Consider the following 119661-nt stretch of genomic DNA (forward strand, 5'->3'; position numbering starts at 1 on the left):
CTCCGCAAAGCTCTGGTGTGAGGTTTTTGCGTGGTGTGACTTTGTGGTGTTCCTTGGCTCCCACTTCCTGAGATACCCATGTGCTGGAAAGCCCCTTCCTTGGTGTCATGACGCAGGCTCTTTGTGTACGTATGCTCCCTCTTGGGATCTGAGGAACTCTTCGTCTCCAGTCCACCAGAAACAGGTTCACCGTTGCTCAGCGCCCCACCCACCGGTGGCAATTTGGTAAGTTCCCCCTCAGTTGGTGTTAACATTTTCTTGAGTATCTTGAGTATGAGGAATTAACTGTTGAGCACCCCGGGCCAGGGTCTTTAAGGCTATAGCTGGCCCTCTTCACTAACCCTTTCTTGTGGATGAGACTTTGCTCCTGAGCTCAGTTTTCTGCCTTCTGGCTTCACTCAGAATCCCAGTACTAGGCACCGAGTCTCCTCTAGCTATTAGCCCTGACTCCCATTAAGTGTGGTGACGACCCACTTATTAGTAGGTCTTCTCTTGGGCCTCACTGAGTCTTGGGGATGCCCTCAACCACAAACTGTGATCTCTCTCTCTCTCTCTGTGTGTGCGTGTGTGTGTGTGTGTGTGTGTGTGTGTGTGTGTGTGCTGGTTTGAATTAAAGTGCCCCTCAAAGATGCACAGGGAGTGGCATTATCGGCAGTGTAACCTTGCTGGCGTAGGCGTGGCCTTGTTGGAGGAAGTGTTGATGATGGAAGTGTGTCACTGGGCGTGGGCTTTGAGGCCTCAGAAGGCCAAGCCAGGCCTAGTGGCTCACTGTCTCTTCCTGCTGCCCATGGATCCAGCTGTAGAACTCGCATCTGCCTCTCCAGCACCTTATTTCCACCATGCTTCCTGTCATGACAATAATGGGTTAAACCTCTGAACTGTAAGCCAGTTCCAATTAAATGTTTTCCTTTATAAGTGTTGCCAACTGGCTTTTAGCTAGAGACCAATGTACAGCTCACCTCCTGGCTTGTTTCCATAAGGCCACCCTTAGAGCAGCAAATTATGAAAAAGTCCAAGGGGTCATCCAGGACAAACATGGAAACCCACCTCAATTCCTAGACCATCTTACAAAAGCAAAGGCCCTCTTACAATATGCCAATCCGGATCCAAAAGTCCTACATAGAAAACAATTCCTCATGGCCTACTTTTTCCAGAGTTTTACTGATATTTGGACCAAACCTAACACCTAGACAGAAGTCTTATTACTGGCCTTCAAGATAAAACCATGGGAAAGATGAAAGAGGTAAAAAACAAAACAAACAAATAAACAACAAAAATTCTGGCTAAAGCCTTCCAGCCAGCCACAGCAACTGCTCAAGCTCCCTTCCCTCCCTCCCTCCCACAGCCCAAGGACCTCTGGGTCCCTGCTTCAGACGTGGTCAAGAAGGTGCCTGCGCCTGCCCAAAGCATTACAAATCACCCTGACGATGTTCAAGGACTTATCAAGTTGAACTGTCGACTGTCCCCATGTCCTTCACAGCATAAGAACATCAGACCCAGATCGCCCTTTAGCCAGCCTCCTTGGTCTCGCCACGAACAACTGAACGCACTTGAGCTCCCTTGGCCCAACTACCACCATCTCCAAAAGGGAGAACTCCGTGGTTATTATGGTATCGGGTGACCCCTCTCCTTCCTTCTGGCCACTTACTTGGTTACTTGGTCCTGATGGAGTTTTGGGTTCCCACCTCTCTTTCTCATTTGCCCTGTTGTTGTGGTAGGGAGACAGCCTTATCCCCTTCACCAAACTGTACCACTCAGTTGTATCTTTGGAAGCATTTTCCTTGCCCACTCCTTCCTAGTGGTCCACCTGTCTCATTCCCTTGCTGGGGTGGGGGATCTCCTAACCAAAGTGGGAGCTTCTATCTTCTTTGCTCTCCCATGCACTTCTTGACCCCAGGCTTGACAGCTATTCCCCTCCTCCTTCTTCTCCAAAACATACAATCCAACATACTTTTCCCTTGCTGGACTTCCATGTGGATCCCAGAACATGGGACATCCCAAACATCATCTGCCCCTCATCATCCAATTACAAAACCCTATCAATTGCATCACTCAGGCTCATCACTCTTTGACTTCTTAAGAAAAAAACTTTTTGCATGCCATGCTGTTCACCCTTTAACAACCTCATACTCATGTTTTAAAAAGGAAAAGAAAAAGAAAAACCAATGGGATTGAGCACTTGGCTCAGGATCCCAACTCATTAGCTCTGTGGTGGTTCCTTTCCAACCCATCATACCCAACCCCTGTGCTTTCCTCTCCATCATCCCCCAGACTTCTGATTTCTGCCCTAGACTTCAAGGGTGACTTCTTTCCATTCCTCTCAATCCCAGTCACAAAATAGCTTTTCCTTTTCTTGCACTGACCCAGACACTCACCTTTCTAACCAATTCACTTGGCCTGCCCTGCCCGGGGGTTCCGGGACAGCCCACATATTTTTGGCCAGGCTTTGGCTTCTGATTTACTCTCCTTCCTAAGTACATGTTATACAATACATAGATGGTCTTCTTTGTAGTCCACCCCTACAAATTAGCCAGGTTGACCCCTCTTCTCTACTAAACTTGCTATCTGGTTGACAAAAAGATCCAGCTGTCCATCCCTCAGGTTACTTAGCTGGGACTATTATTCCAACTCATAAGGCCATTATCCCAAATGGCAAACACCTACTCTGGCCACTTTAATCCCCACCACCAAGGACAGAATCATATCCTTCCCAGGGTGGCTGTTTTCTCATTCTCTTTGATCCCCTTTCTTTCTTCTTCATCACCCCCTATATTAAGGGGCCCTTTGCCCCCACATGAGTCCATCCTTGCACCCATTGCTAAGCCTTTTTGTAAGCTCCAATAGGCTTTCCTCCAGGCCCTGATCCTATACATTCTATAGTTCTCTGTGTGTTACAGAGAAGGAGGGATATGTCCTCAGGACCCTGGGTCACTAACTGTGACCCTTCCTTTTGTACTTACCAAAACAACTGGGCCATACTGCCCAATGGCAGGCACCTTGCCTATATGCTCTGGCCGCAGCCAAACTCTTCATTGTGAATCAAAAAAGTTAACCATTCTGGGTGGTGGTGGTGCACACCTTTAATCCCAGCACTTGGGAGGCAGAAGGAGGCAGATCTCTATGAGTTTTGATGCCAGCCTGGTCTATGGAGTGAGTTACATAACAGCCAGGACTGTACAGTGAAACCCTGTCTCTCTCTCTCTCACACACACACACACACACACTCACACACACACTCACACACTCACTCACACGCACACACTCCCATGCACACTCACACTCGCACACGCACACTCACACACACACTCACACGCTCGCACACACTCTCACACTCACTCACTCACTCACACACTCACACGCACGCTCACACTCACTCACACGCACACGCACACGCGCACTCACTCACTCACACTCACACACACTCTCACACACTCACTCACTCACAGTCTCACATGCACACTCACACACACTCACACTCACTCACTCACTCACACACACACTCACTCACTCACACACACTCACACACTCACTCACACTCACTCACACACTCACACGCGCGCGCACACTCTCACGTGTGCACACGCGCGTGCACACTCACACACTCACACATACACACGCACACACACTCACTCACACACGCACACACTCACACTCACACATGCACACTCACACACACTCACACACTCTCACACTCTCACACACACACTCACACTCACTCAACACACACTCACTCACACTCACTCACACGCACACTCGCTCACGCACACTCACACTCACGCACACTCACGCACACTCACATGCACACTCACTCACACGCACACTCACACACTCACTCAACACACTCACACTCACAACACACTCGCACACTCACACACACTCACACTCACTCTCACTCACACATTCTCACACTCACTCTCACTCACACACACACGCACACCACTGTCTTCTCTTCTCACCACCTATCCTATCTCACAATGTTCAAGTTTCCAAACACGCCCTTCTTCCTGAGTTCTGTCCCTTTGGGTAGCACAGATAGAAGATGCCACACTAACCTTTCAGCCATGTCCACCTTTCAACATTTCAAAGCTCCTCCCCCAGCCAATCCTGGGATACGCCCCATCTCATTCTTGCAAGGAGACCCGAGAAGAGCTCCTGCCTCATCCCACACACATATATGAGGGCCCTCTACCTTAAACCACCTAAACTTGTATGCAGAGGACAGCTCCTTCCTATACAGGGGGTCTGAGAGGCGAGATACACTGTATCTTGGACACCACATAGTTGAGGAACAGGCCTTCCCAGCTCAACCACAAACCAACAGACTGAACTATTAGCTCTTACCTATGACCTTGAACTAGTAAAGGGACAATCCCTAAATCTCTACATGGACTCCAAGTGTGTCCTTTATATCCCTTCTTTCACACGCAGACATCTGGAAGGAGCTTGGACTAATAACAACAAAGGGAGAATCAATAACCAACTCATGGCCATGTTGAAGGCCTCCACAGTCATAGGATTCTTCACTGCCAATCATATCAAGTGGACAGTTCCATCATCTCCAGGGGGGAATAGCTGAGTCGATAAGGTGGTGGCTACAGCTGTAGCTCTCAGAGGCCTGGGTCCCTTTCACAGCCCATGAAACATCCTTACTCTACAGCTCACATCTTCACTATCATCCCCAGACACTCGACGCTCTCTACACTATGAGCGCCAGCTCTTCCACCATAATAGCCAGACTTTGTCTCACTTCTCACTTCACTAAGGCCCATCTGCATCTCCAAGGGTTTGTCCTTCTTGAAGGCCATCGCTGCCCCTTGCAAGCTGTCAGGGAATCTCACCTAGGGACCAAGTGGCAACTCAGTTTTACCCACACGCCCACTGTCAGAAGAATCTGATGCCTCCTGGTTCTGGTGGACTCTTTTTCAGCGTGGCTGGAAGCATTCCCCACCACCAATAGAAGGTTCAAATAGTCTCAGATCTTCTCCTCTGAGATCACCCTTCACTTTGGAGTGTCAACCTCCTTTCGATCATACAATGGCTCTGAGTTTACTTCTCAAATCCCTTAAACTTCTTAAAGTTCTCAAGGCCCCTTGGCATTTCCATATCCCATGGAAGGTCAAGCAAACCAATTATTGCCTCACAAACCTTCTTAATAAGCTTTCACAAAACAAAAAACAAAACAAAACAAAAACAAACAAACAAAAAAAACCCCACTTCACTTAGATTGGGTAAAACTTCTGCCCCTAGCTCTCCTAGACTGAGGGCCCACCCCAAATAGCTTCTCCATTTCTGTTTGAGCTTATGTATGGGCCACAGTCTAATGCCTGCTCTCCTATCTCAGCCTTCATGTCTCCCCACTCGCCTGCTCAGCCTGCTGCTCACACACCTGCACACTGTGATGTGGGCAGTCACAGATCCATTCTCTACCCCAGCCATCTGAACACTCCAACCCATCATCTGTTACTATCAGGGACCTGGCTCTTCTCTCTGCCCTGGATCCATGGTCTCTTCTCTCCCTCTTAATGGAAGGGCCCTTTCAGAGTCATCCTTGTCACTCCCACTGCTGCTGGACTGAAGGTCCTCCCTCAACAGCATACACTTCTCACATCTTAAATCCTTCAATGCAAAATTTAAAGCAGCGCATGGATCTTTATTTTAGATTTCAACTCCCACAGGCGCTTGCTCCCTCAAGCTGCAGAAGACAGAGACTGCCTTCAACCTCAGAAGGGGACTTCACACAGCTGACCATGCTCAATTCCACCGTATTGGGCCTTGCTCCACCCTCCTCCATATCTTTCTATCTACACCTGTCTAGGGGTGCTCCGACATACAGATGTTCAACATCCAAAAGACCCCCACCTCTAACCAACAGCCATCCTGTCAAAGACTGATCCAGTTTCCTATAACGTCTTTGTCCATCTCTCCTTCATACAAGTGTTACAGCTCTGAAGGGAAAGGTATCCTAGCAGTCAGAAGCCAAGGGTTACCACAAAATCACACCCTACAACAAACCTCATTCAAGAGACATATTGGAAAATAGGAATCCAGGAGAGTGGCTGCTTCTGCCAGGGTAGAAAAGGGCAGCTTCCCCCCACACACACACACACACTGAACAGGTACAAGGCTTATACAAGACTTATTAGGGGTGGAACTTTCCAAGGTGGGGATTTTCAGGGTGGGGATTGATAGGATTTCCATTTCTAAGCTTAGGACAAGCTCAGAGATTGGCTGGAGTTTGTGCTCCAGGACTGATTAGGTTTGTCTAAACAAAAAGGAAGGGTTTTAACTCTACCACAGTAAAAGTATATGCAATAAGAGCAATCATCAGGTGAGGTAACCCAGACTCAGGAAGACAAATACAGTATGTATTCACTCCTAAGTAGATATTAGATGTAAAGCAAAAAGGATAACCAGACTACAGTCCACATCATTGAGAAGCTAGCTAACAAGGAGAGCCCCAGGAGGACACACAGAAAGTAGATGAGATCTTCGGGCAAACCGGGGATGAGAGGGTCGGTAAAGGGGAGGGAATGGGGGATGAGAAAATGAGGGAACAGGATGGTCAGTGGTGCTAGAGAAACTACCAGGAATCCACAGGAGGACTCCAGCTAAGACTCCTAGCAATAGTGGAGAGGGTGCCTGAACTGGCCTTCTCCTGTAATCAGATTGGTGACCACCCAAATTCCCATCATAGAACCTTCATCCAGTAATTGACCGAACCAGTAAATTGTGGATGCAGAGATCCACAACCAAGCACCAGGCAGAGCTCTAGGAATCCAGGTGAAGAGAGGGAGGAGGGAGCCTATGAGCAAGGGATGATGGAAGTCATGGAGACATCTACAGAGATGGCTGGACCAAGCTCGTGGAAACTCATGAATTCTAGACCCACAGCTGCGGAGGCTCCATGGGACCAAGCTAGGCCCTCTGCATGTGGGAGACAGTTGTGTAGTTTGTTTATCTGAAGCGTCTGTCCCTGGCAGTAGGACCAGGATCTATCCCTGGCACATGAGCTAGCTTATTGGAGCCCATTCCTGTGAGGGGATGTCATGCTCAGCCTTAATATAGTGGGGAGGGGCTCGGTCCTGCCCTAATTTAATATGCCAGACTCTGAACTCCCCTTGGGAGTCCTTACCTGTTGGGAGGAGTGGATGGGGGTGGTCTGGAAGGGAGGCGGGGGCAGAGGCTGGAGGAGGGATGGAAGGGAGAACTTTGATTAGAATGTAAAATGAAATTAAAAATAAATTTAGTTAAAAAACAATTATAAAGTAAGGATTACATTCACAATGTTCAGTCCATTTGTATTTGGCAAATATGGAGAAATTATTCTATTATCTATTCTATCTTGTTGAGTCCAAAGTTTAATACCTAAACCAATTTCTATCATAACATATATTTTTAGACCTTAAAACATTTTCTTAGATAGCTAACTTAAGCTCTTATGTCTCTCAACCTTTATAAACTTTACAACTTTTTTGTGAGCTTCTTTTTTGAATTTGGTAACAAGGAAAACTGTAAAACTATAACTAACTACCTAGCCTTCAACCCCATCAGAGACATGGGAAGGATAAAATATTACCCGAGTAAACAGGAAGTGCAGAGCAAACAACTTCCAAAACGATAGAAATGACAGAGACAGCTGGCTGCCTGGGCAGTCATCCAAGGTTACTCTGCAATGTTTTCCTCTACAGTGTTTGGGCATCCGTAATCAGTCTACAGGCAGGCCTAGAACATCTGATGGACTTTTCCATGAAGCAGGAATTTTTGAAGGACTGTCCCACTTTGTCTTGTCAAAGTGTGTCAGTCATTTCATTGGTGTCCAACTCCTACTTGTCCAGTTGAACAGCATACTGTCAGGAGCTGAAGCAAGGGCAGTATCTTGTCCAGTAAGCAGCTTTGCCACATAGAAATCAAAAGGTCTTCAATGCCCATCATTCTCTCTGAAGTAGATTTGATGGGGATGTCCTCTAGATGGTGTGACTGTGTGTTTCTCTTATTCATGAATAAAGCTATTCTTGGACAGGCAGAATTTAGCTGGGCAGGTATTCCAAACATAGAGACAAGGAAACAAAGACAAAGAGCAGACACTATGTAGCCAATGGAGAGGCAGGACACCAGGGCTTCACCCCTGGTAAGCCAAGGCCACAGGGTGATACACAGATTGATAGAAACAGGTTAATAATTAAGAGAGAGCCAGCCAGTAAGAAGCCTGAGCCATTGGCCAAACAATTACAAATATATATTGAGTCTCTGAGTGGTTATTTCATAGCAGCTGTGGGGACCAGTAGGCGGACAGAAACTGGTCAAGTGGGGCAGGGATGGGTGGAGAAAGTCGCCTGCTAAAAATGGCCCATGACATCTGAAAAGAATCTCCACGCAAAGCCTAAAAATCAGCTTCTCGGTAGCTGCAAATTTTCCAGTAGGCTTTGTTTGCTGGCACTGAGCAGATGTGCAGCTCCTCCTGCCACACAGCATTTGGGTTTGAGCACAGCATGGAGGGTTCATGCCACAGAAGTCTCCCAGGTCCACAGTGGGCCACGTGGCCAGTTATCAAAGCCCACTTAACATTTACAAACACAGCTGGTCTTAAAAGGACTTTAGATGCACAATAAGTACAGATTCAGACAAAACAGACCTCTAAACAGGTGACTGTGTATTTAAAAGATGTACATAGCTTAGGGGAAATGAAAAAGACAGAGACCATCATAGATTAAAAGAATAATTGTAAGATAATATACTGAGGTCCTAAAAAAGAAGTAGTTATGTATGCCATGTAAAGATAGAAAAATACACAGAGTCTGGATTATGTATATTATTGTGTTTTCTTTGAATTTTTTGACTGCAGATATACATTTGATTTTAAAGGCTGCTAGGCTAAACCAACATACATATTTTAAAGGTGTCTTTGCTCCAAAATTTGAGTCTAAGGATAGGTTGCTTTGGAAAAATACTTTTGTTTACACGATGGAAGGGAACCTATAGATTCCTTCCAGGTCATGGTTTGATCAAACAAGACCTCCAGGAGATCCATCCAAACCAGCTGAGACAGCCTCAGAAACCTGTACAGCCAGGATTTGGACATGGTTCAGGGTTTTCTCAGGATCCCCATGGGAGATTGACCATACCCCCAAACAGCAGGAAGCAGTTTGGAGAGAACTAGGCCCAAGTTCCCAAATATTGTTTATAAATGTTTGTTTTCATTTAAATGGGATTGACTATAAATGGTTGATGATCACAGTCAATCTCTTTCTAAAGGAAAAACAAAAGGAGTGTGATATAAAACTGAATACTTTGCATTGGTATAGATTTTGGTTTATTGATACAAATTTAAGGTCAATTTGTTATATGCATAGTTCTACTCTTGTTTCAGTATTATGTTTATGCAACACATTTAAAAATGTAATATATAGTAGTTAAGAACACAGATTACAAATAGTTACTTATAATAGCCAAAACTTATAGTTATCTTAGTTAGGTTTTCTAGATATACAGAGATATATTTCAGATGGATAAGTATTCTTCAAAACCTTTCAAAGACCTATAGAATATGGCACTTAAAATGGCTTGTTAACTTAGGGCTCTTCATGACAATGGCAGCACCAATTATGTTAGAGAGGAAGATGGGCATCAAAGCAACTCGTTGGGGAGTTTGCCTTAGATATGGCAGGGATAGCCATTTGGACAAGAAACTGCTCTTGTCTGGACTGCTTGATAGCATGCTGTCTACAGTGGACAAGCCCATTAGAAAGAAAGAAAAGTGACTGCTGAACCTGCCAAGGGACAGGATGGTCCTTAAGGTTCCTGCTTCACAGAAGAAACTGACAGACATTCATTAAAAGACTTCATTAAAAAATCTACCAGACACTCTGGGCCTATAGGTTGAAGATGGATGCCCCAACGTTACAGAGGAACTTTCGGTGACTATCCAGATAAAAAATGGTAGATCACTGAATCTACTTTTAAAAAGCAACTATCAGTTTTAAATATTTTACATTGGATTGGACTTCTGTATTTTGTATACAAATATTGTATATTAATGCAAATTTGAGATCAATTTTGTTAAACACACTGTATATATGTTTCTAATATTGTTCAAGGTAGGGTACCTATATAGTTCATTTATCAATGGGATGCAAATTTCTAGTCCTTGAAAACATTAGGTATGTTTTCGAAGACAAACATTTATTTTAGAAAGACATGTCAACATCAAACCCTTCAGAGATCTACAGAATATGGCATATAAGATATTTTAATAATATAGGTTATTTTTTTTTTTTCATTACATTGAGACATGACTGCTCCTGGCCGCCAATCTACTTCAGAAAAGATAATGGGCACTGAAGAAACTCCACATAGAGTTTATTTATGGAAAAGGTAAGCCACTGGGCAAGAAAGTACCCATGCTTTGACTGCTGACAGTATGCTGTCCAAAAAAAAAAAGTGTGTGAGTGTGAAACCTTGACAAGAGAAGGTGGGACAGCCCTTCAGAAAACCCCACTTCACACAAAGTCTGTCAAATATGTGAGGCCTGTAGGCTGAAGATGGATGTCTCAAAGTTGCAGAAGAGCACTGGGTGAGGGTCCAGGTTCTTGTCATCTCACATTTTTTGGAAATCTCTTGCTTGTATTTCCTGCTTACTTAGTTAATATTATTCCCTTCTCAGGTCTCTGAGGGAGTTGAAGACTAGATAGTATAGTTATAGTTTTCATTGTTTGCTAAAGATATGTAAAGTGTAAAAGGTTGAGAGACATTAAAAGATAAACTGGTAATGCAAATTAGAATAGAAAATAAGTTACAATACTTTGGACTCACCAAGACAGAACAGATAATGTAGATATTTCCTCTGAATTTGTCAAATGCAAATGGACTAGATGTTTTTGATGTAATTATTGCCTGTATATATTATATACCTATTGTATTTATTTATATAGTTTTTCTTATGTTAGTTGTAGTTTTCCTTTTTATATTAGACAAAAATAAGGGGAATTGTGGTGAAACATTGTTTATGTTGTATTAAAGTCACTGGAGATCAAAACAGCAAAGCAACCATACTAGTTAGCCATAGAAGTCAGACAGTGGTAGCACACACCTTTAATCCCAGGACTCAGGAGACAAAGACAGATGGATCTCTGTGAGTTCAAGGCCACCCAGGGCTACATAAGATTGAATCAGTCTAAAAGAGGAACAGAGCTCATGCCTTTAATCCTAGCACTAGATGTCAGGACCACATATGGAATCTATTCCATCTTGCCACAGGGTTCAAATCACTCCTATTGTCTCTAAAACATTAGCTTAATGGTTATAGGAAGCCTGGGCCTAGGTGGTAAATGTCTCCTATCTAAATAACAACAGACTTGGGCCCAGATGGGTTTACACTCACCCTGAAGGCTAGGTGGTATGAGCAGCTATAGAGAGCCTGAGAGCAGAGAGTACTGTGCAGCTATGGAGTGTCTTTGGGGTTAAGTAATTGCTAGTTGCCCTTTATACATGATAATAGGAGTCTTCTGCCATCGTCCCCACCTTTGGTTGATTACTTAAATTGGTAAATAAATAAACTGGGTGGAGTCAGTATTGATAAATATGCCCCTCCTGACAATATCCTTTGTCTCTGTATTTTATTGTCTATAGTTAGCCTTTCCCTCATCCACATGCCCCCACTCAGGAACGGACTCAGGTCTGATTGGTTGGTTTCGATTACTGCCCCACAAATACCAGTCGGTGACAACTAGAAAGGTATACAAGATAGGAGCAGGGTCTTTAATAGTCAGTGTCAGGCGTTGATTCTCCAACCACACTGTGGAGTCTGAGGCTTCGTAAGAACCTGTGGAGACAAATCCATCCTTTCAGTTTGAGGTAGAGGTAAGAGCTAACAGCTGGCTGCTTTGCTTTTCTGAACTTCAGCTTGAAGCTTGAACTCCAATATCTGTCTCTGGGTCTTTTATTTTTTCATGCCACAATGAGATGTCTCTGTTAATTCTGGAGTTTATATTATATCCTTCTGGGGTCTTTGATGAAGCTGAAGACAGATACTTATAGTTTTCTTTATAATAAAAGATAAATTAGATATAAAACCTTAGACTTACAAAGACAGGATAGATGATATTGTCTTTAAATTTTGCCAAACGCAAACGAACTAAATATTGTAATTATAATTCTTGCTTGATAACTCCTTAGTTATATATAAATTTACTATGTTAAAGTTAAAACCTTACTTTGTATTTAGACATAAGGGGAGGTATTGGGGGATGTCCTCTGTACGATGTGACTGTGTGTTTCTCTTATTCATGAATAAAGCTATTCTTGGACAGGCAGAATTTAGCTGGGCAGGTATTCCAAACATAGAGGCAAGGAAAACAAAGACAAAGAGCAGACACCATGTAGCCAATGGAGAGGCAGAACGCCAGGGCTTCACCCCTGGTAAGCCAAGGCCACAGGGTGATACACAGATTGATAGAAATGGGGTAATAATTAAGAGAGAGCCAGCCAGTAAGAAGCCTGAGCCATTGGCAAAACAATTACAAATATATATTATATATTAAGTCTCTGAGTGGTTATTTCATAGCAGCTGTGGGAACCAATAGGTGGAGAGAAACCAGTTAAATGGGACAGTAATAGGGAGAAAGTCTCCCACAGCATAGATTGGTGCTGCCAGGAACAGATATGTCTCACTGTCATGAAAGCCTATGTTATTAACATATCTTAGATATCATATGTTGTGTATCTATGAAGTGTGTGAAGACCATCTATGTCAAATATATCTGTCTGACCTTGAAAGCATACCTAACACGACTACAAGTAAGTAGAAACACAAATACATGTGAAAACAAAAAATAACCTCAAATTTGCATCAATATACAAAGATACCCTAAATAAGAGTAGAAACATATATACAGTATAACAAAAATAACCTTAAATTTGTATCGATATACAAAAATCTACACCAGTGTAAAATATTTATAACTAATAGTTGCTTTTTAGTTTAAAAGTAGATTTAAAAACCTATGCTTTCATCCTACCATTCCTATATCCTCCTTTTTTTCTTTTCAGAAAGAGATCCCTTAACCTAACTTCCTTTGCTTAGTTTCCTCCCTGATTATGGCCAGTAACAGTTATTGCAACTAACTCCCATAAACAATGACAAACATCCCTAAGCCACTGATTGACCACCCACCCCACCTCTTGGGAATGTGGGCATTGTGTTCTTAAAATTGTTTGCTGCTGTCTGGGGGAACGGTATCTTTAGCTGACCCTGGGAAAATTGGGGTAATGGTCAAGTCCTGGGCGAGCCAGCTGTTGTGTAGTCCTGGTCTGATGGGAAAGTGCAGGGCTTATCTGAAGTCCTGGCTGGAGGAGTTGGGGAGGCTGGGCCATCTCAGCCAGCAGCTTTGAGGCTGTCTTGAGGAGGTGTTTTGAGGAAACTGCAACAGAGGCTCTCTGAGAGGCTAGATCACCGGGCCACCTGCTTTCATTGGTGTCTGGTCCGTTTGTTCTGAAAACACAGAAACACAAGAATGGAATGCACAGCACGCATAAATCAGCTAAAGATGATTTTCTACTCTATGTTTGAGCAGGTAAAAGGCATCTGCCAACTTTATAAGTCTGTTTGGACTGCATAACCGAGTTGTAATATAAATCTTTATCCACGCTAATGAAAGGGTGGCGTGTAATACGTCATGAGGACTCCGTAGCCAACAGGATTCATCATGTCTCACCCAGTCTCAGAGCTGTTCCCACGTAAAGCGGTTAGCATATATGTCACCTTCCTTGTAGTTTTTCTTGGCGTCTTCCTGTCTGCAGCCAAGATTTTCATCTCCCCGGGTCAAATCTGATCTTCATTAATTTTGAAGAAATCATAGCTTTTTGTTTCCTCTGGCAACAAAGGTATGGCCTCTCCCACAACACAACACATTTCCTGATTTCCATTCTGAAGCTGAGACATTCTTAAAATATATGTGCTGGTTTAATTTAGTAGTTTCCATAATGCAATGTCTCTCAGCAGCTGTTGGTTTTTGTTCATTAGCACTTAAAAAATTCAAAGTTAACAAAGCATTGTACAAGATCCAAACATTCTGTATTATACTATTTTTCATCCTTGTGTGGTTTATTCTTCTTACACTACTCTATCGCTCTTTAAAGACTTTATTATTTTTAAACCACTTATTTTTATGATTGTCTATACCCATTTTATTTTTCAGTACCTATGCACATTTTCAAGCATACTGCACCTCTTCAGACATTCTCTGGACCTGGACCTGGCTTTTTATTGCACATCTGCTGTGTTTCTCTGACCACATGAGCCAAACCTTAATGGGCCAGGTTACCTACCTTGTGCCTTGGCCGAGTACATGGTGCTGGTGGCTAGTTCTGCCCTCTTTGGATCTGTGGGAGCCTTGCCTCATGCCCATGGGCCTCAGCCAAGAGCCGTGTTCACCTAGCTCTGGGAATTTTTTTATCTAGTGCTGAGTGTACACTGATTGCCTCTCAAAGGAGCCATGCCTCTGTATACTGAGCACTGGAACTGCATGAAAGATTGGGATTACTAGGAAGTTGTGTCTGGTTCCGTGTTCAGAACTTTTTTTTTTTCTGCTTTCTCTGGCACTGTGTGGATTTACATGTCCTACGTTGAGCAACAAATATTGTTGGACTTTCTTTTTGGGAGCATTAGCGCCCAAATAATAACACAGAGACCTATTATCATGAAAGCTTGGCCTTTAGCTTAGGCTTGTTCCCAACTAGCTCTTGTAACTTAAATTATCCTGTTTCTATTAATCTGTATTTTGCCACATGGCTTTTTACCTCTCCTCCATTCCGTATGTTCAGCTTACCCAGCTTCTCACTGACTAAATGCACATGCCTAGATTCACCACGACCCCCCCTAGTTCCTCCCTTTGCTCACAAGTACCACCTATCCTCTCCTGACTCGCTAGTGGTCATTCCGCTCTTTATTAAACCAATCAGAATAAAACAGCAACATGTGTTCACACAGTGTGATCAAATGTCCCACAACAGGGTGGCCTTTACCTCATCCTCAGGAAGTAATGCTATTTGTATGTCAACCAGTCAGGTATAGTAAAAGACAGGCTCTGTCAACTCCAGATAGATCTCCAAAATCATAACGAACAGCTTAATGTCTCTGGCCAATGAATTGTTGACAGTCCAACATAGAAGTGGATATTGCCAAGTCTTAACCCCTTTCTCCCCCTTTTCCTAATCTTACTAATTGCACCCTGCTAATAAACTTTTTGTCTAGATTTCTTCAACAACAAATTCAAAAGATTTCTCAACAGATCTTTAATCAGTAGTTATTACAGGATTATCAGCTCCTAGCTACAGAACCAGAGGTCTATCATCTCCAATTATGACCTAATGGTGAAGGTCAGGCTCATACCCAGGACTTCAATGCTCCCAAATAGCAAAAAGTAGTCCAACAATAATGTTGCCTCCTCTCCTGACCCCAGGTTGACTATAATTAGTAGACAGGGAGGAATGTAGGGTAACAGACCAGTGAAAAACCGCCCTACCCCTGGCCTGTCCCCATCTTCATGACTCAGGGTTAATGGCCAAGCAATACTTCCAGCCACACTGTAGTTTTTCACTAGCTCACTGCCCATGCTCCAAAAACCTGATAAAGCCTGCCCTGCACCTAGCCCAGTGCTGTCTCTGTTCTCATTCAGAGACCGCTGTCATTGTGTTTCTTCCAATAAATCTCTTGTGTAATCCTAAAGGTATGCAAAGAAATGAAATTTGACAAGTGTATGTATTTCATTTTACAGAATTTTGAAAATTAAATATGTACATCATACAATTAAAAACATTTTCAAGACCAATGGGTAATGGCTTTGAGTTCTGAAAAGACTGATTCTATAATTATACTCCTATTAGAAGTTATGGCCATGACCTACACAAATTAAGACTGAAGATGCTCCAGCATATGTCTCTAGTAAAATGAAACATTTTTGAATACTATAACATCAAGCATATTACAGGAATACCACATAATCCAACAAGCAGTTGTTGAGAGATATAATCACACTTTAAAAGAAGTGCTTAATAAACAGGTAGAGTGAACCAAGACCCCAGAGATAGATTGCATCATGCCCTATTAACCTTGAGTTTTCTTAGTGCTAATGAGAAAGGAGCAACAGCTTCGGAAAGACATTGGATAATAGAAAAAGCCTGTGCGTTTAATCAGCCCGTGTACTTCAAAGATGTGTTGACCCCAGAATGGAAACCAGGAAATGGGCTATATTTGGGAAGGGTTTTTGCTTTTGTTTCCACAAGAGAAGAAAAGCTATGGATAACATCAAAATTAATTAAATTTGATCTGAACAGGAGAAATGATAGCTCATCCACCAAGGTGACAATCTAGAAGCAGTGATCCACCAAGGTGACAATCTAGAAGCAGTGATCCACCAAGGTGACAATCTAGAAGCAGTGAGGAAACCTCACAAGGGTCAGGGCAGGGCTCTGCTCCTGTCTTTACAGGAGAGCAGAAACCTCACAAGGGTCAGGGTAGGGCTCTGCTCCTGTCTTTACAGGAGAGCAGAAACCTCACAAGGGTCAGGGCAGGGCTCTGCTCCTGTCTTTACAGGAGGGCAGAGACACCCATCTCCAAGAAATCAAAAGACCTTGGACATCTAGATGTCTAAAGAAGAAGGAAAGCTATTCAGAAGAAAATTACCAAGCTAAGTAAAATCATATCTATGGTACCAAAATTCTCTACAGGGTAAAATCTCACTACCTAAACACCTCTATCTCCTCACTCCTCAGGATAGTGGTTGTCCTGACTCAATTAAAAATCAAAACAGGTTTTAGAGTTGGAGAATGGCTCGCTCTTTCTCTAAATCCAAGCATGTTGTTGAAAGAAAAATTCAGAGTTTCTGTGTCATATCAGAAGAGCCACCTGGTGTGGGACAGAAGAAAATCTAAGGACTATTGTTATCAAAACTCTGTTATCATCTCAAAATTCTACTCCCTATTGCGGTTTAATAAGGATCAGGATAAACAATTAGGCCGAACAGATGTTTATTCAGGGAGAAATAACTCACAACATAGGTGAACACCAGCAGGTTTCTGCTTCCAAGAATTCAGGAATCTCGTTTGGCATAGAAAAAAAGGGAATAGATAAGATAGAATAATTAGGTAGATTAATGTATCTACTTGTAAACTATTTTAGCAACTATTAGTTATAGACAATTTACATTGATATAGATTCTTGTATATTGATACATGTGTAAAATTATCTTTGTATTCCTAAGATAATTTGTATATTGATACAAATATAATTTGTCATATTGTATACATTCCTATTTCTGTTTACAGGTTTTTTGCACACAAATGTAAGATTGTTTTTGTCATACTCCTATTTCTGCTTAAGATATTTTGTATATTGGTACAAATTAAGAATACTTTTGTTATATTGCACTATACACCTCTACCTCTGATTAAGACATTTTTACACATTGTTACAATTTTGAGGTTACTGTCCTCATGTTGCACATCTGTTTAAAGATTGTAATTTTTTATAATGTGAAGCTTTAGTCTGTAAGCTATATAGGTTATTAAGAATTACAGGTTATAGTCACCCATATTTGTCATACTTACAGTTATGTTAGGTTCTCTAGTTGCACAGCGATGTACTTCATACAGATAGGTAATCTTCAGATACTTCAAAGACCTACAGAATATGGCATTTAAATGTTTTAATAGAGTCTACCTAGCAGTCTCCAGCATGTTAGCAGATAGAAAAATCAAGAAAGATGTCTAAGCAACAACCACCTCAGTTTATAAATCCAGAAACTCCTGGCTATGTTGGATTTGCAAATCTTCCCAGTCAGGTTTGAGTTCACACTGATGGTGGTTGATGAATCTCTAGGAAAATCAACTCTCATCAACAGCTTATCCCTGACTGATCTCTACCCAGAAAGAATTATACCAGGAGCTGCCAAGAAAATTGAAAGAACTATCCTCATTGAGGCTTCAGCTGCTGAGATTGAAGAGCTGGGGTCAAGCTTTAGTGGACACGCCTGGCTATGGGGATGCAGTTGCAGAGGTTGTTTTAAGACAATTATCTCCTGCATTGATGAGCAGTTTGAACGCTACCTACATGATGAGAGTGGACTGAACAGGCGGCACATCATCGATGACAGAGTGCACTGTTGCTTGTACTTCATCTCACCGTTCGGACAAGGGTTGAAGCCCTTAGATGTTGCATTTGTGAAAGCAATACACAATAAGGTGAATATTGTGCCTGCCATTGTGAAACCTGGCACTCTCACTCCTAAGGAGCATGAACGGCTAAAGGAAAGGATTTTGAAGAGCATAACATCAAAAGCTACCACTTACTGGATGCAGAATCAGATGAAGATTTCAAGGAACAGTCTAGACATTTCAGGGCCAGGATCCCATTCTCTGTGGTTGGCTCCAACCGTTGATTGAAGCTAAGGCATGAAGGTCAGAGGTTGCCTCTGCCCGCAGGTTGCTGTGAGGTGGAGAATCCACAACACAATGACTTCCTGAAGCTGGGAACAAACAATGCTCATCACCCACATGCAGGACCTACAGGAGGTGATCCAGGGCCTCCACTATGGAAACTTCTGTTCTGAGAGGCTGAAGAGAGGTGGCAGGCAAGTGGAGAACGGGGACACGAATAAAGACCAGATCTTGCTTGAAAAGGAGGCTGAGCATTGCCGCATGCGGGAGATGATTGCAAGGTTGCAAGCCCAGATGCAACTCCAGATGCAAGGTGTTGACAGTGACAGTGGGGACACTCCGGCACCATGTGTGAGAAAACGCTGTTGGATAAAAAGAAAGCATTCCTGATAAGTGCCGCAGCATTGCGTTTCCAAAAACCCTTGGAAGTGTGCCGTCGGAATTCAAGTCTCTGTGTCTGAGGATTTCAGTTGGGTTTTGGTTTTTTACTTTTGATGGTTTTGATTTTCGGTTCTTTTCTCTTTTTCCCCTCTGGTGTGAAGTACTTTTAACATTTATATTTCATTGCTATGTTACACTTTAATTGTATGAGGTAAACCCTTACTTTCTTCTTCCTTAACCACTAATGTTAGAATTAACGTCTAAGAATCAGTCAACCTGAATACTGGTGATAGTGAATTTCTTTGATTGAGCTGGCCTGACCAATCATTGACAAGTACTCTTGATTTATATCTAGACATTTTTGTTTGCTCAGAATGTTCCTGTGTGGTGGACATGATGTGCCTGTGACAGAGGTAGTTGTGCATACTTGGTGGCAGAATATTTGCTTATTAGAATGAAGTCACACTGTTAACTTTATATTTGTGCAGAACACCTGAAACCACTTTTGCTGCTGTAGTTAATACGGTTAATCCATCTGCACATTTATCTGTTAACCGGCAGAACAGAGGAGGGTTATCTAATGAGATAATGTTTATACTTCAATGGCCTTTAAAAAGCAGGATTTCAGGGTTGGATTTTAAGAGCTCTGGATTCTAGTGCCAGATCCTTTTCAAGCCTCTGTAGAGAACTCACTACAAGGACTTTTTATGCTGTGGATGCTGATTATGCTACGCTGTGGAGAAAACCAAAGCAGCTATGAGCTCCAGCTTCATATTGTAACAAGACTCTACACAGTAAGAGTCAGTAAACTTTTACCCAGCTAAGGAGGCAACACTTTTTTAAAGCAACCAAAATTTTTATAGTTTATACTGCACTTTAGTGTACTTTGTATGACTAGGAGCAAAAGATCTGCCACGGCAGTGGAAATCAGTCCTTGGTCAGCATGGATCTGCATGGATCTGAACCAGGCTTGAGAGTGGGTGGTGCTCTTGCACAGAAAGCTGCTTGAAGCCCAAATGCCTGCCAGGTTTTCCTCTAACTCTTCCCGTTTTCAGTGGTTTTCTACTGAGAGGAAAATAACCGTTTTTTAATTAGCAGGCTGTCTCATCTGTTTTCAGCCACTGTCATTTTCCTCGGGTGGTAGAGTATAAAATGTCTTAATGGCAAGAGTGAAAGGCAGTTCAGATGAGCAAAGCCGTGCCTGGGGATAGTGTGGTACTCTGGCCTGCCTTCGCTTGCCGTTTCTCATGTCAGCTCATGGCCACAGAAAGGGCAAGTGAAGGAGACTGGTGTGGAGGGCGCAAAGCAGGTGCTGGTTCTGTGCTTTCATTTGGCTGCAGAAGAAAGTGCTTGGCTGATGATGAGGCAGGGATTTGTGTTTAATTCAGGCCAAAAATCAATAGTACTAGTGAGAATGAGACTTACAAGTTGTTAGTTATAAATGACAGAAAATAATATGTTTGCTCATTTTACCCCTTCATTGTTGCATCACTGTGATTGGCCAGGGGTTCACTGTGCAAAGTCCCTACCAAGAAAAGGGTTGATGACTTTAGTGAACCCCAAGCAATTCTTTGTTTGGGTTATTTTGACATTAATTTGATTGTTTTAAGAAACAAGCATTTCCAAGCGTGCAGTGGGAGCCCTGTGTTTGTGAGTTAAGGTTGCCATTTTGCAGCTGACATCTAAGACCTTCTAAGCAATGTGAGCTGCAAGATCTAAATCCCCCTTCAGCTTTTCCACCCAAATCTGAACATACACTTTTGCTAATAGAGCCCTCTCACTAAGATGTAACTTGTACCTGTAGAAATGTATTTTGAAAACACATTTTCCACTTCAACTTTGTAGCCATGTAAACTAACCCTTTTTCAATAAAGCACTATTGTTTAGACATTAAACAAAATAAATGTTTTAATAACTTAGAACTGTGCTGATCTGAAACACAACTGCTCCTGGCAGCTCCAATCTAATCCTGAGAGGATGTTGAGGGCTGAAGACACTCCATATAGAGCTTGTTTTCTTCTTGGCAAAACTGGCCTATGGGCAAAGAACTGCCCTTGCCTTTACTGCTGACAGTAAGTGCACTGTCCAAACTAGACCAGCAGGACGCAAGGAAAACCGACTGTGGAACCTTGCCAAGACAGGATAGGGCAGTCTTTCGAATTTTCCTGCCTCTGATATTGGTCTGTCAGACATTCTAGGTCTATAGCCAAAGCCGGCTGCCCTACATTGTAGACTGTCCAGGTAGCCAGCTCTTTGTTATTTCTTGCACCTTTTGGAAGTTGCCTGCCTGCACTTCCTGCTTAATTATTTTCCTTCTCAGGTCTTTGATGGAGTTGAAGACTAGATAGTCACAATCACTATGCTCTCATATCTTAGCTAAGGCACTTTAGGTATAAGACTTAGAGTCCTCTGGGTATGGCATCTTTTGGAACAATCAATGTTATTTCCCAATTACTTATATAGTCTAGACACTTAGTATGTGTTTCTTGATTGATGTTCTTCTGGTTAGCTGTAGTTCTACTTTTTGTGTATGTTATTACCCTTTCTTTCTCCTGGACAATACTCGGTCTTTGTTCGTATTGTATATAGTTTTGCATTGGGTTTAGAACCCTCTTATTTAGACAAAAGGGGGAAGTGTGGGAATTCATTCCATTAGCTTTGGGTACTGGCCTTAGGGCATGGCCTAGGGTGCTATGTGGGGGGCTGATAAGGCTGAGAGAAGAGCATATTTGCTCTCTCTTGCTGTCACTCATGACTGGCTGATTGGCATAGTGGGAGAACCAAGCAACTGATAGGGAGTGAGGATCAGTGGTGGCTTCGCTCTTACTCTGTATTTTGTGAGTTTGTTCCTTTCATTCTCCCCTTAATAAACTGGATTTTATTACCTCTGTGAGTTCATGCATCAAGTTTTGTTGTGTGGTGTGACTCTGTGGTATTCCTCAGCTCCCCATACCTAAAATACCCTTGCACCAGAAACCCTTTCAATAATGCTCGTGAATTCAGGTCCAAGATATGTACATTAACCACTAAATGCCTAAAAAGAAAGGGAGGAAGGGAGGGAGGAAGGAAGGAAGGAAGGAAAAAAGAAAGAAAAGGAAGAGGCAAAATCTGTATTGAGAAATCAAAACTAGCCAGAGCCATAAAAATCTGCCCAATTCTCCATCCACAATACAGAGATGCACTGCTCAGGGATGCACCTTAGCTCTCAAAACCTCTCCTGTGGGTGGACACTACCATTTTACCACCCAAACACTTTACTTTCCAAAACACTCAGTGTGCAACACTGCCATGTCTGAAAGCATGTCTGGAAAATGGAGTAACCCTTTCTTGCTGGCAAGATCTCAGTCACGTGGTCACCTATAAGGATTTTGGGTTGGGGTCATATGAGACAGCTCAGTAGGTAAAGGAGTTGTCACCAAGTCAAATGAGTTGAGGGCCCAAACTTGTCATGCAGAAGAAAACTGACTCCTGCAAATTGTCTGTCCTCTGATCTCCACACTATGCACATTAACAGAAAGCATTTCTGCCTTCATATTGTATTTGTGCAGGTTAATTTATGGGAGTTGGCTCTCTCCTTCTACCATGTAGATCCCAGGCATCAAACTCAGGTGCTCAGGTTGTTGGGCTTGGTGGCAATCTACTGAGACATATCACCAACCCCATTCCCAGAACTTTCATGGTGACCTGTGATCTTCTAGGCAAGAAACAGATGGTTGTTCTGTCCTTCTATTTTATTTTATTATTTTATGTGAATTAGTATGTCGCATGTACAACTTCCTGCAGGCGTTTTCTCCTCCCATCCCAGTGTTCAAGCTCGGGTTGTCAGTCTTAACCACAAGCTTGTTTGCCTGCAGAGCCATTTTGTTGCCCTTAAATTTATATACACGTATGTATGTATGCATCTTAGTTTCTTGTCAGTTTTTAGGCTGCTGTGGTACAGCATCAGCAATTATTTTCCAAGTAAAATAAAAGTTTTGAGGGCCAGGGGTCCAGCTCAATGGTAACATGCTTGCCTAGCATGTGTGAGGCTCTGGGTTCTACACCCACTAGCAGGTAAGAAATATTTTAAAAGAATATTGCTGGCCTCTGCCTCATCTTCCCTCCACTTCTGGGTGCAAAGAATTTTCAGGTGTGTTTTAAATATTCTATTCAGTAATGTTCTGAAGGACCACCCTGCCTCCATCTTAGGCGTAAAAGCCATTTTATAGTAAAGACAAACTGGACTTGTTTCTGTTTATGATTAAACCTCTGTTTCTCATAGATTGGGCTACGCCCTACCTGTAACCTTAACTACACGTGGTTCTGTACTTCCTGTTCCAGGAAACCATAGCCATGCTTTTGTTTCAAAAGGTTTTTTTTTTTTTTTTTTTTTTTTTTTTTTTTTTATAACCATTTTACAACCCTACTTTTGTTTCAAAAGGTTGTTATGACTGCCTTGTTCCGACCACCTTGCACCTTTCAATCCTGTTTCAGGAGGCCATTATGACTAACTTGTTGTACTGTGTTCTTCTTGTGTAACTCCACCTATCTTGCCCACCAAATCCCACATTTGGAAAACCCCTAGCCCTGAGCTGTAAAAACCTTGTCCTTCCTCACTCTCAATGACTAACCTCTTGAACTCCACCACAGGGGGAGGAGGCAGGTATACACAAATAAAAGAGTTTGCATTAATCATTTGCTTACTTTACTTAATTTGGCCATGACGATTTAGGGTGGTGATCTGTCTCCTCAAATCTTTAGGATTAACAGTTGACAGCCAAATTTTCTAACCATTTCCACACATATGCACATATCATATGTATATATTTTTATATGAAGCAATTCCACTTTTAAAAATATGTTACCATCTGCCAATGAAAATTCACAAGGTTTTTCAGTTCCCCCCCCCCCCACACACACACTGTGGGAAAGGCGATACTGTGTAACAATCCAGAGACTGGACTACATTTCCCGAGGTGCATGGGGCAAGCCAGGTGGGTAGAGAGAACTTCTGATCTCTCAGTTCCTTGCCAAGGGTGTGATCCTCAGGCATACTGGGAAATGTAGGCCAACACCACATGAAAGAAGGTGAGGCTTGCCATGTGAGACCTAGGCTCAAAGCGGGGAAGACTGAGTAGCTTCCCAGACAGGAAATAACAGAAGGAACCTCAGTGTTCCCGTGGGGAAGTTCTTGATTTGTGTCTGACCACACGCTCTGGAGGTTGAGACTTACTGTGGAACAGGCCTGATTAAGTGATGCCCCCAGGGAAAGCAGGTCTGAAGCATTAGTCAACACAAAACAAGCGCACACCTTCATGTTTCCTTATCTCTCTCTCTCTCTCTGCTCAGGAGCAAGGCCAACATCTAAGACTTCGGCAGGTCATAAAGGCCCCATGAGGAAGCCTGCTAGGCTTGTGGGCATCTGCATGGGTACATGAATACGCCACACATCGTGAACCTGCACATGTTCCTATGCACGTGTGCTCTCCAACATTCTGTGTTTTAAAAAGACAAGTACAAGTGTCCAAAGTCAGGGTCTGGTCCTTCCTGACTTTCCCCAGGCAAGATAAAGGCCAGATGTCTCCACCGCCCCTCAAATTACATTACAGAAGCGTTTATTGTCACTGAACTTGGCATCGAGCTGAAGCTTCAAGCAGATGGGGCCATGGAGAGGTTGCATAGGCTATCTCTGGGGCAGGGGGAGCCCAACCATGTGGGGTGCACTACGTAGGGTGCAAAGTACAAGGCGTTCAATGTGAGGCACCCTGTAGGTGTGATGGTGAACATTACATTTAACAGTTTAGACTTACTATGCTTAACATGTAAGCCCCTGGCTTGTGCTCATGCAGGCTCTACCTGTCAGCCCACTTCCCCTTTCCCCCCAGAGGTTAAAACACTCCTCTTAAAGTGACTAATCTTGTAAAATTTGCTGTTCTAGCAAGACAGTAAGACTGCTATTTCTGCTTTCGTAATCAAAGTTGCTTACTCTACTCAAAAGATGACTAGGACACTGCAAGATATGTAAGTTACAATAAGCCCGTGCCTACACGTAGGCAGACTATATTTAACGTGGGTTTTGCCTCTATAAGCTCTGGGCTGTGCAACCTGGCCCCGATCAGTCTGGGTGCCAATATCTAAAAGAAAAAGCCTCTTCTTACTGAGATTTATTCAGGGTGATTGTGAACCTCTGAGTAACCCCAGGCAGTAGGGTGCACGGTGCAGAATGTGCGCTGGAGCTCTGGGGCAAGGGCCGGCTCTCTAGAAGGGGTACTCGCAGACGAAGTAGAGGCGCCGCTCACAGTCATGGTCCCACCAGGAACCGTCGTCTGAGGCCTGCGCCACGCAGTTCTCCAGGACGCCGCCATTGGGCTGATCCGGGCTGAGTGGATGTGATGCCGCGCTAGGATGGGCGCCGGGCTCCGGGCTGGGCGCGCGGTGCCAGGCGAAGAAGGACACGCGCTGGCCGTTCTCGAAAAGGTAGAGCCCTTCAGAACGCCTGTCGTTCACGCCCAGCCATACCGGCCAGTTGTAGGGGGCGAGTGCAGCACGCAGGTACCGACCTACCGCATCCATTTGCTGGCGGTCCGCCGGCTGTGCTAGGCTCCCGCCCCGCGCCTTGCACCGCGCCTGCGCGGCCGCCTGAGTCTCGAAGTCCCGCGAGAGCAGGAAGCACTTGTGGCCCAGGCGCAGGCCCTTCAGGCAGCCTGTGTGCGTGGTGAGGCGGAGTCAGAACATTGGGGCGGGAGGGGGCGGGGCCTGCAGGGAAAGGGCGGGGCCGTGGCATTGGGGTAGAGGGCGGAGCCAGGTGAAGGAGGGTTAGAACTGCGATGACCAATGAGGTAGAGGCGGAGGCGGGGCCAAAGTTCTGAGGCCGCAGAGACCAATGAAGCAGAGCCAGGGATGTAGGGGACGGAGGCAGAGCTTTGGGGACCGGAAGAGGGCGGAGTCAGGGCCCGTACAGCTGTTGGGGCGTGGCCAAAAGAGGACAGTCCTTCAGTGGTGGAAACTAATTAGGGGGAGCCGGAGCATTGAAGACAGACAGGGCATGGACAGTGGGAGGGACTAGAACCTCAGTGACCAATGAGGCCTGGCCAGGCTGTCAGGGGCAGGGCCAAAGCATTTGCGGGCATAAAAGGGTGGGGCCAGAGGGAGCCTGGTTAGAGCCCCAGAGTCTAATGAGGAGGGGCCAGGACCTGCGAGGGGCGTGGCCAGGGTGTGGCCAGGGTGTGGCACAGGAGTGTCTCACCCACCTCACGATCCAGCTCCAGATGTGCCCGCACATCCCAGTTCTGTGTGGATGCTCTGGTTTCCTGACACTCCTGCTGCCCGGGTCGTCAGGCCTCCCAGAGTTTCCCACCTGGGCCCCCTTGGTGCTGGGGAGACTTACCTTCCAAGCGGCCATGCTCTTGCTCAGCACGGACCTGCGCCTCCTTCAGGGCTTGCACTGAGTCGCCGGTGTCACTAGTAGCATCCCGCAGCTGTCGCAGTCCCTGGGTCAGCTGGACCACACGAGTGTCCAAAGCGTGCAGACGAATGTGCAATTGGTGTAGGCCTGCATCCAGGCCAGCCAAGCGCCCCACTGTGAAGGGACAGGATATGCATCTGGAGGCACAATCAGGGACCCTAAGGACAAGGGAGGGCATGGCCCTCGGACTTCCAAAAATAGAAAGAATGGGGTAATCTGGACTATGTACGTGAGGTTCAGTGGTTTGGGCCCCCTGAGGTGTCTGGCCTCCAGATAGATGCACGGCTTGTGGATACTCACAGATGTAAGTGATGGTGTCCTCTGATGTGGGAGAAGGGCTGGGGAAAGGGTTGGGCCTGGAAGTAGATGCTGTGGTGGTCTCCTCTTCCTCCGCTTCTCCTTGCGGCTCCTTGGTCCCCCAGACCCTTTTGCCTTCAGGGTTTCCAGCAAGACCATCTTTACTCCCCACCCCAGTGGGCAGCTCCTGTGCCTCCTGGACATTCCGGGGCAGAGGACACATGTCGGCTTCCTTCCCACCTACCTTCGAAGCTCTTCCTCCGGACCTGTGGCCCCATCTGAGCCCCATTACTTTTCTTTGCCCAGCTCTACAACCCTTCACTCCAAGCCCACAGTGCCCCTCCAATACTCACCTTCAACATCAGCGATTCCCGCTTTCGCTCCTCCTCCAGGGCACCTCCCCAGCCTCCCTCCCACTCCCTCCCAGGACCCCGGGCTCCATAGCCAAAGCCCAAAAGCTGAGGGACCACCAGAGCCCCCAAAAGCCAGGCTGCCTTCATCCTGCTGGGCATCCCTGCACTGGGATAGGCTGGGGTCTGGGCTGGTGAGTGTCCCAGGCCTCTTGGTCCTCCACTCTGCCCGGCCTTCTTTTCTGCCTCCCCTCCTGGTCTGGTCTGTTTTAGCTTTTGGTCTCCTCAGCTTCTGTTGGTGTGTCTCCCCGCCCCTCTTGGCTTCCAGGAGGCTCTGCCTCTGTGGCCGGAAACCTCTAACTTTCCAAGGCCTAATCCCGCCTTGGGTCTCCCCACACCCACCCCAGCACTGCTTCCCAGACCTCCACTTCTGCCTTTTTCTTCACTTTTGCAATCACCAGCATTTAGATGGTCAGAAGAAAGGTGGAGAAAGTTCTATAGGCATCCATGATACTGGTAGGCCTCAGCCTTGGTCCATGAGCCTTCTCAGAACAAAGCAGGCCATGATGGATGCCGGCTTTTGGCTCTGTTCCCGTCTCCCCCTCCTGGCCATTCCTGAGGAGGGAACAGGCTGCAGGGAAAGCTAAGGTTGTTATTATCCTGTGGTCACCACTGACCACACAGCCTAATGAAGAGGACTCTTCTACCGTCCTCAGGCTCCAGGCTCACAGTTCCCACCCAGATGGTCTACCCCCGCCCTCCCAGCCCTTCAGTATGCCTGCTTGTGGGGCGTGTGGGATCAGCATGGATGTGTACAGCTTGAAAGGTGTAACTCCAAGATTATCCTGCAGGCCAGGCCCTGAGCAGGCTAATGCTGGGCTGGGAGGTGGTGGTGGTGGGCCCAGTGGCTCCTCCACCAAGGAGAAGGGTAGACAGACAGAGCAGTTATCTCTAGGAAGTGAACCAAGCAAGCACTGGACTCTGAGCAGAGAACATTCTGCAATCTGCCTCACCCCAGCCTAGACCACTGCAGTCACCTCCCCCTGCTCTCCCCCTCCTTCCTCTGAGCCCCTCCAATCTGGGCTGCTTGCCTGCCGCAGCCAGAGCAATCCTTCCAAACCATAAATCAGATCACATTACTCCCCATGCCCATGCTTCCTCACCTTCCCATCAGAAGCAGGAGAGAAGCCAAACCTGGGCCTCGGTCCTCAGTGCAGCCTGCAGGGCTAGGGCCTGGGAGAGGACCATTTTCTGCAGCCTTACCCCATCTCCCCTCACCCTCCATCCCGGTGGTGTCCTCCCTGTCCTTTTCCTCCTCAAGATTCTTCCCTCAGCTCCTTCTCATCACTGGAGTCTCAGCTCTTCTAAAATGCCTCCTTTCCTTCAAGGTATCACCCAACCAGCATGGTCTTGTTTATTTACATCGGTCTCTTGCAGACCAAGGCTTAGATTCTTGGGTAGTTCTGTATCCCCAAGTCCCAAAGCAAGGCTTCCTAGTACCTAGTAAGTGCTCAGTTAAGCTGCTGAATAAGGACACTGCTCCTGGCAGAATAACGACAGCCTGGTTAAAGGCCTCAAAGACAGACTTCTGTGCTTAGGCTGCACCTGAGTTCTCAAGGTGTCTGCCTGGGTAGAGGTGCTGAAGGCTGGGGGAGGATCCAGTGCCAGAGGAGTGGAAGACTGTGTCCTGCCCACTCCATGCCAGGACCATGAGTCTTGCAGGGCTATTCCAGCTATAGTCCAGCAGGTCTTGCCAATTCATGAGCCAGAGATCCAGGGACCCAGGCTCTGCAGGGCAAAAGCAAAGCAGATCAGAGAGGCAACATGGCAGCCCTGTGGAGGTCATGGGCATGGTGGCATCTAGCCAAGGCTGCCTGACATCTGCCCTGGTCTGCTGAGAGCTCCATGAGGGGCCTTGGAAAGGAACACACCAGTTTTCAAGAAAGCCTGGTATGTGGAGGACAGAGTGACCTTGGGCAGCCTATTGGCTCCTTTAGAGCCTCTCAGATACTCATGGGTAGCACAGAGGCCCCCTCACTAGAGGCTGGAGACCTCCATATAATACATAACAGCCTTCTAAACTATAGAGTGCTTCATGCCACTCAGTGCTCTTGCCAACACTAACAGCTGTTCTCCATGGGCTCAGCTGCTCAGCACCTGGGTGGATGCATCAAGATGAGGGGCTCTCTGAGATGGTACCAACTCCAGCTTATCCCAGGATGTTCCCAAGAGCCTGCAGCTGCAGAAGAATGCAGAAGCTACCTAGAACCACCCTCTGGAGGTGCTGGTGTTCCCTAGTGGCTCTGGGGATGCTGCTGGAGCTGGGGCAAAGTGGAAGTCAGGACTGAAGAAGGCTGAAGGATGATGAATGAATCTGCCTTGCCTCTGTGAACGTATCCAGCAAGAGAGTGCTAACTACCTGCACACTCATAGCTTTATGTGCCCAAGTGTGTGAAGTCAGAGGCGATACATGAGTGATACATGAAGATAGACAACCTCAGGCATGTTCTTTGGAACACTACAGCAGGCCAGTGGAGACTAGGGAGACAGCCTCTGTCCTTCATCCATGACTCCTGGGGCGACCTGGGGCAAGTTACTTAGCCTCTCTGTGCTTGAACAGGAAAGCAGTCCCTAAACCTGACTTCTGTATTCAGGGAGAGCCGTGGAGGGGTGCTATGAGCAGGGTGTGCAATCAAACAGGTGTACATACCTGTGATGGACAGGGGGTGGGTGAGCTTGCTCAGACAGCACCAATGTCTGTCTACCATGTGCTTTTGTGGGCAGATCTGAGCAGGCAATTGGAGTATGGTGTGGGTAAATCTTGCAGGGTGCTGTCAGTATGCTGTGACAATGGGGTGTGACATTGTGCATGAAGCTGGGTGTGTGTCTCTGGTCATATGTACGGGCAGGCATGCCCTGAAGGAGTATGCAGCTGTGGGTATGTTTTGTTTACAGGGCCAGCTGGGGGGAGGGATATATGGCTATCTCTGGTTTTCCATGTGTGGGGGCTTATATGGAAAGGTGTGTGTGTGTGTGTGTGTGTGTGTGTGTGTGTGTGTGCATTTGGGGACACGGGACAGGGATCTATAGCCCTCAGCATTCAATTTGGGAATATACAGACTCTATAGATACAAATAGCACCCCACCATGTATAGAAAGAGTAGGGAGCACTCTGGGAAAGGGGCTTCTCTGGAAGGAGCAGGACCCCATTTGGGACACAAGGGGGTAAGCAGGGATGGGATCTGGGTTTGGGGACGGGGCAGTGAAGATGAAGGATGGAGGAGGGCGAGGGGAGAGGGGCGGAGCCGAGTTTGGGGGGGAGGATGGGCGAGGTTTGGGGGCGCGGGGAGGGGCGATATCTCTCTGCGGGCTCCTGGAGGGAGGGGAGAGGGCGGAGGGAGGGGAGGGAGGGAGAGAGAGAGGAGAGCAAGAGAGAGAGACCGGGTGAGGGAGAGACAGCTAGTGCGAGAGAGCGAGCCGGGTGGCAGTGGAGGCGCCGAGCGGGAGCAGGCGGCGGCGCGGCGGCCCCAGGCAGAGGAGGAGGAGGCAGAGCCGGCGGGAGCCGCGGCGCCCGTAGCCCGGCCAGACCCCAGCCCCGGGGCGGGCGAGGAGGGGCGTGCGGGCGCGGCAGAAAGGGGGGCGCGCTGCGGATGGCCGGGCTCGGCCCGCGGGGGGGGTGAGGTCCGCGGCCCCCCCGCCCTCCCCCCAGCCCTCGCCCGCCCCCTCCCCGGCCCGCTCGCCCTCCGGGGCGGTGGGGCATGGCCTGAGGGTCCCCCGTGTACGGGGGGGGGGGGGGTGGGGGGAGGGGGGAGGGGCCGCGGGCGCCGCCGACCGGGACTCAGCAGCCCCGCCAGGCAGGTAAGGGCACGGGACACCCTAGGGGGGTTCTGGGGTCGGGCGCAGCTCCGAGAGCTGGGGTTGCAGGAGAGGGCGGGGGCGCCCCGGACGTCCTTGGCCTGGCGCCGGCTCCAGCCTGGGTGTGCATTTAGGGTGTGGGGGGGGGGAGTGCGGGTGTGGAAGGGAGCGTGGCCCCTACGGGTGACATCAAATTGGGTTGCGACCCGGTCCCGGGTGCCCCGTCCCAGATCGCATCCTTGCTGGGAGGGTGTGCCCCATCCCCCACGTGCTGCGCCCCCTAAGCCGTGCTGGTCTCTTAAGCTCGGCTGGGCCACCGCCGGGTCCTGGTCCCCGCCTCCCAACCCTGTTCGGCCACTCCCCCGCCTCACCCATCCTGGCGCACCTGGGCCCCTCCCCTAGGTCACCCTGGTCCCCAACCCCTTCAAGTCCAGCGTCTGGGCCAGAGCCCCCCACGCCGCCTAGACCCGCCGCCCCTTCCAGGCGACTCCAGTTCCTTCCCACTCGCGCCCCGCGTGCCCGTCGCTCCTCCGGTCCCTTCTCCGCGGGCCGGCGCGCCCCCTCTGCTCCCGCCCCCAGTCCCAGCTCCCTCTCCGACCTGGGGCTGTCCCCTCGTCCACCTTCCTGTCTCAGCTCCAGCTCCCGCCTTCCTCCACCTCCATTCATTCTCCCCGGGCCCGGCTCCTGGCCACGCCAGCCGTCCCCTGTCCCCCCGCAGCCTCGCAGGGCACCCCCTCTCTCCCCATCGCCACCCCCCCTTGCCGATTCCTCAGCCCGTCTCGGTACCAGCTGCGTGCCAGCTATTCTTAGCCGCCGAGCTTTTGATTCATGCCGCCCCGGCGGAGTGTGCCCGCTCCCTCCCTCGAGGCCGGAGGGGGAGGGGCCGAGCTGTCCTGGGTGTTGGGGCAGCGGAGTCCGCGCTGTGGGGGTCCGGCCCTGGCCGACCTTTCCTCCCACCTGCCGCCCGGTTCCTGTGGAGCTAGGGCTGCAGAGGGGACGTCGGCCAGGGTCAGCCGAGGGGGAGTGGCTGAGGTCACACTGCCAGTCGGGAGGAGGTTAGGGCAATCCGCGGACTGAGCAGGAGGCCCGGAGTCTCCTCTGGAGCCCGGCGGGTGGGGCAGCAAGGCCAGATACGTGGGGCGGGGGGGGGGTGACTTCGGAGCTCGGCCCTCACGAGGGGGAGGGGTCCTCAACCCGCAGTTAGACGCCTGCTCGCCTACAGTTCTTGGAACTCTCTTCCTTAAACATTTCGTCTTTCCTTCCCCAACCCTCCTCCCCCCAGCCCATCCCCACTCCCCCAAAGTCAGCAGTACCCTCCACTGCTTCCCATCTCCATGGCAACGGTGCAGGAGCCGGGCCTGGTGTGGGGTGGGAGGGACCAGACCAGACATTCTGCTTTCCGGTTCTAGAGTGGGGAGTGGGGGGTGGCGAGCAGGAGAGAAGGGGGGCGTTTGGAAAGGAGCCGCCCCTCCGTAGGCCACCTTGAGAGGGACGACCCTCCCCACCCCTTCGTTCCCCATATTGCCGCAGTTCACTTCCTAGCCTCCTCCCCAGCCTCCCCGCCCAATCCAAGTTCTCCTCGGTGGAGCCACCAGTACCAAACAGTGCCAACCCACCCACCCTGCTGTGCCAGTCCCGAAACACACCCACAGGTCACCCGCAGTTGCCCACACCCATCCAGGCCACCACGGCTTATCACCTGGATGGGCCAGCCAGGGCCACCCTCTCTGTCCACCCACACATCCTCTTCACATGCCCCAGTAACCTCTGTAGGCCCCTCGGGCACAGCTCAGGGGAACTTCTCTTTTCTGTACATCCACCCACATTTGTGTCCCTCTGTCCCCTCCAGGGACAGCTCATTCCCCAGCAGCAGCCCTCCAAACATGTGGTCAGCCACACTTCAGTGAAGTCGTCAGCTCTCGGGCACCTCCTGCTGCCCCAGGCTCAAAACTCACACCTCCATCCCCCTTTACTATAAAAGTCATTCTCAGCCTCCCTGGGGTGAAGAGGCCAGGCCCTGGCCAGGAGGGCAGGATGCCGGGGTGGATTGGTCCACCTGTCTGTCCTTAGCTAATTTTAGCTTCATTTTTTGTGGCTTGACAAAGTGGGCCAGTAGCTCCCACGGTGATTCTGTGATTTCTGGGACACACTGGGTCAGCCGCAAAGTGGAGCACAGGGGGGGTGGGGGCTGCAAGGAGGGCCAAGGACAGGGAGGAGAAGGGTGCCAGGAAGGCTGAAGAGGTGGTGCGAGCTTGTCTGTGCAGAGGTCTGAGGGTATGCGTAGTCTCCCTTGCCTCCCAAGGCAGAGGGAACAGGCTGCCACTGTGTCTGTCACTGAATGTCGCTGGTAGCTTCTGAGTGGCTCGTCACTGAGGGTCACCCTTGCCTTGCCCAGTTGCCTGTGATGCTGCTGTCCCCCGTCGCCCCGTGGCCCCACGATGACCCACAGCCCCGCGACAAGCGAGGACGAGGAACGCCACAGTGCCAGCGAGTGTCCCGAGGGGGGCTCGGAATCCGACAGCTCCCCAGACGGGCCAGGGAGAGGCCCCCAGGGGACTCGGGGCCGGGGCAGCGGAGCACCTGGTAACCTGGCCTCTGCCCGAGGCCTCCAGGGACGCTCCATGTCTGTCCCAGACGACGCCCACTTCAGCATGATGGTTTTCAGGATTGGCATCCCCGACTTGCACCAGACGGTGAGTGGCTACTCACCTGTCAGCTGACAGACACATTGGCCAAGTCTGTTTCCCCACCCCTACTCCGAGCTCTAGCTGGACTCTATTCCTTTTCCAACATACCCAACACCCTCAGACCCTTGACCCAACCTGGGCATCCTATCTCCCACAGAAATGCCTACGCTTCAACCCTGACGCCACCATCTGGACAGCCAAACAGCAAGTACTCTGTGCCCTGAGTGAGAGCCTACAGGATGTGCTTAACTACGGACTGTTCCAGCCTGCCACCTCAGGCCGGGACGCCAACTTCCTGGAAGAGGAGAGGCTGCTAAGAGAATACCCCCAGTCATTTGAGAAGGGGGTACCCTACCTGGAGGTGAGGCTCAGAACTCTTAAAAGAAGGCATGCCCTGGGGTGCCTACTCTGACTCTGGCAAGAGAACCCCAGTGGGATCTTCAAGATGTCCTGAGATCTCACGGGATCCTGAGTCCAAATCACCAGCAGAGTTGCCTCAGATGGCATTCCTTCCCTTGCTTATGCCATCAGCTGGTATGGGAATCCCAACTACAGGAGTCATTCTAGAACATTCTGTGTGTGGGTTACACTTGCAAGGTAGGGTTTGTAATGCAACAGACCTTGATGATCGAGTGCTCTTGGAAAGGTCACCCTCTCTGGGGCCATTTCTGTGCTAACCCTAAACTCATCTGGGAGGGAGGGAGGGGTATCAGACATTATTCCCCAACAAAGATTCTAATTACAAGTCTGTGTCTCTTCCCACTCCACTCCGGGCCTCAGTTCCGCTACAAGACCCGAGTCTATAAACAGACCAACCTGGATGAGAAACAGCTGGCCAAACTGCACACAAAGGTGAGAACACTCAGGCCTCCCCTGGGTGTGCCACCCTGCACCCAGCCTTTCCTCGCCAGCCCTCTCCTCCCCTCCCCTCCCCTCAGTTACACCAAGCCCTCCTCCACTTAACGTTGAATCCTGTTTGGAGTTACCTGTTTAGTCCCGTCATAACCGCTTCCCACTTCCCTTTTGGCCTCTGCTGCCCAGACCAATGCCATCTGTACCTGGTGTGTGCGTTTGTAAGGGGGCGGTGGCGGTGGCGGCGGAGTGAGTGGTTGGGTGCGGCCAGAGGACAGTTTTGGGGGAGTCAGTTTTCTTCTTCCACCATATGGATCATGAGAATGGAAGTCGGGTGGTCAGGCCCGGTGCCAAGCGCCGTTGCTAGATGAGCCATCTCACTGGTCCCAAGTTATGTTTAATACAGTGTCTTACTGGTCTGAGGCTCACCACACAGGCCGGACTAGCTGACCAGGAAGCTCCAGGGATGTGCCTGTCCCCACTTCCCTAGTACTGGGATTACAAGGGCACATCATCACCCCTGACTTTCGTATGTGGGTTCTAGGGAAACACACTCAGGGCCTCGTGCTTTTGGGACTAGCCCTTCAACCCATCCTTTTAACTTGCCGTTCTGCTCAGTAGCACTTAGGGCCCTTTTCTTACCCGGCCTCAGTCCATCTCCTGCCTAGGGAGTATTTCATAGACACCACAGCTCCCCGGTCCTATAGCCTGTATCTCCATCAAGCACAGACTCTGCTTTTCCTTGCCAGCCACATTTACCCTGTTGGGTTCTTTCCCTCCAGACCTTGGGTGATATCTCCCTTGCATCTGCCCTGGTCCCCTAGGAGCTGGGAGGAAGTTAGGAGGCTGATGTGGCCAGAGGGAAACAATTCTTGACATTCAATGGAAAGAAATTCCCCTCTCCCCCCTCCCCAAAGTTTCTGTGCCTTACATCATCCACTCACTTCTTACCTCCCCTCCATGCCTTCTCCCCCCCTACCTGTGCCATCCACAGTGGCCACGTGCAGCTCTTTTGTACATGTGACAGGTGTGAATTGAGTCACACTGCAAAAGCAGTACAAAAAGCCCACTGTGTCTTTTTTTTTTTAAAGATTTATTTTATTTTTAATTATGTCTGTGTGTGTGTCTGTGTGTGGGTTTTGCATGTGAATGCAGACACCCAAGGAAGCTAGAAACACCAGATCCCCTTGGAGCTGGAGTTACCTGCCATTGGTTGGTGCTGGGAACTGAACTTGGGTCTCCTACAAGAGCAGCAAGGGCTCTGAATAGCTAAGGCATTTCTCTAGCCCCCGTGTTATCTCTTTAAAATTGCCTTGTTTAATTTATTACTGTGTGTGGCTGGTGGTGGGGTGGGGTGGAGATGCATGTTCATATTATGGCTCACACGTGGAGATCAGAGGGTAATTTCTAGAGCTTAGTTTTGTCCTCTCATGTGTGTCCTGGGGATCAAATTCAGGTTGGCAGGCTTGGCTGCAAGTACCTTCACGACTAAGCCATCTTGCCACCCCCAAACCATGATGTTTTAATTATTTTCTTGTGGATTGTGCATTGAAACAGGAACATTACAGACATGTTCCTTTAAGAACATGTGTCATCAGCCATCAGCATGGATCTCAACACAGTTCACAGTTCCATGTTGTCTTAGTTAGGGTTTTTAATTGCTGTGATGAGACCCCATGACCACGGCAATTCCTGTAAAACAACACATTTAACTGGGGCCGCCTTACAGTTTCAGAGGGTTAGTTTATTATCATCATGGGTGGAACCCTGGCAGCACACAGGCAGACACGGTCCTGGAGAGGGAGCTCAGAGCTCTACATCCTGACCGGCATGCAGAAGGAGGAGACAGTGAGCCACCGGACCTGGCTTGAGCTTCTGAAGCCTCAACACCAGCCCCCAGTGATGCCACACCTACTCCAATACAGCCACACCCACTCCAATAAAGCCACACCTACTCCAAAAGCCACACCCACTCCAATAAAGCCACACCTACTCCAATAAAGCCACACCTACTCCAATAAAGCCACACCTACTCCGATAAAGCCACACCTACTCCAATAAAGCCACACCTACTCCAATAAAGCCAACCCAGTGAGCCCAGAGGAGCTATTTTCACTCAAACTTCCATACCCTTCTAGTTTAGAATATTACTTTTAAGACAGGGTCTCACTGTGTAGCCCAGGCCTAGAACTCATCATCCTCCTGTCTCTGCCCACAAGATGACTGGCATGACCCACCACACCAGATTTCCTTTTTGCCTCGGGGAGGGGCTGGCTGTGTACCCGCCAGACAATGTTACCTCTGATTGCTGCTTTCTTCAATTGGCCCCTGATCTCCCTGATACCCTGTCTTTCTTTGTGCATGATTCAGACGGGGTTGAAGAAGTTCCTGGAATATGTGCAGCTCGGGACGTCTGACAAGGTGGCGAGGCTGCTGGACAAGGGGCTGGACCCCAATTACCATGACTCAGATTCAGGAGGTAGGAAGATGCGTGGGCCATGAAGGCCGGGGGTGAAGAGCAGGGTTGGGTAGAGAGGCCAGAGGGTGAAGCGGAGGGACCAAAGGTTATAGGGGGTTGAGCTAGGAGACCAGGGGTGGTGTCTAAGAGGCTGGGGACAAAAGTCCTGCCCCTGAAGGTCTTCTCTTGCCCTTCAGAGACACCTTTGACCCTGGCGGCCCAGACTGAAGGTTCAGTAGAGGTGATTCGAACGCTGTGCCTGGGTGGGGCTCACATAGACTTCAGGGCCCGGGATGGCATGACAGCGCTACACAAGGCTGCGTGTGCTCGGCACTGCCTGGCACTCACGGTGAGGCTGCTATAATCCCCGGATGGGGACCCTTTCTCCTTTCCCTTTTTTTCTCCAACCCTATCAAAAGAATCCGTGTCAGCCAGGTCTGACGTACATACCTGCATCCTAGCGCTCGGGGATTCGAGGCTGGCGGCCTAGGTTACATGGACCCTATCTCATTGCCCTCCAACCCAAATAGTGCCACTGTGTCCCCACCACAAAACCTGTTTCTGCACACCGACAGTACAACAGTTCCTATTGTCAGTCTTCCAGGTGCCCCCCGCTTAGTCTAAAAACTGGTTGTGACTCAGCCCACGTAGGTCCGCTAAAGCTTCCTCCCAGGGCACTCAGAATGACCCTACCTCTGCCTCCCTAAAGTACCTACCCTTAAAGGCCTTAGAACACCAAAAATAAATCCCTGCTACTCAGAGAGACCGTCTCCATCCACACCCTGGATTTGCCCCTCCATTCACCCCTCTTAGCCCAGCTCTTCACCTCCCAACACATCCATTATCTCACAGCCAAATCCAGCCTCTTTTCTTCATACCTAAGACACAAAACAAATCTCCCCAAAGCCAGGTGTGGAGGCACACGCCTGACATCTCAGCACTTGAGAGACAGAGGAAGGAGGATGAGGAGCGTAAGGTCAGTCTTGACCACACAGTGAGTTTGAGGCTACCCTGAGCATCATGGGACTCCCCACAAAGAAACAAAGTGTACTTTCCCAAACAAAAAAAGCCCTAGGTAGCCACAAAAGGCACAGAACAAATTCTGTGCAGTTTTCGTGTGTGTGTGTGTGTGTGTGTGTGTGTGTGTGTGTGTACACAGGTGCATGCATGTGTAACCCATGAGCTGGCATGTACAAATGTGGCAGTCAGAGGACAACCTTAGCTATCAGTCCTCAGGAACTAGCCGCCATATTTCTCCAGATGAGGCTTTCACAGGTATGTAGAGCTCCTTGAATTGGCTAGTCTGGCTGGCCAGTAAGCCCCAGGATCTACCTGTCTCTGTCTTTCCACTGGGCAACACTTCTTCATGTGGATTATTGAGATCAAGCTCAGGTCTTCATGTTTGCAGGGCAAACACTTTACTGACTGAGCTATCCACTACCACCCACAGCCCTTGCATGCAATCTTATTTTAAAACACTCTTTCTCATCTAACTCTAAGACATCACCTGACCCCTCTTTCTGCATAGGTCAGGATAGGCTGCTCCCAAAGATGGAGGCACGCCTATATTCACAGATGCCCCAGTTCAATGACACACCCCTCTTATCACACTCTTTCCCCAGGAGCCCTTGGTGTAGCCAAACACTTGCATGAAGGATTGTTGTTTATTGCCAGAACCAATGGCTACTGTCTATGTACCTCTGTGTGTGTGTGTGTGTATGTGTGTGTCTAGATCCTTGCTATCAAGTCCCTTAACCACTGTCCACACCAGACTGTTTAGATTTAAATTAATTAAAATGGAGTAAAATTGAAATCACACTTCCCCAGGACTTGCTAGCCCTCCTTAGGTACTCGGCGCCCCCCTGTGGCCACCATGTTGGATGACACCACTGGAGATAGTTCATTGTAGTCTTACCACACAGGGCTGCCGTGTCTACACAGGCGCAGTTGTCAATACTTGCTCTTTTCTTTTTCAAGACAGGGTTTCTCTATGTACCTTTGGAATCTATCCTGGCATTCAGTCTGTAGCCCAGGCTGGCCTCGAACTCACAAAGATCTGCCTGCCTCCCACGTGCTGGGATTAAAGGCGTGCGCCTCCACTGCCAGGCTAATACTTGTTCTTCTACAAGCTTAAACTCTTCCCTTTTCTTAAAATCCTTTCTAATTCCCCTAGAACTCTCACCCTCGAGGAGTCTGGCTCAATATTTGAGTTCATCCCAGGCTTCCTTTAGTGGCAGTCTGTGTCGTGCTCCTACCCTTGGTCAGGGCATTCTTAAACGTAGACCCACAACCATGCCGTGAATTGGGAGGCCCGTGGCCATGGACCCTCTCCAGTGGCTCATCAAAAGTCAGCCACTAGAGAAAGGCTGAGCTGCATGTCAGAGTAAGAGTCCTGTGGAGGCATCTGCCTCGTCTTCTCATTGTTCTTAAGGACTAGGACTCATCCAGACTGGAGACAAAGTCTGGCTCAAAGTCTGTAAGACTATCAGAGGGGCTGGAGAGGTAGCTCTGTCAGTGGAGGCCCTACGCAAGCATGAGGACCTGGGTTCCATCTCCAGCACACAGCAGAAAAGCAGAGTGTGGTGGTGCGCACCTGTCATCTCAGTGCTGGGGAGTTAGACAGGAGGATCCCTGGGCCTTGTTGGCCAGCTATTCTTAACCCAGTTGGTGGACTTAAAGTTTAGTGAGAGATTCTGCCTCAAAAAATAAAGTGGAGAGCAACTGAGTGATATATTTATCATTGACCCCTGGCCTCCTCTACATGCACGTGCGAGTGTGTGCCCACACACGTGCGCTTGAGCACATACACACAGAATGGAGCAGAACGAGACAGGTATGAGCCTGCATGGATCATTCAAGGCTCACCTCCCTACCAGCCCTTTGGAATTAGAGCTGCCATCTGTCCTTTCTTCCTGAGTTATCTGTTCTCCTTAGGCACTTCTGGACCTTGGGGGCTCCCCCAACTACAAGGACCGCCGAGGGCTGACCCCCCTGTTCCACACAGCTATGGTGGGGGGCGACCCCCGCTGCTGCGAGCTACTTCTGTACAACAGGGCCCAGCTGGGCATTGCGGATGAGAACGGCTGGCAGGAAATCCACCAGGTATCCATATTTAGTCCAAAGCATCCAAGGAGCCGGAATGCAAAAGAGATGGCAGAGTTCCTTACAGAGAGGGGATGTGGATAGACTTCTGACCTCAAGGAAGAGGACCTGGAAGGATTCAGATGAGGCTAATCAGGCTTATGCACTCTCTGTACCCCCAGGCCTGCCAAAGGGGCCACTCTCAGCACCTAGAACACCTGCTCTTCTATGGGGCTGAGCCTGGAGCCCAGAATGCCTCAGGAAACACAGCCCTGCACATCTGTGCTCTCTACAACAAGGTCAGTCCAAGCAACATCCATCTGCCCTCAAAGATATATGCTTCACACCAGTCCACTCAAGCCTCCTAGCTCTACAACCTCTGCTCATTCACCATTTCCACCTACCTACCCACCCATCTACCCATCCATCCATCTACCCATCTATCCATCTACCCATCCATCTACCTATCCACCTATCTACCCATCCACCTACCCACCTATCCACCCTTCCATCCACCTACCTATCCATCTACCCATCCATCCATCTACCCATCCATCCATCTACCCATCCATCCATCTACCCATCCATCCATCTACCTACCCACCCATCTACCCATCCATCCATCTACCCATCTATCCATCTACCCATCCATCTACCTATCCACCTATCTACCCATCCACCTACCCACCTATCCACCCTTCCATCCACCTACCTATCCATCTACCCATCCATCCATCTACCCATCCATCCATCTACCCATCCATCCATCTACCCATCCATCCATCTACCCATCCATCCATCTACCCATCCATCCATCTATCCATCCATCCATCTATCCATCCATCCACCTACCTATCCATCTATCTACCCATCCATCCATCTACCCATCCATCCATCTACCCATCCATCCATCTACCCATCCATCCATCTATCCATCCATCCATCTATCCATTCATCCACCTACCTATCCATCTATCTACCCATCCATCCTTCTACCCATCCATCTACTTACCTATCCATCCATCTACTCATCCATCCATCTATCCATCCACCCATCCATCCACCCATCCATCCACCCATCCATCCATCCACCCACCCATTTATTTATACATCTATAAATTCATCCATTTGTACATCTACTTGTCTACCCATTCATCCACTTGTTCTTCTATAATCCAAACCCCCACCTATCTACAAACCTATTCACTTATCCATCCACCTACCGACTCACTTATCCACCATCTAATCATCATCCATCTACCTATCCACTCTTTATCCATATCTCTGTCTACCCACCTACCTACCCACCCACCCATCTCCCATCTATCTACTCATCTATCCACCCACCCACCCATCAACCATCCATCCATCCATCCATCCACCTACCCACCCTCCAGCCAGCCAGCCATCATCCACCCATCTATCCCGTCGAGTTTAATAAGCTTCTCCTCTGTGTCTGGCTCTAAGCTTTACACTGAGCTTCTGGTCTAATCCTGGGTGCTCAGTAACGTTATGGAGAACCATATTCTCTTGGGAGCCGTGTCTGGACTTGGGTGGAGGTGGCTTTCTGAATGATGTCAATGCAGCAGGAGAAAGAAGGTGAGGGGAGACAGAGTACTCCAGGGGAGCAGCACAAGCTGTGTAAAAGACAAGTGGCTGAGCAAGCAGAGCCTTTGCAGGGGACAGAGGAGAGAAGTACAGCCTTGGGATAAGAGTGTTGTATATTCGGCCATGTTTTATGGAGGGTCCCTCTCCAGGAACTTTGGGGAAAGATGGGCTGTAAAAAGGAGGTTAGGGTCTCCCCAAATGGGACTTCTGCCAGCAACAGCTAAGACCCCTTTGACCCCCAAGTGAGCCAGGCCCATTGGAGCTCTAGCCTCTTCTCTCCCCAGGTTTTCTGAGATTCTTGCCCTTGAAGAGCTGCTTGGGGGACTTCAGGGTGGGGAGGGCAGCACCTGCTGGGCTGCTGCTGCTCTGCCCTCCCTTCCTCCAGGAAGTCTTCCAAAACAGCCCCAGCCCCTTCTGCCTCCTGAGAACTCTCAGTGCTAGGAATATGGCCGATATCCAAGTGCCGCCTTGTGGCAGTGAGCAGAATGCTCAACGCCAAGGGATGACTGGTGTTCCTCAAACCCAGCAACATGGTGCTGGCATTTCCTTCCCGCTTGCTACCGCCTTCTCTACTGCTCCTCGTGTAGGCCTCTGCGCCAGGACCTCTGGCTCTGAGGCAGGTGCTTGATGGAGAGAGAAAAAGCCCCAGTCCCACACATCCAGGAAGACCCTTGAATAAGCCTTCCACTTTCTGGGACTTTGTCCTCCCTGAAATGAGAATCATGTCAGCTGATTGAAAGGGATGAGTGATTGTGTACATTAAGTATTCATCCCTAGAAGACAGCCGTGATAATAATTGTTATTATTAGTATCATCGCCCATGTCAATTGCCAGGATGCGGTCAAAAAGCTGGCATTCATCTGAGCAGGGGAAATTGAGTACAGAGAATTATATAGCAGCCACTATTCCCCAAAGAGGGCCAGATGAGCATATTGTTTTGCCTTCTTTAGCTCCCCCACTTCCCATCTGTGAAATGGGTCAGTCATGAATATCCTTCAAAGGATCAACCAGGTGAACACTCAGCTTGCTATCCAATCAAATAGATGCTTAGCAAATGTAAGTTCATCTTCCACTTCTTAACCCGGTCTTCTCCCTGCTTAACCTAGCCAGCCAGCTGCCCATGGACATCAGTACACCCATTGACCATATACGCGTTTATCCACATACCCACTCACCAGCCACCCAACAACCCATCCATCCATCTATTCACCTACTCACCAGCCATCCCCTTCATTCATCCACTCACCCATTCATACACCACATCCATCCATCCATCCACACACTGATTTATCTATCCATTAATCCATCCATCCATCCGTTCATCCATCCGTCTGTCTACTCATATACCAATTCATCTAATCATCCACCCACCCATCCATCCATCCATCCATTCACCCATCTGTCCTTCTGTTTGTCCACCCATCCATCCTGCTGGCAAATGTCAGGATCCCTAGGCTGTGAGCCTCTCAAGGGTTGGGACAAAATCTGGTAGATTCTAGTTCGGTCCCAAAGCCCCAGAACATAGTAATTATTTTGCATTCATGCATCCATTCCTGCACCCATCCATCTATTTATATATCCACCTGTCCATCCATCCACCTATCTAGCCTGGATCTGACCATCACCCTCTGCTTTCTGTCATCTTGGCCCTGTGGTATGAACATGTAGCCCCTGTTGGTGATCCAATCCTACACTGTGAGTCTCTCTCGAAACTGGTACAGAATCTCATAGACTGCTCTGCCCCAAGCCCTCAGAAACAGTAATCCTTGATGCCTCTGTGAGCAATGAATGAATGCATGACTGATTGAAAGAATGATGGAGCTAGCTATGGATCTTCACCACAGCTCTCGGCTCAGGACTCTTGGCAGGTGGCTGATGTTTTTGACAGATTGAATGACTCAACAAATGAATGAATAATTGAGTGACTTGAGCAAATGAATTTTGATTGATAGCTCCACATCCTCCATCTTCATTTCTTCCAAATGTATTTCTGAGCACCTACTGTGTGCTTGGTGCCAGGCTCTGGAGAAGGGAGATGAGTCAGAGATGGTGCCAGCTCCAGGGAAGGAAAAAGAAGCCCTTGATTTGGTGGATAGTTAAACAAATAATTGCAATCCCACGAGATAAGTGCTAGTTTGTAAATAAATGCAGGAGCCTCCAGGTGCCCAGTGGAGGGAGCTACTCACTAAAATGTGGACATTTAAACTTGGTCAGACATGGGATAAAGTATGGAGCCTGTGAACCCCATGCCCCTCGAGGTGGGCTGTGACAGGGGGTTATGAAAGCATACAAAACATACATACTTGACAGCATGGGAATATATGGCTATACGTGCTTACACACAGCACAACCAGAACTCCATCTGGACTTTCTTTGCTATCCAGAAAGTGATGTTAGCAGACCCAGACAGACAAACACTAGGATCTGAAGGTCAGGTTCACACCCCGCCTGCTTCTGTAACTGGCTGCAAGCGTTTAAGCCCAAATGTTGCCTGCTCTGATCCCATCCTGTAGAACAGGCCTGTATCCAGTAAAAGGTATACACTTAAGGGGGTTCCCATATAGAAGGTGTGTTAAAGAGGCACTTACGAATTCACACTTAAGGAAGCCTGAGTGGAGTAGAACTGCAGGCCAATGTGGGCTTGTCTGGGCCACGACTAAGGCCAGATGGCATTCCCCCATTGAGTAAGTGTTCCTGAGTGGTCCTTGTGGGCTGGGCAGTGCAGTAGGAGGTTGGTATCACAGACAGAACCAAGCCTCTGTGTGATCTACCATAGAAGACAGTAGTGTCGAATATGGGATGTTTGGCATACAGTGTTTTGAAGGAAATGGGTTAATATTGGCTTTGAAGAATACTCATCCATGCAGAGAGAGATAAGGAGGAAGGAATATACGAACAAATTCCTGCCAGCACTCAGAAGGTTGAACAGGAAGAGTGCCATGCATTTGAACCAGCCTGGGCTGCAACAGCTAGTGCCGGGCTATCCTGAGGCCCTGCCCCAAGCAGACAATAAAAGATAGGGCAGTGAGGGAGACTCTCAGAGAAGATGGTGCTGTACGAAACCCAAATGAAGTGAGAGTTTCTGTGTAGAAGGGCCCTGAGCAGAAGCATGCCTGCTATGGTGGGGGGGAGGGGGAGTGGCCAGCGTGGCTGGAGCATAGGATGTGACCAGTATTGAGGTTAGGGTGGGGGAGCCAAGTGGGTTGTTTGGGTGAGACCTCTTGGGTGATTTCAAAGACCTAGTTTAGCTCAAAGAGTCATAGGAGTGCTAAGTGACGGAGAGGGGTGTGTATGTCCCCCACTGCCTCCCACCTGCCTTCTACTCTTTATGGATCCGACGGAGAGTGCAATTAAGACAGCCGCAGGGAACTGGGGATGAGGGCTCCGAGCTTAAAAGCGTCTTTATGCAAGCATGAGGACCTAAGTTCAAATCCCAAGAACCCATGTGGTAGCATGAATGTGTAATCCCGCTGCTCCTACGGGGAGATGGGAAGTAGAGACAGGGACATCCTCCAAACTCATGGACCAGCCAGCCTGACAGAGATAGCATCAAACAAGATGTCTCACACGAGGTGAAAAGCAGCACTGTCTTCTGACCTCCACATGGGCACAGTCATCCACAGGCACACATGCACACGTCATACACAGTCCATTCCCACACGCAGACACACATGCACAAATACAGGCCTGGAATGGAATCTGAGGTCAGTCAGCAGCCACGTGACCTTGAGCCATGCAGAGAGCCGAGTGCAGTGATTTCTGACCAGTGGGCTCCCTTCTGAAGCTCAGTTCCTGGCACACAACACAAGGAGCCCCTCACAGAGCCCAGAGGTGCTTCTGTCTAGCCACATCTGGAGCCCAACCCCCTTAGCAGGAGACAGCTACTGGAATCTGGTAGTAGGAACCAGAGAAGTGTTATTGCTTCAATATGAATCAATGTAAAATTACTAGAGATAGATTTTTTTGCGTCCTAGGTCCATGAAACTTCTTATTTATTTATATATTATAGTGCTGCAGATTGAACCCAGGACTTTGCACATGCTAGACAGGCAACCTACACTGAGCCACACCCTATCCCCTCACTGGGGGATTCTAGGCAGGGGCTCTACCACTGGTCTACATCACAAGCTAAGTTGTTACTTTTTATCTTGAGACTGTATTTTGCGAAGTTGCCCAAGCTGATCTTGACCTTATAATTCTCCTGCCTTAGGTTCTCAGATAAATTAGGATGACAGGTGAGCCACCAGGCCTCGCTTCTCGCTCCAACTGGCCACATTTAAAGAGTGAGTTACACTGTCGAAGGACTGCTGTCCTGGGTAGTGCTAGTTTAGGCCAGACTGTTTCTGAAGTCTTCAGCTAACCGCTGTGTTACTGATGCTAACTTACTTACTATATGCATTTTCCTTTCCTCCTGGACCCCTGGCTGTCACTCTCAGGAGACCTGTGCCAGGATCCTCCTTTATCGTGGAGCAAGCAAGGATGTGAAAAATAATAACGGACAGACACCCTTCCAGGTCTGAGGTTCGGGGTTAATAGGCAGTTGCAGGGACTGAGAGAGGGGACACAGAGAACCTAGGGGATTAGAGGAATGTTGATGAGGGATGCTGTGGGGGAGCGTGGTCTGGGGGAAGGGAGAGGGGCGGGCCAGTCTGGGGAAAGGGAGAGGGGCGGGCCAGGCTGGGGGAAGGGAGAGGGGCGGGCCAGTCTGGGGAAAGGGAGAGGGGCGGGCCAGTCTGGGGAAGGGAGAGGGGCGGGCCAGTGGAGTGGAAGGCTGGATTAGAGGGAGTAAAGGTAGATCCTGTCCTTGCTCTGTCCTGAGCACCTGCATCCCTGCACCCCTCCCACAGGTGGCTGTGATTGCTGGGAATTTTGAGCTTGGGGAGCTGATCCGGAACCATCGGGAGCAGGATGTGGGTGAGTGAAAAGGGGTTGTACTGAAAGAGGAACTGAGCGCTCATGTTGGGGATCACAGAGTTGGTGGCCCGAGGGAAGGGTGCCAGGGTGGGACTCAGACTCCTCAGAGTTCCAAAGTGTCTGAGGACTGGTGGGGGAGCGACTCAGCATCACCTCCACTTTCTCATCTCTACCTTTCTCTCTCTTCCACCGCCTCTTGCCCTCCTGGTCCCTGTCTGCCTCTGTTTCCCCAACCTGCCTGCCCGTCTTCACCACTGTTCACTCTCAGTGCCCTTCCAGGAGTCCCCCAAGTATGCAGCCCGGCGTCGGGGGACCCCAGGCTCAGGGCTGACTGTACCTCCAGCGCTGCTGCGGGCTAACAGCGACACAAGCATGGCGCTGCCCGATTGGATGGTGTTTTCAGCCCCAGGGGCCGCATCCTCTGGGACCCCTGGCCCTACCTCAGGACCCCAGGGCCAGTCACAGCCCCCAGCCCCCAGCACTAAGCTCAGCAGCGGAACCCTCCGAAGTGCCAGCAGCCCCCGAGGTGCCCGGGCACGCTCCCCATCCCGAGGGAGACATCCTGAAGATGCCAAGAGACAGCCTCGAGGCCGGCCCAGGTAGGCAGGACTCAGGCCCCCAGCCCCTGGCCCAGCCATTCTAGCACCCACACAGCCAGCCCAGCTGCCCACCTCCTGTCCCGAGCGTGGCGGGTCCCCTACTAATTGTCTCATGGGTAGAATGAGGCTGTTAGGGATGCTTGGCCTCATTCCTGGCATGGATGGGGTGAGATGGGACACTAAAAGAAAAAGCCTGCAGCCTGTGAGCACAGACGGATGGCAGGTAGGGAGAGAGGAAAGAATGTGCAGAGGGGCTTAGGGTGGGTAGCAACGTCCAAGAAATTCAGGGAGGGGAAGCTGGGAGCTGAGGGAGCAGGAGAAGGGACCACTCTATGGTAAGGATGCTAGGAAGAGAGGAAGGCTCACAGGGTGTGTCCCAGGTCCCAAGGAAGTGGAGAAGGCTGGGGACAGTTGGCTGTGGCCTTGGACCTGCCCCAGGAGGCCAATGAAAGCTCCTGGGCGGGGGTGGGGTTGGGGGGGAGGGGTGGGGGAGGGGACGTACCAGCACAGGTTCAGGAAGCTGAATCAGGCTGCATTGTGCAGGCCATGGGAGGGATGCAACTGGGAGCCTGAAGACAGGAGATGGGGTGCAGGGTGCAGCTGGTCTCCCAAGGACACCAGAGCTTGGCAAAGCACTCGCCCCTTGTCCCCACCCTGACTCTCTGCCTTCCGTCCACCCAAGGACCCTTGTCTCCCAGAAGTGCCCTGTCCCTCCGCTCCCCTGCCTCTCACTACTTCTGTGTGTGCAGCTCCAGCGGGACACCCCGAGAAGGGCCAGCTGGGGGAACTGGGGGCTCAGGGGGCCCTGGGGGCTCCCTGGGCAGCAGAGGCAGACGTAGGAAGCTCTATTCAGCGGTACCCGGACGCTCCTTCATGGCCGTGAAGTCATACCAGGCGCAAGGAGAGGGGGAGATCTCTCTGAGTAAAGGCGAGAAGATCAAAGGTGACAGGGCAGGGCTGGGCGGGCCCAGGGTGAGGGGATCTCGCTCTGGGACTTTAGAGAGCCCTGGGAGGCCCCTCTGGCTTGGGGGAGAGGGAGGCCCTATGTGGGACAGAGTCAGGAGGAAGAGAGGAGCTGAGCATTGGAGACACCTTTACTTTGGTGGGCTGGATGGGAGCTTCTTAATTTTCTTTCTTTTTGTGTGTGCGTATGTCCATGGTGTAGGTGCATATATGCAAGAGTGTTTTAACGTGTATGAGCACATGTGTGTGCTGGTGTTTGTGCACGTGTGTAGAGGCCAGAGGTAGACATTGGGTGTCTTCCTCAATTTCTTTCCACATCCCTTTTTGGGACAGGGTCTCTCACTGAACTCAGCCAGGCTGGCTATCCAGCAAGCTCCAAGAACCCTCCTGTCTCTGCTTTCTGTGCTGGGGATTCAGACAGTCACAGCTGCACCTGGCCTTGTGTGTGGGTTCTGGGGATCCAAACTCAAGCCCCTGTGCTGGCACAGCAGTCAGTTTTCCTACTGGGCCATTTTCTCAGCTCCGGGAGCTTTTCTTCTTGAGGCGGGGGTCTCTTGTTTCTTTCCCAAGCTCTCCTCAAACTCACTTAGTAACACAGGTTCACTTTGAGCTTTGGGTCACCCTGCTTCTGCTTCCTGAGTGCTGAAATTACAAGTGCCCACGTCTGACTGTCTCCGGAGGGCAGTGATTGCAGCCCTCACAGCATGGGCAGTGTGCATCCTCGATAAATGGGTGCCTTGGACATAGGGGACCATGTCGAAGGCAATATAATTCCCATCAAATAGAGGCTAATTCTCTGCCAGAGTCTTGTGTATCAGGAGCGCTGCAGTGTAGCAGCTGAGCAGCAGGCTGTCCCACCACCTCTTAGAGGAAACTTCTCTGAGCCCTGGTCTCACTGTCTTTAAAACAAGACTCTACGCGTAATCATGAAAGTGCCTAAGGCTCTTAGGCCCAGAGAAAGACCAGCAATGGCTGGGCAAGCAAGGAGGCTCCTTCCAGGGGACATAGCTATGACGGAGGCCTGGTAGGGTGTTCACAGGTTCTCATCCAGGAAACTGCATCTTTTATGGACTTAGGGTTCTGTTTTCCCATAGCATACAAGGATAGGGGAGTCAGTGTGCATGTGTATGTGTGTGTATGTATGTGTACCTATTATCTATTATATATGTATACAGCATGTAACTTTTAATCTAACCTCCAATCTACCTATTAGCTGTATCTATATTATGTACCTAATAACCTCCCATACATCTACTCATATACCATCTGCATATCTATCAATCTGTTAACCTAGCAATCTATGTGTCTATCAGTCTTGAGGTAGGGTGTCACGCTGTAGCCCAACATAGCCTTGAACTCACACTGTAGCCAAGACTTGCCTTAACTGTCATCAGTCTTCTTGCCTCAGCCCCTGAGTGCAGGGATGGCATGCGTGAACCAGCTTTGGTTTTTTAACATTCTAACATTTGTGTAGAAAATCCTTCCATGGCCTCTGTGTGTCCTCAGCTACTAGGTGCTTCAAATTTCAGGGATATCTGGGTGTCCTGTTCATTACCCAGTTCATATGCTGTTATCTGGGCTCTCTCCAGACACCGTCTTCTCTTCCCTGCCCCCATTAAAAAAGGTGCTTATTTTTATGAGTATATATACACGGTGCCTATGCCCGTGTGAACATGGAGGCTGCCATCTGCCTGTTCCTTTGAGGCAGAGTCTAGACTGAAAGCCAGCAAGTCCCAGCAATCCTTCTGTGCCCACCCACTTAGAACTGGGACTATAGGTACTCATGGGACACTTAGCTTGTCTCACTGGTGCCGAGTCCTGAACTCAGGTCCTGATGATTACACACAATTGTTCCTAACCACTGAGCCATCTCTCCAGCCCTACTTCCATTTATGAGAGCTCGTTTAGAGTTCTAGCAGGAGGGTGCAAACACTCTCATACCCTGAATTGAAGGATGGCTCTCCTCTGCGTGGGAGGGTCATTCTCTTAGACTGAGTGCACATTCAGGAGGGATGCACATGGAATGATGAGAGAGGAAGGGGACACCTGGCTAGCCAGCCAAGCCAGCCAAGCCAGCCAAGCCAGCCAGATCAACCCTGGGAACCAATGGGGTGTTATAGCTGGGTTGACTTCATATCCACCTCACTATGTTTTAGAGTATTTATTTATTTTTAGTTTATACGTGTGCATGCTTCGCCCACGTGAATGCATGCGCATACCCAGGGCTGTGGAAGCCAAAAGAGGGTATCCGATCCCCTGAGCTGTGAGCCAAGAGTTCTTTCCTGGATGCTAAGAACAGAAGCAGTGCTCCAACCTCCGCCTCCCCATTTTCTTGAGCCCAGGACTCACTATTATAGGCCTGGTTGTCCTTAGACTTGCAGTAATCCTCCTGTATCAGCCCCTGGAGTGCCAGGGATAAAGGATATGCACCCCCCCATGCCTGGCCTCTTTTGTCCCCTTGATCAATACTCCACTGTAGGTGTTCCTCCAAGGGCTGCAGGTCAGGAAGCTCTCCTAGGACAGGAACTACATGGTTGTGTCCAGCTGTCTGTCCTGGTAACTGGCACTTGATCAGCTCTCATTCGGTGTTTCTGTAAGCAAATAATTGAGCTCAAGTCTAAGCAGCCAGGCATGACAGAATGGACTGAGAGCCCAGGTCCCTGAATGATCTATTGTCTACTTGCATCTATGGCCTGAGGTCCCCTCTCATGCCATTGCCCCAGATGCTTGGAGAGGGGCAGGTGTATAGGGAGAAGTGTCCAGGGACCTCATGGCAGCTCCTAGTGTAATCCGAGCTCTGGCGGAGACTTTTCAAGTGTGACCTCAGCATATTTGAGTGTGTGTGTGTGTGTGTGTGTGTAGCTATGTGTACAGTTGTGTGCTTATACATGTAGAAACTAGAAGTCAACCTTGGGTGGCGTTCCTCAGGACCAATCTTTCTTGCTTTTTTGAGAACCCGGAAATTTGTCAAGTAGGCTAGGCTGGCTGGCCAGCAAGCCCCAGGGATCTACCTGTCTGTACCTTCCCACAGTGAGAGTACAGTTTTTACCACCATGTCCAGCTTTTCCCATGGGTTCTGGAGGGTTGAACTCAGGTCCTCATGCTTGTGAGATAGGTACTTCATTTACTAAACCATATTCTAGCCCTTCAACTTTTTTTTCAGTAGTTGGAATTGAATTCAGGAGGCAAGCATTCCACCATTAAGTTAAGCAACCCAGTACCTCACTAAGAGCTCTACGACTGAGCAACACCTCAGTCCTTCACTGGGGGAGTCTAGGCAGGGGCCCTACCATTGAGTCATGTTCCTAGCCCTTCTATGACTTTCCATTCTGGGACAGGCTCTCACTAAGTGCCATGGGTTGAACTCACTCTGTAATCCAGGTACATCTAGAATTCGCCATCTCTCTGCCTCAGCCTTCTGAGCACCTAGGGTGACAAGCCTGTGCTACCAGCCCAGCTTGACTTCAAACTTTTTAACCTAGAAGGAGTTGAGGACTGAGTGGAGGAGGGGTAGGTGAAGGACCAAGTACAGGCAGAGTTGGGGAAAATACCAGAGATACAGAAAAGACAGTGTGTCTGTTGCTATTAGCAACAGTATTGAGGTCCTTGGATGGGAATTCAGACACACACTAGCCACTCAAAGCTTTATTCCTGGAACCCCACAGGCTTGTGTTCGAATTCTGCCATGCCACTAACTAGCCTTGTGACCTGGGGGAGGTGGCAAGTGGCATTAGCTCTCTGAGCTTCGGTTTCTTCGTCACTAAGATGGGGTTAGTAAATAGCCCCTCTCAAGTTCTAGCCTGGAGTGAGAGTTTGGTTTCCTTGCCATATCTCCACTTTAACACCGGACAGGGAGCAGGATGGTGATGGGTGGCAGGACAGGTCTGCGAAAGGGCTGAGCGTTGCCGCTTGGGAGGGGGGGGGAATGCAAAAGGGGCCTTCTGCAGCAGAGAGGGAAGAGCTGTGCAGAGAGTAGAGAGCAGAGAGCAGCCATCTGAGCCACAGGGCTTTGGAGGAGCGAGCCCTGGGCTACAGGTGGAAACCCAAAAGGGCGGAGGCCAAGGTAACCCGTAGGGGCGGGAACCACTGTAGACCTGCCCCTAATCAGGAGAACCACGCCACAGAACCCAGTCTGCTCCCCAAGCCTACCTGCTCCTCGGGTTCAGGAAGCTCATATACAAGAGTATCGCAGCTTGGTTCTCTCCCATTCCTCAGACCTTCCGGGTTTGGTTTTGAGGCAGGGTCTCTTGTAGCCCAGGCTGACCTTTGAACTCTCTAGTCACTGAAAATGACCTTACAGTCCTCATCCATCTGCCTCCACCATAACAGTTTGTTTGGAGGGTGAGGGTGGCGTGTGCACACTTGTGTACAGGTGCACATATGCAGAGGCCTGCTGAATCTGCCTTATTCCCGTAAGACAGGGTCTCTCAGAGGACTTGGAGCTAGGCTAGTGGCAAGCAAGCCCCAGTGGTCCCCTGATTCCTAACAGCCGAGTCAATGTCCTGTGTGTGGCTACACTCAGCTGTTGTTTTAACATGGCTGCTTGCATCCAAACTCTGGTCCTTAGGGTTGAACAATAAACATCCGTGCCCCCTGAGTCATCTCACCACACCATACCACACTAAGTTTTTGAGTTTTTGTTTTGATTTTTGATAAGGTCTTGTGATATAGCCTCAAATTTACACAAATCATGCACCAGCTATGTTTTAAATATTTTATTTTATTTTACTTCATGTATATGATCACTTTGCCTATGCGTCTGTACACCACTTGTGTGCTCCTGAAACTGGAGTTACAGACAGACATGTGGGTGCTGGGAATTGAACCCAGATCCTCTGAAAGAGCAGCCAGTGCTCTCAACTTTTGAGCCATCTCTCCAGCATACGGTCAGTACCCTTAACTGCTAACCCATCTCTCCAAGCCCCATGCCTCAAATATGTCTTAAGGACATCTTTGGGTGTTGGGATAACAGGACGCTGTGCACCAAGTGTGTTGAAAGCAAAAGAGAGGCCTAGAAACCTCAAGAAGGAGCTGGCACCCAGTTGTCGGAGGACTGGGCTGGCACCACACACACTAGATTTGGTGGTGCACACCTGTCATCCCAGCCTTGAGGAGGTGAAGGCGGTGAATCGGGTCACAATCATCTGTAAAGTGAGTTCTAGGCCAACCTAAAATACATGAGAATTTGTCTAAAAACTATAGTGGGACAGGGGAGGAGGAGGGAGAGGAGAGGAGAGAGAGAGAGAGAGAGAGAGAGAGAGAGAGAGAGAGAGAGAGAGAGAGAGAGAGAGAGAGAGAGAAGAAGAAGAAGAAGGAAAGAACGCTCAAAACCTTTCCCTGTCCCTGCTGTCCTATTCAGTGCTCAGCATCGGGGAAGGAGGCTTCTGGGAAGGCCAGGTCAAAGGTCGAGTTGGCTGGTTCCCCTCTGACTGCCTAGAAGAGGTAGCAAACCGCTCCCAGGAGGGAAGACAAGGTAACAAGAAACGGTCTCCATCACACCCTACAATCTTCCTGTCTCTCATGTGCCCCCCCATGAGGGTGCAGGAGTCTTGGGGTAGGCTGGAACTTGCTGTTTACAAAGTGAGGGACCAAGACTTTTTGTCCCTACAGAAAGCCGAAGCGACAAGGCAAAGAGACTCTTCAGGCATTACACAGTGGGCTCCTATGACAGCTTCGATGCCCCAAGGTAAATGTCCTCACACCCTTAGGTGCCCCTCCACTCCCAGCTCCCTTCACACCCCACACTGTAGGGCCTCTCCCTCATCTTGGTCAACTTGAAAGTTGGGAGAAGGCAGAGTTCTGTTAATGAACAACCCAATCCCAACTCTCCCCTAGCAGCTACTGAGACCATCTAATTTGGGGATACCCAAAACATGGGTTGGGGTGTCTGGGGGCCCCAGGTTCTTGTGTGGAGGCTAGTTAGCATCCCTGGCCTCCTTCCTGTTTCCCTGTCTGTGTGCAGTCCCCATACTGTGGACATGTGTACAGCCTGTGTGTCATACAGTGTGGGGGGGTGGAGCCAGCTGGACCCCATGGGTGGGGACCGAGAGAAGGGCACACTGACACCTGTCCCCTCCTTGGCTGCTGGCTGACTTGCTTCTGAAGTCTGATCGATGGGATTGACTCAGGGAGGTGAGAGGCGGGTAGGGTGGGGATTGGGCCAGGACGGGGTGCTTGTATATGGAGATGACAGTGCATATGTGTGCATGACCAGAGTTGAGGAGCCCCAGTGTGTGGACGTTGTCTGTCTCTGCATGACGAATCCGCGTGCATGCACAGGCAGAAGGCCCTGGGTCGGACATCACTGTAAATGCACCCTAACCAAGGCTGTATGCTGCGGTCCTCGGCACACAGGGCTGCATTTGTCGGTTTTGACTGTGTGACTGCCTTTGCACATGGACAAGCACGGCCAGAGATGTCCATGTGTCTGCTCACGTGTGAACAGGTGACAGATCGCTCCCTGCCCCGTCCCTGTGTGTGCTCTGGTGTTCCCAGTGTGTGTGTGTGTGTGCCTTCTCTTCTATGATTGGCCTGGAATTCAGAACCTGGAATGCTGCGGGAGGGAAGGGCAGAGGAGGGGCAGACTCCAGGAGTCCAGGGCTCTGCTGTGGGGAAGGGATGCCCTAACCCAGGGTCTGCGAGACCACACCCTCCTCTGCCGCCCCATCCCACCCCAATCCAGGGAAGGGTCTCCTTGTTCACAGTATCCTTCCATTAAATGTGTCCAAACCTGTGTCTGTGTTCTGCCAGTGGGGGAAAGGTCTGGGTTGGGGGAGGAAAAAGGAATGATATCATGGCTGGGGACAGGGTGGGGCTGGGGTGCCAGCCACCCTTCGTCCCAGGGTCTGAGGCGAATCATCTTGTGCCTGTTCACCGGGTACGTCTCTGGCTCTGGGCACCGGGTGAGTATGGAGGCTCCCTCTACCCCAAGTTAGCCTCTCTGGGGGGGGGTCTCGCCTGGACCCGAGTCTTGGGGGGGGGGTCTCTTGCTTCAAAGACTGAGTGAGAAGGGATCTCTTTCAACCCTAGTCTCCATCCTCCCTTTCTTATTACTGCCCTGTCTTGAAGCCTTGCCATTTCTTCTGTCCCTTCTCTGCCTCTCCTGGAGCTGAGATCCAAGTGCCCCTTCGATAATGCCTTCCCTCTGCTCTGCCTGACCCAGTCTGCAGTGAAGTGCCTTGTGTGCTCATACTCTGCATCTTATGCTGTTCCCCAGCATCCCAGCTAGAGCTGGACGATGCTGCTTGCTTGTGTACCTACCTGGTGGGGTGTGCCACTCTCTCCTCCTACCTGGGGAGGGATGTGCGGTGGGGGTCCACGGCTCTGGGAGTTGCGGTGTGTGTCTCAGTACTCTCCGTTTCAGTGGTCTGGGTCCCAGTTTAGTGTCTTGGATGTCCCACCCCACCCCACCCCACCCTGCACCCTGCCTTCCCTTACTATGTTGGGGATGAGCTGTGTGTCTGTCTACGCTGAGGGTAGGCTGTTTGCCCTCTCTTAGGGAGAGGTCAGCCTCTCTCACCCTTGGGTGTCCCTTGCCCTGAAAGTGTGGTTCTGTCTGCTTGTCCACGCACATGGTGGCGAGGCATCTTATATGATGTGTGGCGCTGCGTCCTTCTCCCCGCGCTCCCGCTCTCTGGCTCGCTCTCTTTGCACCTGCGCGAGAGGACTCTGAAAAGGGGGGGTACAGCTGGGGGGGGACAGACCGGAAGTGACTCCCTCCCCCTCCTCGAGCCTTGCCCCTCCCCCTCCTCCCGCCAAAGGGGCCCCCGCGTTACCCTCCCCCGCCCGCCCCCCCCTCCTCCCGGCTGCCCGGCGCAGGACGCCAAGGGGTTAACGCGGGGCCGCTGCCGCCTCCGGAGCTGTCCGCGGTGCTGGAGCCTCAGCCATGCGCTGTCCCCCACGCGCCCCCCGCGGCATGTGAGCCCCCCGGGGCTGCCCGCCCTCCCGAAGGGGGGTGCGCGCCCCCTCCCCCGGCCCCTCCCCCCTCCCGGCGCGGGTCAGCATGAGGCGGGGCCTGGGGGCCCGGACACGGGGGTTCAGCCGAGCGGGGACGGGGACGCGGCGGCGGCGGCGACGGCGGCCGCGGTGGTGGCGGGGGCGGCCCGGATCGGGACCCGGGCCGGGGCCGGGGCCGCGGTGGCGATGGCTTTGTCTGCAGTCGGGGGTGGCCCCGGCGGGGGCGCCCTGCCCCAGCCGCCCCCTGCGCTCTCCTCCAGCTGGCCGGCGCTGGGGCCCCGGCGGCGCAGCGTCTGGTACATTTACAGGTAAAGGCGCGCCGCCCGCTCGCCCCTGGCACGACCATCCGCGCGTTCAGGGCCCCCAGCCCCGTCCACTTTCCTCTTCGCAGCCTCCCTTCTCTAGGCCTGAGCCCTCGCAGACCCCCTCTCAGCAGCTCAGCACCCGCCTCTCTTTCACCTCCCTCCTTCCTGTGCTTCAGACGCTGCCCCAGGGCCTCCTCGGTTCTCCACCAAGACTCTTTGCCCACCCCCAAAGAAAGACCCCACTACAGTTAGACTCTGCAGCCCACTCTTGCCCCTTCTGGCACCCCTAACTCCTCTACTCTCAGGAGCCCTTCCCCCAACACCCCTCCCCCAGATACCACAGGCCCCCATGCCTTCCATCTTCCGCATCCCCGCCCCTCTCTTCCAAGAGTCAGCAAGTCCCCCCATTCATACCCCTGTCTCCCATTCACAGTCGGTCCCCCACACACACCTCCATCACACAGACATCCCGCCCCCGGCCTTCCCTCCCCTCCTCTTTTTCCGCTGCGTGTCACTGTGCGGCTGTGCGTGTGTCAATGATGTGTGTTCCTGTGACCGCCTGCGTGTGTGAGGGACAGACAGAGATGGGGAGGCTGTGGGCTCCAAGCCCACCCCCCACCTATGTCCATCTGTGTGTCCCTGCGTGGGGGTGTCTGTCTCTGTGTGACTTGGAGCCATAGTGAGGCTGTCTGGGTACTGTGTGCGTATGCGCGCCTGTGTGTGTCTGTGTGCGCGCGCACACGTGTGTGTGTGTGTGTGTGTGTGTGTGTGTGTGTGTGTGTGTGTGTTAGAGTGCATCTGTCCCAGAGACTGCGGCTGTGTTTCCCAACACCCAACCTCCTACGCCTGGCCTGCCCCCTCCTCCCCCACCCCCAACCCCAGTTTGCTCTTGTGTTTCTGTCCCCACGTGCCCTGCTCCGTACCCCCGGGAGCCTGCATGGGGAGGAACGACCCTGGAGCTTGAGGTTCTGCCCTCTGCGGGGATGGGGGCACGTGGGCTGAACCTCGCCAAGCTTCTGCATGGGGCTCTGGCCCCTGCCTGTGTGCTGCTCTCTGCATGGGGACTGGGCCCGGCTTCCTGGCATGCAGGGGTTGTGTGCAAGCGTTGGAGAAGAGGCCTGCTGAGATGGGAATACAGGGAGGGAGCTGAGGACCGGAGGGAGCAATGTGGATGGCAGCCTGCTGCAGGCTGTGGCATCCTGAGTGGGCAAGAGGGACCTGGGGTGGGGGTGGGGAGCAGTCGCGCCGCAGTCTCCATGAGGGAACCAGCAAGCCCTGGAGACCTTCTCTGGGACACGAAGGGATGGCCTGGGGAAGGACATGGTGCCAGCTCCTGATGGGCAGGTAGTTGCCACCACATACGGTGGTGGTGCTGTGTGTGGACTGGGGTGTGTGGGGAGGGGGAGTCGTGGTGGGGGAGGGGGCAGGCTTGCTGGATAGAGTGGAAATGGGATGCGTGGGTACTGGAGAAGGGTTGGGTACCGGAGTTTAGGGGTGCTGTGTGCCAAGAAAGGTGCTGGGTGAGGATGGAAGGCAAGCAGTAGGAAAATGATTTGGGGGCGGGGACCGGGCACCAGAGCCTGGAGTTTGCAGGGAATGTGAGCGAAAGAGGCTGCTGGGAAAACCAGCCTGGTCCGTAGGGCCAGCTGCGGAAGAGGAAGAGAAAGCGCTTTCCTTGGCTGGCAGGGCAGGCAGTGGTAAAGGAACTTGTGGGCTACTGGGGGACACTGTGAGCTTCTCTGTATAGGAGGCAAAAAGAAATGTGGAGGGCTGGGGTAGGCAGGGGTGAGGAGGAGGCAGAAATAGGAAGAGAACCCTAGGAAGAAGGGATGAGCAGAGAGACTGGGTGCAGGGGTGGCCTCCTGGTCTATCCTAAGGGCACCCTCAGAGGGAGCTGGTGGGGTAATTTGGGGAAACATGGGGACACAGGATGGTGTGGAGTGAGGTGCAGAAGGAGGCTCACAGGGAGGAAGGATGGAGGCGCCTGCAGGAAGCTGAGAGGCAGGGAAGCAAGTAGGAGGTTTCGGGACGGGAGTGCCACATCTGGCAGGGGTACACAAAGAGCTGTGGGAAGAGAGACTTATGCAGGATGCTGGGGTCCCTGAGGGAGAGGGGCAGACGAGGGTGCTGTGGTAATGGAGGGGGTTGAGTGCTACTGGGTGTGTGACTTTCAGGAAGCCTAACGTGTGGTCTTGAGCAGGCCCTTGCTCTGTGCCTCGGTTTACCTGGCTTTAAAAATGGGAGCACTCGCAATCAATTCCACCCGGGAATGTTGTAATGTCTTAAATATTAAATGACCCAAAAGTGGTTGGCATTGCATGGGTCTTGATGCAGGGATGAGGAGGTGGCGGAAATACGAAGAGGACCCTTGGAAGAAGGGTGACTGGGTGCAGGGGTGGTCTTCCAGTATATTCTAAGGGCACCCTCAGACCAGCTGGCTGATGAGGTAATTTGGAGAAACATGAGGATACAAGATGGTGTGGACTGGCTGAAGTTAGGATAAACCCCAGAGGCTTGGAGGGCAGTTGGCGGTGTCATAGTTACAGATTCTATTGCTGTAACAAAACACTATGACCAAAAAGCAAGTTTGGGAGGGAAGGTTTTATTTGGTTTACACTTCCACAGTGCTGTTCATCACTGAAGGAAGTTGGAACAGGAACTCAAACAGAGAAGAATACTGGAGTCAGGAGCTGATGCAGAGGCCATGGAGATGTCATGCTTACTGACTTGCTCCCCATGGCTTGCTTAGCCTGCTTTCTTTCAGAGCCTAGGACTTCCAGCCCAGGGATGGCACCACCCACAATGGGCTAGGCCCTCCCCCATCAGTCACTGATTAAGAAAAGGCCTTACAGCAGAATCCTGTGAAGGCATTTTCTCAATTAAGGTTCCTTCCTTTCAGATAACTCTAGTTTGTGTGTCAAGTTGACCAGCCAGCATAGGGGTCTCCTGCTGAACTTTGGAGTAAATGTATGTGTTTGGGTGGTATAATCTGAAAAGAATTATAACTGCATTTACTCAAATATTCTCTTTTTGTTGTTGTTTGTCTTGTATTTTGAGACAGGGTTTCTCTGTGTAGCTTTGTAGACCTGGCTGGACTGAACTCACAGGTATCCGCCTGCCTCTGCCTCCCAAGTGCTGGGATGAAAGGCTTGTGCCACCACGGCCTGGCTTCCAAATATTTTCTTAGGTATTAAAGAATGTTACTTATTTGCTCGTATATGTGGTACGCACCTCAAATCCTAGCATTGGGGAGGCAAAGACAGGTGGATCTCTGTGGGTCTGAGGCCAACCTGGTCTATGTAGTGAGTTCCAGGACAGCCAGAGCTGCATAATGAGACCCTGCCTGGAAAACAAACATACAATGTTACTATGTGTCTCTGCAGAGTTTAACCTTTTCTGTGCCTTACTGCCCCACCTATAAAATGGAAATGGGTGGTAGTTAAGTCTTCTTCCTGGACTGGCTGTGAGGAGGTAACCCAGCGGGTCTGTTGGGAAGGGCTTTCTGGCCTTGGCATACAAACAAGAGGCTCCTATCTGAGGACAGGGTACATGGGAAAAGACTTGCGTGTAGAGCCGGGGCTGAAAGAGATTGCAGAGTTAGATGTGGTGGCTAACACCCATCGCCCCAATGCTTGGGAGGCTGAAACAGGAAGACTGATGGGAGTTGTAGAGCAGGCTGGGCTGCACAGAGAAACAGACTTCAGAGCATGGGGAAGGGTGAGGGTGGCGGGCATGCATGGATGACTGAAGGTGAATTTGCCTTGGGGAGGTGTAAAGGGGGAGTCTGAAGGGCATTGTTGCCTCATGGGGAGGTTCTTGGGAATGTGGAGAGGGTATCAGAGTAGTAAGGGCATAAGGGTTTAGGAGAGATTGTCACGGTGTGTCTGGATGAGACCTGCACAGAATATAGTCAGAGCCAAATTGCTGTGGCCTCTGAATAGCCTCCCAGACTGTCCATTCACCGCCTACCTCATCCTTCCTTCCAGCCTCCTTAGGCCCATCTCTCTCATCCCCCCTCACCCCTCCCCTTGCTTCAGCCCTTCAATCTGCTCCCAGCACCTGCTCCATGCAGCTTCAAAGACTTCTGGGGGGAATGGGGAGAGCATTTGGGGAGGAGGTGGGAACCTGTGGACAGGTTTGTTGGCTTCTGGGTGAGCGCAGTGGCTGGGATATGCTTCTGCATCGTGCATGATAGGGTGCCCATTAAGCACTACAAGGAGGGAGGCAGCACGCAGGCGTGTGCAGAACACCCACCGACGGGCGGGTGCGTGGGTTTTCACCGTGGAAGCCGTGGGGTCATGGGAGCTTACAGAGGCACTGATGGGGGGAGGTGGCGCTCGAATACAGTAGGCACACAATTAGGTGTTATCCCCGTATGCTGGGAGGTACTCAGAGGGCGTGTGATGGGAATACACTGATATCCAAGTGAGGGGAGTCAGAATCAGGGCATACTGGGATGTGTGGAGGTGTCACTGAAATATACTGGAGTGGAGGGCTGTTAGCTGAAGACGTGGGGGTGGGTAATTGGGGAGCCCGCATGGATATTATTGGAGTGGCTTAGACCCACACAAATCTAACTGGGACTTGGTGTGTGTGTGTGTGTGTGTGTGTGTGTGTGTGTGTGTAGTGGGGGATGTCTGAGCATTGCTGCATCACAGAGAGGGGGCATGGCACTAGTCCTGGGCTCTAGATGCTAACAAAGCCTGCCTGCCGCTGCTAAGAGGCACTGCAGTGCTTGTGTTCTGGAGTATTCTGGAAGGAACTGGCTTGAGGTAGAGAAGCTCAGGTGTCCCTGTCCATAGACTGGATGAACAGGAAGGGCTGTAGCTTGCTGAGGGGGTAGAGTGGTCCAGGATCTGAGGCTGCAGTGTAACCAACCTGAGCAAGCATGGAAATGAGCGCTATGATTGGAATTTTATTGGTTTCCTCTGTGTTTGTATCCTATAAGATGTACTGGTAAAATATTCAGCTTTAGAACTGACACCATATTCAGGGGGAATTGGTGTTTATTTTTTCCAATGCTGGAGATGAAACCCAGGGCCTTTGTGCATGTTAACCAGGAGCTCTACCACTGATCCATACCCCAGCCCCTCTCTGAGGGATTCTAGGCAGATTCTAGCAATAAGCCCTGAGCCCCCACTGGAGGATTCTAGGCAGATGCTCCAGCACTGAGCCACACCTGAGCCACACCTGAGCCCCTCACTGGGGGGACTCTAGGCAGATGCTCCAGCACTGAGCCACACCCGAGCCCCTCACTGGGGGACTCTAGGCAAGGGCATTACTGCTAAGCCATATCCCTGTCTCTCTTCCCACAATTCTGTCTTCAGACAGAGCCTCACTAAGTTGCTCAGGCTGATCTTAAGCTTTTGACCCTCCTTTCTCAGCAACCCCCACCAGTAGCTGACAGGCTTGCATCATCAGGACCGGTAATGGGTATGTGACCAAAGTGTATTGACAGCCTGCATGTGACATACTTGCAACTTATCAAGGGATGCGGCAGTCAGCACTGTCCCCCAGAGCTTTCAATAACTGACAGGAATGTTCTGTGTCATCAGGAACATCACGTTGCCACCATAACTGAGGAGCTGACACTTTAGATTTAATTTTGATTAATGTTGATTAAAGCAATAGCCATGTGCAGCTAGTGCTAACACACTGGACAGGGTAATGTAAACATGGTTTCAATTGGTCCTGGAGTTGTTCCTGTAGTAAAGGCGGTGAGATGTGTCATGACTTCACACCTTGGCCTGGTGGGCTCTGTGGTGTGGGCTCTGTGCTATACATACCCTGTGTGTGTGTAGCACGGCCTCTGAACTCCCTCACAGTCTCTTCAGGCAGGCCCCTGTGACAGGCTTGGAAACTGGAGCACAAAAGGTTAAAGTCATAGGTTCAAGGTCACAGACAGGAAGCAGCCAGCCGGGACCCAGGCAGGGCTGTGAGAATCCCGAGCCTCCTCTCTCACCCTGCTGGCTGCCTGGTGCACCGTGGGCTCAGTAACAGCTCTGCTGAATGGATGGGTGGATGGATTCACGGAAGGATGAATGAGGAAAGAGTGGGTGGGAGCAAGCGCACCCCAGGCTTTGAGGGGGTGTCGTGAGCTTAAGTACAGACTGGTTGGGGTGGGGAACTGCAGTGAATGGCCTCCACGCAGGGGCTGGGGCACCCTGTGACTGGGTGGGGCACCAACTCTGCACCTCATGCGCCCTCTCCTCCCCCATCCCTTCCTCCTGCCTCCTGCCAGTGATTACATCATCAAGGAGAAGACAGTCTTACTGCAGAAGAAGGACAGTGAGGGGTTCGGGTTCGTCCTCCGGGGGGCCAAGGGTGAGTGCTGGCCGGGGAGGGGAAGGGGGATCCTCTCTGACCCAAGAAGCAGGGCCTGGATAGGGAGGTTGGAAAAAGAGAAGGGAGCCCCCCCACAAAGACCCTTAAGCCCACCCATTGCCCCACCCTGGGGTGCTGGTCCCTCAGCTCCTGTGAGTCCTTTGTGACTTGGGTCTGAGCCCCATCCCCTGCTCGGCCTCTCCACCCCCTCCCCTCCGACCCCGCCGGCTCCTCCCCGTCTGCAGCGCAGACCCCCATCGAGGAATTCACCCCCACCCCGGCCTTCCCGGCGCTGCAGTACCTCGAGTCTGTGGACGAGGGTGGCGTGGCATGGCGGGCTGGACTGCGAATGGGAGACTTCCTCATCGAGGTGAGCCCCAGCCACACTGTCCTTCTGGGACCCTGGGAAAACCCCTAGCCCACGAACTGTGCTGCTCTGGCCACCCCTCCAGCCCATTCAGTTAACGGAACCATCCCATCCAGCAACTCTTCCTGGACCCTTGGAAGGTGCCCATGCTCCTGTGGTGGCTCACACCTGTCATTCCAGCTAGTCATTCCAGGAAAGCCGCCACTACCACCAGTTCAAGGCTAGCCTGGGCTACCTAGTGAGTTCCAGGTCAGCCTGGACCACAGAGCATACTGTACCTAAAAATTAAAATTTAAAAGTATTGTCCCCCAACATAAGCAGTACAGGGACATGAAGGGTGTAGAGGTGACTAGGGGGTGCAGGTCAGCCCACTTGGGGACACAGGAGTTATAGGCAGCCATGGAAGGGTTATACGGGTGAGAAAGGGTGTGGTAGGAGGTCGCTCTGTTGGGGACTCTAGAGCTGAAAGTCTTCTGCCCTTCCTTTATGTCACAGGTGAACGGACAGAATGTCGTGAAGGTTGGCCACCGGCAGGTGGTCAACATGATCCGCCAGGGAGGCAACACACTGATGGTCAAGGTGGTGATGGTGGCCAGAAACCCAGACATGGACGAAGCCGCTCACAAAAAAGGTTCTTATCGCCACTGTGCCCTGCCTGGTTAGTAGAGAGCTGGCCTGGCACACGGCACACACCGAGCCCTGGGCTCCAGCCCCAAAGCTGCAGTGAGGGGCATCGTGGCGCACACCTGCAATCCTATCCCTCCGGAGGTGGAGGCAGAGGATCAGAAGTGCGAGGTCATCCTGGGCTACTTAGCAATTTGAGCTAGCTCAGGCTACACGAGACTTTGTGTCAAGAGGAGAAAGGGACTTCTCCAGCCACCAAACTAAGACTCTTAGGGCCACTCCTCAAACCCCCCCCCCCGCAAGGCCCTCCTTCCTCCTCAACGCCTCTCCGGGGGAGAAACTGAGGCAGAGAGGGCTCAGCATGCTGGGGCGCTGTTCTCAGAGCTCTGGAAGCAAGTGAAAGGGTTGGGTGCCAGGGGTCTTCTCCCTGCGGCCACTGACACCTCCCACCCACCCCCACCTTTCCAGCATCCCAGCAGGCTAAGCGGCTCCCGCCCCCAGCCATCTCCCTGCGTTCCAAGTCTATGACCTCAGAGCTGGAGGAAATGGGTGAGCCTACGGGGCTGCCGGGGCCGAGGGCCAGGGGCGGCCAGGGGCCAGGGGCTGGACCACCCTTGACTTTGTCAGTGTTGTTAGTCACGAGGGGTCCTTGTCCTCCTCCTGTCCCGCCCCCCCTCCATGTCCCTGGGCCAGGTTCTGTGGCCTGCCTGTGTGTCACTGGGGAGTTTTTTGAGTCTCCCGTCTGCCCTCTTGTATCTCTGTTTCTCTGTCCCTAGTCTGGGGGGGTCTGTATATGTCCCTCTGCCATGGGTCACTCTCCTCCTGCCCCCTCCCCCTTCTACTCCTGGCTCCCTCGACCAACAGAGGAAGGTTAGCTGCTCCTTGCAGGCAGAATCTCATGACCTGGGGTGGGTCTCATTTTCCCCTAACCTGGGGCCACTTGGGCAGATGACTGACTATTCCACTATCTGGGTCCCTAAGGAGGTGGGCAATTCCAAAGAGGGGTCCCTCACCTCCCCTGGTGTCCTAACTCTTGGCTCCTCTGCTGTCTACCCCTGGGCTAGTCTCCCCCTGGAAGAAGAAAATTGGTGAGTGGGCTCAGGTCTGGTGGGAGGGTCCCAGTCTCCCAACCCCAGCGGCGGATTTACCCTTCCCCTGACCCCAGCCCCTCACTGTCCCCACCTCGCGCTGGCCACACCTGCTGGGCCACACCTGCTGGCCATGCCCTTTGCAGAGGCGCCCTCGAGTTTCATCCCTCCCCTTTGCCCACAGAATACGAACAACAGCCTGCGCCAGTGCCCAGCATGGAGAAAAAGCGGACTGTGTATCAGATGGCACTCAGTAAGATGTCACAGCATGGCCCCCTGAGGCTGACTCCCCCAGCCCCACATTAGACATCCACGAGCTCAGCGCTCGGGCCCCGGTTCCTTCATGGCGTCATTGTGCCGCCCACTCTCCTGTGCTTTGTCATCAGTGGGGCCTGCCTGCTGGGCTGGGAGGTGTCCCCAGAGACAGAAACAGGAGCACATGCATTCTATTCTATATCGGACCCCAAGGCAGCCAGGTCTCTGCAGTGAGCCAAGGCAACTTTCACTTCCCCTGTCTCTTTGACGTCTTCCCCACAGACAAACTGGATGAGATCTTGGCTGCTGCTCAGCAGACCATCAGCGCAAGTGAGAGTCCTGGGCCTGGTGGCCTCGCGTCCCTGGGCAAGCACCGGCCCAAAGGATTCTTTGCCACTGAGGTAGGTAACCTGGTGCGGGAAGGGAGCTGAGGGGATCATGTGCTCATAGGAAGACCAAATGTCTTCTACATCTGAGCTCTACACTAGTCTTGACAAGTACCACACTTACTTTCTCCTCCCTCATCTTCTCCCTCCTTTCTTGACAATTCTGCTTCTCGTGTTAAATCTCCTGCCCCCTTTCCTTCCCACCTTAGGGATCTTACATAAGACAAAGTGATGTTCTAGAGATGTGGTATGGTGGTTCATGCCTATCATCCCAGATCCTGGGAAGCAGAGTCAGGAGGGTTGCTGTGAGTTTGAGATCTGCCTGAGATCTGATTGGCAAGTTGGTGTGGGCTTTCTCGGCTAAGCTTGCTGCATCTATCTTGGATCAAGTGCAGAGTGATGCTTACACAGACAGCCTATGACGTGGACGAGAGGCAATCACACCAGCATAACTGTTCTGGGGGGTGTGAACCTAGGATCTCATGCATTTTATCATTGAGAAAGACCTCTAGCTCTTTCACTGGGGATCCTAGAAATGGCTCCACCACTGGGCCATGCCCCCAGGCTTTGCTGAGGAGATTCTAGGCTAGCAGTTCTCAATGTGGGGGTCAGGACCCCTTTGACAGGGGTCACATCAGATATCCTGCATATCAGATATTTACATTATGATTTCATAACAGTAGCAAAATTACAATTCTGAAGTAGCAATGCAAATAATGTTATGGTTGGGGCCACCACACACGAGGAACTGTACTAATGGGTGGCAGTGTTAGGAAGGTTGAGAACCACTGCTCTAGGCCATAGCTCTATCACTAAGCTACACTCTCTGGGGTATTCTAGGCAGTGACTCTCCACGGAGCCACAGCCCTAGCCCCTCACTGCTGGGTGTTATGCAAGTGCTGTAAGGGCTACGGCATCTCCAACCTTCATAATAATTTTTAAGTGAATTTTGAAGTCAGAAGTAGTAACTCACACCTATAATGGAAGCATTCCACAGACTGAGACAGGAGGATTGCCACCGGCCTAGGCTATAGAGTGAGACCCTGTCTCAGAAAACCAAAGAGTAAAGCAGATTTGTTACTATAACAGTATCATTGCCTTTTGGCCAGCACAATACCCAGGGAGGCTGGACTGTGATGCCTAAGTGCTGTAGCTGCAGCAGCATAAACATTATTTGCAGAAACAAGCCACGGTTTTGATGGGGTAGGGAAATCTCTGCAGTCTCGGGGTGGCGTTGGGGGGGGTGGGGTGGTGCAGCCGCCCATCTCACTGAGACTAGCAAGCTCACTGCCTATAACTTCAGGGGAGAAAAGAGCTGGGCATTCCACTGGATGATGTGAAGACGGATGTCATTTACCCCTCAGGACCACACACTCCAACCTCAAAGAGGCTGCACTTTTATGCAATGGCAGGGAGCAGGTTTGTAGCCAGACACCTGCAATGTCCAGGCTAGAGGCACTTGTCGGGCTAGCAGACAGCCCTGCAGGCCCCAGCCATCCCTTCCTGCCATCCTTGGTTTCTTAAGATGTCTGAGATGTCTACAGTTTTAGGGTAGGCTATCTGCTGTGCCATCCTGCAGCACAAGTTCAGAGCGAGAAATAAATGAGAGCTGGGGGTGCAGCCAGTGGGAGAGGGCAAACCCAGCAGTGTTCAATCTGCAGCACCAAGAAAAGGAGGAGGAAAAGGAGGGCAGGAAGAAAGAAGGGGCAGGAAGGGGAAGGGGAGGGAGGGAGGGAGGAAGAATGGAGGCAAGAGAGGAAGGAGACAGGGAGGAAAGTGTGGAGTGGAAGACAGGAAGGAGAAAGGCATAGAGACAGGAGGAAGGCAGGGAAAGGAGTCAGGGCAGTGGTCTCCCAGCCGGGCTAGGCATTCAAATCCTGATTCCTCTCCCTGGGCGGCTACCTCATCCCCAGCATTTGTCTCCTGCTCTGTAAAATCGGTTAAAGCCTGGCTGCACTCAGGAGGGTCAAATGAGGCCAACTCCTGTGGCATAAGGCTCTCAGCCCCCTCTCATCTCACTCCATCACTCTCCCTGGAGTCTGACACTGCTTCACATCCACTTCTGAGTTGCATGGGTCCCAAACTTTCATCCGACAGCCTCAGGCCACATCCAGCGGGTCTCTCTTAGTGGTGTGTGTGCAAGTGTCTGTGTGCATTGCCTGTGGAAACCAGAGGTCCCAGGTGCCACCCACCTTGTCTGTTGCTGCACATGGAGGCGGTCACCAATTAGGCTTGGCTGGCTTGCAGGAAGCCCCAGACAGCCGCCTGACCTCTCCACCCCAGCGCTGTGACCGCATGCACACACCACGACACTGGGCTTTTCCTGTGGGGTCTGGGAGTCAAAGCAAGTCCTTGCGCTTGCATGGCAAGCACTTTACCAACTGAGCCATTCCCAGCCTCAGCTCTTCCATTTTGATACTTCTTTGTCTTCCTTGTTGATCATCTAGCAGGTGCTTGACCTCCTATTGCAGTTATTCTATATATGGACATATTTCTAGAAAGTTCTTCCTTATATGGATCCCAAATCTACCTTCCCTGGACTTGTACTTTTTCTTCATGGTCTTCTCCAACAAGTGTCCTTGGAAAGGAAGAGAAGATCACCTCAGTTTTATAGCAGACAAATGAGTGTCAGGGACTTGAACTCACTTGCTAAGGTCTCTCAGAAAATGTATATCCAATCAAAACAGGTCTGCTGAGACTAGCTCCATTGTTTAGCTAACCCAAGCAGGCAGGATTTTCCCCCAACATTTATTTTGTGTGTATATGAGTGTGTGTGTGTGTGTGTGTGCGTGCGCGCAGTGTGTGCCATATATATGTGTATGGTCTATGTGTATAGTGTGTGTGGTATACGGTGTGTGGTGTGCGTGCATGGTACATGTGCCTGTGTATGATATATGTGGTATGTGTATGTGGTGTGTGTATATTGTGTGCATGTGTGTATGGTGTGGGGTGTGGTGTGTGTGGTGTACAGTGTGGGGTGTAGATTATGTATGGTACACGGTGTATGTGTGGTGTATGATGTGAGGGGTGAGGGTCACATAGGTGTGATGGTGGTGTGTGGGGTGTATGGTGTGGTGTGTGCGTGGGTGGTGTGCATGGTGCAAGTGTGGCATGTTCCAGACCAGTGAAGGGCAGGTGCCTTCCCCCCCCCACTCTCTGTCTTGTCCCTTTGAGACAGGTCCTCACTGAACCAGAAGCTCACAGTCCTGTCTAACTTGGCTGTCGGTCAAGATCTAGGGATCCACCTTTCACTCACCACACAAGCCCCTAATGTTGGCATTACAGGTACGGGCAGCCAGGCCCAGATTTAGTGTAGGTGCCAGGGACTCAAGCTCAGGCCTGCAGAGCAAGAGCTTTTACTGAGCATCTCCCCAGCCCCTCACCCATTTTTCTGCCCTGAGCTTTTCCAAGCCAGAGCATGTTTTCCTGGTCTGCAAATAGTGTCCTTCCCTTGTGCTGGCCCCAGAGCCTGCTCTTCTCCCTGGGAGCCTTCTCTGTGGCTCTCATCGCCTCAGCATTCCTCATTCAGTTCTAGTTACTCTCAACACAACTTTCACACTAATATTTCTGCGTGCATTTTCTTCCCTCCCTTTCCACCACCACCCTCTCCTGCACCCTGACCCCTCCCTCATCCCCATGCTCCTTCCCTGTCTGTCACCTTGTCCCCTCTCCCATCACCTTGAGTATTCTCCTATCACCCTGATCCCAGTGAAGACCCTGCCCCCTGACTCCCAGACTCTTTGTTGGTCTAGTAGGGTTCCTGGGAACCTGTGGAAACATCTTCCACAGGATATCTGTCTTTCCAGGCTTGGGCTATTTTTGTTTTCTTGGGTATTTGGTATTTTTCTGAGACAGGGTTTCATGATGTAGCTGACTCTGCCTAGAACTCACTTGTATACCAGGCTAGTCTGGAACTCATGGTAATTCTCCTGCCTCAGCCTCTCCAGTTCTGAGATAACAAGTGTAAGTCACCACACTGGACTCTTGTATTCTCTTCTATAACTTATTTATGACCTGCCTTTCGTGTAGTCAGAACCTCTATGACTTGTGGAACAGTCCTTGTTAGTGTAATGAATGAGACAAACACAGTCATAGACAATTCCAACCCAGGTAGGCCAGTGCAGAGATGGTGCACTCCAGACCCAGGAAAGCCTGAGATCTCTCAGGTCATCACTGCCCTCTAGAGCTTTCCAGCAGGATGGAATGAGTCCACATGTCTTCTATGGAATCACCATCACACTGGGTTCAAACACGGACAGTGTGAAGGATGGGTGGACAGATGGACAGAAAAACTTGTGGAGAGATGGGATAACTGATAGATGGAATGGTGGATGGAGGGCAGATGCATGGGCTGGTGGGCAGATGGAGTAAGGGGTGGATGGTCAGACAGATGGATGGGTGCAATGATGGACACAGAATCGGACAGATGGATAGAAATGACCAATGCACAGAACAATGGATGGATGGTCAGACAGACAGAATTTTCTCTTTAATGAGTTAAATGGAGCTGGAAAGATGGTTCAGTGGTTAGGGAGGGTTTGTTGTGTCCTCATGAGGATGGGAGTTTAGACCCCAGGCCCACATAGCCCAGCATACCTCACATCTGCAACTCTAGCTCTAGCACTCCTTCTGGGCTCTGTGAGAGGAGGCATGTATGCACACCTGCACCACCTGCAGGCAGGCATGTGCGCGCGCGCGCACACACACACACACACACACACCTTTAAGATAATGATGAGTTGACGTTGAAGAGCAGCTATTGGTCCATGTGACCTCATGTGGGGTTCTGAGGTGGGAACTGAGGCTGGTGCCAGTTTGGCCTCATATCTGGGTTCCTGTGGGTCTGACATGGCGCTTCCAGGGATCAGAATTGAGGTCCTCATGCTTGTGTGTGTGGCAAAGTAGTTTGCCGACTGAGCAATCTCCCCAGTGTCCTTTCTCTTTGAAAGATTCTGCCAAGTCTGGAAAAGAGACCAGAAAGGTGTGGACAAGAGAGGCAACAGAAAGCCAGAGGAGTGTCCCTGGGACCGGGGCACAGGCCATGACTGCTGTGGGTGCCTGGCTGGGGGACAGCTCACGAGCTCGCTCTTCTTTCTCCCTACTGCCAGCCCACAGAACGTCCAGGAATTGCTTTCTAGCCTCTCCATGCTCGGCTCAGAGGAGAAAGTAACCCTGGGTGTGGAGAACGCTGACTGACCCTTCTCTGCTCTCTTCTCTCTCTCCCTCTCCCTGCTGCCCTGAAGTCCAACTTTGACCCCCACCACCGCTCCCAGCCAAGTTACGACCGGCCTTCCTTCCTGCCTCCTGGACCTGGCCTTATGCTCCGGCAGAAATCTATTGGTATGTCTCCCAGCGTTCTGGGCTGTGGCCCGGGAGCTCATGAGAGGACTGTCTAGGTTTGGTAATGGGTTCTACACCACATTCCACCCTAGTTGGATGAGGTCAGGTTTGGATGAATCCCAGGTTCCTTCTCAGCTGTGTGTGGAGTGGGCAGCATCTGGGAAACCGGGTCTTTCGGTGTTCCGAGGATGGAGCCTGGTAGCAGGCGGGTAGGAAGTGGAGGCAGATAACTTGTTGAGGGAGGAGCCAGCCAGCTGCTTCCTGCGCAGCTCTGTGTAAAATGATTGCCTGCTTTAAACGTACTCCAAGTCACCTTTATCATGCACCGTAGTCCTTTGAATAGTTAGTAAACGGCGCCCCCTCATGGCCTGAGGATGAAATTCCACTTAATTGAGCCTTTTCCCGTATTGTTGTGCAGCGCACAGCTTGTGCCTAGGAAGAGCTGGGCCAGGCTCCAATCCCTCCCTTGGTCTTATGTGTCTCCACAGGGGCTGCGGAAGATGACAGGCCCTACCTAGCACCCCCAGCCATGAAATTCAGTCGCAGTCTGTCAGTCCCTGGTTCAGAGGATATACCCCCACCACCCACGACATCCCCGCCAGAGCCTCCCTACAGCACACCTCCGGCCCCGTCCTCTTCCGGCCGCCTCACTCCCTCCCCTCGGGGAGGCCCCTTCAACCCAGGTTCTGGGGGTCCCCTCCCGGCCTCCTCCCCTTCATCTTTCGATGGGCCATCTCCTCCTGACACCCGTAGTGGGGGCCGAGAGAAGAGCCTGTATCACAGTGGAGCCCTACCCCCTGCCCATCACCACCCACCTCATCATCACCATCATCACGCCCCACCTCCGCAGCCCCACCATCACCATGCACACCCTCCTCACCCGCCAGAGATGGAGACAGGTGGTTCCCCCGACGACCCCCCACCTCGACTGGCCCTGGGACCCCAGCCCAGCCTTCGAGGCTGGCGAGGCGGAGGACCCAGCCCGACCTCGGGGGCCCCATCACCTTCCCACCACAGTAGCAGCGGAGGCAGCAGCGGCCCCACTCAGGCTCCCGCCCTGCGCTACTTCCAGCTGCCCCCGAGGGCGGCCAGTGCAGCTATGTATGTGCCTGCCCGCTCGGGCCGCGGACGCAAGGGCCCACTGGTCAAGCAGACCAAAGTGGAAGGCGAGCCCCAGAAGGGCAGCCTCCCTCCCGCGTCCTCCCCAACATCCCCGGCGTTGCCCCGGCCTGAACCACCTCCGGCCGGACCACCTGAGAAAAACTCCATCCCTATCCCTACCATCATCATCAAAGCCCCATCCACCAGTAGCAGCGGCCGCAGCAGCCAGGGAAGCAGTACAGAGGCCGAGCCCCCCACCCAGCCCGACGGTGCGGGCGGCGGCGGATCCTCGCCCAGCCCTGCGCCTGCCACGTCCCCTGTGCCGCCGTCCCCGTCGCCCGTGCCCACCCCTGGGTCGCCCAGCGGCCCAGCCACACTAGATTTCACCAGCCAGTTTGGAGCAGCCCTGGTGGGCGCGGCGCGGAGGGAGGGAGGCTGGCAGAACGAAGCCCGGCGGCGGTCCACGCTGTTCCTGTCCACTGATGCCGGAGATGAGGATGGAGGTGACGGCGGGCTGGGCCCGGGGGCGCCCCCAGGCCCCCGGCTGCGCCACTCCAAATCCATTGATGAAGGCATGTTCTCCGCCGAGCCATACCTCCGGCTGGAGTCGGGGGGCAGCAGCGCGGGCTACGGAGCCTACGCAGCCGGCAGCCGAGCCTATGGGGGCAGCGGGAGCAGCAGCGCTTTTACCAGTTTCCTCCCCCCGCGGCCCCTGGTGCATCCGCTGACTGGCAAGGCCTTGGATCCCGCCTCTCCGCTGGGGCTGGCCTTGGCCGCCCGGGAGCGGGCCTTGAAGGAGTCCTCGGAGGGTGGGGGCGCCCCTCAGCCGCCTCCGAGACCTCCCTCGCCACGCTACGACGCCCCACCGCCCACCCTCCACCACCACTCACCCCACTCGCCACATGCGCGTCACGAGCCAGTGCTGCGCCTCTGGGGGGACCCCGCGCGCCGGGAGCTGGGGTACCGGGCAGGCCTAGGGAGTCAGGAGAAAGCCCTTCCCGCCAGTCCACCTGCAGCTCGCCGCTCCCTGCTGCACCGTCTGCCCCCGACGGCTCCCGGGGTCGGGCCGCTCCTGCTGCAGCTGGGTCCGGAACCCCCAACTCCCCTCCCTGGGGTGAGCAAGCCCTGGCGCACTGCAGCCCCCGAGGAGCCTGAGCGCCTGCCGCTGCATGTGCGGTTCCTTGAGAATTGCCAGGCCCGGCCTCCCGCAGCGGGCACGAGAGGGTCCTCCACTGAAGATGGACCTGGGATGCCACCGCCCAGTCCTCGCAGGGTCTTGCCAGCCTCTCCCACCTCCCCGAGGGGCAGTGAGGAGAACGGCCTTCCGCTGCTGGTCCTGCCGCCGCCAGCCCCTTCGGTGGATGTGGACGACGGCGAGTTCCTCTTTGCGGAGCCGCTGCCTCCCCCCCTGGAGTTTTCCAATAGCTTCGAAAAGCCAGAGTCGCCTCTCACGCCCGGGCCTCCCCACCCGCTGCCTGACCCTCCCTCCCCGGCTACCCCTCTACCCGCAGCCCCACCCCCGGCTGTGGCCGCAGCCCCTCCCACCCTGGACTCCACCGCGTCCAGCCTGACCTCTTATGACAGCGAAGTAGCTACGCTGACCCAGGGGGCTCCCGCGGCTCCTGGGGACACTCCTGCTCCAGGCCCGCCAGCTCCCGCAGCCCCAGCTCCCCCAGCCCCTCAGCCAGGCCCTGATCCTCCACCTGGCACGGATTCTGGAATCGAGGAAGTGGACAGTCGGAGCAGTAGTGATCACCCGCTGGAGACCATCAGCAGCGCGTCCACACTCAGCAGCTTGTCGGCGGAAGGAGGAGGCAACACTGGAGGAGTGGCTGGGAGCGGGGCCGGGGTGACCAGTGGGACGGAGCTCCTGGATACCTATGTTGCCTACCTGGATGGCCAGGCCTTCGGGGGCAGTGGGACTCCTGGCCCGCCATACCCCCCACAGCTCATGACTCCCTCCAAACTCCGGGGCCGGGCGCTTGGGGCTGGTGGAAATTTGAGACCTGGTCCCGGTGGGGGCCTCCGAGATCCTGTCACCCCCACCAGCCCCACGGTCTCTGTGACCGGAGCTGGAACAGATGGGCTACTGGCCTTGAGTGCTTGCTCCGGACCTTCCACGGCAGGTGTGGCGGGTGCTCCCGGGGCGGTTGAGCCCGAAGTCCCGCCTGTACCTTTGCCCACTGCCTCGTCCTTGCCTCGGAAGCTGCTACCGTGGGAGGAGGGTCCGGGACCCCCACCACCACCCCTGCCAGGGCCCCTGTCCCAGCCTCAGGCCTCTGCCTTGGCCACGGTCAAAGCCAGCATCATCAGCGAACTCAGCTCCAAGCTCCAGCAGTTTGGTGGGTCCTCTGCCGCGGGAGGAGCTCTGCCTTGGGCTCGGGGAGGCAGCGGGGGCAGCACAGACAGCCACCACGGAGGAACCAGTTACATCCCAGAGAGGACCTCCTCCCTGCAGCGGCAGAGGTGAGCAGAAACCTGTGGCTGGCGGCTGGCGGGTGGCTATGGCAGGTACTGGAGCCCAAGGTCCCCAAAGAGCCTCGGAGTTACAGAAAGCAAACTGGGCTGTCTTGCAGGAATCGGACCTCTAAGAAGCACACTTTCAGCTCCATGGTCACCATAACCCATGGCCCAAGATGAATGGCTACATGTTTTTATTTTGCTTTTGATGGTTCTGGGGGTCAAACCTAGGGCTTCAGGCATGCTAAACAAGTGTTCAACTATTGAGCCATGGCCCCAGCCCCTCACTGGGCGGGGGGAGTCTAGTCAGCGGTTCTACCAGGGAATCACACCCCAGCCTCTTCCTGGGGGGTTGTAGGCAGGGGCTCAACCACTGAGCAACATCCCCAGCCTTCTTATGTTTTGAGTCAGGACCTAATTAAGGTACTTTGGCTGGCCTTGAGCTCTCTTTTGAGTGCGAGAACCAACTTTAGACTTCTAATCCTCCTGCTTCAACCTCCCCAGTAACTGGAATGACAGAGCCAAACCACCAAGCCTAGATACAAAATGTTAACAACAACAACAAAAAATGCATTAAGTGAAGGTGTGGCTCTTCATGGCACCCGGTGGATGATATCTCTCCATAGAAGGAGGGGACACGGTGCCTATTTGAAAGGGATTGGAACAAAACTTAACTTTTGCCCTTGCTATCAACATGACGGAGGAGAGCAGAGCATCTTTGGAGAACCTAGCACCCACTAGATAGGAAGACACAGGCCTATGCTGTCATTACTCAAATACTTCTTAGTTGTGGTCTCTTCCGAGCAGTGACCCACACGTGCAGCTGCTAGTCTCAAGGAAAGCCACCGTCTTCTACTCAGATGCAGTGAGAGGGTTTTGAAACTATTCCTCTCTGTCTATAGTGCACTGTAATTCTGGTCCCTGTAGCTAATATTCCAGTGTGGATATAGTGGCTTTGGAGATACGAAACAATCCACTCATTATTCTTCACGGGTGGACGGGAGGATGCTGCGTGTAGTTATCAAATGCATGAATTAGATGTTCAGCACAGTAGTGTGCCCTTCTGGATGAGGTGAGGGGGCCACAGTAGACAGTTCAAGGCAGACCCGGAGCCCATCTTGCTCCTAGCCTATTGAAGTTCCATGCCACACCCCCAGCCCCTCACTGGCGGATTCTAGGCAGAGAAGTGCTCTACCACTGAGCCACCCTTCCAGCTAGACTGTAGGTGCTGCTCTCACAAAACCCAAGAATCGGTTGGTTACAGTTCTCTCAGAAAGGGTCACCAGGCTGTGTGGGGGAGCAGTGAGCCACCTAGTGCCAATAGCCGGTTCAAAGGCCCTGTGGTGTGGCCATCCTGAAGGGAGCTCAAGGGATGAGGGGAACCTCTTTCTCCCCTTGTTTCTTCTCTCTTTCATCTCCCTCTCTTCACTCTCTCTCTCTGTTCTCTGTCCCCATCCCCTTCCATCTCTCTCCCCCTTGAATGCCCACCCTCTTTTTGTTTTGTTTTGTTTCTGTCTCCCTGTCTTCCACTCTGCTATAACTGACCGTAACCAAAAAAAGGCAGTATAGAGTAGTGGTTAAGAGCTCAGACTTTGGTGACTTCTAACTGGGCTCTGCCACTCCCTGGCTGTGTGTCCTTAGGCAAGTTTCTTAAGCTCTCTGTGCTCTTGATGATAATAGTAACCTTCCACCAGGGCTGTTGTGGGGATTAAATTGAGATGTGATTCAGAAAGCCTTTAGAACAATGCCTGACACACATGAGCTGCAGCAAGTGGTGGCGGGTGTTATTGCTATCACTTAATGGTTCTTTTTCTTCCATCTCTCTTGGCTATCGCCCTCTCCCTGTCCTACTTCTTGCCCTTCTCTCCTGACATCCATCTGACCTTCCCTTACCACCATCCCATCTCCTCCATCTCTGCCCCTACCCTTGTGTCTCTCCCTCTGAATCATGACTTCTGCCTCTTTTTCATCCTTGCCCTCAACACTTCCCCCCAAACCCTTCTCCCTCACCCCTGGTCCCCTACTCCCACCCCTTGTCACATTCCAGGCTCTCCGAAGACTCCCAGACCTCTCTCCTCTCCAAACCCAGCAGCAGCATCTTTCAGAACTGGCCTAAATCCCCTCTGCCTCCACTCCCCACCGGATCTGGGGTCTCTTCAACAGCTGCAGCCCCAGGAGCTACATCCCCTTCAGCCTCATCCGCCTCAGCTTCCACCCGACATCTGCAGGGCGTGGAATTTGAGATGCGCTCTCCGTTGCTCCGCCGGGCACCGAGCCCCTCGCTGCTGCCTGCCTCGGATCACAAGGTCAGCCCAGCGCCCAGACCCTCTTCTTTGCCTATCCTGCCTTCAGGACCCCTCTACCCGGGCCTCTTCGACATCCGTAGCTCTCCGACCGGAGGGGCAGGAGGCTCGGCTGACCCTTTTGCTCCCGTCTTTGTGCCCCCACACCCCGGGATATCTGGGGGTCTCGGAGGAGCCTTGTCGGGGGCCTCTCGCTCCCTATCACCCACCCGCCTGCTCTCGCTGCCCCCGGACAAGCCATTTGGCGCCAAGCCTCTGGGGTTCTGGACCAAGTTTGACGTCGCCGATTGGCTGGAGTGGCTGGGCTTATCAGAGCACCGAGCCCAGTTCCTGGACCATGAGATTGATGGCTCCCACCTGCCCGCCTTGACCAAGGAGGACTATGTGGACCTGGGCGTGACCAGGGTGGGCCACCGTATGAACATTGACCGGGCTCTCAAATTTTTCCTGGAGAGGTGATGGCTGGCTTGGACGGACCAGCCCGTCCAGAGGACCCTTGAGCCCGCTGACCTCTTGACCTCTGACCCCTCTGACCATCATTCTCTCCCCACCCCCTTAGGGGGCTAGGGATTCTGCTAAAACTGTGCCCTGCCCCATCTCCCCAGGCCTGACTGAGGTCCCCGGATGGACCGGATGCAGGCCAGACACTGGCACCTCACAAGAGGTGGGCAGCTGACAAGAGACTGCGAGAGGAGTACAGGGGGGAATTAGAAAACGACGGTGGGGTGCTGAGGTGGAGGGAAAGGTTGACTGGGGAGGGGGACAGACAGAGCCATAGAGGGTCAGCCCAGAGCCTGACCGGATGGGGGTCTGCCCCCCAGGCCGCAGGGGAAGGTGTGCCCTCCAGTTCCATCACTTGCATCCCTCTAATAACCCTTCCACCTCTCCAGGCCCCTCCCTTTGCCCCTCCCCTGGCACTCCCAGCTGCCCCGCCCCCTGCCTCTTGCACGCCCGCTCCCCTCCCTGGCTGCAGTTTTGCACAAGCTTGCCCCCTGGCTGTCTTGCACACCTCTGGCCGGCAAGGCCATCTCAGCTCCCTAACACTGCGTTCTTTTTTTTTTTTTCCCCTCTCTCTCTCAAGCGCCATCCGCCTTTGCTAGCTTGCTCTCTGCATCCTTTCTTCTTGGGGGGAGGGGTAGATTGCACCCTTTATTTCTCTGACTACCCACCCTGGACCCATGCTGCAGACACACATGGGACTTCTTCGTCTCCTCGAAGACCCAGGCATACTCCTGTAGCCCCTCGCCACCCTCCTTTCTGCTCTATCCTTGCACACTCTGAACACACTTAGCTCCATTTCATACTTGGGGACGTTTTCCTGTCCTGGCACCCGTTCATGATGGCCCTCCTTCCTGTCTGACACTTAGCATATCCCTTGCACATTCATGGGCCAGGGTTCTCTCTCTCTCTCTCTCTCTCTCTCTCTCTCTCTCTCTCTCTCTCTCTCTCTTGTTTTTTTGAGACAGGGTTTCTCTCTGTAGCCCTGGCTGTCTCTGACACATACTCTGTAGGCCAGACCAGGCTGGCCTCAAACTCAGAGATCCACCTGCCTCTGCTTCCCAAGTGATGGGATTAAAGGCGGGGGCCACTACCAACAGGCTACTTCTGTTCACATTCATCCTTCACATGTCCCCTGCACTTACTCTCTCAAGCCCTTTACTTCTCCCCAGGAACTTTCCTTCTTCTTCTCCTTCTTCTTCTTCTTCTTCTTCTTCTTCTTCTTCTTCTTCTTCTCCTCCTCCTCCTCCTTCTTCTTCTTCTTCTTCTTCTCTCTCTCTCTCTCTCTTTCTCTTGTTTTTTTTTTGTTTGTTTGTTTGTTTTTATGGTGCTCAGGTATGGAATGTGCTTGCTGCGCTGGCTGTTGTGGTCTTTCTAGGTAACTTTCCCCAGTTGCCCTGCAGAGCCTGGCCTCTTTTCAGTTGCATACTCCTCTTAGCCAGTCTTCTCCTCTGTTCCTGCACCCATCCTAGGTCTTTGCTCACCTCCTGCTGCTGTTCCTAGAGAGAGGTGACCCTGCGCGTGCACGCTGGCTCCCTGCTCACTAGGCTGTCACTCAGACCACCCATCCTTCTATCCGTCTGTCGGTCTGTCCATTTTGCATGAAGATCCTCTCCTCCAACCCTTTCTTCTCTCCCAGATTACCCCTCCCCATCCTTCCAGCATGGCTCCTCCCTCCCCCGCACGTAACCCCCTCCCTGCTTCTGGGGCTTGGGAATTTAAAGCCACCTCCCTGCCCTAGGTAGCCTCCTCCCCTGCTGTGGGTAAAAGAGGGAAGGGCATCGCCCTCAGGTTCCCCCCATGTTCAGCTGCCAAAGAAGGGAGCTCCCTTTCCCCTAGCCTATTCCCTAAAGCTGCCCCCGGGCCCCGGGGCGCTCCGTCCACAAAGGGGAAGGCCAACCCCCTCCCCTCACCACGTCAGGGAAATGCAGGGAACCTTGTGGGAGGGTCGCGGGAGGGGGGAGGGATGGCAAGGACTGGAGAGGAGGTGGCGCTGGGCCCCTACCCGCCCCCTCCCCCTGGTCGGATGCCCCCCGTCCGCAGGGGGCCTGCGCGGCGCCTGTCTATCAAGGGCTTGTTAATTCCGGATGGGTGCCGCGGGGTTGGGGAGGGAGTAGGGGGTGGGGTTTGGGGGGGGACGGAGTGGGGAGAGGGAAGGGGGAGGGGCTGGATGGGGGAGCGGGGTGGAGAGGAAAGACGAAGCAAAAAGAGAAACAATAGCAAAAGAAAAAATATACAAAGCAAAATAAAAATAAAAAAAAAAACCCTAGAACACACACAAATCCTAACGGGGGGAAAAACTAACTCCTGAAATAAAAGCCCTAGAACTGTCTTCCAAGGGGGTGGGAGGGGACGAGAAAGGAGTTGGGCTCCTCCTGCAGGATCGCAGGACCTGAAGATGACCTGAAGGTGGATGACAGCGGAGATCCGCCCCGCCCCCACGCCCAACGAGACTTTGCTGAGAGAAATGGCTTTTGTATCAGGTCATTCTTTATAATTAAACTCACAGTATCCACCCCCTCGAGCCGGCCCCGCCTCCTTCCTAGGGAGGCCACGCCCCTTGGATTCGCCGAGTCTGGGGGCGGGGCGCAGCTGGGACCCGCCCCCGCCACGCGTCAATCTTCCTCGACCGGCTCGGCTCCCAGAGCCTCCAGCATGCGCCGTCGGACCAGGGATCGGCGCAGGTGAAGGCGGTAGTCGCCCAGCAGCAGATCGTCGTGGCGCACCAGCGAGTGCGCGATTCCGCGGAGGCTGAGTCCCGAGCGCAGCAGGCGCGAGCGCGTCTGGAAGTCTGTGACGGTGATGAGCCACCTGCGGGCCAGGCGAATACCAAGGGCCGTCACTGGGATTCGCCCTGACCGCCTTCGCTCGCGGCCGCCGCTGCCGTCTCTGCTGCCCAGTATCTCTTTCACCCCACCAAAGATGCGCCAGGCCCCAGTCTCGCTGTCGTCCTTATCCGATTCGGCGAGAAATGCCGTTCAGCCCCGGCCCGCCCCCTCAATTCCATCATTCTGATTCTGCTCAAAGTGCCACTCAGCTGAGGACCCTCCAATAAGGGTGGCTCTGGGCCTAAAACCTCAGTGACCCCCTCACCTTGACTCCACCTTCTCCAGGCTCCAGGGTTCCAGTTACTCTCAGCTCCACCCCTCACTCTAACCCCGCCCACCAGCCTCCTACTCTAGGCCCCGCCCCTCACTGTGCATTCTGTGTCCTCTCCTCCCCGGTACCGCTAGACTCCATCCCTCACTTCCTCCCTCACTCGCGCCGGGACTCCTCCTCTCAGCCCCACTTGCTAAGACCCTGGCTACAACCCTCCGCTTACCCTAGACCACGCCCATGCCTGGGCTCACCTGTCCCTGCGGCCCGCGGTCCCGCAGATGACATTCATGTTCTCATACCGGATACTGCTCACGCGCCCACTCTCCATGGCCCCGGGCAGCTCGGCCTCCAGAGCCTCCAGCACCTCCAGGTGCGTGAAGTCCTCCTGCGTGTGGGTGCACACAGCTTCAGCCCTTATCACCCTGGTTGGAGCCTGGCCCAGGCTCTACCTGAGAACCACTAGGTTCTGCAACTCTTGTCAAAGGGGACACCACAGGTGTCTCTCGGGATGAAGACAGCTATCTGCCTGCCTCTCAAGGGCATTCTCAAAAACCAGAATGATTACAGTTTCACCACCCTACAGGGAAACTCCCAGAAACCAGCCGTAAATGATGCCTTAAAATTCTGGAAGATTCTTGCCAGAATTTGGATCTATGATCTCATGTTAAGGTAGTGCAGTTATCGGAAGGCTCAGAGGAAGTTGTTTCTCGGGAGATGTGTTGATAGCTGGTTACAGGGTCAAAGGGAGGAAACAGTTGTCCAAGCATATAAAACCAACGAGGATGGGCCGACTTTATAGTTCAGTGGGTAAAGGTGTTTGCTGTGCAATCGTGATGACTTTAGTTCGATCCCCATAACCCACATAAAGGGGGAAGGAGAGAGCTGACCTCTGCCACCTGTCAGGCATTAGTGTGTCTGCAAGAGAGGCTGAAGGACCTCTTCCTCTCACCCTGTGCACTAACAGGGCCTGCTTAGCTTCTGAACTCTGCTGTGCCCAGGGTGGTATGATGGTACATTGGGGTCCCTTCCTCAAAGGCACAAAGGGATGGAGAAATGGGGTAGGGCCTTGTCCCCAAGAAACTGAGGACAGCAATCCCATGACAAAGTAAATCACACAAACAGCCAAAAGAGGTACCTAGTACCCAGTGGGTGCCTATTAATGTCAGATACAATCAGATGTGTTCACGTGTGTGTGTGTGTGTGTGTGTGTGTGTGTGAGAGAGAGAGAGAGAGAGAGAGAGAGAGAGAGAGAGAGAGAGAGAGCAGGAGCCCAGGAGCCCTGCTAGCCTCAAACTCACTATGTAATAGAGACTGACGTTGGCCCTCCTGCTCCTCCTGACTTTGCCTCTAGAGTGCTGGGCTAACAGATGCACAGTATCATGCCTGGCCCTTAACCTGATCTTAAACACCGGCCATCTCAGTTCTGATCAGGTAGGTGATCCTCTCACTGCCCAAGCCAAACCATACAGAGAGCTGATGGTCTCTCACCGAAGTCTCCATGCAGAGGCAGAGAGGCTGGGCAGAGGGTGGTGCCGAAAACTTCCGGATACATGGGAGCTCCCGATCAAGTGCCTCATATTCTGAGATGACATGGCGCAGGTACTGCTTTCTGGAGGAGTGGGAAGGGGAGGAGAGAAGCAAAGCAAGCAAGGGACCTCTCAAGTCAGAGGCTGCTGCTGTCACCTCTGCGGGAGCTGAGGTCATGGAGACAGGGGTACTCACGAGGATTTGACAGGCCTGCCCAGGCTCCGAGCCATGGACTCCTCTGTAGTCTCCAGATCCAGAAGGATGGATCCTAGGGACAAGAGAACCCAGTGTCACCTGCCAAGGACCCTTGGCAGCCACGACTGTCTTCAGAAGAGAATCATTTAGCAGTGTGCACACCACTCCAGAAAGCTAGATCGTAGAGGCCAGTCCCCGAGATACCATCTGGAAGCTACAAAATCCACCCCTCCACTCTGGCTCTCAGACCCCGGATTCCTCATTAGGTTCAGCTCTGCCCAGAATCAACACCAAACTAGCCTGCTGGTCGGAACTTGACCCCTTCTTGCATTAGCTCTGTTTTTCCTTTACCTCTCCTTTTCCTTGGCTAGTGAGTGATACACATGCCCTGTTTCCCCTCTTTACTTCAGCCCTAGGGTTGTACAGACACAAAGGTGTCTAGCCTCCCTGACCAGCTCCTTTGTGGTCTGGCAACCAAGTCCCCACCAATGGAGTGAGCCATCTATATTATCTGCTGGGTGTGGTAGTGTGTGTACCTGTCATTGCAGCACTAAGCAGGCTGTAGCATGGGGTTTGCCATAAGCTCAAAGGCAGTCTGGTCTACACAGGGAAAATGTGGAGAGGAGGGAGGAGAGGAGAAAGAAGAAAAGGAGGAGAAGGAAGAAGATGGAGGGAGAGAAAGAAGGAAGAAAGGAAACTATATTTGATGTTTGGCTCCTTCCTTCAAATTGGCTGGAATGCAAATGGGGTAGTAACCCAGTTTCAACCATGTTGAGTTATGCAGAGCAACAATGTAGAAGGATCCTGGGCCTATGAGTTGTCTTGTAGAGTACAAGAATCCCAGAACTTACTCTGAGACAAAGTAAGGTCTGCCTCCTTTGTGCTATTATATTTTAAGGCAGAGGAGAGAAGAGTTGCCTGTGACAGTCAGGGCTGTAGGATGTCCTTCCTGGCAGAAACAATTACCCTTGACATCAACTCCAGACAGGGCCACTAGAGCAAGACACACTGAGATGAGAGCACTGTGAGGTTATATCATAACAGGGACTAGACACACAGATGTTCAAAGCATAGAAACTGCAGGGCAGTGGTGAGCACACCTTTAATCCCACCACTGGGGAGGCAGAGGTAGGCGGATCTCTGTGAGTTCTAGGCCAGTCTGGTCTGCAGAGTGAGTTCCAGGACAGCCAGAACTGTTATACAGAGAAACCCTGTATTGAAACCATCCTCCTGAAAAAGCCTCTCCTGGCTCAGAGCTTATGGCTGTATCTTACCTCAGCACCCCATGCTTACAGACCCCAGATGCTCCACCTTGCATTTGAAATAAAACATTCCCTTTGTGTGCATGCACTCTTGTAGACCCAGTACACAGACCTTGCTTGAAGGTGGCATTCCAAGGCCCGGCAGGATTAGAATCTGCATTTGGTTGTTGTTGCATTACTGTTTTGTTTTCCAAGACAGGGTCTCACTATGTAGCCCTGGCTGTCCTGGAACTCGCTCTGTAGACCAGGCTGGCCTTGAATTCAGAGATCTGCCTGTCTCTACATCCTGAATGCTAGATTAAGGGGGTGGGCCACCACACCCAGCTACTCCTGTTCCCTTTTATCCTTTCTTTCCACCACCACCCCAGATTAGAACGAGTCCCCTGCCTTACTGACTCTTTCCCATCTTCTGGCTCTGCGGAAATCACACAAAGATTTCCAGAATGCGTCGCTGTGATGTGCCAAGTGACTCATTGATGGTGCTGAGATCAAACCTGGGGCCTTTCATAATGTTAGGCAGGTGCCCCACCACTGAGACAGGGTCCCAGGTCCTCACTGAAGGTTCTAGGACTATACATTTCTGGTAATGTACATGTCTCAATGTCATGCCTCTTTGTCTCCCATTGCCTCACGGGAGGCTGAGCTGACCTGGCTCCCTGAGAGGGCTGCAGAATGTCTCCCATGCATACACACTCTGTGCTTTGCTCTCCACACAGGCACAATTACACAATTAATTCCACAATACTATACAATCGCTTGTCAGCACGTTTCTGGGCTGTGTGAGGGCCATTTACTCAACTGTATGTTTACATACATGTCCATGTGTGTGTGGAGGTCAGAGGTGAACCTCAGGTGCTATTCATAAGGCACTGTCTGCTTTATTTTGAGACAGAATCATTCCCTGAACTAGAGCTCACCAAGCCGGCTAGGTTGGTCGGTCCACGAGTTCCAGGGGCCTGCCTGTCTCTGCCTGGATGATGCTGGGATTACAAGTCTGCAACACCACACCTGCTTTGTTTCCCAGATTTATTTTTGTTTTTATTTGAGTCTTTGTATATGTCACATGCATGCAGTGCCTGCAGAGGCCAGAAGAGGGCATCAAATCTTCTGGAACTGGAATAACAAGCGGCTGTGGCTGCCTGATGTGGGGATTGGTAACCAAACTCAGGTCTTAGGCAAGAACTGCTGAGCCATCTCTCCTGACCATTTTGTTTTGTTTAACATGGGGTCTGCACAGCAAGCACTTTGCAGACTGAGCCGTCTCCAAATCTTTTCATGGTGGTTAGAGGCAGGGTCTCAGTCTACAACCCCGGCTGGCCTTGAACTCCTGCCTCAACTTCCTGAGTGCTAGAATGGTAGGTGTGCACCACCATACCCAGTGCACAGTGATGGGGGATGATCTTCTGTATATATGTTTCTCTTATTGGTTGATGAACAAAACACTGATTGGCCAGTAGAGGTAGGAAGACAGGCGGGACTAGGAGACTAGGATAATGCTGGGGAGAGAGATGAAGAGATGCTGTGCATCAGAGGAAGGAGTGACAGGCCTGGACCACATGAAAACACATCAATAGAAATGGGTTAATAATTAAGAGGGAGCTAGCCAATAAGAAGCCCTAGCCATCAGCCAACAGTTTAATAATTAATATATCTCTGGGTGCTTATTTGGGGCTGAAGGGTGGTGGGACCTGGTGGGAAAGAAACCTCCATCTCCACCACAGCCTCAAATGTGTGTTATTATTGTTGTAGTTTTAAGTTTTATTTTATTTTTAAATTTGTGACATACCCGTTGAAGTCAGGAGAGACCCCAGAGCCTCTGGAGCTGGAGGGAGGTAGATGAGAGCCACCCAGCATGAGTGATAAAAACTGAACTTGGGTCCTCTGCAAGAGCAGCGAGCACTGGGACATCTTTCCAGCCTCCGACTCCATGTTCTTGCCCTCGCATCCAGTAAAGTGCCAAGTGCAAAGATGGTCCAGGGTGAGTACTGACTGGGAAAGTCCCAGGAGAAATGAGGTGCAGCCCTTGTATGAACTGCCTGAGTCCCAACTCAGCCAAACCAACTGGAAATTAACAAAACAGACAAATCTGGACATAAGAATCTAAATATGTACTACACAAGAGAATCTTCTGGAAGAACTGTGGCTTTTGCCCCTGTCACTGTGACATAGTGGATATTCGTCGTTTGGATGGGGGTGGAGGGGGTGCTGTGGGGATGGCTCAGTCAGTAACATGCTTGCCATGTGTGATGCACTCGACACAATGCAGAGTCATCTTGTAGGACATCTCGGTGAGGAACTGCCCAGTCAGGGTGCTCTGTGGGTGTGGGTGTGTCTGCAGGAATTGGCTGTGTTAATGGGAGTGAGAAGTACTCCACTATGGACAGCATTGCTGTCTGGGCACAGTACCATTCCTGCATCGTGTGAGCGGGAGAAGAGCGCCAGCTGCTTGCATGCATGGGCTCACAGCTCTCTGCTCTTGCCAGTGCACATTATCTGACCAGCAGCTTCAAGATCCCGATGCCTTCACTTCCCTGATGCCATAGACCCAGGATTCTGAGCCAAATAATCCCTTCCTCCCTTAATTTTTTTTTTGGGGGTCAGGGTATTTTGTCACTGCAACAGGAAACAAACTAAGATACCATGCAACATAAATACGTAAATGTGATCCTAGAACTTATGTAAAAATCAGACATGTCAGGATATGGCTGCAATCCCAGTGCTGGGGAAATGGAGACAGAAGGATCCCTGGCTTGCTCCTCAGTGAGCTCCAGGCCAGTGAGAAATCCTGTCTCAAAAAAAAAAATGGCCTGTGATTAAAGATGTCAACCTCTGACCTACACAAACACACACACACACATATTCTCACACACACATATTCTCACACACACATATTCTCACACACATACACTCACACACACACTCACACACACATACCCACACATACACTCACACACACATACACTCACACACATACACACATACACACATTCACACACATACACACATTCTCACACACATACTCACACACACATATACACACTCACACACATACACTCACACATACATACATACTCATACACATATTCACACACATACACATACACTCATTTTCACACACACATATACACACATACTCACACACATACACACATACTCATACACACATATTCACACACATACACATACACTCACACACACATATTCTCACACACACATATTCTCACACACATACACACACATACACACACATACACACATACACACACATATTCACACACATACACATACACTCACGCACACATATTCTCACACACATACACTCACACACACATACACACACATACACACATACACACATACCCCCACACATACTCACGCACACATATTCTCACACACATACACTCACACACACTCACACACACATACACACACATACACACATACTCACACACATACTCACACACACACATGCCATATGGAGACACAGCTGAAATCAAAATTGGTAAAAATGAAATTGTGTCTGCAGTTTATGGTCTGTATAACATTCCTACAAATATAGCTGGTGCTCATGCAAAAGGCAAGCAACAACCAGGGAAATATTGCTCACGCTGCAGCTAGATGTTGCTGGGACAAGTGACTTTTCCATAGGGTGGGACTCTCCATATGAAAACTCTGCCGTTCTACCCTGGTGACATAGAAGGGGATTTATATGCCCTGGAAATGTGTGTGTACTGGGAAGATGTGGCGGAACAACCCCAGAGACATCTGTGAAGAGTAAGAGTGACTCCTCAGGAAATGGGATGTTAAATACTATAGGACTTTTCTACACTGTGACAGCATTTCTAATTCCTATAACTATGCAGTGAATTACTAAACGTATATTTATCCAGTGGTAGAACACTTTCATAACTTGCCCATCACTACACACACACACTATCAGGCATGGTGGCCACAGTCTGTTACCCCAGCTGTTCAGAAGGCTGCACAGGAGATTAAAAAAAAAAAAAAAAATTCAAGGCTGGCCTGGGCCACAAACTGTGACTCTGCCTCAAAAAACAAAAAGCTGGGCATGTAGATCAGTGGTACAGCTCCAGCCTGGAACCCCCCCCCCCCCACAACCCAGTGTCTTAGTCACTGTTCTATTGCTGTGAAGAGACACCATAACCAAGGCAAATCTTACGAGAGAAAGCATTTAATTGGGGGTTTGCTTACAGTTTTAGAAGTTTAGTTCATTACCATCATGGCAAGGAGCATGGTGGCGCAGACAGTACTGGAGAAGTAGCTGAGGGCTGTATCACGATCCACAAGCTGAGAGCCTGGGGCTGGATGGGCTTCTGAACCCTCAAAGCCTACCCCGCCCCGCACCTTTCTCCAGTAAAGCCACACCTCCTAATCCTTTCAAACAGTTCTGCTTCCTGTTGACTAAACTTTCAAATATATGTGTCTAGGGGGCCATTCCTTCAAACTACCACATTCTACTCTCCGGTCCCCGCAGGCTTGTAGCCATAACACAATGCAGAAAATGTCCCCATTGTCTATCACAGTCCCAACAATGCTTAAAACTCCAAAGTTCCAAGTCTCTTCTGAGACTTGTGGCAATCCCTTAAACTGTAATCCCTGTAAAAATCAAAATCAAAAAGCAGATTACATACTTCACAGAACATGCATTATTGTTCCAAAAGGGAGGACAAGGAGCACAGTAAGGAAATACTGGATGAAAGCAAGACCAAAAACTAGTAGGGCCAACTCCAAACTCTGCATCTTCATGCCCGTTGTCAAAGATTGGACGTGAAGCTGGCACTTGGCACATGCCTTTAATCCCACCACTTGTGAGACAGAGGCAGGCAGATCTCTCAGTTCAAAGCCAACCTGGTTTACAGAGAGAGTTCCGGGACAGCAAATCTACACAAAGAAACCCTGTCTCAAAAAAAAAATAAAAAACAAAAATACAGATCTCCAACTCCTTTCAGCTTTGTTGACTGCAACACACTTCCTTCCCTTGGACTGGTCCCAGTCCCTACTAGCAGCTTTCCTTAGCAGGAATCCAACACTTTGGGGTCTCCAACTCAATCCAGGCTTCACCTTCACAGCTTCATTCAGTGGCCTCTCTGCGCCTCCATGCAGTTTTCCTTAGCTGCAGAGGGAGATCCCACAACCCCTCTCTTGCATCCTTGACTTAAAGTCAGAACCACATGGCTAAAACTGCCAAGGTCTGCTGCTCCCTGGGGTTGGAACTTGGCCCCCTTGTTCCAATATGTTTACATTAGTTTTCTGCTACTGATGTTTCCCTTCACTGCTTAAGATCCCTTTAACTCTGTTTCCCATGTTGGAAGCTTAGCTGGGTCACCACTCCCTTTATTCCATTTAGCACCAAGCTTGTTTGAAGCTTTTTATCTGTTTGAGCAATGGACTTAGATCCATTACACTTCCTTGCTGTAGTGGTTTGAGGAGTTGTGGTGTTGTTGGAGGAAGTGTGTCACTGTAGAGGTAAGCTTTGAGGGCTCATGTATGCTCAAGATACCACCCAGTGTCTTGGATCACTTCTTGTTGCCTGCAAGATTCAGGACTCAGCTCCTTCTGCAACACCATCTCTGCCTGCACAGCACCTTGTCCCACCATGACAATAATGGACAAAATCTCTGAAAATGTAACACATCCAACTAAATGTTTTCCTTTATAAGAGGAAATGGTGTCTCTTCACAGCAACAGGAACCTTAACTAAAACACTAGTGCCTTTTTTCCTCAAAATTTATTTTGTATTTCTCTTTGTCCAACTTGTTTCTCTTCATTGTATATCTGCATAAGAGTGATTACTACCCAAGCGGTGGTGGCACACACCTTTAATCCCAGCACTCAGAAGGCAGAGACAGGAGAATCTGTGAGTTTGAGGCCAATCTGGTCTACAGAGTGAGTTCCAAGACAGCCAGGGCTACACAGAGAAACCCTGTTTCAAGAAACCAGAGAGAGAGAGAGAGAGAGAGAGAGAGAGAGAGAGAGAGAGAGAGAGAGATATTACTAATAACCTCATGACACAGTCAGTACTAGGCCATCTTGACATCTCCTCTGCCAATGCCATTATTAACCCAAAACTTCTTCAATCTGGTCTCAGGTCGGTATTTAGAATAAGGGTAAAAAGACAGCACATTCTTTCCCAAAACACCACGAAAGTGTTTTCTTAGTTAATGTTCAATTGCTGTGAAGAGACACCATGAAGACAACTCTTAGAAAAGAAAGCATTTCTCTAACAATGCCAAACCTATGACAACGAGACCACGCCTCCCAACCCTTCTAAGTAGTTCCACGTCTTAATGACTGAGCACTCAAATATGTGAACCAGTGGGACAGTTCTTATTCAAACCACTACAAATGGTCTCTAGGCCACTGAGTTCCCATCTGAAACTTCTTGAGCTGGGCCCCCACAGTTCAAATTACCCTCAACAGTGTCTTCCATGTGTAACATTTTTTTGGTCACCAACCAGCTCCCAAATCATGACGTGGAGACTTAATATTAGTTATGAATGTTCGTTATCATCTCTTGCTTGTCCCACCAATTCTTATAACTTATTTTAAGCTGTTTCTCTTCATCTATATTTTGCCTCAGGAACCCCCATTGCCAGGCCTTGGCTAGAGGTGTGTCTGGGACCAATTAGGGTGGAATCTCCCCCACACCCTTCCCTGGGAAATCCCTGGGTTAGCTCCAGATCTCGCTGCCCCTTGTCCTGTCCCCATCGAGAGCACCCTTGGAGCGCTGATACGCACCCACCCACACCCACCTAGAGCCTGCCCTCCCCCTACTCTGTGCCTTATCCTGCCTGCTGTCCCACAGCTCTAGTTGAGCACTGGGACAGATGGTGGAGCCAATAATCCTGCCACCTTCGGGGAACTTCCTGGAGCTGCTCTGAGCACACTAGACCTGCCTATGCACGCGGGACCACCCATAATTTCCACATGCCCAGTCTCTGACCCCCACCGCTGGTCCTCTACTGGAGCTCCGGGCCCCTCCCAAAGATCCACCTATCCCCACGGGGATACTCTGAGTTCCTGTGGGCTGGATCCTTGACCCCCATCGCAGAGCCTCTGCCAAAGAGGCCTCAGCTGGAGAGTGCCAGACCCAGGCTAGATCTGCCTATCAGTGTACAAAACATCCTGAGTCCCAGCCTTCTGGATCTTTGACTCCCATCGCCAGTCTTCTGCTGGAGCCTGATCTTTGACCCCCATCGCCAGGCCCCTGCCTGTGGAGAGACATCCTAGAGAGCTTGGACCACCCAGAGCTACAGACATCGAACCTCTGACCCACATAAACCCACCGGGGAAGGACCATACAGAGTGGGAGAGACCCCACCAACACCTACTGGAAGAAGCTATGGGAAGATGGCAATACAAGAAAACACCTAACAACAGAAAGACAAGCATGACACCATCAGAATCTAGGGAATCTACACCAACTAGACCTGAACACTCCAAAGCAGATGAAGCAGAAGAGAACGACTTAAAAATTATCGTCATAAAAATGATAGAGGCCCTCAGAGAAAATGTGAAAAATCCCTTAAAGAAATGGAAGAAAAAACAAACAAAAAAATTGGAAGAAATGAACAAATCTCTTAAAGAAAGTACAGAAAGCCAAGAAAAAAAAAAAAACATTAAACAGGTGAAGGAAACTGTTCAAACTTGAAAACTGAAATAGACACAATAAAGAAAACACAAACCGAAGGAATGCTGGAAATAGAAAAACTGGGCAAAGATCAGAACTACAGACGCGAGCATAACCAACAGAATTCAAGAGATGGAAGAGAGAACCCCAGGCACGGAAGATAAACTAAAGGAAATAGATTCATCGACCAAAGAAAATCGTAAATCCAACAAATCCTATGTTTTGCCTCGGGGCTTTTGACTTTTCTTTCCTTCTGTGTGTCGTGCTTTTCCTGCTTTATCCTCCTACTTATTCTCCCTGCACACCAGCCCCATCTACCCCTCCCCTGCCCAGCTATTGGCCATTCAGCTTTTCATTAGACCAATCAGGTGCCTCAAGGAGGCAAGGTGAAACAGCAACACTTCTTTACATAGTTAAAGTGATATTCTTTAACATTTCCCCTTTTGTGTCTAAATAAAAAGAAAGGTTTTAACTTTAACACAATCAGACGATATACAATAAGAAAAATTGTTAAGTAAGAATTATATTTACAATATCCCATCCTTTGCATTTGACATCTTACCTTGATGAATTCAAAGTTCTGTACCTAATTTACCTTCTATCATAACTAAGGAAAACTCTAACTCTATCTAGTCTTCAACTCCATCAAAGACCCCAGAAGGATACAATATTACCTGAGTAAACAGGAAGGGCAGAGCAAGCAACTTCTAAAACTATAGAAACGACAGAGACATCTGGCTTCTTGAACAGTCACCCAAGTTTCCTCCAAAACATTGGGGCATCCACCTTCACCCTACAAGCCTATAAGATCTGGCAGACTTTTCTATGAAGCAAGAATTCTGAAGGACTGTGCCACCTTGTCTCAGCAAAGTTTGATAGTCACTTTCCTTTGCATCCTGCATGTCCAATTTGGATGATCAGCAGGGGAGGCAAGGCAGTTTCTTGCCCAAGTGGCTAGCTTTGCCACAGTGAAAGAAAACTCCATATGGAGGTCCTTTGATACACATATCCTTTTTTGAAATGGATTGATGCTGCCAGGAGCAGAGACAACTCACTGTCATGAAAAGCCTATGTTAACAAAACATTTTAAATGATATATTCTGTTGTTTTTTTTTTGAAGTGTTTAAAGACTATCTAAAATATAGTTCTGATGATCTTGAAAACCTAACATAGCTACAAGTTTCATTGTTATAGATGACTAACTACTAACCTGCATTTTTAAATTATCCTAAATGGTTTATAATAATAGCTTTCAAGGACTAGAAATTTACACATTTTAAAATGAACTGCATAGGTACAATGCCTTAAACAAGGGTAGAAACATATATATAAATATATATATATATACACATATACATATATATATATTTGCAACAAAAATAACCTTAAATTTGTAGTAATATACAAAATACCTTAAACAGAGTATATATATATATATATATATATACATATATATATATATGTGCTTAAATATATATCAATGTACAAAAGCCTATAAACAAAAGTAGAAACATACATATATAGTACAACAAAAATAACCTTAACTTTGCATCAATATACAAAATGAAAAATATTTGAGATTAATGGTTGCTTTTTAAAGTAGATTTTATAATGTACCCTTTTATCATTCCAATACCCCCCATTTCGTTTCAGAAAGAGATCTTTCAATCTAACCTTCCTTGCTTAGTTTCCTCCCTGACCATGACCAATAACAATTTGTATCTAACCCCCCTAAATAACGACAAACATCCATAAACCACTGAATGGTCAAAAATCACCCACCCCCACTCATGGGAACGTGGGCATCGTGTTCTTAAAATTGTTTCCTGTTATCTGGAGACCCTGAGAAATTGAGATGATGGTCAAGTCCTGGGAAAACTAGCTGTACCATTTGGTGTTCAGTCTCAGAACTGTTCCCAAGCAGAGGGACCAGTATTACATCACCAATCTTGTAGTTTTTCTTGGTTTAATTCTTTATGTCTGTGGCCAAGATTTTAATTTTCCCTAGCTTTTTCTCTTTCTAGCCTAAAAAACTCTCCCCCTTACAGGAGGCTTGGAGCAATAATTAAAAAAAAATCACAAGAGTTACCTCCCATTGTACATCCCTAGGCTAAGTGAATAAGAAGCTAAGCCATCTACCAAGCAACACAAGGGTTTGGAGGCTTCAGGGCTAAGACTGTAACCAGACCTCGGGGCAGGGGACACAGTGCCCAGTGACAAGCTTGGGTCATAGATTTACTGTCAGCAGACTTGGCAAGCATAGAATTGACAGACATTTCTTAGGGTGCTTTGTGCAGCAACCTTGGATGGACACCTGTGACTCTGACCTATGTGCACAGCTGTAAAGTTTTAAACTTATGATAAGAAAAAAAAACCCTCGTCTAGACTGAATTGTTGTGAGGTACAAATGAGCTGATTGTGTGCACTTGGTCTGAGTAAAAGGAACAAAGCAGGCTTTTAATGTCTACAGTCCAGGTAGGAGAAATAGATCTAGTTATGAAGCATGTCCTTGTATATAATTTCTATATACCAAAATCATAATTGCAGTAAAAAAAATGTTCCTGGTCACCCACAGATATATGTGCCCATGGGTTGAGATGCAATCATGAGGTTACATATACACCTTACATGAAAATAATGGTAATGTGGAGATATCATAGCTGTTATTGCAGTTTTCAGAGTCAGTGGCTCTTCAGGCCCTGCCTGGCAGAGTTTTTCCATCTGAGAATACTTTCTCTGGTGGGTTGACATCGGAATTATCAGTTGCTATAAGCTGTAATTGCATCATGGCCCAACATAGCTCCTGATAAATGCTCCTGACACTCCCTCAATCAAAACTGACCTCTTTTAACCTTGAAGGAATCCACAGACTTGTTTCCTGCGAAAACAAAAGAATATGGTCTTCCCCAATGCAATACATTTTCTGATTTCCATTTTAAAGTTAAGACATTCCTAAAGTATCTAAGCTAGTTTAGTCAGTCGTTCCTTTTACAATCTAGTGTCCCTCAGCAGCTTCCATTCAAGGTCAAACACAACACCAAAAAAATTCAAGGACAACACAACACCATACAGGTCCACACTCCCTGTGTTTTCCCCATCTTTACCTGGCGTATTCTCTTGTATTACTTTTCTCTCTATTTAAAGATTTTTACTTTATTATTTATAAACTATTTTTCCCATGACTGTCTATACCCATTTTCTTATGCACATTTTTAAACACACTGTAACCTGTTCAGAGGATTTTCCTGTCTGGGCCTGTCTCATGTTCTGACTGTTTGAGCCAAACTTTAAACTGCTAAGCAGCTTTGCACTGGCGACTGGCTCTGCCCCACTCAGGACCATGAAAGCCAAGCTTTATGGCCTTGAGCTGCATTCAGCCACCCCACCTCTGAGATGCTGGTACCCACACTGCAGCAGCAGATTTTACTTATCTTGCTGTTGTTTCTGGTCACTGTAGACAGAGCCTCTTAAAGAAGCCTTGTCTGTTTGGGGGGAGGGTGGTGTTTTCCCCCCAGTTTTCTCAGGCCCTATGTGGAAATTTAAGTCCCACAATGAAACCACAAATATAAAATACTTTCTTTGGCTACCAACCAGCTCCCAAATCATGACATGGAGACTTCTTTTTGTTGTTGTTTGTTTTTTGAGACAGGGTTTCTCTGTGTAACAGTCTGTCTGTCCTTGAATTAACAGAGATCAATCTACCTGACTCTGGAGTGCTGGCATTAAAGACATGTGCCACCATTTCCCAGCAAGACTTATTAGTTATGAATGTTTATTAGCTAGCACTTAAAACTTATTTTAACCTGCTTACCTTAATGTACATTTTGCTTTGGGGCTTTTTACCTTTCTTTCCTTTTGTATGTCTTACTTTTTCTGCTTCATCCATGTCTGGCTGGCTGGAGGGCAGGTTGGCTGGCTATGGGTGTCTCCCTGTCTTTCTCCCTCGTTCTCTCTCCCTTCTCTAGTAAGCCTAGATACCTCCTTCTACTCATTTTCTCTGCCTGCCAGCTCCACCTATCCCTGCCCTGCCTAGCTATTGGCCATTCAGCTTTTTAGTAGACCAATCAGGTGCGTTAGGCAGGCAAGGTAAAACAGCAACACATCTTTACATAGTTAAACAAATGCAGCACACCTTCACATACTTAAAGTGATATTCTGCAACATACATGCTCCCACTAGAATGCCCCATTAAGCTTTGATAAGTCACTCAATGGCTTTCCTAGTCCACAGGCTACATTTATCCACCAAGCAGCCTTGTTAGACTTGTCCCAGCAATGCTCTGCTCCCTGACACCAACTCCTGTCCTAGTCAGTGTTCTCTTGCTGTGAAGAGACACCATGACCAAGGCAACTTTAACTGGGGTCTTGCTCAAAGTTTCACAGGCCTAGTCCATTACCATCTTGTCCGGGAGCATGGTGGCACACGTGGCACTGGCCTACATGATGATCCACAGGCAGAGAGAGGGGTGGGGCTGGCACGGGCTTTTGAAACCTCAACTCCCAACTCCAGCAACACAGGCTCTCTAACAAGGCCACACCTTCTAATACTTTCAACGAGTTCCACTTCAAATTTACCAGCCTATGAGAGCCATTCCTATTCAAACCACCACACCCACTGAGGAGCTGGGGACGTGTCTCAGTGGTAGAGCACCCGCTTAGAATCGCCCAATGAAGGGCAGTTTTAGAGCCCCTGCCTAGCACTCACAAACCCTTAGTTTTGATTCCAAACACAGGGAGACAAAAAAGCATTCACTAATTTGTTAGATTCAAGAAATTCTCTTCTTGACAGCATCCCTATGGCTTCCTATGTATTTTGGAGGACAATGGAAAGCCCCTGTTCACTAGAAAACTGCAAAGGGCATTAGACTGATGTTCACTCTCTCACTAAGAATGCCCGGTCTAGCAGAGGTGGAGAGGAAATCCTCCCCCAGACCTAGCACAGACTGCTTTGCTAAGGAGGTGTGGTTCTCAGTGGGACTTAAATGCTGTAGGACTCTGTTTTGGGGGTGTTGTTTGTTTGTTTGTTTGTTTGTTTTGAGACAGAGTTTCCCTGCATAGCTTTGGCTGTCCTGGAACTCACTCTATAAACCAGGCTGTCCTTGAACTCACCGAGATTTCTGGGAATTAAAGGTTGCTAGAATTATAGGTGTGCAACACCATCACCTGACTTACTATGTAGGAATTTGTAGTTTTATAGTTTGTATGTGAAATGTCCCTACTAGCTCACCTGTTTGAATACATGATACACAGTTGGGGGTTCTGTTTTGCAGGTGATGGGATCTTTTGGAGGTGGGGGTCTAGCTGGAGGAAGTGAATCTTGTGGGGGCAGGTCTTGGGTTTATAGTTCCCATATTCTCAGAAACATTCATTAGGCTTAACCCAAAATGTCCCAACTCCAGTTTGTCAGCACCCTCTGGCAAGCATTTAAAATACTAGCCCTAGTGGCAGAGACTTTTGTTAAATGGGCCATGGTCGCAGCTAGAGCTAAAGCTCCCTGAGCAGAATAATAAGGTCATCTTGTTCCGTCTAGGAAGGATGCAGTGGACAACTGAGTGTCTGCGGTTGAGATGAGAAAAGAGAACGTCTGGGGAGCTCTAAGAATGAAGACGTTTGGAAATGATGGTTGAAATTATGGCATCTACCTTGTAACAATGAGGTAGGCAAGCTGGTATGCCAAGGAAATGTATATCAAATGAAAACTCTGGGAGATGAAAGAAACTGGGTCCCTAATGGTGTCACTAAATTTAATCTCTCTCTGCTTTTTGTGTAGGACAATGCCAGTTCTACTCTTTACAGTGTAAGTTTCTATCACTCAGCATTTGGGAAGCGGGTGAACTATGCTGAAAGGGGCTGCAAGCCTAGGGCTGACATGAGCAAGAGACAGCCCTGGCCTGGCTGAATGTTAGCAAGACTCCCTGGAACCAGATTGGGCCCAGGTGGGGCAGAGACTAATGACAGGGAGGTAAGGTCTCTGTTGGAGGATGAACTATGTACAGAGAAAAAACACAGTGACAGCCAGAGATGATGAGCTGTGGGGAGGGTAAGGAGGGCGGGGAAAGGGGCGGACAGGGGAACTGGGAGAGGCTGGGGTGGAAGATAGGCACTTGGAGAGCTAGCTCAGCATCTGGGTTGGTGGTGGGGCCATCTGAAAATAAGAACAGGGACTGCGAAGGACATGAAGACCTTGAACTACTGTGCAAGACCAAGGAGTGAGGGTATCTTGCGGAGAAATGGACTCAGAGGCATTGTTGAGGCCCAGGAGGCTCATGGGAACTGTAGTTCTGGGCTCAGAAATATTAGCCAGGACACTGAAGCATTTCACAGTAAATTCTTCTTAAACCGAGGGTATTCGCCATGGAACTGTAGAGGGTGATGGGAAATGGAGTCCTAAATGCAGAGCATTAGCTAGGGAACTGCAGTGTTTCATGGGAAATGTAGTTTTGAGCCCAGAAACGTTCAGAGCGCGACAGAATTTCGTGTAAAAGACTGTTAATTAGCCCAGTAACTGAAGAGGCTGGTGGAAAATATAGTTATGATACCAGAATATTGGCCAGGGACCTGCAGAGTCCTATGATAAACGTAGTTCGTAGGTCAGAGTTTTGACCAGGAATCTGCAAGGCCTCCTGGGAAATGTAGTTTTGGTTCCAGAATATTAGCAAGGGAGCCTCCTAGGAAAAAGTAGTTATGAGCCCGGGGAACTGCAACGTCCTTTGAGAGATGTAAATTGGGGCTTACCACACTGGCCAGAGACTTGCAGAGCTCCAAGAGCAATGTAGTTCTGTACCCAGGGTCTCAGCCAGGGAATGGCATGGACTCCTGGGAAATGTAGTTCAAGCTCGAGGACCAACTGTACCGGAACGCCGGTTCGCCTGCCCCCAGGCCTGCTCACCTGCCTCCCTGTACGAGCTGGGGATGCTCAGGCTGGGGGAGCTGAGCGGCTCCACCTCTGGCTGCATCCTGGAGAGGCGGGTCGGAGGAGGTCCAGGAAGATGGGGTGGGGTATTCACACTAGACCACACACCCCAGCTCTTTCCCTCCGCTACTGCTTCTTGCTCTTTGAAACCACGTGGGACAAACACGGAACTGGAAGGCTGTGACCACAAGGACACGCGCGTTCCCCTAACCTCGGGGACTCGGTGTGCGCCCCAATCCCTAAATCCTCTCATCTCTGCTTCCTTCCCTGCCTCCCCCTGTCTTCTGGCCTCTCTTTCTGCACCCCTCCTGCCCCACCCTTGTCCTCGGTTCTCCCCCCAATTTTCTGCCTGCCTACCTAACCCCATGCCCCAGTTGTCCTGTACGTTTCTCCCAGAAGTCTCACCCCTCTTCCCCATCTCACTGGTCTCTCCCTCCATCCCCCCAGCCTTCTCCATCAGCCTCCGCAACACATCCCCAGGCCCCCGGATTGCCCCCTCTTCATTCTTTGGAGTTTCTCCCCAATCCTGTCACCCTCTCTGAGCCATCCTATTTCCCCTTCTCCCAGGCCGATTCCTCAGTCTCTCTGCCATAGCTGCGTCTGCCTCCACCCCCGCCACCCTGCCCCGCCCCGCCCCTCTCTCATCCCCTCTCTGTGCCCACTTGCCCTTTGCTCATCCCCAACTAGACACCTGGAGACAAACAGAAACTGAGTTCTCTAGGGGGGAGGGGACGTTAGGTTGGGCCTGGTTACCATGGTGCTTGCTGCGAGGTGAGGGAGAGGGCTGGGGCTCATACTCCTGAACGTGGGAAAAGTGGACCTGAGGGCCAGGACTAAGGTTTTATGCTAGCAGGTGCCTTTAGGCCATCCTGTGTGAGTCTCCTCTATGTTCCCTGCAGGCTCCCTCTTTGTATCTTGTACCTCTCTCCTAATTATTATTATTATTATTACTATTACCGTCCCCGCCCCCTTTGGAGACAGTCTACCTCCACAGCTGCCCCTTGCCTTTCTGCTGCAGAAATGTGGAAACACCTTTCTGAAGTCCCTACTCTCCCTTCCCAGGTGGCCTTCCTTAGGTTGTCATTCCTGACTGCTTTCTGAGTTGGCAAATCAACCCAGATTCCAAGGCTCAGGAGTCTTATCCTCTTTCTCCAAGGGTAGTGGTGGCCAGGTGGAGGAGAAGAAGCCACCTTTCCAGGGATTCGCATGGCTGAACCCCCCTGTGCCTGAAGCCCGCAATTCCCTGTCAGGGATAAAGGAACTTAAACTGCAGTCAGTTCAGCTGGTTTTGTTTTGGGAGGGTTGGTTTTTTTGTGGGGTTTGTTTGTTCGTGTGTATGTTTTTTGTTTTTCCAGACAGGGCTCACCATGTAGCCCTGGAACTTACTATGTAGGCCAGGCTGGCCTTGAACTCACAGCCATCATCCTGCTTCTACCTCCCGAGTGCTGGGATTAAAGTCACGCCCCACTTTTGGCAATTTTAAAAGCCCATACTTTTGTCTCAATCTTCTGTGGCCATGATTTTCAATGTCCAGAGAGGGGGGGGAGGAGAGAGAGAGGAAAGAAAGAGAGGAAAGAAAGAGAGGAGAGAGAGAGGAAAGAGAGAGAGAAGAGAGAAAGAGAGAGAGAGAAGAGAGAGGAGAGAGGAGAGAGAAAGAGAGAGGAAAGGGAGAGAGAGAGGAAAGAGAGAGAGGAGAGAAAGAGAGGAAAGAGAGAGAGGAGAGAGGAAAGAGCGCACTCTGTTACTCCACTGGCCCTTCCCTTCCTCTCATTGAGCTGCCTTCTTCAATTCCTTCTCTGTGGCGAGGAGCATCACTGGCTGCCAATGCCCTCATGTTAGAGGCAATGAACGAGTGAGTGTACCTCCATGCCTAACAACGGAGCCCGGCCCAGTGACTTAGTGGAGGGAGAAAATACAGTGTCAGACCAGAAAGGGCAGCCTGCAATGCTGTGCAACCGGAGTAGCCAACTAGTTACTTACTTTCCCGTTGCTGTGGGAAAATGTCATGGCCAAGGCAACTTAGAAAAGAAAAGATTTCCTTGGTCTTACAGTGCCAGGGGGATAAGAGTCGATGGTGGCAGCAGGCAGCAGACTCAGCTGCAGGAGCAGCAAGCTGAAAGCTCACATCTTAACCGCAAGCAGGAAGCAGAGAGCAAACTGGGAATGGCCCAAGTATTTGAGCTCTCAAAGCCGGCTCCAGCAAGGCTGCATCTAAACTGCCCAAACACAAGGCATGCCTGGGGACCGGGTATTACATGCCCAAGACCTTGGGGGAATACCTCATGCACACCCGATATTCTCTGGGATCACTTTCTCCATCTCTCGCTAGGGACAGTGACTCAGTGAAAGTCCTCTGGACAGTTTTAACTGTCAAGTCCAAGTCCATACAGCCTAGAGTCTGAGAGAAGCCTCATTTGAGGAATTTTCCTAGCTCAGCTTCACCTGTGGGCATGCATGTCCGTTGGGGCTTTCTGGATTGCTAATGGCTGTTGCAGGACCCAGGTACCATTCCCTAGGCAGACGGGCCTGGAGTTTTATAAGATAGCCAGCAGAGGAATGGGTGGCAAGCAGGCTAGAAAGCAATTTTCCTCCATGGTTCCTGCCTTGACTTCCCTCAGTGATAAACTGCGCCCTGGAAGTGTGAGCCAAATAAACCCTTTCCCCCTAAGTTGCTTTTGGTCAGACCATTTCATCAGAGCAACAGAAAAGTAGCTACAACAACTATCACTCATCCAAATCCTGTTCCTCACTCCTTTCTCTCAGGAACCTAACCTAAGTTATTAAAAATAAGTAAGTAAAACCACAAATACACAAACATATACTCACTTGTTCTTCAGCAATTTCACAGATGCATATAATGTATTCCGATAGGACTCAGCCCGCAGCCTGATGTCTCTTCTTCCTTTGGAACCTCTCCAGCATTGTTACTCTCTGTTTCCCATCCACCTCCCTTATTTCCCTCCCAATCCTTCTGGAAGACTTCCTCCCAATCCTTACACGACCCCCACACACTTTCGTGTCTTTTTTTTTTTTAAATAACCCACTGAGTTTAATTAGAACTGCCTGTATGAGCACAACTTGCCAGTAGCCACACTGCTTAAGGAAAATGGCTTCCCTTCCACCGATGACCATTGGCCAACAACCCCTTGGGAGGTCTCTCCCACATTCACTGGCCAACCTTCACACCCAACCTTCTGCATTGTCCGATGCTCTGTGTCCCCACCGCTCCCCCTAAGGCACCTCTCCCTGTATCCCCCCATCCCCCACCCCCACACCCCCCCACACCCTCCCACCCCCCACCCCCCGTTTGTCCCTGTTGCTGTGTGTCTCCCTTTTTTCTGTCTCTGTTCCCTGGCCGGTCCCTCTGCCAAGCTGCCAGCAACTTCTCTCAGCTGCTCCCGCCACCTCTGTCAGGCCGTCAGCAGCCCTTGGCCACCAGCCCAGGACCCACACTCCTTGCGTCAGCATTTTCCTCCAGTCCCACAAATGACATCCATTCTCTGCAGCTCCCTTCCTACTTGCCTCTGCACAGACCCTGCCACTTGGCTGACCTCTCGTTTGGGGTTAGCTCTTGCTACTGAGCACTGGGAAGGAACCAGTGTTCATGCAGACATGGGCATGAACAGAGGGGTGAGTCACTGTGTGGCCTTACTTTGAACCGCAGGGCCTAGCCTGGCCCACCTCAAGCACTGGTTTTTCAGGCAGCGTGGGTGGCACCATGAGGGATTCCCAGCAGGAATGGGTGGGTAGAGGGTATGCCTTGGGGGATTGTGGGAAGGAAAGCAAGGGGATTTATGCCAACTTGTCCATTTGTTCATGAAAAGTTTTTTTTAAACCCCAATATTAAGCCTCTCCACCGACACAGCCAGTCAAACCAAGCCGAATTAATTAAAAGTCCAGGTTTAATGTGAGCAAAGCATTCCCAGGTGTTCCCAGGGGAAGAAGAGGCTTTAAATGCCCTCCAGGGGTGGAACCACTGATGGTGGGCTTTCTCAGGGGTGGGGCCTGGAATGGCAGGAGCAGGGCTGGGTGGAACGTCCCAACAGTTCACCCACTACCCTATCATTTATTCATACACTACCCATCCATAAACACCATCACCCATCTACCAGTCCTCTGTCCAAATCATCTGTCCATCCTTTAGCCAGCCATCAAATGTCATTTATCTCTCCATTCCTCCATCTGTATTAGTTGGCTTTCTATTACTGTGATAAAACACCATGATCAAAAGCAACTTATAGAAAATTTTATTTGTGCTTTTGGATCTAGAGGGGGGAGTCTGTAATGGCTGAGGAGACATGAGGAAGTCAGCCAGAGCAGGAAACTGAGAGATCACATCTTCAGCCACAAAAAGGAAGCAGACGGGGAACGGGAAGTGAAGCCCACCTCTGGAAGATTCTGCGACCTCCCTGAGCAGCGCCACCAGCCAGGCCCAAGGGTTCAGACACATGACCCTGTGGGGGACAGTTCTCACTCCAGCCAGCACACCATTCACCGGTCCATTCCTTCTTTTTCACCTTCCTGGCAGTTCCTTCGTTTAGTCATTAGCTCTGTTCCTTCGTTCAGTCATTAGCTCTCTCTGTTCCTTCGTTCCGTCATTAGTTCTGTGCTGTGTCAGGCACTGTTCAAGGCAGTGAGGACCAGGCAGTGAAAGAGTAGACTGATGGCCATCCTCCCTGACTGGGCCAGCCCCTCCTTCCCAGGCCTTACTCACACTCTCCCTCCCCCAAGCATCCCCTCTGTCTTAGTTACTGTTCTGTTTTATTGTGAAACACGATGACCAAGGCAACTTAGAAAAGAAAGCCTTTAATCGGGGCCTTGCTCACAGTTTCCGAGGGTTAGTTCATTTCCATCATGGCGGGCGGGGAGCATGGTAGCAGTCCAGTGGGCACGGGCCTGGAGGAGCGGCTGAGCGCTTACATCTTATCCACAAGTTGCAGGCAGAGAGAGAAAGATAGTGAGCCTGCTGTGGGCTTCTGAAAGCGTAAAGCCCACCCTCCATGACTACTGCATCCAACAAGACCACACCTAACCATTCTCAAGCAATCCCACTAACTGAGACCAAGTATTCAAACATAAAAGCCTGTAGGGACCATTCTCGTTCAACCGCCACACCCTCTACCCTACATCTTTCCCTACCTTAGACCAGTGTCCGCTGCCCGGAGACCAGTGTCCAGAAGCCTTCCTTCCCTGACTTCTTTCTCAGCGCTTGGTGCCCTAGACTTGTCTGCATAGCCCCAAGGTGGTCCACATCTGTCTCCTTAGTCAGTGCTCTCAATGTGTGGATCAGAGGGTAATCTGGGTCTGTCGGTTCTCTTCTAGCATGTGAGCCCTAGGATCAAACTCAGAACATCAGGCTTGGAGGCAAGCTCCTTGGTCCACTAAGCCATCTCGTCTTCCTGAATCGAGTAGAATGAAGACGGCCTCTACTTCCTGGTTCTCGTTCTTCACACCCAGTGACAATAACAAACAAGATCCTCTAATATTCCAGATGCATTTAAAAAATCAAGGCTCCAGATTCAGGCCCAAAGTGACTTTCAAATTAACTCATCCATTTCCCATCTGTGTGAGGGTGGGTAGGATACTTGCCTTCTAGGACCCTCCATTTTCTCACTTGTCAAATGCAGCTACGGATTAAGTGAACACGTATAATCACTGCTCCTGAGAGCACTGAACACTAACTGTGAAAGCAGCTCAGTGCTGCCACTGAGCCCACTGAGCCCCAGCCCCTGACCCGGAGCTCCGGACAGGAGCACTAACACTGAGCCCACTGAGCCCCAGCCCCTGACCCGGAGCTCCAGACAGGAGCACTAACACTGAGCCGCCCTCAGTCTCTTACCTGAGGGTTCATAGACTGGTACTCTACTACTGAGCTGTGTCCCTGCCCTCACTGGGTGAGTCTAGGCAGGCAGGACTCAGGATAATTTAATTTAATCTTCAAAACAATGATGTAGTATCTGATCTTTTAAATTACTGTTATCAAGGCTGGAATAAAACTCCATTAGGAAAGTGCTTACTGTGCAAATGTGTTATGAGTTTGAGCCCCAGAACACTCATTTAAAAAGCCAAGGGTGCTGGCACCCACCTTTAATCTTAGCTCTGAATGCTGGGATTCACAGGCCAGCCAGCCTAGCCTACTTGGTGAGTCTCTGTCCCAGAAAACAAGATAGATGGCACAGGCCAATAGTTCTAGCACTCAGAAAGCCGAGGCAAGACGATTGCTAATCCTCATCTGGTCTGGGCTCCATAGAAAAACCTAGTGTCCAAAAAAATACTTTTAACAATCTTCCCTCATTTGTAAAGAGGGAAACAGGCAGTGAGAAATAAACCCACCCACGTTTGTGCCCTGTGCTCAGCTGACGTCTGAACACAAATGCATTTCCCTGAGTTGCACAGACGCTAGTTCTTGCTGCAGCTGCCTCAAATGTTGGAGCTGCCTCAGACTCAGTGTTTCTTTGGAAATGTGTGATGCAAAGCTGGCAAGCCCATCTGTGTGCACATTTCTAAGTGTGTATGTCACCGCCTATGTGTCCCTACAGGATGGATTTCTCTTGAACTTTGGTCAGGCTGAGCTGCGTGGCTGGATTGGGCTGCCTGTGAAACTAGCCACTAAGGCCAGTCACACCTTTGGTGGGCAGACACCCATGCATGGTTCCTCATACTGGGAGAGGATGCTAGAAACAAGCAAAGGAGGCTGGGTAGAGTAGGAATCTTTTTGGAGGCTTCTGAAGACTGCCAGATGCATGCATTGGTTACGATGGGGGAAGGCAATCTAGTTAAAAGGGTTGCATTGAACCCAAGGTCTCAGACATGCTAACCAAATACTCTTCTACTGGGCTATGGGGAGTTCTAGGCAGGTCCTCTATTGTTGAGCTACACCCAGGCCCTGTTTGTATTTGGAGACAGGGTCTCACTGATCTACAGAGGCTGGTCTGATTTGTACCAGGCTGGCCTGAAACTTGCTGTCCCCCCTCACCATCCAAAGTGATTGGGATGAGACACCTCTACCATGAGGCCTGACAGCAACTGATTTTCCCCCTGGAGTTGTGTTTATTTTGTGTAACTGGTTGGAGGGAATGGAGGACAACAGTAATGGCTAAGATGGGACCTCCAAGCCAACTCTCTTGGCTAGTCTGATGTAGATCAGGACCTAACCCAAGATTGGATCTCCATTGGCCTCGGCTGTTCTATGAAATGGGAACATCATTATTGCATTCATTCCTATACCAAAGTGAAGATTCCAGGAGAAGGTAACTTCAAAGCTCTTAACTCACTACATTGGTAATGGTGAATGGCAATTATTAGCCGCTATTAATACGACAACCCCCCTCCCCAGGCTCTCTGGCCATAAGTAGTTGTTAAGCACCTACTTGGTGCTTGTGTTTGATGCACAATGACTGGTTTCTCAAACTTGGGAGATAATTTCTAATTTGCTGGACATCGGGATTGGGATGCTTCGAGTCTCAAGGGGACTACGGCAGAATTCAAATCTAGTGCAGGTGTCTCTACCTCAGATCTGAGACCTCCCGTGGCCAGGTTTTCATTCCTTCCTGCCCAGCTGCAAACCGTGAGGTCCTGCTCTCTGGAGGGAGGGTACTTGTGGCCTTGGACTTCTGAGTCTTAGCCTTCTGGGTCCCTCAGGTGGCCTCCCACACTGGGTGGAACTGTGCAGCCAGAGTCCAGGGAGGTGCACACCACCTGCATAGCGATTTTGGCTTTTAGGTTGCTAGGGTTGGGAGGGGGGCAGGCAGGGGGAGGAGTCGAGGAGCTGCGACAGGGGCGGGGAGGAGCCAGGCGCACCGCGGCGGGCGGGCGCGCGCGCTGGGCTGCAGCAACCGCGGCTCGGGTGAGTCCGCCCCTCCCCCTCCCCCGCCCCCGCCCTAGCCTCATCCCAAGGGGGCGGCCCCGAAGAGGTCGGTGCGAAGAGGGGCGCATCTGGAGCTGCGGAGCTGGAGTCTGCAGTGCCAGCTGGATGCCTCGGGGGAGGGGCACGTAGCCCTGGAAAGGGGGGATTCTGATTCCCAACACCTGGGCACACTCCACCCCTCGCCCATCCATCCATCCCCAGGGCATGAGGGATCAGTGACCTCCATCCCATGGCCCTTAAGTTATTAGAGCCACATGACCTCTCAGGGTCTTGGACACCGTTCACCTCTCCAGCAGCATCTTGGGACCCTGACATTTTAACCCTTCCAACACGCATCTCTCTTAAAAAAAAAAAAAATCTGCAACCCAGAGATGCATTAAGAACTTCAACTCCCAGCAGTCCTTGCAGCTCTGGTGCGATGAAGCCGCAGTAGCACTAGCAGCAAGACCTGCTGGGAGTTGTAGTCCCTAAGCATTTAACTAGCTGCTGGGGGCCAAGAGGTGGGAGGGGGCGGTTGGACCTCTCTGGGGTCACCTGGGGTCGCGCAGCTACTTTGAGTAGGGCAAGATGCAAAGCTTGTAGTGATTATTTCCCTCCCGGCTTGGGTCTCCAAATCAGACACCAGCCCCCCTTCTTTCCACCTGGCAAGCGTGGGGACTGGTCCGCAGCGGCTTAGGCTCATCCACCCTGCAACCCCCATGGGCTACCGCCCTCCGCCACCTCGGCTGCCATCCAGGACAAGGCAGGGGTAAGCACAGGTGAGTCTGACCCCGGCCGAATGGGAATTTTCCTCAGCATCCCCCATCCACCTGACAGCGGCTCTTTCCTTCCAGGCCCCCTTTGCTACAGATGACTGATGTCTAGCCCCGAACCTGTGTCACTCTCTGCTCTCCCACCTCCACCTTTTCGCTCCTGTTCTCTCTTTTTTTTGACCAAGTGTCTGTCTCTGTGTGCCCAACTCTCTTCTCCTGCCTTGTGTCTGAGGTCTCCAGCCATTGTCTGGCTATCGGACCAGGAAGTCAGCATTTTCTCTCTCTTCTGATCTACCTGTCTCTATTTGGAAGGTATTTCTGCCCACACTCCAGCCTGCCCTGCTTCCTGCCTCCCTCCCTCCCTCTCTCTTCCTCTCTCTCTCTCTCTCTCTCTGTCTCTCTCTCTCTCTCTCTCTCTCTCTCTCTCTCTCTCTCTGTCTCTCTGCACGTCTTAGATATAATGAAGTACACGCCGTTCCCAAGCCCCTCTTCTGTATACATCATCATTTCCTGGCTATTGGACTTCATTTAGTCCTCTCTTTTCTCCATCTCTCCTCTTAGCTTCCCTTCCCTCAACTTGGGGTTTCTTTCTGTCCGCTACGGGTTGACTTTCTCCTTCCTTCATCCCTCCAGCACTTTTCCATTCTGAGCTGCCCACCAAAGCTGTTCCGCCTGCCCAAAATGCTTTTCCTTGCTACAGGCAGGCTCCACTGATGGCTGCCTCCAGTTCCCACTGTGGGTCACAGAGTGCCTGCTCTGAGTTCCTACCTTGTGGTCCCCGGGAGCATGTTCTTTCAGTCTGAGGGTGCCCTGCTGGGCTGTGTTAATGTGTGTGCTGCCTCTTGCCTCTGTCACTGGATGGTGACCCTAAGACCTGCCCTGTTGTTTATATCCTCTAACCCTGGCCCTGAGCCTCTGCCTCTGACCTCTGCCACCTTACCACTGGCTTTCTTTCCTTATCCCTGCAACTGTCCCTGTCTCCATCTGCATCTCTCCCACCCCACTCACGCGTAGGACCTTGCGGCCACTATGTCTGGGGACTACGAAGATGACCTCTGTCGGCGGGCCCTCATCCTGGTCTCAGACCTCTGCGCACGGGTCCGAGATGCTGACACCAATGACAGGTGCCAAGAGTTCAACGAACTGCGGATCAGAGGCTATCCCCGGGGTCCGGACGCAGGTCAGATCCCCAGCTGTCCCAACCAGCCTCTGCCTTCTACCCAACTCCAGGACAGCAAAGATTTGGGGAGGTCAGAGCAGGGCTGCTCAGCTTTCCACCCTTTATGGGTAGCCTGGTTCAAAGTCTTGCCTCTATTTTGCCCGCCGCTGCTCTGTCCCCAAACTGCTGAGCTGGGAGAAATAGCTATGTGTTTGGTCCATCTAGCCCCTGACCTTGGAATTGTAGGCTTCCTCCTCCTTAATCATGGCCCTAAAATATTCCCTTTATAAATCATTAATCAGACAATAATTTGGTGAGGAGAGGGTGGGGGCCTTATGGAGCCAGGTTGGTCTTAAACTTGAAACAACCCTCCTACCCCAGTGTCCCAGTGCTGGGATTACAGATGTAAACCACTGGACCTAGCTCTGGGAGAATTAATGACACCAAAAAGCTACAGACTAAGCCAGCCAAAAGCAGGGATGCTGTTAGGGGTGGGGGAGTCGGGGTGCAGACACCCGGGATGACTCCCCAGTGCTTCCTCCAGGGAGGTCACAGGCCACCTTTAATTCTCCCATCCATGGTATGACACACATTTCCCACCCGAGAAGGTCCCCAAAACCTTAGTGCTTAGAGGTTTTGTTTGAGTCTGGTCATGCGATGTGTCCACCAACTTTTGCATCACTGTGGCCAAATCCCTGATGGAAGCAAAGAAGGGAAGGTGTTCTTAGCTCATGGGTTTGGAGGGGTAGCTCCATCATGGTAAGAAGGCAGGGGGTACAGCAGCACAGGTACCATGGCTGACCAGGAAGCAGAGGAACCTGGGGAGGCTGGTGCTAGCTGGCTTTCGGCCCTCCAGCCCATAGGCCAGTGCTGGCTGCACTCAGGGCTCTTCCTCCATGAATCCTCTCTGGAAATGCCATGCACACATGCATGGAGTGTGCCTCAGGCTCTTAGGCTTTTGCTGTTTGTTTGACTCTGTGTGCGTGTGCATGTGTGTGCGCGTGCGTGTGTGCGTGTGTGTGCGTGCGTGCGCACGCGCATTTGGAAGCCAGAAGCTCGCTAGGAGCCATCCACTTCTCATTTATTTTTATTTTATGTGTCTACACATTTTACTTGCACGTATGTGTACCACATACCTACAGATGCCCACAGAGGCCAAAAGAGGCCTCACATGCCCTGGAACTGGAGTGACAGATGGCTGTGAGCTACCATGTGGGTGCTGGGAATTAAGCCCAGGTCTGCTACAAGAGAAGCAAGTGTTCTTAGCTGCTGGCATACGCCTTTTAACTTTTTCAGACAGGGTCTCTTGTCGGCCTTGAACTCACCAAGTGGGCTAGGCTGAATGGTCAGTGAACCCCAGGAAGCTGCCAGTCTGTGTCTGTGGGTGCTGGGGTTACAAGTCTGCACCGCCACACCTGGCTATTTTCATGTGAGCTCTGAAGAGTGAACTGAGGCCCTTATGCTTGTAGGACAAAACAGTTCATTGACTGAGCCACCTTCCCAGCCCCTGGTTGTTTTGCATTTTGATGTAGGGCCTCACTCTGTAACCCAGGCTGACCTGGGACTCATTATGTAGCCCAGGCTGGCCTTAAATTCACAGCAATCCTCCCATCTCAGCCCCCCCCCCCAGGGACTGAAATGACATACATGAGCCACCCACTCCCAACTCCTAGGTGATTCTAAATCCAGCCAACTTCACAAGGAAGATCAGCCATGACAGGTAGATGTGGTGAGCTGTCTGCATGGCAGCCCTTAATCTATAGCCTTCCAGAGTGTGAGCTGGTGGCCCATATCTTCCAATGTACATTAGCACTGCCCAACATGGCCCAGATAGCAGGGAGGATATTTCAAGAGCTTAGAGCTCTCCAGGGGCTGGTCAGGCTTGGGCACACAGCTGCCCTGGCCTCGCATTCCATGGGCTGTGCATGGGGAGATGGAGAGAGAGGCTTGGAGGATCTGTCGTTCTCTAAGGTGGGGATCCTGTACTGGCAATGTTAGTACTTTCCTCCACAACCCATGTCCTGGTGCCTCCCATGTCCAAAGGCTGCTAAAACCCTGGACTCTGGTTCCCAGTAGCACTTAGGACTCTCAGTGGGTGGAGTGGCCACTTAGACAGGAGCACCCTAAGGGAGGTGGCGGGGCAAAGCGGGGCGTTCTTGCTCTGAGGGCTGGTACATGCTCCTGAGACTCTCCTTCCCTACAGCCTCGGCCCTCTCAGCTGGGAAGAGGGTTATATCACATGTAGGTTACACAGTAACCCAAGGATTAATGCTGCACCCTGCCTTTGATTCCCCAGGCGATCCAGATAGAGAAAGTGTTCCTTTTTTTTTTTCCTGAGGGTTCCTTGAACACAGCAATTATAGTTGGATGTCCCAGATGGCAATGGCTGAGTTACCTGCCCCCACCCAACACGGTTCTTCCTATAGACAGAGCAAGGCCTCATCCTTAGTCTATCTCCAATCCTAGGAGTCACCTCCAAAATAAACTCTTACAGCCTGGAGAGCTACATCCATGAACCCCCGCTCCTGGTATCAATTACCAACGGAGCCACAAAATCCCACTCCCAGTACTAATTACTGAGAGTACCACAAAACACAGGTTTTAGGAAACGGGCCATGCTGGGCTTTCTCAGAAAAACATGGCAGCATGCTACTGGCATTCACAAGGCACCAGTTAGTGTGTTATATCATGTGACTGCAATTATGAGACTGATTATTTGAATAAGGAAGTCTCCCTGGGCCATTGTTCATCAAGCAATACTGAAGTGTGCTAGTCAGAACATAGGTTTTGAAGTGTGGCACCTGTGGGGTGTGTGTGTGTGTGTGTGTGTGTGTGTGTGCGCGCACGCGCATGCACACTTGCGCGTGTGTCTGCTCTCACAGGAGGCCAGAGGTCAACCACAGATATTTCTTAGGCACTGTTCACCTTCACTCACTCATCAAGTAGGCTAGTCTGGCTGGCCAGCAAGCTCCGCCTCCCCAGTGTTTGGATTACAGGCACATGCTAACCTACCCAGCCTTTCTACGTAGGCACTGGAAATCCAAACTCAGATGTCATACTTGTGCAGCAAGCACTTTGCTGGCTGAGGTCTTTCCTCAGTCCCATGGATCATATCGTGTCTCTGGACCTCACTTCCGGTTGTCAAAACTGGAATGATTACGTTGTCAGTCTCTCAGGGGCCTGAGGTTTCAGTTATATTGTCACATCTAGGCATATATTCGCTGTACTCTACCTGTCATTTGCCTTCATTACTGTCAGCTGCAACCAAGAGCAGAGTTGATTCATCCCGCTTACCAAATGCAGACTGTAAGCCCCACAGAGCTTAAGGTAGATTCCCAAGGACAGACAGCACAGGTTTTCCTGGACGCTCCCCAAGCTTTCTGGGGTCTTGTCCTTCAAAAGTGCCCTATGACAGAGGACCAAGATGAGGAGACAGGACTTGGAGACAGTCTTCGGGACTTTCATCTCCAGTCTGTCACCTGCTACCCATAGACTGTGATGGGAATCCCACAGCCGCTGTAAAGCGCCCATTATATAGCAGTGTGACCACAGGTGACTCAGGACAGTATGTGCCAGATACCCTTGGCCTGACCCCTGGCCTCTCTCTTCACTCTTTCCAGACATTTCTGTGAGCCTGCTGTCAGTCATCGTGACCTTCTGTGGCATCGTCCTCTTGGGTGTCTCTCTCTTCGTGTCCTGGAAGCTGTGCTGGGTGCCCTGGAGGGACAAAGGAGGCTCGGCAGTGGGCGGGGGCCCATTGCGAAAAGACCTAGCCCCTGGGGTTGGGCTGGCAGGCCTGGTAGGGGGCGGTGGGCACCACCTGGGGGCCAGCCTAGGTGGCCATCCCCTGCTGGGTGGCCCACACCACCACACACACACAGCCCACCATCCGCCCTTTGCTGAGCTGCTGGAGCCAGGTGGCCTTGGGGGTGCTGAGCCTCCAGAACCTTCCTACCTGGACATGGACTCATATCCAGAGGCAGCTGTGGCCTCTGTGGTAGCCGCTGGGGTCAAACCAAGCCAGACGTCCCCGGAGCTGCCTTCTGAGGGTGGGACAGGCTCTGGGCTACTCCTGCTGCCTCCCAGTGGCGGGGGCTTGCCCAGTGCCCAGTCCCACCAGCAGGTCACGAGTCTAGCACCCACCACCAGGTGAGAGACGGTATTGGTATTGGGCCTGTCTTCCCTGTCCTGTTCTTATCTTCAGCTCTTCTGATATCAGGGTCTCCTGGATCCTAGGGAGGACAAGACTGAGCCCTAGAATCTCAGACCTAAGAGGAAGGGAGCATGGCCTTGGATTTCTGGGTCCAAATACAGAAGCAGGCTGGACAAGAATCCAGGGTTAGAAGCTAGCATAGTGGTACCCATGTTATCCCAGCCACTTCCCAGGCTGGCACAGGAGGGCCTAAAGTTTGAGGCTGGCCTAGGCACTTAGTGAAACTCATTCTTAAAAAAATAAATAAATAAATAAAAAGAAGGCTTGGATGTATCTCAGTGGGAGAGCACCTGCCTGGAATTCTCCAGAGAGGGAGTGGGGTGCGACGGAAGGGTCCCTCAGTGAGGTGCCAGGGTTTGGTTCTGCAGAAGAGCTCTGGCCTAGTTCAAGAAAGCCCTAGATTCAATCTCAGTGCTGGGGGTGGAGGGGGGTCTGAGGTATAGGCAAGTATTGATCCCGTTCAGTGTAAGCTACGATTAGTAACCTGGACCTTGTGACCATTCTCCGTGTTCCTCAATCTGTGCCTGTAAGCTTAGGGTGTGGTAGGAGCTGTGCCCCAAGCCTCCACCCTCAGGAAAACAACTCTGGGCACAGCCAAGGGCTCCAAGGAGATTCCTGCCTGGGCTTGGAGGAAACTGAGAATTTCCTGGAGGTGGAGGTACCTTGGTAGATATTCACACAGAGGGGAAGCTCAGGCAGATGTGCAGGTAGGGGTGTGGACATGGTCATTTCAGGCAGGAGAAAGTGAGAACAGAAGAGACCAAGTTCTCAGTGGGAAAAGCCTGGAGGCAGCCAAGCAGGAGATAAGGTCTGAACAAAGCCTGGGCCATGACACTCCAGGCACCAGAGCATTCAAGGCTAGAAGTGGAGGGTGTCCTGAGGGCACTAGGGAGCAGTGACAGGCTAGGGAGGTGGAGGTCAGGCTGAAGATGACTTTGAGGATCTGGGTGGGGTATCGGAATGAAGAAGTCATTCTGGCCACCAACTTGATGACCTCCAGGTCTGGCTGGAGCTACTTTAGAATGTGATACCAGCTGGGCTGCAGATGGGCAAACTGAGGCTCAGGAAGCACTGGTGTCTTATCAGGTCGAGGACAGGATTACACTTGGCTGGGAATCAGAGGGAATCAGATCTGAACTTCACCTTGGTCTCCCCCTGGCACACAGGTACCCAGCCCTGCCCCGGCCCCTCACCCAGCAGACCCTGACTACCCAAGCAGACCCAAGCAGCGAGGAGCGGCCACCTGCACTGCCCTTACCCCTGCCAGGAGGCGAGGAAAAAGCCAAGCTCATCGGTCAGATCAAGCCAGAGCTGTACCAGGGCACTGGACCGGGTGGCCGGCGAGGCGGCGGGGGCTCTGGGGAGGCAGGGGCACCCTGTGGCCGCATCAGTTTTGCCCTGCGGTATCTCTATGGTTCTGACCAGCTTGTAGTGCGGATCCTGCAGGCCCTGGACCTCCCAGCAAAGGACTCCAATGGGTTCTCAGACCCCTATGTCAAGATCTACCTGCTGCCAGATCGCAAAAAGAAATTCCAGACCAAGGTCAGGGCAAGGAGAAAGGGTTCACAGTGTGTGTGTGGGGGGGAGGGAGGGACTGGGGAGGAACCCTGGTTCTGAGGGAGAAGGGCTGAGGTCAGAGCCTCCTAGGGGAGGAGGGCAGGGGCCTGGATCCCTGGATCTGTGGGAAGGGGCTGAGGTCTATATCCTGAGTCTGAGGAAGGAGTCTGGGGAAGACACCTGGGTCAGAAGAAGGGGGCTAGAGCCCTAACTCATGGGGTGGGAGGAGTCCTGGGTCTGCGTCCTGGGCCTGAGCAGGGAAGGCCGGGGCATGGGCCTGGGTCTGAGAGAGAAGGCTTTGGAGAAGGCTTGGGTCTTAGGGAGGAGGCCTGGGGTATGGATCTCTTGGCCTGAACGAGAGCAGCTGGGGAGAACCTCCATGTCTGCAGGAGGAGGGCTGGGTTTGGATCTGTGGCTTTGAGGAAGGAGGGCTGAAGTCTGTATCCTGAGTCTGAAAGAGGAGGCTTGGGAGATTCCCCTGGGTCTGAGGGAGGAGGCTGGGACAGGACAGTGAGGGTAGACATGGAACAAATGGCCTACTGATTCTAGGAACAAGGCCAGTGGCCATCCTGTCTGTCTCCCTCCAGGTGCACAGGAAGACGCTGAACCCTGTCTTCAACGAGACTTTTCAGTTCTCGGTGCCCCTGGCCGAGCTGGCACAACGCAAGCTGCATTTCAGTGTCTATGACTTTGACCGCTTCTCGCGGCACGATCTCATTGGCCAGGTGGTTTTGGACAACCTGCTGGAGCTGGCTGAGCAGCCCCCTGACCGTCCACTCTGGAGGGACATCCTGGAGGGCGGCTCGGTCAGTGGCTCCACCCACTATGGGCCCCTGTACCAAGGCTTGCTCTCTGCATCCTCAGCCCGGCACTCCCAACCCTGAGTGTTAAAGCGTTGTTTTTCAGGCAGACACAGAAGCTGGGATGGTAGAGGGACTTGGAGGGGGTCTCTGCCCTCCCCGAGTTTATGAAACACTACTGTCAGGCAGGCCCTGGGTCTAGATTCCCACCCGGATACCCTACAACTCCACACCACATCCCTGTGACTCTCTGCCCTCTGGTCCAGATGTCACTATCCAGTTCATCTCCCTCCCTGCATCCCCTTGCTCATTTTCAGACTTACAGGTTCTCAGCCCTTCTCTGACGCCCTTAATTCTTCAAGTCCCTACCTTCAAACCCTGAATATTCTCTTCTTCTGTCTTTTTTGGGGGTCTCTTGGGAATCCTTCCCTGGATCATCTGATGCCCTGGGTTCCCCACACTTTTCCCAGCATCAGACCAAAGAGCTCACACTCCCAACGCTCTGATTTTATGATCTCTGCCATGGGCTTCTCATTCCTCTGCAGCCAGGTGCCATGCCCAGGCCTGGTTGAGCGTCCTGAGCCCTTGAGTCCTCAGGCCTCACACATAGCCCCAATTCCTATCCACAATTCCTATCTGTTTGGGGGAAGCCAGGGGCTGAGGGGTGAGACAAGAATGTCCTCAGATCAGGAGAGGGAAGTCCTGAACCCGTGTCCTCAGCTGTTGGGGACATGGTCGAAGCAGGTGCCCACAGCACTTCCACAGGGAGCGCTCCATGGTCAGCTTGCTTGTCCGTCAGACCCAGTGTCTAAGACTTAGGGACTCACAGCCACCCTGCTGCTACCTGAGGTGCCCCACCCTACCTCCACTTGTCTCCTGCTCAACCCTCTGGTTTCTTATCTGTCATCACCTGAGGTCTTCACCTCCCATCCACCCACCCACCCATCCACCCACCCATCCATCCATTCATCCACCCATCCACCCACCCTCCACCCATCAACCCACCCACCCATCCATCCACCCACCCATCCATTCATTCATCCACCCACCCACCCACCCATCCACCCACCCACCCATCCACCAACCCACCCATCCATCCACCCACCCACCCACCCATCCACCCACCCACCCACCCATCCATCCATTCATCCACCCACCCACCCACCCACCCATCCACCCACCTATCCACCCACCCATCCATCCACCCACCCACCCACCCACCCACCCATCCACCTATTCATCCACCCACCCACCAGAAAGGAGAAGCAGAGGCTCTGAGAGAGAGAGAGAGAGAGAGAGAGAGAGAGAGAGAGAGAGAGAGAGAGAAGAGAAGAGAGATCTAGAGAAGCAAGGGCTAAGGACTGGCAGTCAGTCAGGGCTTGGTAGCTGGAGGCCATAAAGTGAAGAGACGACAGAGCCTCCTGGCCTGCCTGGCTCGAGGATGGCTGCAGAGCACACAGAGAGCAGCACGAAGCTTCCAGGCAGGCCAGTTGCTCCTTTCTAGACACTTCACCATGAAGCAGTGGCCAGAGCCCCATGGGACCCAGCCCCCGGTCCCAGGGCCCCCAGTCCCTGACCCATGCTCACCCAGGCCCTGCTCACAGTGCTCGCTGTCGAGGCTTCTGCCCAGGCTGTTCTGTCCGCTCATGAAACCCTCCACTCCCCACTGGGTTTCATCCCTGACCCTTCATGGCCTTAGAGTCATCTTGTGTCACCAGCTCCTGGGTTCCTCCAACGCTGGGCCTGGCACTCAGATGACTACACCTCTGACCATTCCCCCTTCTAGGTCTCCGTCTCAGTCTCAGACTGCTTCTCTATTTTGGTCTGTATCTCCCCTGTGTCCCGCACACACACACACACACACACACACACACACACACACACACACCGCCCCAGGTCTGTCGTCTGTCTGTCTGTCTGTCTCCCTCTGCCCATTTCTCTGGGTTTCCGTCTCTCCAGTCTCTGTCCGTTTCTCCGTCTCTCTGCGTCTGTCTCCCCTTCCCTGGCCTCCGTGCCACACCCTCTTCTCTACAGACCACAGCAGGCTTTGATGGCAGTGAGTGAACAGCTATGGCAGGCAAGCTGTGGGGCCTTGGCCAACAGTCAGACTGTTCGGAGCACAGGAACCTAGCAGTGGTGCAAAGGGGAGGCAGGATGGAGAGGGTCACACACTGCCCTCTGTCCCCACTGCAGGAAAAGGCAGATCTTGGGGAACTCAACTTCTCACTCTGCTACCTCCCCACGGCTGGGCGCCTCACCGTGACCATCATCAAAGCCTCTAATCTCAAAGCAATGGACCTCACTGGCTTCTCAGGTGTGTCTGGGTTGAGGCCTGAGGAAGGCTGGGGTCTGAGGCAGGAGGGCTAAGGCCGGACCCCTGGGCCTGAGCCCTCTGACTTCTCTGCACAGACCCCTATGTGAAGGCCTCTCTGATCAGTGAGGGGCGGCGTCTGAAGAAGCGAAAGACCTCCATTAAGAAGAACACGCTGAACCCCACATACAACGAGGCCCTGGTGTTCGATGTGGCTCCGGAGAGCGTGGAGAATGTGGGGCTCAGCATCGCGGTGGTGGACTACGACTGGTAAGAGCCACCAGGCCAAGTGGGGCAAGCCGCGGTGGCTGGCTACCTCCCTCGACCTTTCCAGTAATCACTTCCCTAATCCCCAGCATCGGCCACAACGAGGTAATCGGTGTGTGCCGAGTGGGTCCAGAGGCTGCAGACCCGCACGGCAGAGAGCACTGGGCAGAGATGCTGGCCAACCCGCGCAAGCCCGTGGAGCATTGGCACCAGCTTGTGGAGGTGAGTCGAGGCCACTTCTGCCATGCACGGGCACTGGCAGTGCCGTGCGGGCTAGGGGCAAGCCGTTCAACCTCTGTTTCCTCTCCCGGGACACCAGCCTGTGACCAGCAGCTATGGTGATGATGGGCGCTGTGAGGATTCGGTTGCTTGAAGGCTGTGCAGGGGCCAGATGCTGTTCTTTCCCACATATGCTAAACACAAAACATAGGAAGGAACTGGGTGATAAAAATCTTTTTTTTTTTTCTCCCTCAGAGCAAGGTGTGAATATTAGTAGATGGTGGTGTAGAACAGTTTTTAATGAATAAAATACCAGGCGGGAGGGTGCAGCTCAGCAACAGAGAACTTGCCTGCCGCGTGCAGTTTGGTCTCCAACACCACAAACCACACTCACAACAATAACAATAAATCCAAAGCACAATACAACAAAATGTCGCAGGACAATGTCCACTGTAAAGGCTGCTGTATGCTTGTTTCTTGCCTAGGGGCTGTGGTCTGAGTCCTCTGAGGTAGAAGGCCGGCTGCACAGGCCATGGGAGAACTTTGGAAGAGGGGGCATTGGGGGAGGGGCTTAGAAGGGGTTCAGGTGGGCAAAGTGAAAGGGACACACAGGTAGAAGAGACTGCGCAACAGTGGCCACGTTTAAAACAATGATTTATGTGTAAGGGTGTTCTACTGCATGTGTGTCCACAAACGGTGCATCCAGTGCCTGCAGAGGCCAGAAGAGGGCGTCAGATCCCCTAGAACTGGACTTACAGACAGGTGTGAGCTGCCATGTGCATGCTGGGAACAGACCCCAGGTCCTCTGGAAGAGCAGCCAGTGCTCTTAACCCTCAAGCCACCTCTCCAGTCCCCACCAGCAGCCACTTTTGTATTAGAAGCTGGAGGGATGGTTCCGTTAGTGAAGGACTTGCCGTGCAAGCCCGAGGGCCGTGTCTAAATCCCCAGCACCATGGCTACCATTCCTGTAACCACAGTGTTGAGCTCACTTCCAGCCAGCCTAACTGACATGTGAGCTTCCGGCTCAGGGAGAGACCCAGTCTCCCAGCGGTAGGGAGAGAGCACCTATAGAGGACCCATGTACGCTCTGGTCTCTGTGTGTATGTGCACAGACTGACCATGTAACATAGGCGTGGACACCTGAACACACATATGCACATCACACATACAGCACACACATGGACAGGACACACAAGTCACACATGTACACCACACACACACACACATTCGCAGTCATCTGTGGGTCCACAGAAACTTTCAAATGGGACCATTTTCTTTGCAAAGATGTCCACTTAGAAATTATTGACAAATGTGCTTCCATCGAAACCAAGAAAGTGAAATTACTGTAAGTTATGTTTAGAATAATGTAGATTTCAGTACATTACTCTTTATTTCTTGGTAGTTTTCCATTACTTTGGTATCTAAGGAACAATTCACCCTGGAACAGTGCATAAACAGGGTGCCATGGTTCACACCTATAAGGCAACTTTGGGAGGATGAGACAAGAAGTCTATTTTAAGTTCCAAGCCAGCCTGAGCTACAGAGTCAGTTCTAGATTTGATTGGACTATGAAGTGAGTCTGAGTCAGGGCTAACCCTTTGTCTGAATCGGAATCTGATTTTGAGGCTAAACTTAAAGCTTGGTCTGAGTCTGAGGCTAACCCTAACCCTGAGTCTGAGGCTAACCCTAACCCTGAGTCTGAGGCTAACCCTAACCCTGAGTCTGAGGCTAACCCTAACCCTGAGTCTGAGGCTAACCCTAACCCTGAGTCTGAGGCTAACCCTAACCCTGAGTCTGAGGCTAACCCTAACCCTGAGTCTGAGGCTAACCCTAACCCTGAGGAGTCTGAGGCTAACCCTAACCCTGAGGAGTCTGAGGCTAACCCTAACCCTGAGGAGTCTGAGGCTAACCCTAACCCTGAGTCTGAGGCTAACCCTAACCCTGAGTCTGAGGCTAACCCTAACCCTGAGTCTGAGGCTAACCCTAACCCTGAGTCTGAGGCTAACCCTAACCCTGAGTCTGAGGCTAACCCTAACCCCGAGTCAAATCCTCTCCCTGCTGAAATCACCCCCATTTCTTCTCACAACCCCTTTTCCAGTAGCTGGAACAGCCAGGCCCAGAGCTCAGGGTTGATTGAGATCTTGAGAGCTGGGACCCCACTGTGAGAACAGGCTGGTGATCTTCCTGCGTATTCATCGTCCAATGATCTCATGCACTCCACTTCTCTGGAAACTTCCAGTAAACCACACTGCCAGTGCTAGAAGGCACTACAGGTGCCCTTGGCTGGATGGCAGGCACAGCCCCTGAGTTTCAGCCCATGGCCGTGTGAGGCCACAGACTGATGGCCTCTACCTAGACAGCCCCTGCCCACAACCTTCTTGTCAGCTCTCCGTAGCTCTCCAGTACCCCAGGACAAAGTTTCAGCCCCCTGAGCCCTGGGCCTGCCTTGTGGCCCCTTGGCATAACCTTGTCTTTCTTGCATTTGTAGGGGTTTATCTGTTGAGTCTGAGTTTCCCCGCTGGTAGAATGGACGGTGATGCCATTTCTCACATCCCCTGGGAACTAAGTGAAGAGAGCATGTAGATAAGGAGAGAGGGAGGAGCTTCCTGCTGGGTAAGGTGGTTGATCTCTCTCATCCCCTACTCCAGGAGAAGACTCTGACCAGCTTCACAAAAGGCGGCAAAGGACTCTCGGAGAAGGAGAACTCAGAATGAGGGTGAGACCCGCAGAAGGCCGGCGTGTGTTCCTCTGAGCTCTGGCTGAGGGAGGAGGCTGGGGTCTGTAACTGTGGGTCTGAGGGAGGAGGCTGGGTCTGAAGGAGGAGGCTGGGGTCTGTAACTGTGGGTCTGAGGGAGGAGGCTGGGCCCAGAGCCCTGGTCTGAGGGAGGAGGCTGGGGTCTGTAACTGTGGGTCTGAGGGAGGAGGCTGGGCCCAGAGCCCTGGTC

The 119661-nt window shown here is 51.2% G+C and overlaps 4 protein-coding genes and 1 pseudogene across 7 annotated transcripts; 3 read left to right on the plus strand and 2 right to left on the minus strand.

The window, feature by feature from the left end:
• Positions 1–17721: 17721 nt before the first annotated feature.
• On the plus strand, positions 17722–18803 carry LOC127213728 (septin-2-like; annotated as a pseudogene).
• Positions 18804–24897: 6094 nt separating this feature from the next.
• Positions 24898–27086, minus strand: Clec11a (C-type lectin domain containing 11A). Its single transcript, XM_051174162.1, has 4 exons — positions 26905–27086; positions 26555–26747; positions 26177–26368; positions 24898–25493 (listed from the first exon to the last, which is right to left on the minus strand). Exons 1-4 carry the CDS (start codon positions 27061–27063, stop codon positions 25048–25050), a joined length of 990 nt encoding a protein of 329 aa, XP_051030119.1. The 5' UTR covers positions 27064–27086; the 3' UTR covers positions 24898–25047.
• Positions 27087–30048: 2962 nt separating this feature from the next.
• Positions 30049–77127, plus strand: Shank1 (SH3 and multiple ankyrin repeat domains 1). Of its 4 annotated transcripts, none has more exons than XM_051174122.1 (25): positions 30049–30126; positions 33152–33449; positions 33601–33804; positions 34224–34295; positions 36666–36774; positions 36951–37102; positions 39688–39855; positions 40017–40133; positions 45879–45956; positions 46290–46356; positions 46625–46955; positions 47705–47898; positions 53278–53391; positions 53529–53604; positions 54024–54050; positions 62421–62503; positions 62749–62873; positions 63366–63501; positions 63963–64043; positions 64559–64582; positions 64767–64835; positions 65120–65238; positions 70467–70563; positions 71052–74130; positions 76172–77127. In XM_051174122.1, exons 2-25 carry the CDS (start codon positions 33195–33197, stop codon positions 76884–76886), a joined length of 6492 nt encoding a protein of 2163 aa, XP_051030079.1. In that variant the 5' UTR covers positions 30049–30126; positions 33152–33194; the 3' UTR covers positions 76887–77127. The 4 variants fall into 4 exon arrangements, with proteins under 4 accessions (XP_051030079.1, XP_051030078.1, XP_051030080.1 ...); XM_051174121.1 differs by lacking the exon at positions 30049–30126 and adding an exon at positions 30627–30759; XM_051174123.1 differs by lacking the exons at positions 30049–30126; positions 64559–64582 and adding an exon at positions 30627–30759.
• Positions 77128–79397: 2270 nt separating this feature from the next.
• Positions 79398–97792, minus strand: CUNH19orf81 (chromosome unknown C19orf81 homolog). The gene is made up of 5 exons (XM_051174377.1): positions 97548–97792; positions 81747–81819; positions 81513–81633; positions 80276–80409; positions 79398–79736 (listed from the first exon to the last, which is right to left on the minus strand). The coding sequence occupies exons 1-5, from the start codon at positions 97612–97614 to the stop codon at positions 79541–79543; spliced, it is 591 nt and encodes a 196-aa protein (XP_051030334.1). The 5' UTR covers positions 97615–97792; the 3' UTR covers positions 79398–79540.
• A 7540-nt stretch (positions 97793–105332) lies between these two features.
• Syt3 (synaptotagmin 3) lies at positions 105333–119457 on the plus strand. Its single transcript, XM_051174296.1, has 10 exons — positions 105333–105417; positions 106057–106196; positions 107205–107370; positions 110970–111498; positions 112729–113104; positions 113707–113925; positions 116113–116233; positions 116329–116500; positions 116587–116719; positions 119365–119457. The coding sequence occupies exons 3-10, from the start codon at positions 107220–107222 to the stop codon at positions 119428–119430; spliced, it is 1767 nt and encodes a 588-aa protein (XP_051030253.1). The 5' UTR covers positions 105333–105417; positions 106057–106196; positions 107205–107219; the 3' UTR covers positions 119431–119457.
• Positions 119458–119661: the final 204 nt, after the last annotated feature.

The sequence above is a fragment of the Phodopus roborovskii genome, unplaced genomic scaffold (genome assembly GCF_943737965.1).
Source record: "Phodopus roborovskii unplaced genomic scaffold, PHOROB, whole genome shotgun sequence".
Classification (NCBI taxonomy): domain Eukaryota; kingdom Metazoa; phylum Chordata; class Mammalia; order Rodentia; family Cricetidae; genus Phodopus; species Phodopus roborovskii.

Coding starts and splice junctions, on each gene's coding strand:
- Clec11a (XM_051174162.1), bottom strand. CDS start 27,063: ATGCCCAGCAGGATGAAGGCAGCCTGGCTTTTGGGGGCTCTGGTGGTC. Junction 26,369..26,554: donor GGACACCATCACTTACATCT/GTGAGTATCCAC, acceptor GTCCCTTCACAG/TGGGGCGCTTGGCTGGCCTG. Junction 25,494..26,176: donor AGAGCATGGCCGCTTGGAAG/GTAAGTCTCCCC, acceptor CCACGCACACAG/GCTGCCTGAAGGGCCTGCGC.
- Shank1 (XM_051174122.1), top strand. CDS start 33,195: ATGACCCACAGCCCCGCGACAAGCGAGGACGAGGAACGCCACAGTGCC. Junction 39,856..40,016: donor GCTGGCAGGAAATCCACCAG/GTATCCATATTT, acceptor CTGTACCCCCAG/GCCTGCCAAAGGGGCCACTC. Junction 53,605..54,023: donor GACAGCTTCGATGCCCCAAG/GTAAATGTCCTC, acceptor TTGCTTCTGAAG/TCTGATCGATGGGATTGACT.
- CUNH19orf81 (XM_051174377.1), bottom strand. CDS start 97,614: ATGCAGCCAGAGGTGGAGCCGCTCAGCTCCCCCAGCCTGAGCATCCCC. Junction 81,820..97,547: donor CAGCTCGTACAGGGAGGCAG/GTGAGCAGGCCT, acceptor TCTTGTCCCTAG/GATCCATCCTTCTGGATCTG. Junction 79,737..80,275: donor ACCGCGGGCCGCAGGGACAG/GTGAGCCCAGGC, acceptor CCTGGCCCGCAG/GTGGCTCATCACCGTCACAG.
- Syt3 (XM_051174296.1), top strand. CDS start 107,220: ATGTCTGGGGACTACGAAGATGACCTCTGTCGGCGGGCCCTCATCCTG. Junction 113,926..116,112: donor ACATCCTGGAGGGCGGCTCG/GTCAGTGGCTCC, acceptor TCCCCACTGCAG/GAAAAGGCAGATCTTGGGGA. Junction 116,234..116,328: donor GGACCTCACTGGCTTCTCAG/GTGTGTCTGGGT, acceptor TTCTCTGCACAG/ACCCCTATGTGAAGGCCTCT.